Raw genomic sequence first — 138,285 nt, forward strand, 5'->3', positions numbered from 1 at the left:
TTAGAGATCAGGGTCTCATGGACTTTCCTGCCCAGGCTGGCTTTGAACCTTGATCCCCAGATCCACTGCCCAGCCAGCTGGCGGCTTTTTAAAAGTATCACTGTTCATCTCCCGGTTTGACCTGCAAAATTTAAGGACTCCATAAAGAACTGTCTTCTATGGAAACATGACAATGGTCACTCTACTCGTTTGTCAGAAAGCTGAAGTTCAAGGTTGGTATGAGACAGCCAGCAAGAGCCCAGGGTCTGCGGGGCCTGAAACACACCAGCCATGACTGGTGGTCAGCCCGCCCTTCGTCCTTCGTTGAACTGACCCAGGAGGACACGGTGTGACCGTGGGGGGAAGGGTAGAGCTGGATGGCCACTGCCCCTCCTGCATCCACATCTCCCATGCAGCTCCTGTCCCAACACCCCACTTCACAGAGGCCTGCTTTCCTCCCCAGGTGCTAAGTGCTCTCTTCCCCCCTCTTTGTTGTTGGAGTCAGGCTCTGCCTGGCAGAGGAGCTGGGGGGTGTTTATTAAAGAGGAGCCAGGAAAAGGCAACGGACATTCCCTTCTGCATCTCCGGGGCCCTTTGATCCTGGCTGGCTTTGATTTCATCTCTGCTACTTTTCTGAAGTTTCTTTCAGAGCTAGTGGTTGCAAGAGATTGAAAGTGAGCAACCTTCCAAAAATCATCAACAGCGGAAAGAGAACTTGAGAAGCCTTCTGTTTAGGCAGCCCAATACACTCAGGAAGCAGACATAGGACGGGCACTGGTGCTCATGCCTGTAATCCTAGCTACTCAGGAGCCTGAGATTTGAGGATTATGGCTTAAAGCCAGCCCGGGCAGGAACAGCTATGAGACTCTGATCTCCAATGATCCACTAAAAAGCTGGAAGTAGAGCTGTCGCTCAAGTGGTAGAGTGCTAGCCTTGAGCAAAAGAAGCTCAGGGACAACACCCCAGCTCTGAATTCAAGCCCTGGGACTGGCACACACACACACACACACACACACAAATATATACATACGTACGTACGTACACACACACATACATACATACATACATAAGCAGACAGATGTGAACCCAGCATGTTGAGTTTTTAATAGGCTCAGTGAATTCTTTCTACTTCCATTTATTTGGACCAAACAACTCTGGATAGGAAAAAAGATCTCTTTTTCTAAGTCTTTCAGGAATGACTCCAACCAGTAAGGTGGAGAAAACATTTCCTCCTCAGAGGAAGTTCTGCAAGCTGAAGTTTACACATTGAAGATGAGAAATCCAAAGTGCTCAGACTCAGCTGTGTCTGACATCTCTTTCAGAAACATGCCTTCTGAGCATTCCCAGTCTTACTGTTTAAACAAAAATTATTTCTTTGTCCTGGATTTGTCCCTTCATTCTATGCCAGGCTGTCTTGTGTAGATTTGCTAAACAGTTTATTAAATATTACCACCAGAGTGTTCAAGAGTGGCAATTTAGGGGCTGGTAAGGTGGCTTAGTGGTAGAGTGCTTGCCTAGCATTCATGAAGCCCTGGGTTCGATTCCTCAGTACCACATACACAGAAAAATCTTTGAGCAAAAGAAGCTCAGGGACAGTGTCCAGGCCCGAGTTCAAGCCCCAGAACTGGCAAAAAAAAAAAAAAAAAAAAAAAGTGGTGATTTGGTTGGGAGTACTACTCAATGTTAAGTTTCCTTAACATCATTTAACTTAAATCCCATTTTGTCTTTTTTCTTGTGCTACTGAGGATGGACCCAGGGCCTCAGCTTGCTGCCAGGTGGGAACTCTGCTCGGAAACCTGCTCAGCTCTCTCCTTTGCTTGTTTGCTTTCTTTTGTTTCTTCCTTCCTTTCTCTTTCCCTTTCTCTTCCCTTTCCTTTCCCTTCCTTCCCTTCCCTTCCCTTTCCTTCCCTTTCCTTTCCTTTCCTTTCCCTTCCTTTCCTTCCCTCCCCTTCCATTCCCTCCCATCCCCTTCTCTTTCCCTCCTCCCTTCTCCTTCTCTTCCTTGCATCCTTTTTTTTTTTTTTTTTTGTCGGTGTGGGTCTTGAACTCTAGGCTTGGGCGCTGTCCCTCAGCTCTTCAGCTCAAGGTGAGGGCTCTACCACTTGAGCCACAGTGCCACTTCCGACTTTCTTTCTTTTTTTTTTTTTAATCCAGTCGTGGGCCTGAACTCTGGGCCTGGGCACTGTCCTTCAGCTCTTCAGCTCAAGGCTAGCGCTCTACCATTTGAGCCACAGCACCACTTCCGGCTTTTTTTTTTTCTGCTTATGTGGTGCTGAGGAATCAAACCCAGGGCCTCATGCATGCAAGGCAAGCGCTCTACCACTGAGCCACCTTCCCAGCCCCACTTCCGGCTTTCTGAATGTTTATTGGAGATAAGAGTTTCACAGACTTTCCTGCCCTGGCTGGCTTTGAACCGCGATCCTCAGATCTCAGCCTCCTGAGTAGCTAGGATGACAAGTGTGAGCCACCGGCGCCCGGCATTTTTCTTTCCTTTTTTTTTTTTTTTTTTTTGGTATATGCTGATACTAGAGCTGGAACTCAGAGCCTCAAGTTTCCTTGTTTGTTTTTTCCCTTGAGACACAGCTCCACTTTAGGCTTCTTGCTGGTAATTGGAGATAAGAGCCTCACTGTTTTCTTTCTGGGCTGTCTGATCCTCGGATCTCAGCTCCTGGGATCTGAGCCTGGATTACAGGCATGAGCTCAACTTCATTTAGCTTTCTTTGATCCCTCGGGCTGTAACCACAGGTGAAGTTGCCGGAGCTCTCTAGCTGCCTAGATGCTGGATTAGAACCAGATGTCTCAAATTGTGGGAAGCCGTTCTGACAAGGACAGGCGGAAAGAGAGGCTCAGGAGAACACAGAACCACCACCAATACTTGTCCTGTTCTCAAATAATTTATGAATGTGTCAGATGACAACAGAGTAGCCGAAGATCAGCTCAGATTCCCTCTGCCCGTAGGTACGCAGAGCGTACTTCCCAACACTGTCTGTTTGTAGACTGTCTGTTCTTTTGTTTGTTTTTGTTTTTTGTTGGTTGTGGGGCTTGAACTCTGGGCCTGGGCGCTGTCCTTGTGCTCTTCAGCTCAAGGTGAGCACTCTACCGCTTGAGCCACAGCACCACTTCTGACTCGACTGCCTATTCTTATAACTGAAAAACAGCCGTGCAGACAAACTACTATTCTGAGAGTCATTTTATTATTTGTATTATTAGCATATGTTAAGTGTACACATGGGCTTCATTGTGATATCTCCATATAGTCCAAACACAGATGAGTGTGTGTGTATGTGTGTGTATGTGTGTGTATGTGTGTGTTTGGTGGTGCCAGTACTGAGGCTTTTTTTTTTTTTGTCGGTCGTGGGGCTCGAACTCTGGGCCTGGGCGCTGTCCCTCAGCTCTTCAGCTCAAGGCGAGCGCTCTACCACTTGAGCTACAGCGCCACTTATGGCTTTTTATTGACTAACTAGAGTCTCATGGATTTTCCTGTGGCTTTGAACCACCATCCTCAGATCTCAGCCTCCTGAGCAGCTAAGATGACGGTATGAGCCACTGGCGCCCGGCTCAGTCTTCACTCATAATACTGTTGTAGGTTTGAAAGGCCTTGGAAATGGCATTGGGACTGCTTGGACCTCAGTTCTGCACAGCCTTCCCTGCTCCGGGGCTAGCCCTGCTTGGACCTGTGAGGGAGCAGAACGCGGTGGGGGGTGCAAGAGAGACCTGGGAGTCTGTCTGGCGGGGCAGCTCTGTCTTGACTGCAGGTGTTTGGTGGGAGTTAGAGGCAGAGGCGGAAGCCACAGGTGCGCTGTGATCGCTGGAGAAGGGAGGCCAGAGCCGGGTCGGGTGTGAGCATGGCTTGCGGGCAGGCCAGCCTTACTCCAGGGCTTCCTGAGGCCTCTGCGGTCAATGTTGGATCCACCAGCTGGGCGGCCGGGCAGGGCTGGTGGACTCATCGCCAGACTTGCGGCCTTCCTGCTGCCGGTCCCAGCCTCCCCAGCAGCACCACGCCTGCTATCCCCCCCCCCAGCCTGCGCCCCGCCCTTCCCAGCCGGTCACCAGAGCACCTCCCCTGAGCTCCGTGGACGCCGCCACAAGGTTCTGTGTGGTGTGTGGCTGTGCGTGGTGTGTCACCCCTGGAATCCCAGCGGTCAGGACTGAGGTGGGAAAACCAAGAATCCTGTGCCATCCTGAGTTACACACGGAGTTCCTGTCTTTAAAGAAAATGCAGTTAGGGCTGGGAAGGTGGCTCAGTGGTAGAGTGCTCGCCTCGCATGCCTGAGGCCCTGGGTTCCATTCCTCAGCACCACATAAGCAGAAAATAAAAGCCGGAAGTGGCGCTGTGGCTCCAGTGGTAGAGTGCTCACCTTGAGCTGAGGAGCTGAGGGACAGCGCCCAGGCCCAGAGTTCAGGCCCCACAACTGACAAAAAACAAAAAACAAAACCACAGTTAAGGAGGGAAGCTAAGAAAGAAGGAGTGTGTGAGCCCTTGAGGGCAGGTTCCTGTCCTGAAGGCCAGGCCGCAGCTCTGTGTGGCTGCCAGCCGCTGGCGCTCGGCCTTGCTGGGCTGGAGTTGCGGGAGGATCAGAACCTTCACCAGAAGCTGAGAAAAAGCCGCCCCGACACCCGGCTCCAGTCCAGAGTGGAGGTCGGGAGGTTGGCCCTCCTGTCTCACCTGAGCAGGATCTCCCGAAGCGTCTGCTTCAGACTCCTGAGCCAGCGCTCGCTCTACTCTTGCATTGCTTGTCAGCCTCAGGAGAGCTCGGCTGGGGGCAGAGCTGATTGCCAGGGGCTTTGTCAGCGGTGGGGCTCTCCTCAAGCATAAGCAACTACTGATGCACAAGGGGCAGTCAGACATGCTGTAGAGAGCATAGCACGAGCCGGGGCGCTGGTGCTCACGCCTGTAATCCTAGCTACTCAGGAGGCTGAGATCTGAGGATCCTGATTTGAGGCCAGCCAGGGCAGGAAAGTCCATGAAATTCTGATCTCACTGCCTGCCCGCCCGCCCTCTTTTCCTCCCTCTCTCCTTCCTTCCTTCCTTCCTTCCTTCCTTCCTTCCTTCCTTCCTTCCTTCCTTCCTTCCTTCCTTCCCTTCCTCCCTCCCTCCCTCCCTCCCTTCTTCCTTCCTTCCTTCCTTCCAAAAAGCCAAAAGTGGAGCTGTGGTAGAGTACCAGCCTTCAGTAGAAAAAGCTAAACAAGGGCTGGGAAGGTGGCTCAGTGGTAGAGCGCTTGCCTTGCATGCATGAGGCCCTGGGTTCGATTCCTCAGCACCACATAAGCAAAAAGAAAAAGGCCGGAAGTGGCGCCGTGGCTCAAGTGGTAGAGTGCTATCCTTGAGCTGAAGAGCTGAGGGATAGTGCCCAGGCCCAGAGTTCAGGCCCCACAACTGGACCCCCCCCCCAAAAAAAAAAAAGAAAAAGAAAAAGCTAAACAATTGTACAAGGCCCTGAGTTCAAGCAGTACTAGTGCATCCGCACACACACAAAACCATGGTGGTCCTTCAGATCTTAGCTCTGGTGCTGATGGGAACTTCCCCCCACACACAGACACAGTGGCCCACCCACCGTCCCTCGGGCTGCCCCTGCCCTTCTCCTGGCTGGGCCTGGCCTGGCCACACCCGCACAGTCTGTCTTTCTGTCTGTCTGGCAGGCACACGTCATGTACGTACCTACGTTTGCGCGTGTGTTCTCGGGGGTGTGGCCTGGGCTGCCATCTGGTCTGTGTGCCCCGCAGGCGCAGAAGCTCCTGTCCTGAGGCTGCACTTGGGGCACCCCAGGCTGGGCTGTCTGAGAGCGGGCCTTGGCCTGTCAGGGTGCAGAGCAGGGGTCACAGCACCCACACAGGGTGCCAGGTCCTCTCTCAGGCCCTCCTCTTTCCAGAAGGCTCGGTGGGGTTCCCCTCAAGCCCTGCAGGTTTCTGTCAAGGGTTTATCTGAGCCACCAGCAGCCCCAGCTTTTCCCACCTGCCTTCTGTGGCTCTTTGGTGGTGGAAAGCCTGTGCACTTTAAAAGGCTCAGATGAAAGGCTGAGAGGCAGAGGGGATGAAAGGCTCTGGGCGTGATGGTGGTGGTGGAAGAGGGGGGTGGAGGGGGGGGCGGAGGAGGAGGGAGGAGGAGGAGAGGAGGAGGAGGAGCAGCAGCAGCCTCCCTGCGTTGTGAAGCTGTCTGGAGGGGGAGGAGTGAGTGCGGCGGGAGGGGCTGCTGCCAGAGTGAAATCCGTCACACGCACCGCAAGCCTTTGAGCATGGACTCTGCTACTGGACACTTAATACCCCTCCGACGGACATTAAGAAAGCCTGATGCACCCCCGGCCGCACCCCACGTGGGTAAGTCTGAGTCTGGGAAGTGGCCGCCCATCCAGGTTGAGTCCATGGTGCAGCCCTGGTAGAGGTCTGGAAGAGTGGCTTTCTAGAATTCTGCCATTCCATAACCACCCCCATTTCCCACAGTAGGGGTGCTCTGCCCTGGTCATTGGGGAAGGGGGCTCAAGGCCTCGGAGCCACCTAAACCCTCTCCCACAGAGCTCCAGCCTGGGCCCAATCGTCAGTTAATTCCCAACCCTTGCCCAGTTTTTCACTGAGGCAAAGTTTACTAGAACTTGAATCCACACAGATGATCTTTCCCCTACTTTTTTTTTTTTTTTTGGCACACAGGGGATTGAACTGAGGGCTTGCTAGGCTGGTGCTCCCCGCCAGGCCGCACCTCCAGCCCTTTCTACTTCTCTGTAGTCAGATCTCACTCGCCTCCTTGACTAGTTATTCTTTAAAAGTTAGGACTGCGGGTCAAGGTGCAGTGGCTGACATTTGTTCTCCACACTACTTAGGGGGACGACATCAAGAGAATCACATTTGAGACCAGCCCAGGCCAAGTTTGCAGGGCCCCACCTCAACTCAGAAGCCAGACATGATGACCCACGAGTGTAATCCCAGTTCCCATAGCTGGGAAGATTATGATCCCAAGCTGGCCCAGACAAAAAATGAGACCCTATCTTTATTTATTTATTTTTATTTTTTGTCAGTCATGGGGCTTGAACTCAGGGCCTGGGCGCCATCCCTGAGCTTTTTTGGTGTGTAAGGCTAGTTCTGTAACACTGAGTCACAGCGCCATGCCTAGTTTTTAGGTGGTTAATTGGAGCGGAGTCTCACAGTGGCACATGCCCGTGGTCCTAGCTACTTTGAGGTTGTGGCAGGAGGTTTGTTGAGCCCAGAAGTTTAAGGCCAGCCTTCACACCACAGTGAGACTTAGTCTTAAAAATAAAATTAGAGGCCAGGCCTTGGTGGCTCATACCTGTAATCCTAGCTACTCGGTAGGCTGAGAGCTGAGATCGTGGTTCAAAGCCAGCCGTGGGTAGAAACGTCCATGAGACTCTTTATTTAACCACCAGAAAACAGAAGTTTCACTGTGGCACAAATGGTAGAGCACTAGCCTTGAGCTGAAGAGCTGAGGCCCAGAGTTCAAGCCCCATGACCAACAACAAGAAAACAAATAAAAATATTTTAAGCTGGACTTGGCAGTGCATGCCTGTACTCTCAGAACTGCAGCTACTGCAGAGGAAGGACACCAGGCCAAGGTGGGCCTGGGCTACCTAGTAAGTCCCTGTTGACAGAACAAAATATAAGATAAAAAATAGGACTTATGGGCTGGGAAGGTGGCTCAGTGGTAGAGCGCTTGCCCTGTATGCATGAGACCCTGGGTTTGATTCCTCCGCACCACATAAGCAAAAAGAAAAAAGCCGGAAGTGGCGCTGTGGCTCAAGCAGTAGAGCGCCAGCCTTGAGCTGAAGAGCTGAGGGACCGCGCCCAGGCCCAGAGTTCAGGCCCCACTGCTGGACCCAAAAAAAAAAAAGGACTTATTTTGTCTATACATGTTTATATTTGCACACACATAGAAAAGTTTCAGAGAGGGGCTGGGAAGGTGGCTCAGTGGTAGAGCGCTTGCCTTGCATGCCTGAGGCCCTGGGTTCGATTCCTCAGCACCACATAAGCAAAAAAAAAAAAAAGTTTCAGAGAAGATACATAAAGACTCATCTCGGAAGCCAACATGAGTGGCTCACACCACTCATTTTAGAGGAGGCTGAGAACTGAGGCTTGTGGATCAAAAGTCAGCCTTGGCAGGAAAATCTATGAGACTTTTTTTGTTTGTTTGTTTTTTGTTTTTGTGGGTTGTGGGTCTTGAACTATGGGCTTGAGTGCTGTCCCTCAGCTCTTCAGCTCAAGGCAAGCACTCTACCACTTGAGCTACAGAGCCACTTCTGGTCTTGTAGTGGTTAATTGGAGATAAGAGTCTCACAGACTTTCCTGCCCCGGCTGGCTTTGAACCGTGATCCTCAGATCTCAGCTTCCTGAGTAGCTAGGATGACAAGGGTGAGCCATCGGGCCGGCATGGGTGAGACTCTTAATTCGCTGGCCTTGAGCCACAATGCTCAGGAACAGTGCAGGCCATAAATTCAAGTCCCAGGACTGGCACAAAAACAAAACAAAACAAAACAAAACAAAACTCACCTCGAGAGGACATGGAGAGCTGCTGTAGGCACTGATCCTCCTTAGACCTTTCCTTTGGTGCTATGTGAATGCTTTTTGCCACAGAGAGGAGTTATGTTTAGTTAAAAAATGAAAGTCACGCTTTTGCTCATGATTAACATTATTAGTTATCTGATCATATTAATTATGCTATTGTAGCTATTAAATGTATTTCTATTTCTTAAAGTACATCACATGTGGAAATGAACATAACATGTTCACTGCAGTTAACATAGGGACTGGCGGCTTAGACGAAATGAGAACAGTAACCAGCACTGAGCAGCGAGCCCGGGCTGTGCTGCGCCCTCTGTGCACTCCCAGACTCTGCCTCCTCAGCACCTACTATACAGAGTCGGTCTCAGCAGCCAAGTGTGTGCCACGGCCTGTGGACTCTTTGGAGGGCAAAGGAGGGAGGAGGCTGGAGGCCAGAGCTGCAGCCGGCCTGGCCGTGCAGGGAGGCCCAGTCTCATTAAGAAATGCAAAAATGAATAGGAGCAGCCTGGCCCCGGGTCTGCGCCCTGGAGATGGGCATGGTCTGCTCTCCTACCCCTCCCACCCTCGCATCCCCCTCCATCCCCTCGCTATCATATCGCTATCGCTATCCGGTCCTGTAGAATTGAGCCTTTGTTTGATTGGCGCCTTGGTATCAGCCTCAGCTGGAAGTCTGTTGTCTGACACCTAGGGAAGGCCATCCTTGGGCAACCCAGGGCCTCATTTCCCTGAGCGTGATTCCTGCTGGTTGAAGATACACAGTGCAGAGAGACTTCCACCCCAGCCTCCTCCGGGGAAGGGCAGGGCAGGGCAGGGAGAGGCTGGGCAGGGAGAGGCCAGGCAGGGAGAGGCCGGGCAGGGCAGGGCAGGGCAGGGCAGGGCAGGGCAGGGAGAGGCAGGGGAGGGCAGGGCAGGGCAGGGAGAGGCTGGGCAGGGCAGGGCAGGGGCAGGGGCAGGGCAGGGAGAGGCCGGGCCATGCTTTCTCAGGCCTGGCATCAATAAATGCCCAGTGCTGTGCAGGTTGATGGAGCTTCCCTAACCACTGAGTATCAGAGAGACAAAGGTAATGAACGGGTCTTGATCAGAGCCTAGGACTTGCACTTTACAAATATAGCAATCCGCATGTTTTTAATATGCATTAAAATTTCCAGGGAAGTGCCTATTACCTTTTTTTTTTTTTGGGTGGGGGGGGGGTCAGGTCGTGGGGCCTGAACTCTGGGCCTGGGCGCTGTCCCTCAGCTCTTCAGCTCAAGGCTAGCGCTCTACCACTTGAGCCACAGCGCCACTTCTGGTTTTTTTCTTTTTGCTTATGTGGTGCTGAGGAATCGAACCCAGGGCCTCAGGCATGCAAGGCAAGCACTCTACCACTGAGCCACCTTCCCAGCCCGGAAGTGCCTATTATCTAAACTCAATTATTTTCCCAAGGATTGTTCAAAACTTTAAAAATCACCTAGCCGATGGGGGGGAGGGGGGAGGCTGGGAAGGGAGGTGAAGGGTAAACAAAGGAGGAGGCTGCAATGCTTGGTAAGAAATGTATGCATTATCCTGCCAATGTAATTGTAACCCCTCTGTACAGTATGCTCTCAAATAAAATAAAATTAAAAAAAAAAATCACCTAGCCGGGCTCAAGTGATAGAGGGCTAGCCTTGAGCTGAAGAGCTAAGGGACAACACCCAGGCCCAGAGTTCAGGCCCCGTGACCAGACCCGCCCCCCTGCCCCCCAATAATCACCTAGCCAAGTGGGCACCAGTGGCTCACGCCTGTCATTTTAGCTACTCAGGGGGCTGAGATCTGAGGATCACCGTTCAAAGCCAGCCCAGGCAGGAAAGTCCATATTGACTTTTATTTCCAGTAAACCACTCAGAAAGCCAGAAGTGGGAAGAGTGCTAGCCTTGAGCTGAAGAGCTGAGGGACAGCACCAACACCCAGGCCCAGAGTTCAAGCAACAAACAACAACAACAAAAAACCACCTAGCTGGGCCAATCTCAGATACTCATACTCTTTGCTTTTCTCCTGTGTGTCTCCTTCATATTAGAACTAGGACATTTCCAAATTCACCATGTAGTTTTGTTGTTAGGTCTAGGATTTCCTTCAGATAGGAAGAAACAGGAGGCTTTAGGGGCTGAGGTCCCCAGCATGGCACCCGGGCTGGCCGGGGCACCTCCGTTTGCCCTACCGCGAGAGCATGTGAGTGTGCTCAGTCAGCAATGTGTAGAATGAGTGACTTCATGAAGAACAGCTTTTGGGGTGAAGTGAACACCAGTGCCCTGCTCGCTGCTGTGGATGTAGGAAGTGATCAAGAGTATTTCCTAAAGGTGTATGTGAACGTAGTTGGCTTGGGCTGTGATGGTTGGGATGACTCTGGCATTTGACCTGCATGCTTGGGAATGGAGGGGCCTGGGAAGGGCAGATGCAGGACACAGTCTTTGAGGGGAGATGAGGAAAGCCCTGCTCCTCCAAGCCGTGCTTGGAGGAGTAACTCCCAGACAGGAGTTACTCAGCGTTCAACACACACATACATGGTCAGAACTACAGGACCCCATGGAGACTTTGTCCTGTGCTGATGGTCACTTGACACTTGTCGGGTTTTGCTCCTCTGTCTGGGCACGCTTTGGGGAGTTGTTTGCACGACTTGCTAAGATCTGTTCCCTGGCCTCACAGACCTTCCTGCCCAGGCTGCCTTTGAACTGTGACCTTGGATCTCAGCCTCCTGAGTAGCTAGGATTTCGGGCGTGAGCCACCTATGCCCTGCTTTTTTTTTTTTTTTTTTTTTTATCCCATGTTGGAAAAAAATTCACAAGTGTGTTCTGCAGGGATTTCAAAGAAATCTGAAATCTGTGACACAGGCTGGAGGGAGCCTTTTCCTTCTGGCACTGGGTCATCCGTGGCCTGACCTACCACAGCACAGGTATGGGGCAGGAGCAAGGCTTTCTGGCTGTTTTGGTGATTGGCTCACGGGATCTGGCTACTTTGTTGACCCAGGACTCCACAAAAGCAGTAATAATCAAGTAGTGACATCTATGGAGTGTGCTCCATGTGCCGCCCAGCTAATCCCTGTCACAACACTCTGGTTAGGGCTGTTGCAGTTGCTGTGTCCTGAGATATAGAGACACAGGCCTGGAGGCTCTTGTGTCCTGTTCAAGATCTAGTGAGGACAGTGACAGGACAGTCTGTCTCCAAAGCTGTACAAATAGCTGTGCAAGGTGGCACGCTTCTATGAAGTACAGCTCAGTCATCAAAGGTCTCCCTGACCCCCGGGATCCTCCTCCAAAGAACGACCCGACACCTCCTCAGGAGATTTTTGAGAGGTGAGTGAGATCTCGTGTGTGTGAAGCACGTAAACCAGTGGACCGCTGCTGAGATGCTGTCCACATGTGTTACCTGGTCCTGCGAGGATGCACCTTCTTCAAAGCCCTTGCTCAGCCTACAGCAGAAGGGGAAAGGCGGACATGTGACTCACGATCTACAGAAGCCGTGCACAGAGCACAGAGATGCCACCCCATGCACCCGCTGCCTCCATCACTGGCCAGGTCCTGCTGGCCCCAGGGGAACCACTGCCCATCCTACCCAGAAACACTGGGCTGCCAACTGAGTCCTGCTCAGGATGTAAAGCACTTCCTTCTCTGGCCAGCAGATGGAGCTGAGTCACAAGAAAGTTTAATAACCAGCCTTGGAGAAACACATCCTGGAATGAATGAATCGCTTTCCCAAACATTCGAGCCTTTTTGGTGTTCTGTAATCAGAAAATACGATTTAATAGTGATACCCGCTATAAGAATGTATGAATATTTTAAGACAAATGGAAAAATGTTTCTGAGCTGTTAATATTAGACCTCAGGAAGGAGATTATAGGAAACTTTTAGGTGGTTTTTTATTAGTATACATTAGTTATACATTGTATCCTCTTGTGTATATAATTTATTGACTTGTGTTTCTTTCTTCTATGGCTTCCCATTTCCCCTGCTCCTTCCTAAGACAATGTCACTTGTTTTTTCTTTTGTCAGTCCTGGGGCTTGAATTCAGGGCCTGAGCTTTTTTGTTCAAGGCTAGCACTCTACCACTTTCAGCCACAGCTCCACTTCCAGTTTTCAGGTTATTAGTTGGATATGAGTCTCATGGACTTTCCTGCTTGAGCTGGTTTGAATCTTGATTCTCAGATCTCAGGAGTGGGCCATCAGTGCCCAAACAGTTTTATTTCTTACCATGAAAAATACATACAATTTCATAATGGACTGTGAGCCTTAAGAATGGTTTAAGGGCTGGGAAGGTGGCTCAGTGGTAGAGCACTTGCCTTGCATGCATGAAGCCCTTGGGTTTGATTCCTCTGCACCACATAAGCAGAAAAAGCTGGAAGTGGCGCTGTCCTTGAGCAAAAAGCAGCTCAGGGACAGTGCCCAGGTCCTACGTTCAAGTTTTGAGACAGGCATAGCCGTGGCCACTTGGGCTGAGATGGAAGGACACTTGAGGTTAGAGGTTCAAAGCCAGCCTGGGGACAGCGCGCCCTCTCACAGAGAAAAAGAGAATCCCATCTCATCTATGCAGCATGGAAGCCCTAAAGGTGTAGAGGGCCAAGAGGCCCCAGGAGCCGGGCGGCTTCCCTCCCTCCCTCCGTGTCTCTGCGGGCCTTGCGGTCTCAGTGACGCTTGGCCAACCACCTCTTCCTGTCGTCTCTCCTTCCTGCTTCTCCTGGTCAGTGACCGCAGCCTTCCTTCTGAGGTCACAACTGCCAGCCTGACCACAGCAGCACTTCCTGACACAGCCCTGGAAGGAGCCTCTGCCTCCCCTCCCCAGGCCTCTCTGGCCCTCGGGTCCTGCCCGCCTCCCCAGCTCCCCTGCCTGGCCAGCCTCACTGAGCTCCCAGGGCTCTGTCAGCCTGGGAGTGACTGCGGGTCCGCTTCTACAGACCCCTTCTGCCCAGGGCGTTGCTTCTTCATCCTTCCAATGCCCAAGTGCACAATGGTGATCAGAGACCCGTGTTCCCTCTGAAGCTCTCCCCAAACCTGCCTGAAGGTGAGGGGAGCTCTTTCTTCTAAGGTAAATGCCTCTAGTGCTATAGGATGAATGTTTAGGTACTCCTACGTTCATGTGCTGAACCCTGCCCGGCCAACGTGGGCTGAACCCACGAGTCATCTTTATAAAAGTACCACAGAGCAGACATGCGGCCGTGGCCCATGCCTGCAATCTTAGCGACTCAGGAGGCTGAGATCTGCCAGTTTTTGTTTGAAGTCAGCAAGAGCAAGAAAGTCTGTGAGATTCTTATCTCAAATTAACCAACAAAGCACCAGAAGCAGAGCTGTTGCTCAGAGTAGAGTGCCATCCTTGAGCAGACACATACAGGGAGAGTGCCCCGGCCCTGAGTTGAAGCCCCAGTATGTGCTGCTGCTGCTGCTGCTGCTGGTGTATACCTTTTCAGGGAGGGCAAAGGGGTCAAGTACAGAACGGGAGGGAGGAAGGGTAAACAAATGCAATCAAGGTACCCACAGTGTTCAGTATACACTGTGCAGAAAATGAACTGTGCATCTGTGGGCAGGGGCAGGGAGGGGAAACGGGAGGCCAACACAGGAAGGGCGACATTGTCCAAGAGAGAAATGTACACATGACCTGGATTGCGAAATGGTAATCCCCATATACAGCATCTTTGTTTTTATATATAATTTATTTTTATTTCTATTTAAAAGAAGGAAGAAAGGAAGGATAGAGGGAGGGAGGAAGGAAGGAAGGAAGAAAGGAAAGGAGAGAGGGAGGGAAAGTGCACAGAATTTCCTGAAGTCTTTGTGGATGCTCTAATGTTGGGTTAGGTATTCTTCTTGGATCCTCTGCAAACTCAGGGCAGTAGAACAACTGTGGGAATATCTTTTTGTTGTTGTTGGTCATGAGGCTTAAACTCTGGGCCTGGGCGCTGTCCCTCAGCTCTTCAGCTCAAGGCTGGTGCTCTATCACTTGAACCACAGCACCACTTCTGGCTTTTTCTCTGTTTATGTGGTGCTGAGGAATCGAACCCAGGGCCTCAGGCATGCAAGGCAAGCACTCTGCCACTGAGCCATCTTCCCAGCCCATATGGCTGGGAACATCTTTTTTTTTGGGTCTGGTTGTGGGGCCTGAACTCTGGGCCTGGGCGCTGTCCCTCAGTTTTCAACTCAAGGCTAGCGCTCTACCACTGAGCCACCTTCCCAGCCCCATATACAGCATCTTAATGATAATAAAAGTATATTAAAAATATAAAACCTAAACCTTCCAAGGCCTCCCTTTTCCTCCCTCCTGGTAGACTGCAGCAAGATGCCCAGCCTTCAGAACTGTGAGAAGTACATTGTGCTGCTACCCCTAAGCCACCCAGTCTAAGGTACCCCAGTGCAGCACAGAAACACAAGAAGAGGGCTGGGAAGGTGGCTCAGTGGTAGAGCGCTTGCCTTGCATGCATGAGGCCCTGGGTTCGATTCCTCAGCACCACATAAGCAAAAAGAAAAAAGCCGGAAGTGGCGCTGTGTCTCAAGTGGTAGAGCGCTAGCCTTGAGCTGAAGAGCTGAGGGACAGCGCCCAGGCCTAGAGTTCAGGCCCCACGACCGGACCCAAAAAAATAAAAAGAAACACAATAAGAGCAGCAGCCTGATGGATCTAACATAAATTGGCAGAGTGCAGATCTATCATCTGGTTACCATGCATGTTCGTGATCCAGGCCTCTCAACAGACTAAGATTCTGCTGTTATTCCACCCATCTTGTAGAGGTCACCTGCTCAAGGTCACTGAGTTGGCAATAGCTTCCAGCACTGGCAGCCTGGCCATCCTAGACATAATCTAAACTGTGCATGGTCTCACCTACTAGACCATGATGCCTTGGGGTTGGACAACACATACCGCTCACCTCCGCATTTCCTACCATCCCAGATATACAAGCCCCCTCACCCCCATACTATATGTTCATGCAAATGATGTAAGACTATCTTCATTCATTCATGGTAGCTCATGCCTGTAATCCTAGCTTCTCAGGAGGCTGATAGCACCCAAGCCTAAATTCAAGCCCCAGGATAGGTACACACACACACACAAACCCAAAGCAAAAACAAAAGTGAAGCCTTGATGCTGGGAGCTCTGGTTAACCTGCTCAGGAGCCTGGGATGTGAGAACCGCGCGTCAAAAAGCAGAACTGAAGCCGGGCGCTGGTGGCTCACGCCTGTAATCCTACTCAGGAGGCTGAGATCTGAGGATCGCGGTTCAAAGCCAGCCCGGGCAGGAAAGTCTGTGAGACTCCTATCTCCAACAAACCACTACAAAACCGGAAGTGGCGCTGTAGCTCAAGTGGTAGAGGGCTTGCTTTGAGCTGAAGAGCTGAGGGACAGTGCTCAGGCCCAGAGTTCAAGCCCCACGACCGACAAAAAAAAAAAAAAGCAGAACTGTGCGGCGCTCATCGATCCCTAGTTACAAAAATAGGCAGAAGTGGTGCCACGTGGCTCAAGTGGTAGGCTAGCCTGGAGCAGGCCCTGAGTTCAAGTCCTAGACCCCCCACTGTGTGTGTGTGTGTGGCAGGCCCTGAGTTCGAGTCCTAGACCCCCCACTGTGTGTGTGTGTGTGTGGCAGGCCCTGAGTTCGAGTCCTAGACCCCCCACTGTGTGTGTGTGTGTGTGGCAGGCCCTGAGTTCGAGTCCTAGACCCCCCACTGTGTGTGTGTGTGTGTGTGTGGCAGGCCCTGAGTTCGAGTCCTAGACCCCCCACTGTGTGTGTGTGTGTGGCAGGCCCTGAGTTCGAGTCCTAGACCCCCCACTGTGTGTGTGTGTGTGTGTGTGGCAGGCCCTGAGTTCGAGTCCTAGGCCCCCACCGTGCGTCCTTGCGAGATGTTCTCCAACCCTGCGGGGCAGGGGCTGGCGGCCGTGCCGACCATCCATCCCCGGGAGGCGCGGGACCCCGGCCAGCCTGGGCCTCTGCTCAGGATCAGGCCAGGGCGGGAGCCGGCTCCGGTGGGCGCCTGCCTGGCGGCGGGCGGCCGGAAGTGCGCGGTGGCTCACGGTAGAGCGCTGGCCGGAGCGGAGGGGCCGAGGGGCAGGCCGGGCGCGGGCAGCGGCGCCGACCACCGACGGGGACGCGGCAGCCCGGGAGCAGCGCCGCAGTCCCAGCAATAGACCCTTCTGGAAACCCGGCGCCCGGGCCGGGGAGGCGGAGCGCGGCGGCGCCCTCCCGCGGCGACCCCGCGGCGACCCCGCGGCGCGGACGCAGAGGACGCAGAGGGCGCCTCGGCCGCCGGAAGCTGGGGGCGGGGCGGAGCCGCGTGGGCGTGGCCTGGGGGATGGGCGTGGCTCGGGGGCGGAGCTCCAGGCTGGCGTCGCTCTCCGGCGGCGGAAGTTCCGGCGTTGGCAAGTGTAGGTCAGAGGTCAGCAGGAAGTCGATACGTGGCCGCCGCCTGTCCCCGCGAAGGAGGCGCAGCAGCCGGAGATGGCGGCGGTGCTGAGCGCGGAGCGGCTCGAGGTGTCGGTAGACGGCCTCACGCTGAGCCCCGACCCCGAGGAGCGGCCCGGCGCGGAGGGCGCCCCGCTGCTGCCGCCCCCGCTGCCGCCGCCCTCGCCGCCCGGAGCCGGCCGGGGCCCGGGCGCCGCGGGGCCGCAGCCCGAGCCGGGGGAGGCGGCGGCCGGGGGCGCGGCGGCCGAGGCGCGGCGGCTGGAGCAACGCTGGGGCTTCGGCCTGGAGGAGCTGTACGGCCTGGCGCTGCGCTTCTTCAAAGGTGAGCCGCCGCCCCGCCCGGCCCCGCTCCGCCCGGCCCCGGCCCCGCTCCGCCCGGCCCCGGCCCCGCTCCGCCCGGCCCCGGCCCCGCTCCGCTCCGCCCGGCCCCGCTCCGCCCGGCCCCGGCCCCGGCCCCGGCCCCGGCCCCGGCCCCGCTCCGCCCGGCCCCGCTCCGCCCGGCCCCGGCCCCGGCCCCGCTCCGCCCGGCCCCGGCCCCGGCCCCGGCCCCGCTCCGCCCGGCCCCGGCCCCGGCCCCGGCCCCGCTCCGCCCGGCCCCGGCCCCGCTCCGCCCGGCCCCGCTCCGCCCGGCCCCGGCCCCGCTCCGCCCGGCCCCGCTCCGCTCCGCCCGGCCCCGCTCCGCTCCGCCCGGCCCCGGCCCCGCTCCGCCCGGCCCCGCTCCGCTCCGCCCGGCCCCGCTCGGCCCCGCTCCGCCCGGCCCCGCTCCGCCCGGCCCCGGCCCCGGCCCCGCTCCGCCCAGCCCCGGCCCCGCTCCGCCCGGCCCCGCTCCGCTCCGCTCCGCCCGGCCCCGCTCCGCCCGGCCCCGCCCGGCCCCGCTCGGCCCCGCTCGGCCCCGCTCCGCCCGGCCCCGCTCCGCCCGGCCCCGCTCCGCCCGGCCCCGCTCCGCCCGGCCCCGCTCGGCCCCGCTCCGCCCGGCCCCGCTCCGGCCCCGGCCCCGGCCCCGGCCCCGGCCCCGCTCCGGCCCCGGCCCCGGCCCCGGCCCCGGCCCCGCTCCGGCCCCGGCCCCGGCCCCGGCCCCGGCCCCGCTCCCGCTCCGCCCGGCCCCGCTCGGCCCCGCTCCGCCCGGCCCCGCTCCGGCCCCGCTCCGGCCCCGCTCCGGCCCCGGCCCCGCTCCGGCCCCGGCCCCGCTCCGGCCCCGCTCCGGCCCCGGCCCCGCTCCGGCCCCGCTCCGGCCCCGGCCCCGGCCCCGCTCTGGCCCCGGTCCCGCTCCGGCCCCGGCCCCGCTCCGGCCCCGGCCCCGGCCCCGGCCCCGCTCCGCCCGGCCCCGCTCCGCCCGGCCCCGCTCCGGCTCCGGCCCCGGCCCCGGCCCCGCTCCGGCCCGCCCCGCCCCGCCCTCAGCCCGCGCTAGGCCGCGGCGGCTCGGCTGCCCGGGTCCCCGCGTCCGCCCGCGCCCGCCGGCCTCCGGGCCACACCCCCTCGGGCCGCCGCGGCGCCCGGTCGCCTCCCCCGCCCGGCTCCTCGGAGTCCTCGAGCGGCCCCGGGGCCGGGCCCTCCACCGCCCGCTCTCCTCTCCATCCCCTTCCGGTTTTCCCGGCTGGCGACCTCACACACCCCGCCGGGGTTTGCCCTTCTCTTTCCGTGGGTCCCACCCTTACAGGGGAGGGGAGCGTGATCACCTGGCTGTGCCGGAGCGATGGGGAGGAAGGAAAGGTTCCGGCCGTCCCCTCCCCCGTGTCAAACGGTTCTTGTAACTTCTAGATGGTTATAGAATTTTATCTTGCCAGCAAAGTGCAAGAACAGGCCTCAGAGTAAGGCCTTCCATGTACCCCACTGTCCTGCCCGCACAGTTAATTCTAAGATGTCTGAGAACAAGATTGTGGTGTAAGCAGGGCCCTGGTGGCTCACGCCTGTCATCCTAGCTACTCAGGAGGCTGAGATCTGAGGATCACGGTTCAAAGCCAGCCCGGGCAGGAGAGACCATGAGACTCCTATCTCCAATAAACCACCAGAAAACCGGAAGTGGTGCTGTGGCTCAAGTGGTAGAGCGCTGGCCTTGAGCTGAAGAGTGCAGGGACAGCGCCCAGGCCCAGAGTTCAAGCCCCACGACCGACAAAAAAAAAAAAAGATTGTGGTGTACTGTGCATCTAAAAAAACATTTCACTTGGACAAATGGAGGCAGTGCCAATCATGATTTTTTGTCAGTAGCAAAGATGGATGATTATTGCATTCTTAACTATGTTTAGGTCCTGAGCCGAAGAGCAAGGAGATTGGCAAATGAAACTTTGAAAGTGGTTGCTAGGTTTCCCATGCATTCCAGAACAACATTTTATGACAACTTTGCTGAGACAGTACCTGACTGTCAGTACCGCGGAAATTGAGTACCAAGGTGTTGTAATACATGTTAAAATAGTTCTCTGAAAATAGTTAATTGTGCAAACTAGTGAGAGGCTCTTCATGTTTCCTAAAACACTTGGTCATTTCACTTTAGTTGTACTTTGTTTCTATTTAAGAAGTTTATGCTTGAAACCAGGCCCCGATGGCTCACGGCTGTAATCCTAGCAGTTCAGGAGGCTGAGATCTTAGCATGAGGGTTCAGAGCCAGCCCAAGCAGAAAAGTACGTCAGACTCTCCCATAAACTCAGAAAAAAGCCGGAAGTGGTGCTGTGGCTCAAGTGGCAGAGTGCTAACCTTGAGCACAGAGGCTCAGACGGCGCCCAGTCCCTGAGTTCAAGTCCAGGACTGGAAAAAAAACAGTTTACTCTTGAAATACTCCTTGTCACTGCACAGTGACTTCAGCCTTGCTGTTTGCTGATACCTTTACTTGGGAAATTAATAATGGCTAATGGCTCGCTTAGCCTTTAGGTCACTAGCTTGAATTTAGAGTTTGCTATAGTGATACGTTACCATTTATACACAGGTTTGCTTGTGTCTGTACAGTTCATATAAAAATATTCTTTAAAAGTTTATTCTCAACTTTCCAATAATTAAACTGCACTAGAGATAGTAAAAAAATAGACCAACCTCGCCGGGCGCTGGTGGCTCATGCCTGTAATCCTAGCTACTCAGGAGGCTGAGATCTGAGGATCACGGTTCAAAGCCAGCCTGGGCAGAAAAGTCCGTGAGACTCTTATCTCCAGTAAACCACTAAAAAACCGGAAGTGGTGCTGTGGCTCAAGCAGTAGAGCTCTCGCCTTGAGCTGAAGAGCTGAGGGACAGCGCCCAAGCCCAGAGTTCAAGCCCCACGACCGACCACAAAAAAAAAAAATAGACCAACTTCTTTTGCCACAAACTAGCAAAGTAAATGAGCAAATGAGTAATTTTATCCACTGAAAAGATAAAAATATTGTATAATGTGCAGAAGGTTTAGCTTTGCTCTGCAAGTTGGGACCCTCTGGATTCTAGCTGCCATGTAAATTCCCAGACACCCTCTTGACTCAGTTTCTGTAGACAAAGGAAGCTATAAGGTATTTGTTGTCTTGGGTTTAAAATTAAGTGTTACAAATTTAACAGATACTTTTAAATAAGTTTTTGAACGCAAGAATCCCAAGGGAACCCCATCATTTGAGGGGGTGGGGGAGGGTGGTTAGTTACCAAAATTTTCCATTGGTAGTTAAGGTTCCTTCAGTTCCTAAATTAATCTCTGAAAACACCCAGCTACATAATAGAAGAAATAGTTGTTCAGCAACTGGAAGTTACCTTTCTGCACAGACCATTGCAGTGGTGAAGAGACTAGTAGTATGTGAGACACTGACTGGAAAGGAAGGGAGGTTGGAAGAATTACGGAAAGTGAGATGAGCCAAGTTGTTTGTTTTTAATGTACGAATTTTTCTAGTGGATCCTTAGATTGTTATCAGTATTACAAGGACTAACAGTAGTAGTAGATCACTGTTGTGGGGTTGTGCACTGGTGTGTCACAGGAATTAAAGATAGCTGGGCACCAGTGGCTCACACCTATAATCCTGGCTACTCAGGAGGTTGGGATCTAAGGATCGAAGTTCAAAGCCAGCCTAGGCATGAAAGGCCATGAGACTTATCCCCAGTTAGCCACCAGAAAACCGGAAATGGCACTGTGGCCCAAAGTGGTAGAGCATTAGCCTTAAGCAAAAGAGCTCAGGAATAGCACAAGTTCAAGCTCCATAACTGACAGGAAAAAAAAATTAAAAGAGTTAATAACACATTTTTATCTAAGTATGAATCTTGAAATGATTCATATCTAAATATGAATCTTGAAAACATGAATTTTTTCCATCGCAAATAGCCTGGACTGGGAAAATCTGTTTTTTGTTTGTTTTTGTTTGTTTGTTTTTTGTTTTTTGCCAGTTCTGGGGCTTGAACTCAGGGCCTGAGTGCTCTTCCTGAGCTCTTTTGCTAAAGGCTAGCACTCTGCCACTTTGAGCAATAGTACCACTTCTGGTTTTCTGGTGGTTAATTGGAGATAAGAGTCGCATGGACTTTTCTGGCAGGATTGACATTGAACCATGATCCTCAGGTCTCAGCCTCCTGAGTAGCTAGGATTGCAGGCGTGAGCCACTGGCTCCCGGCTTGATTTTATTATTTATTTATTTTTGCTGTGCTGTGGATTGAACCAAGGGCCTTGGCCACTGCTGTACCCACTAAGCCCCACTAAGTGGGGCTTGAACTCAGGGCTTGGGCTCTATCCCTCAGCTCTTCAGCTCAAGGCTAGTGTACTACCGCTTGAGCCATAGCGCTACTTCTGGTTTTCTAGTGCTTTTTTGGAGATAAAAGTCTCACAGAGTTTCCTGCCTGGGCTGGCTTTGCACCGTAATCCTCAGATCTCAGCCTCCTGAGTAGCTAGGATGACAGGGGTGAGCCGCCAGCGCGCCCTTGTTTTTTTGAGATAGTGTCTCACTATGAAGTTCAGGCTGGCCTTGAGTTCTGAGAGTCCTTTCTTAGTAAGTGGAGCATTGTGATTCCAAGTTGGCATCACCACCCTGGCTGTATTGTTTATGTTAATTATTTTAACAGCTTCCTGACACCTCCCTTTATCACTCAGACAGAAGAGTACCTAAATCCTTAGTGTACTGCTTGATGAGCCTTCACTGCTCATGTAGCCAACACCTAGGAGATGTTTACTAGCGGAAGAGCCCCAGTGACAGTATTTAGAAGGTGAGCTCTGGTGTCAATACTATATGGTGTTTTTCCTTCCTTTTAAACATTTAGACTCTATGCATTCCTTCTTCTTGTGAGAATTATATTGATTTAAACTCTTGGCAGAGTAGTACTTGATAGCTGTCTCTCTGTCTTTCTTTCCTTCTTTCTTTCTTTTTTTGTCAAGCAGTTTAAATTTTATTGGACCCCACTCCCCAGTGTTTTTAAAAAAAGTTAATTTAAGGCTACACCTCCAAGTTTGATGTACTATAGACAGACCATGCAGAGTATGAGTATGAAGAGATACAAATTATATAAGTATGTATATAAACTCTTATGAAGAATAGAGGGACTGTCCAAGTTTTCCAAGACACTTCCCAGAGTGATTCAAGGCACAAAATGTTTGTCATGGTGAATACACACATTCTAGACTTTGTGCCTCTGATACAGCCCATCAGAGATGTGACTTCTAAAACTAAATGTATTCAATGAGATTATGTTTGAAAAACCACAGACCTGTAAACATCATGGAGGGAACTGTTCCAAAATATGAAGTATACAATTGCAGCACTTTTAAAAAGCAAACACAAAAGAATAAATCCAGACGTGGTTAAATATTTCCATTTAGGGTAATTAAGAACCTATACAGCCAGGTGCTGGTGGCTAGCACCCGTAATACTAGTTACTGAGGAGGCTGAGATCTGAGGATCATGGTTTAAAGCCAGCTGCAGCAGGACCTGAGACTCTTATGTCTAATTAATCACTGGAAAATTGGAAGTGGTGCTGTGGCTCCAGCAGTGGAGCTGAAGAGTGCAGGGACAGTGGCCAAGCCCAGAGTTCAAGCCCCATGACTGACTTAAAAAAAAAAAAACCTATACGGGTCTGTTTCCTGAAGCTAATTGATAGCTGGTAAAGAATTGGTTATGAGCCGGGCGCTGGTGGCTCACGCCTGTAATCCTAGCTACTCAGGAGGCTGAGATCTGAGGATCGCGGTTCAAAGCCAGCCCGGGCAGGAGAGACCATGAGACTCCTATCTCCAATAAACCACCAGAAAACCGGAAGTGGCGCTGTAGCTCAAGTGGTAGAGCGCTCACCTTGAGCTGAAGAGCTGAGGGACAGCGCCCAGGCCTGGAGTTCAAGCCCCATGACCGACAAAAAAAAAAAAAAAAAAAGAATTGGTTATGGACATGTTGAATTCACGGGGAACCTCCTAAACTTTATTATGTACTTAGTACATGGCAGTGACTTCCAAAGTGTGTTGCATTCATTGACTTAGGGATTTTATTCCTTCTCATTAATAATAAAAGAATTTGTTTCTTTTTCTTTTGGCCGGTCATGGGGCCTGAACTCTGGGCCTGAGCGTGGCCCTGAGCTCTTCAGCTCCAGGCTAGTCAGCGCTCTACCCCCTTGAGCCACAGCGCCACTTCCGGTTTTTTTCTGTTTATGTGGTGCTGAGGAATCGAACCCAGGGCTTATTGCATGCAAGGCAAGCACTTTGCCACTGAGCCACTTTTGGTTATTTTTCAAAAGTAGGCCTTTCATTAGTGGCAGAGTTGGCTGGAACTTCCATTCTTCTATTTATATCTCTACTGTGTCTGAAATAACAGGACATGCCACCAAGTCTACAGGTTTGTTTGTTTGTTTGTTTGCTTGGTCGTGGGGCTTGAACTCTGGGCTTGAGCGCTGTGCACTCTTCAACTCAAGGGGAGAGCGCTACCGCTTGAGCCAAAGCGCCACTTCTGGTTTTCTAGTGGTTTATTGGGGGTAAGAGTCTCAAGGAGTTTCCTGCCCCAGCTGGCTTTGAACCTCAGATCTCAGCCTCCTGAGTAGCTAGGATGACAGGCGTGAGCCACCAGTGCCCAGCTTCAAGCCTACAGTTTTTAATTGACTGAGATTTTTTTTTTTTGGTAAAGGGGGGGGCGGTCATGGGGTTTGAACTCTGGGCCTGGGCGCTGTCCCTCAGCTCTTCAGCTCAAGGTGAGCGCTCTACCACTTGAGCCACAGCGCCACTTTCAGTTCTCTGGTGATTTATTGGAAAGAAGAGTCTTAATGGACTTTCCTGCCTAGGCTGGATTTGAATTGTGATCCTCAGATCTCGGCCTCCTTGGTAGCTAGGATGACAGATGTGGGCCACTGGTGCCTGGATAAATATATTTTATAAATGTCCTTTTTGTTCTTAGTTTTCTACTCTTTAACTCTGTTGCCCACCTGTCATCCTGAAAATTACCTTTATATGTTTCTGCCCTTGAATTATTAAATCGTCTTCCTTTGTTCCTTTATGTTAGAATGCTTGACCCAAAGGTTATCTCATTGAAGTTAGATCTAAAATATAAACATATCTGAAAACATACAGGAAGGGTCATATGCATGTAACTAATATATACCCATGTATACACAGGGGTCAGTTTCCATGGAATAATTTATTTTTTGGTTGTGCAGTTTGAACTCATGGCTTGGGTGCTATCTCTGGGCACTTTCACTCAAGGCTAGAACTTAACCACTTTGAGCCAAAGCACTACTTCCAGTTTTCTGGTGGTTAATTGTGGAGTCTCATGGAAAAGCAAAAAAAAAAAAAAAAAAAGTCTCATAGACTTTACTGCCCCCAGCTGGCTTCAAACTGCAATCCTCAGATCTCAGCCTCTTGAGTAGCTAGGATTACAGGTGTGAGCCACCAGCACCTGGCTATGAGTATATATATATATATATATATTTTTTTTTTTGGTCTGGTCGTGGGGCCTGAACTCTGGGCCTGGGCGCTGTCCCTCAGCTCTTCAGCTCAAGGCTAGTGCTCTACCACTTGAGCCACAGCGCCACTTCCGGCTTTTTTCTTTTTGCTTATGTGGTGCTGAGGAATCGAACCCAGGGCCTCAGGCATGCAAGGCAAGCGCTCTACCACTGGGCCACCTTCCCAGCCCTGTATGTTTAATTTTGAGGAACTTCCAGACTGCTGTCCAAGGTGGTTGTACTAGTTTACATTCCCGCCCGTAGCACAGTTGGGTTCCTTTTCCCCCATATCCCCCCACATGAATATGGGTGGATCTCAAGGGGAGTGGGGCAGACAGATGGAGAGAGGAATGGTAGGCAAATAGTCAAAATACTTGGTGTTTGTATGTGAAAATGGAACTAGATAAGTTGAGGTGGGTGGAGTTGGGAGAGGCGGAGGAGAGTGATGGGGGAGGGTGACACTGCTCAAGAGGCATCACACATATAAATTGGCATGGTGAGTGAAACACCTTCATGTAGCTATACAAGATAATAAAGCCGGGCACAGTGACTCACTTGTGCAATCGTAGCTACTCAGAAGGCCGAGAAGGCAGAGATTTGAGGATCATGGCTAAAACCAGCTAGGGAAGAAAATGTCTGTAAGGCTCTATCTCCAATTAACCACCAGAAAACTGGAAGTGGTGCTGTGGCTCAAAGTAGTAGAGTGCTGGTCTTGAGGGAAAGAGCTCAGGGACCATGACCAGGCCCTGAGTTCAAACCCCACTACCAAAAAAAAAGTCGGACTGGTAATGTGGCTTAGTGGTAGAGCGCTTGCCTAGCACGCACAAAGCCCTGGGTTTGACTCCTCAGTACCACATACACAGAAAAGGCCAGACGTGGTGCTGTGGCTCAAGCGGTAAGAGTGCTAGCCTTGAGCAGGCACAGTGTTCAAGCCCCAGGACTGGTCAAAAAAAAAGTCAGTAAATATGTTAAGCCTAAATAACCATATATGGTAGATGTTGTATGTGGATTTTCAGTTTTGCTTTTTGTTGTACAACTATTTTACAGAGATATAAATCATACTTAGCCCACAGCCCTATGAAAAACAGTGTGGGGACGGAGGCTGTAGTTCAGGGCAGAGTACTTGCCTAGCTGTGTGGTCTGCCGCGTTCCATCCTGGGATAGGAGGGGCAAGCCAGGGTGGGGCCCAGTGTGCTCACACCTGCTTCATCCATCCCCTCCGGTAAATAGGTGTTTAACCTGCCTCTAAGCGAACTTCTTTGCGGTCGCTGTTGGATACACGTCTGCTTGTGATCTCTTTCAGCTCAGTGCAGAAGGGTGGGCTTTATTGCTGTACACTGACAGGAATGAAGATGTGCTTTTATACTTGCATTTGAAGAACAGTGTGCAGCTTCTTTTTGCAAACATGGTTTGTGTTTGGTTTGGTTGCATTCCAAACTTGATGGAATTAGATAACTACAATAGTTAGCTCTTGTACAGAAGCCTTAGATGAAGTCCCGTGACCCTTGCTGCAGGACTGAAGTGGGACTTTCATCTGGGAGCATGGTCCTAGTAAAGTGCTTGAGTGCCAGCAGCTTTCTCTGCCCATTTAACAGTAGTTGCTATATCTTTACTGCTTTGCTTTTTTTTTTTTGTCGGTCATGGGGCTTGAACTCTGGGCCTGGGCGCTGTCCCTCAGCTCTTCAGCTCAAGGCGAGCGCTCTACCACTTGAGCTACAGCGCCACTTCCGGTTTTCTGGTGGTTTATTGGAGATAGGAGTCTCACAGTCTTTCCTGCCCGGGCTGGCTTTGAACCGCGATCCTCAGATCTCAGCCTCCTGAGTAGCTAGGATTACAGGCGTGAGCCACCAGCGCCCGGCTTTTTTTTTTTTTTTTTTTTTTAATGTCCATTGTGGAGCTTGAACTTACGGCCTGGGCACTGTGCCAGAGCTTTTTCCTCAAGGCTAGCACTGTACCACTGTACCACTTTGAGCCACAGTGTCACTTTCCATTTTCTGGTGGTTAATTGGAGGTAAGAGAGTTCATGGATTTTCCTGCTGGCTTTGAACTGCAATCCTCAGATTGTAGCCTCCTGAGTATCTAGGATTACAGGCGTGAGCCTCTGGTACCCAACTGTTTTTTATTTATTTTTGGTCAGTTGTGGGCCTGAACTCTGGGCCTGGGCACTGTCTCTCAGCTCTTCAGATCAAGGCTAGTGCCCTACCACTTGAGCCACAGTGCCACTTCCGGCTTTTTCTGCTTATGTGGTGCTAAGGAATCAAACCCAGGGCCTCATGCATGCAAGGCAAGCACTCTACCACTGAGCTATCTTCCCAGGCCCTGTATTTTTATTTTTGTACAAAGGATCAAATCTAGGATGTTTAGACTGTGAAAGGTTGTCTGAAGGAATGGACTATGCTAGCTAAAGGTGACTAGGGTTAGCACATTGTGTGCACATGTGTATATGCTCCTCAGGGGAATAATTGCTCTGTCAACTTTTCCCAGAGTCTGCACATAAGTTGCTTTGATGTTTAGGGTTTGTTTTTGTTACTGTTGTTTTTATTTTCTTTTTTGGTCCTGGGATGAGACTCAGGGTCTTGTATATACTAAGTAGATGTTCTACCACTGAAATATACCTAACCATGCTTTGAGCTTTTTTTTGGTGGTCCTGGGATTAGAAGTGTTGCTTTAAGAAAAGTATATACTTATTGAAGAAAATTTTGGAAAACGAAAAATAAGATTATTCTGATCCAGTCTTTCTAATACAATCAGTATTATAATCATTAATATTTAAGGTTATGTTTTATTGATAATTGTTTTTTGTATGATTTTTGTGCCAGTCCTGGGGCTTGAATTCAGGGCCTGGGCGCTGTCCCTGAGCTTCTTTCGCTCAAGGCCAGTACTCTACTACTTGAGCCACGCACCATTTCCAGCTTAATCATTTATTTATTTATTTGATGGTTAATTGGAGATGAGAGAGAGTCTTAAGGACTGTGGTGTCTGGGCTAACTTTGACCCTCAGATCTCACTAGGATTACAGCCTTCCACATGCTGTGATTATAGGGGTACATCACCGTGTCGTCCGGTTGCGCCCCCTCCCTTCCCTCCTTCCACACCTCTCTCCCCCACACTGAGGGTTGAATGCTCTGCCGTGAGCTCACTCACAGCTGCTAGTGCTCTGCCTCTTACTTCCATCTTTTTCCTGGTCTCGGGTCTTTCCGATGAGCTATCTTTATCCTTGTCCAGCTAGCCCCTGGCCTCCCACCGTGAGCCCAGAGCAGCCCCGTCTGTGCTGTGCTCCTAGGTTAGGGCCTCCTTCAGTGCCCTGGGTGCCACCATCAACACAGCAGTGCCCGATCATAAAGTCTGTCAGCCCGGGGGCATAGCTGTTACCACCAGCTCCTCTGTGAGTCTCCTCCCGCGGGGAACTGGCTGGAGCATGGTCTTAGCAGCCTGGCAGCGGGTTTGCCATCAGCTCTGGGCACTTCCCAGCAGTCCCAGCTGTTTGTGGACAGATGACCCTGGTCAGTACCTTTGTGGAGGTGCTCAGCTCTATGGTCTAACATGTCAGAGCAGCTGTTCCGAGCCTGTGGGCCCTCTTCATTTCAGAGTGAACAGGCAGCTGCTCCTCCACAGTCAGTCTTCTAAATGCTTGGTGGCCCGGCACCTCCAGCGGGTCCCTGAAATCCTGTGCAGTGGATAGCTAAGCCCTTTCGTTTCCTGTCCTGGTCTCTGGCCTCCCACCCATTACCGCAGCGTGTGGACACCTGCGTATAAAGATGAATTAGAGGGCTGGGAATAGGTTGCTCCATGGTAGGGTGCTGGCCTCGCATGCATGAAGCCCCAGGTTCAATTCCTCAATACCACATACGCAGAAAAGGCCGGAAGTGGTGTTAGGGCTCTCACGTGCCGGCCTTAAACAAAAGCAGCTCAGGGATAGCGCCCAAGCCCCAAGGACTGGCAAAAAAAGACTTAGAGTTGTCATTTTTCTTTTCACTGGATGTTTATAAAAGATTTGACCTGTTCACAAGTCTGTGGACCATCCCTATAGTAGCTTTGGTCAGCTATGTAGTAACTCAGTGGAGTGTTTCATTGTAAGTTCTCCTTCTTGAGGATGCTGGGGTGAAGCCCTTCTCCTTTTGGTTGGGCGCACAGTGCTAGGCACCTGGCATTGGTACCAAATTGTGTCTGATAAAATTCTTGGGTATTGGGGCTAGGAAGGTGGCTCAGTGGGAGAGTGCTTGCCTTGCATGCATGAGGCCCTGGGTTCGATTCCTCAGCACCACATAAACAGAAAAAGCCAGAAGTGGCACTGTGACTCAAGTGGTGGAGTGCTAGCCTTGATCTGAAGAGCTGAGAGACAGTGCCCAGGCCCAGAGTTCAAGCCCCACGACCCGCCAAAAAAAATAAAATTCTTGGTTATGAACAAAATGACTATTGTATGTTGCTTTTTGTGTGTCAAAAGTGTTAGTGTTTGTGCTTGACAGCAGCTTGACAGATGGGTTTTTCTCTTGTAGCTTCAACTTAAATAATGATAGTTTGTGTAATTAAAAAAAAATAAATAGGTCATGGTGGTGCAAGCCTAGACTTTTAGCATTCTGGAGACTGAAAGAGGAGGATAGTAAATTAGAGGCCAGCTTGAGTGACGTAGTGAGACCTCCTCACATGAACCCAAAAGGAAGCAGAATGGAATCCAGCACAATGGACGTCTGTTTCAGTCTCTTGACTATTAACATTCAACCTTGCTGTGATGACGTCTGCGGTTACTTCTGCAGGTTGTGGCACAGTGTGCCGCACACGGTGTTTTGCCAATACTGATTTTGTTATTTCTTTTCTTACAGAGAAAGATGGCAAAGCCTTTCATCCGACTTACGAAGAAAAGCTGAAGCTTGTGGCACTGCATAAGCAGGTTCTTTTGGGTCCATACAATCCAGACACTTGTCCCGAGGTTGGATTCTTTGATGTGTTGGGAAATGACAGGAGGTAACTGTTCTGTGGCTTACTGAATGTAATAAAATAATGTGGAGAAAGGGTGCAGTGTGGTTTTGTTGTGATATAAATGGCTTGCTCCTTGACTTAGGATAAGAACTGAAACAATTTTGCTTCCAGCTTCTGGAGTCTTCAGATGTTTGTTTTTGTCTTGGAGATGTTTATAGTTAAATATTGAAGGACTGTCTACTTAATTTGACTGAACACAGGACAATATATTTGTCTTATTCTATTTGACTCTTCCTAAGTGATGTTAAAAATGACTACTTAGACTATATGATATTTGATTCCTTTATTTAGACAGCTAGAGAATTGTACCAGAAAAGAATACATTGAATATGTTTTTCAGTTTAAGGCTAAAATACAGTGTAAGGAAATTAACATATAGTTATTTTTTGCCACACACACATTATCAATAATATACTTGAGATTTTGAATTGTGTATAGCATAACTCAATCTAGTAAGTCAATATATGCTTGTTGAAACTTGACTTTTGAGCTCTATCTTTCTGGTTTGTTTTAGTTATAATCAAGAGTTCTGTATGTAGATTTAAATAAAGTTACCGTTCTATAAAGAAGGGGAGGTCACTTTTCTTATTATTCTTTACAGGAGAGAATGGGCAGCTCTGGGAAGCTTGTCCAAAGAGGATGCCATGGTAGAGTTTGTCAAGCTCTTAAATATGTGTTGCCATCTGTTTTCAACATATGTTACATCCCACAAAATAGAGAAGGAAGAACAAGAAAAAAAAAGGTGACGTTTGAGGGTGTGGAGTGTTTTATGCCTGCACAACCAGCGTGCTGATGCTTTTGCTTTACTGTAGGTATTTTCTTTCCCCTCAGCTCCTCATTTCTTAGGGCAGTTTTCAAACTCCTGATTAGAACAGGTATTTATAGAACGAGTTTGGGGAGGGGGAGGGAGGAGACTACTTCCTTATGGCTTGTAAGGCACTTGTGGAAGGAACTACCTGTCCATCTCAGTAGCATGACTTTTAGTAAACTAAGTTTCTGAACACAGTCCACCATTAACGCAACCACTGCTCCTCCCTGTCTATGTTTTGACACTGCTGCTGTCTGCCTCGAGCTTCTGGTATAGTCATTCTCCATTTCATAGTTTTCATGTTCTGCATGGTAGGCACTGTATAGACAAACATTGGCTTTGGCTTCCAGGTGGCTTGTTACTTATTATCAGTGTTGGGGGAGGATCTGCTGAGTATGATGTTTATGTTAATGAGATTCCACTGTTGTTGTGAATAGGATTACCATGAACACATCTAGAAGTTACATTTGAAACAACTTTGGCCATCTAAATTTTCTAGATACACAATCAGGCCAGTTTTTACAAATTACATTATAGGCTTTAAAAGCAGTTAATTCTCTGTCTTTCTGCATTAAACTGGATGAAGAATGACAGAAGAGAAACTGGAGGGAGATTATTGGTTAGTGCCACAGAGGTGGGGTGGCTGGTCACCTTGGCATTCAAGGGCTCTTCCCGGCCGGCTCCTCCATGTTGAAGGTTTCTTTTGAGATCACACTGACGTTGGACCCTCGGTTGCTGTGGTCTGTTCCTACAAGTACACTGCTCACACCAATCTTGAAGTGTATGACAAGAAAGCCTGGCATTGGAGGCTCTCACTTGTAGTCCTAGCTACTCAGAAGGCTGAGATCTGAGGATTGTGGTTCAGAGTCTGGGAAGGAAGGTCCATGAATTTTTATTTTATTTTTTGTCAGTTGTGGGGCTTGAACTCTGGGCTTGGGTGCTGTCCCTGAGCTCTTCAGCTCAAGGCTAGCACTCTGCCACTTGAGTCATAGCGCCATTTGGTTTTCTGTTGTTTAATTGGAGATAAGAATCTCACTGACTTTCCTGACTGGACTGGCTTTGAACCGTCATCCTCAGATCTCAGCCTCCTGAGTAGCTAGAATTACAGGCGTGAGTCACCAGTACCCAGCTACTTTTTAATTTCTTAAAAAATTTCAATTTATTATAAAAGTGGTGAACATTCTTCTTTTTTCTTTCTTTCTTTTTTTGTTGGTCATGGGGCCTGAACTCTGGGCCTGAGTGAGCCCAAGGAGAATGTAGTGATGTGAGAACGGCAGACGTATGTCTTTACAGAGCACATACCATGAGTACTTTTTTGGAGGAAGGGGGATGTAGGGTGTGTGTGTGTGTGTGTTTACATGTGCTAGGGATGGAACCTGGGGCCTTGTGTGCTAGGCAAGTGCTCTACCACTCAGCTACATCCCAAGTGCTGTGGAGTTTTTTCTCTAATGGGTAAGGCAGTTGGATTGTTAAATTTGTCACATACTTCTAACCATAACTAGAACAGGTATTATGAAGGCGAAGCTTTTTTTTTGGCCTGTCCTGGGACTTGAACTCAGGGCCTGGGCACTGTCCCTGAGCTTCTTTTGCTCAAGGCTAGTACTCTACTACTTGAGCCACAGCGCCACTTCTGACTCTTTCTGTGTATGTGGTACTAAGGAATCAAACCCAGGGCTTCATGCATGCTAGGCCAGCACTGCCACTGAGCCACATTACAAGCTCAAGGCAAAGCTTCAATGCTGTCAATATTTATCTGTGAAGGTATAGGTATATCATAGTGATTTAAGGTAGTATCTTATTCATTGATACCTTTTTCTATTGCTGTATAACAATAACTATTCTTCCTCATATAATCTTACGAGATTGACTCTGGTAAGCTTGTACTAATGGAGAGTATGTCTTTTACATTTTGATGGAGATCACCACATTATTCTCTAGAGATTTTCACTAGGAAATGAAATTTAGGTTATTGAAAAAATAAGACTGACTGTGGAAGAGTCACTCGCTGTTCTTTCCCACATAGGAAGGAAGAGGAGGAGCGGAGGCGCCGCGAAGAGGAGGAAAAAGAGCGCCTTCAGAAGGAGGAAGAGCGACGGAGGCGGGACGAAGAGGAGAGGCTGAGGCGGGAGGAAGAGGAGAGGCGGCGAACAGAAGAGGAGCGGCTTCGGTTGGAACAGCAAAAGTAAGCTTGTGTGGCTGTAGAAGGAGAGGTAGGCCAGGCCCAGTAGCTTGTGCTGGCCGTTCTAGCTCAGGAGACGGAGAACTGGAGGGGTGAGGGTTACATTCAGCCCAGGAAAACTACATCTCCAAAATGACCAGCAAAACAAAAAGTCAGGCTCACCAGTAGAGTGCTGGCCTAGCATGAAGCCCTGGGTTCGATTCCTCAGTACCTCATACACAGAAAAAGCTGGATGTGGCACTGTGGCTCAAGTGGTAGAGCACAGAGAGGCTCAGGGACAGAGACCAGGCCCTGCGTTCTAGCCCCAGGACTGGTCCAAAAAAAAGGTGGGGTTTGTGATTCAAGTACTAAGTGCCAGGGAAGCAGGCATGAGGCCCTGAGCCTTTTCCTTGTGTGTCTTAGAATTACTCTGTGATCTCTGTGCCTGGCAGGTGGACTAGTGTTAACCACGTTTCATCTTTACCAGCGATTTGGTTGTCAAAGAGGAACACACTAGCAGGGTCTGCACTGGCTTGCAGAACCCAAGGCCTAGAAGCAGAAACCCATGTTGCTCAGTTGCTGTGTCTGTCTCTGAGTCCATATGTCTGTATCCGCTCCTCAGCCTGCTTCTCCCCTTTACTCTTCCTGATGTCTGCAGTGTCTCTGCTGTCACACACAGCATAGCCGGGAGTTTTATCATCTACTTTTCCACGTCTGACTGACAACACCTGTGGGCCCAGATCAAGGCAGAGAACCTTGATGACTCGGTGTACGTCAAGTGCTCACTCCTAGTCCCTGTGGAGGACCCCCAGGGGCTGGGGGGAGAGGGAACCAGCTGCCAGGATACGCTGGTTAGCACCGCTCAATACTTTGAGAAGGATCCAGAAACTTAGGATCCATTGATTTCCTCTCATTGTTTCTGGTTAGTTTCTCAGGAGATGCCTCATTGCTCACTGCCTGAACTAGATCCAGGGCCTCATTCTGCTTTGAAGAAAGACCATGAATGCCTCTCTTTAAGTATGGTAAAATGCCCTATGTAGGTCTACTCTCATGCTCTGAGGGGGGGCTGGTGAGATTTTATTCTCAATGTGCATGTTTATTTTTAGTGTGCGTGTGTGTATACGTGTATATACATGTATACCCCAGTCCTGGGGCTTGAACTTAAGCCCTGGGTCCTCTCCCTGAGCTTTTTTTGCTCAAGGTTAATGCTCTACCATTTGAGCCACAGCACCACTTCCAGCTTTGTCTGAGTAGTTTATTGGAGATAAAAAGTCGCACAGACTTTTCTGCCCGGCTTTGAGCCATGATTCTCAGATCTCAGCCTCCTGAGTTAAGATTTACAGTCATGAGCCACCAGCACCCAGCTCTCTCTCTCTCTCTCTCTCTCTCTCTCTCTCTCTCTCTCTCTCTCTCTCTCTCTCTCTCTCTCTCTCTCTCGTTGTTGTTGTTGTTGTCGGTCATGGGACCTGGACTCTGGGCCTGAGCGCTGTCCCTCAGCTCATAGCTCAAAGCTAGTGCTCTATCACTTGAACCACAGCGCCACTTCGGGCGTTTTCTGCTTATGTGGTGCTGAGGAATTGAACCCAGGGTCTCATGCATACAAGGCAAGCACTCTACCACTGAGCCACCTTCTAAGCCCCCCCCCCTTTTTTTTTTTTGGTCCCTTGTGGGGCTTGAACTCTGGGCCTGGGCGCTGTCCCTGAGCTCTTCAGCTCAAGGCGAGCACTCTACCAATTAAGCCACAGCGCCACTTCCGGTTTTCTAGTGGTTTATTTGAGATAAGAGTCTCATGGACTTTCCTGCCCAGGCTGGCTTTGAACTGTGATCCTCAGATCTCAGCCTCCTGAGTAGCTGGGATGACAGGCGTGAGCCTCTGGTGCCCAGCTTCTCAGCCCCTTTTTTCTTTCCTCTCCTCTCCCCTTCCCTCCCCTCCCCTTCTCTCCCCTCCCCTCCCCTCCTCTCCCCTCCCCTCCCCTCCCCTCCCCTCCCCTCCCCTCTCCTTTTTTTTGGGTCTGGTTGTGGAGCCTGAACTCTGGGCCTGGGTGCTGTCCCTCAGCTCTTCAGCTCAAGGCTAGCGCTCTACCACTTGAACCACAGCACCACTTCTGGCTTTTTTCTTTTTGCTTATGTGGTGCTGAGGAATTGAACCCAGGCCTCATGCATGCAAGGCAAGCACTCTACCACTGAGCCACCTTCCCAGCCCTTTTCTTTGTTTTTTGTTTTTTTGTTGGTCATGGGGCTTGAACTCTGGGCTTGGGCGCTGTCCCTGCACTCTTCAGCTCAAGGCTAGCGCTCTACTGCTTGAGCCACAGCGACACTTCCGGTTTTCTAGTGGTTTATTGGAGGTAAGAGTCTGGGTGGTGGGGGGGGAGAGTCTCTTGGACTTTCCTGCCCAGACTGGCTTTGAACCTCAATCCTCAGATCTCAGCCCCCTGAGTAGCTAGGATTACAGGCGTCAGCCACTGGCACCCGGCTTCTTCTTCTTTTTTTTTTTTTTTGGTGGATCATAGGGCTTGAACTTGGGGACTGGGTGCTGTCCCTTAACTCTTCAGCTCAAGGCTAGGGCTCTACCACTTGAGCCACATCACCACTTCTGGTTTTCTGTTGGTTTATTGGAGCTAAGAGTTTCACTGCCTTTCCTGCCTGGGCTGACTTTGAACTGTCATCCTCAGGTTTCAGCCTCCTGAGTAGCTAGGATTACAGGCATGAGCCACCAGCGCCTGGCTCAGCTATTTATTTCTTAATAGATGGATTTGAGGTCTTTGTTAAAGGTCTCATAAATAAACAATCAAATATTATTTCTCTGTGAAAGAACATAAAAGAATTGTAAGCAAAAAAAAAAAAAGAATTGTAAGCAGTAGTACTCACTAGACACTATGTTAAAAGTTAAACTACAACTTGTGGCTGGGGATGGGAAGGAAAAACTGGGAGAGAGCAAGGGAAGGGGTGACACTGTCAAAAAATAAATGTACTCATTATCTGAGACATGTAGCTGTAACCACTTTGTACATCACCTTTATAATAATAACAAAATATCACTTATGATAATAGAATTAATAGTTTTCCAGAAGTTGTTCTCTGTAAGCCAGATGTGGTAGCATATACTTATGCTTTCAGCCCTTGGGTGGCTAAGATATAGGATCACTAAAGTTCAAGAATTGAGACCAGACGGGCACCGGTGGCTCACGCCTGACTGTCTACTGTAGTAGGTGCTTGGTTGTTACTAAGCAGCCTTGTGACTGGTTCTGACAAGCTGTAGTGTGGCCTGTAGTGAAGCACAGTGAATATTAGTAATTATAGTGGTATACTTATTGTTTTCCATCCCAAATTCACGTTGAAAAACCTACATAAAAATAATCCACATTTTATTCTTTCAGGAACACATACTGATTGGTACAGAGTACTAGCTAAGTCATTTTTATGAGTTTTAAATTGTAGGAGCAAATAAGGGCATCTTGCTGTGTTGTAAGAAGGCTCTTGCACGCAAACACCCCTGGAGTATGCATTTGTTCCTGGTTTTAGGCAGCAGATAATGGCAGCCCTGAACTCGCAGACTGCCGTGCAGTTCCAGCAGTATGCAGCCCAGCAGTACCCAGGGAACTACGAACAGCAGCAAATTCTCATCCGCCAGCTTCAGGAGCAGCACTACCAGCAGTACATGCAGCAGCTGTACCAAGTCCAGCTTGCACAGCAGCAGGTACGACAGACAGCCCCGAAGTCCAGCCCCAGAGAAGGTGCTCAGTTCACTGGAACCCGAGTTCTTTTCTCACGGTTGCCAGTGAATTTTGCATTAGGGTGCCTCCACAGTGTAAACTTTTAGGTGAGGCACTAGGTAAATCTGTGCGTCTGGCAGTTGCAAGGAAAAACACTGTCAAAGCAACAGAAGATGTGTCTTAAAGGTGTGTGGGAGTTGTGTGGGCCAAATGTCATTACAGTGAGTCTGTTGTAGGCCCTTGGTAGTCATCTTGGAACCCTGAGGACCTTTAGTTCAGGGACAGCCCTCAGGCAGGGCTTTGTCAGGCCCCACCAACTTTCCAGGGAGGCCCTTTCCCTAGCACCATTACCTAGCAGTGACGTATTGCTGCATCATACCACACAGTGTTCCTGTTCTTCAGCTCCAGCGCATAAAATTTTGCTTCAACGTAGGAGAAACTGGTTAAGGTGGAAGAACACTGCAACTTTTAACTTAACTTTCCACTTACTGTTTGTCAAAACACCTGCATGGAGAAAAGTGTTACATTATCGTTACTCCACTAAGAGGACATGTTTTTGTCAAGCTCTTTGAATTCCTTGGAGATAAATACTTTTGTCTAAAAGACCTGTCCACTGGATGTGGTATGCTAGCCTGTAATACCTGCTACTTAGAAGCTAATGCAGGAGTATCAAGAATTCAAGCTCAAGCTGGATTCTGGCAACACCCTGTCTCTCAAGTCAGGTACTGGCAGACCACGCCTATGATCCTAGCTATTGAGAAGCGGGGTTCAGACTGAGGATCACTGTTGAAAACCATCCTGGACAAATAGCAAAAAAAGCTAGAAGTACAGCTTTAAAAAATAATTCTTTTCTCTCCAAATCTTTGGTGTCAATGAGAAGGGTTTTGTTTTTTTTTTAAACAAAAACAAAACCCTAGAGTTTACATAATCCACAAAAGGACCAAAAAAAGGGAAGCTAAACCATAGTTCATTCAAAAAGTAAGCAGAGGGCTGGGAAGATGGCTCAGTGGTAGAGCGCTTGCCTTGCATGCTTGAGGCCCTGGGTTCGATTCCTTAGCACCACATAAGCAAGAAGAAAAAAGCCAGAAGTGGCGCTGTGGCTCAAGTGGTAGAGTGCTAGCCTTGAGCTGAAGAGCTGAGGGACAGCACCCAGGCCCAGAGTTCAGGCCCCATGACCGGACCCAAAAAACAAAAACAAAAAAAAACAAAAAGTAAGCAGAAGCCAGGCGTCATTGGCACACGCTTGCATCCTGCCTCCTGAGGAGGCTGAGGTCTGAGGATCGTGGTTCAAAGCCACTAGCCTTGAGCTGAAGAGCTGAGGGACAGCACCCAGGCCCAGAGTTCAAGCCCCAGGACCTACAAAAAAAAGAGTAAGGAGTATTTTTGAGGGATTCTTCTGTCTTCTGTAACCTGTTTCTATTTTAGAATATTGCTTCTCTTTTTCTACTCTTTGATAGTCATTGAGATAACTTTTCATAGGACAGCTTATATACTTTATCTTGTTCTTGCATTGCTTTCACTTCATGAGGAGAAAACCAGTCTAGCACAACAAAGCCAGAATCTTTGAAATGAAGTTACTACGTCACAGTTGAGGTTAGAACGGCGCAACTCAGTCTATCAGATTATCTAGTTGCCTCTGGAAACAGGTAAAATAGACAACTGAGGATTCAGCTTTAGAGAAGTGTTCAGTTGTATTCCAACCAAAGTTCTTTTTTTGACAGTTGACAGTGAATTTTACATGAAGAGAAATAACAAAGGGAACCTGTTGAATGATACCCAGACATTAAAAAAAATACAATGAATTTACTTACACACACACACACCAAAAAACTGGAAGTGGAGCTGTGGCTCAAGGTAGAACACTAGCCTTGACCACAAAAGTTCAAGGATAGTGTCCAGGCCCTGACTTCAAGCCCCAGTACCAACACCCCCACACACACATGCACACGTGTACAAAAACAGCCAGGCATGGTGGTACCGATCTGTAAGCTCAGCATCTGGGAGGTCTTGAGTCCAAGGCCAGTTGAGCTGCCCAGTAAGACTCTGCCTTGAAAGGTACTAGAAACAAGTCAGAAAACTATTACCAGGAGTAGAGGTCCCAGGGCAATTACAGCATCTGCAAGGTAGTTACGGGCTTGTACTTGTAAAATTGATCAAGCTGTATAATTCACGTTTTGTATACTTTTTTTTTTTTTTTTTTTCTGCTGGTCATGGAGCTTGAACTCTGGGCCTGGGCACTGTTCTGAGCTCTTCAGCTCAAGGCTAGCACTTTACCACTTGAGCCATAGCACCCACTTCCAGCTTTTTCTGTGTATGTGGTACTGAGGAATCGAACCCAGGGCCTCATGCATGCAAGGCAAGCACTCTACCACTGAGCCACCTTCCCAGCCCACTTTTTTTTTTTTTTGTACTGGGGATTGAACCTAGGACACTGCACTTGCTAGGCAAGTGCTTTGCCACTGAGCTACATCCTAGCCTTATGTTCATCTTTACATTTATTTATTTATTTATTTATGTAGTCAGTCCTGGGGCTTGAACTCAGAGCCTGGACTCTGTCCTGAGCCTCTCTGTGCTCAAGGCTAGTGCTGTACCACTTGAGCCACAGTGCCACTTCCAGCCTTTTGTGTTTATATGGTACTGAGGAATTAAACCTAGGGCTTCATGCATGCTAGGCAAGCACTGTACCACTAAGCCACATTCCCAGCCCTGTTCATTATTTTTTTTGAAGTTCCCAGAAGTTATTTAAGTAGTAGGTATTTGAAGTAGCATTGATGCTGAGTGAAGGTGCATACGCCTGTAATCCTAACTACCGAGGAATTGAGTTCCAGAACAGCCTGAGCAGAAAAGTCAGTGAGACTCTTATCTCCAATTAACCAGCAAAATGATGGAAGTGGAGGTTTGGATCGAATGGTAGAGCACTAGCCTTGAGTAAAAAAGCCAAATGAGCGTGCACAAGCCCCAATATCAGCCTTCTCCCCCCACCCCCCCCCACCCCCCACAAAAATCCAAAGGACTGGGAAGGTGGCTCAGTGGTAGAGCGCTTGCCTAGCATGCATGAAGCCCCAGGTTCGATTCCTTAGTACCACGTACACAGAAAAAGCCAGAAGTGGTGCTGTGGTTCAAGTGGTAGAGTGCTCACCTTGAGCAAAAGCAGCTCAAGACAGGCCCCAGGTTTAAGCCCTAGGATTGGCAAAAAACAAAACACATGTTACTGTGCTCAATTTTTCCTTTAATAGTTTTAGTGGAGATTATTTCACTTTTAGCTGTCAGTTGAAATTTTACTATCAATATTCATTATGGATAGGATAAAAACATTAAATGCTTTGTTAGTAATTTATTAGAGCAGAATGCTTTGGTAGGGCAGAAACATAGAACTAATGTCCCAAATGCTAGCCCTCCAGGTCAGTGTATCTTCACTTTCTCTTGATTTGTAGGCAGCATTACAGAAACAACAGGAAGTAGTAGTGGCTGGGTCCTCTTTGCCTACATCACCAAAAGTGAATGCAGCTGTAGCAAGTGATATGCTGTCAGTTAATGGACAGGCCAAAACCCACACTGACAACTCTGAGAAAGAACTTGAGCCAGAAACTGCAGAAGAAGCCCTGGAGAATGGACCAAAAGGTATGGTTTGGCCTACATCTTCCTATCTAGATGCCAGAGTGCTGACTGCGTGAAAAGCCAGTCAGAAAAGGAGGAACTCACCATGAGAGCATGAGGTTCTATGACCCTTAGAATCCTGTGGAAGACCAAGTCAGAGGTCTCGGGGAAACTTTGAAGATGTAAGATAGCCTTCTGTCTTTGCATAAGTAAACTTTCTAAAGCTGTGTTACACATCATACTCAAATTTAGAATCTTAAAACCACAGCAAACATTTCAGATTGCATCGTTTCTTAGGTCAGGAATTCAGGAGCAGTTCAGCCCAGAGGTTCTGGCTGAAGGTTTGTCGATGAGTTTTCAGTCAAGGTGTCGGCCAAGACTGGGGTTGTGGACTGGAGGGCCTGCTTCCCATGGCAGCGTTACTGGCTGTGCCGCTCAGCAGGAGCCTCTCCTGGGGTGGCTGGAGCCCATGTGTTTGCCACGGGGCACTATTTCCGAAGGGGCTGAGGCAGAATGGCAGTGCCACGTCTTTTGTTTTTGTTAGTCATTACGTAGCCCAGGCTGGCCTGAGCATCTGTGTAGTCCAGGTTGATCTTGAACTCGGGATCTACCTACCTGAGCCTCCCAAGTGCTGGGATTACAGGTTTGTGCCTCCGTACCCAGCTTGGTAGTGTTTTGTTTTGTTTAGCTTTAATGCCCTGACTTTAGAAGTAGCACATCGGCATTTCCATCATACTCTACTGGTCATAAGCCACTGGAGGGAAGGCTCACTGACCATCTTAGAGGTGGGCTGGGATGTATTAGGATATGTTTCTGAGACTGAAGAACTCAACATTTTCCAAAGCTGCAGTGCTTTCTGTGGACAGCTTGTTCATCCATCAACCTCTTTGTCAGTTGACTAGACATTTTCTGGGTGTGTTTATACAGCGATGAATAACTCTTGTTAAGTGTACATTGTGGCTGTGGTGGGAAAGGGATGCATTCTGTATGGGAATATGCAGTGTGTGAGGGTGACCTCAGGGAGCGCAAAACTCCCTGACACGGGCCGAGAGGGCTGGACTAGAATAGGAGTTGGATAGAGAGGGTCGTGCTCAGTGGGGAGTGGGTCATGAGAAACTTAGTTTCACAAATCTTCCTGGCCAGAAAAGTCTATACTTCTCAAGAGTTTCTATAGCTCAGGGTTAAGACCAGGCTCAAGGGATGCAGTGCCTGCCTAGCAAGTGCAAGGCCCTCATCCAGACCCTGGCACAGCTCCACCCTCCACCCAAGATCCTCATCCAGACCCTGGCACAGCTCCACCCTCCACCCAAGATCCTCATCCAGACCCTGGCACAGCTCCACCCTCCACCCAAGATCCTCATCCAGACCCTGGCACAGCTCCACCCTCCACCCAAGATCCTCATCCAGACCCTGGCACAGCTCCACCCTCCACCCAAGATCCTCATCCAGACCCTGGCACAGCTCCACCCTCCACCCAAGATCCTCATCCAGACCCTGGCACAGCTCCACCCTCCACCCAAGATCCTCATCCAGACCCTGGCACAGCTCCACCCTCCACCCAAGATCCTCATCCAGACCCTGGCACAGCTCCACCCTCCACCCAAGATCCTCATCCAGACCCTGGCACAGCTCCACCCTCCACCCAAGATCCTCATCCAGACCCTGGCACAGCTCCACCCTCCACCCAAGATCCTCATCCAGACCCTGGCACAGCTCCACCCTCCACCCAAGATCCTCATCCAGACCCTGGCACAGCTCCACCCTCCACCCAAGATCCTCATCCAGACCCTGGCACAGCTCCACCCTCCACCCAAGATCCTCATCCAGACCCTGGCACAGCTCCACCCTCCACCCAAGATCCTCATCCAGACCCTGGCACAGCTCCACCCTCCACCCAAGATCCTCATCCAGACCCTGGCACAGCTCCACCCTCCACCCAAGATCCTCATCCAGACCCTGGCACAGCTCCACCCTCCACCCAAGATCCTCATCCAGACCCCCAGCACCACCCTCCACACAAGATCCTCATCCAGACCCTGGCACAGCTCCACCCTCCACCCAAGATCCTCATCCAGACCCTGGCACAGCTCCACCCTCCACCCAAGATCCTCATCCAGACCCTGGCACAGCTCCACCCTCCACCCAAGATCCTCATCCAGACCCTGGCACAGCTCCACCCTCCACCCAAGATCCTCATCCAGACCCTGGCACAGCTCCACCCTCCACCCAAGATCCTCATCCAGACCCTGGCACAGCTCCACCCTCCACCCAAGATCCTCATCCAGACCCTGGCACAGCTCCACCCTCCACCCAAGATCCTCATCCAGACCCTGGCACAGCTCCACCCTCCACCCAAGATCCTCATCCAGACCCCCAGCACCGCCCTCCGCCCTCCGCCCTCCACCCAAGATCCTCATCCAGACCCCCAGCACCACCCTCCGCCCTCCGCCCTCCACCCAAGATCCTCATCCTGACCCCCTAGCACCGCCCTCCGCCCTCCGCCCTCCACCCAAGATCCTCATCCAGACCCCCAGCACCACCCTCCGCCCTCCACCCAAGATCCTCATCCAGACCCCCTAGCACCGCCCTCCGCCCTCCACCCACGGAAGGGTTTGTAGCAGTGAGAGGAGCACTCTGGAGGCCTGCCGCATGCCTCATTGCACACAGATGCTCGTGTAGAGAGACTGTACCCCTTTTCTAGTGTGAGTGCTTCTCAGTTGTCTGGGTTTTTCTTTTTTAGCTCCTTCAGAAAAGCCCCTGAAACTTGGGGACCTTTGACCATGGTTCAACTCGTGGTCAAGGCTTTTTTGTTGGTTGTGGAGCTTGAATTCCGGGCCATGGCGCTGTCCCTCAGCTCTTCAGCTCAAAGCGAGTGCTCTACCACTGGAGCCACAGCACCACTTCCGGTTTTCTGGTGCTTTATTGGAGATAAGAGTCTCACGGATTTTCCTGCTGGGGCTGGCTTTGAACTGTGATTCTCAGATCTCAGCCTCCTGAATAGCTAGGATTATAGGTGTGAGCCGCCTGCCCAGCTGACTTTTTTTTTTTTTTTTTTGAAACAGTAATATATTCTCAGGTCAGGGCTGGGAAGGTGGCTCAGTGGTAGAGTGCTTGCCTTGCATGCCTGAGGCCCTGGGTTTGATTCCTCAGCACCACATAAGCAAAAAAGCAAAAAGCCGGAAGTGGCACTGTGGCTCAAGTGGTAGAGTGCTAGCCTTGAACTGAAGAGCTGAGGGACAGGGCCCAGGCCCAGAGTTCAGGCCCCACAACCGGACCAAGAAAAAAAAAAATATATATATATATAATATATATATATTAAAATATATATATATATATTTTTTTTCCCCCTCAGGTGCAGATCTCTTCCTTGCTAGAATGTTTTCCCTGCTTCCAGTTAGGAGTTTCTAAGGTCCTTCTTAAATTGCCATGTGAATTAGAGGGTTTAAAAAAAAAAAAAGGGCTGGGAATGTGGCTTAGCGGTAGAGTGCTTGCCTAGCCTGCACATAGCCCTGGGTTCAATTCCTCAGCACATAAACAGAAAAAGTCAGAAGTGGCGCTGTGGCTCAAATGGGAGAGTGCTAGCCTTGAGCAAAAAGAAGCATTATGGACAGTGCTCAGGCCCTGAGTTCAAGCCCCAGGACTGTCTCCCCCCAACCCCCACGCCGCACTGGAAAAAAAACCCAAACCACTTGTAAGGTTAGGGATTCCACCTGTAGCCTGCTCAGTGCAGGAAGCTGGGGGGATTTCGGGAAGCTTTCTGTTGCCTTGAGTGGAGTGCACGAGTTAGGGCCCCTGCGCCAGAGTGCTGCCTGCAGGACAAAGGATTTTCTTTTCAACTCTTAATTCTTGTTGTCTTTAGAATCTTTTCCAGTGATTGCAGCCCCATCCATGTGGACACGACCACAAATCAAAGACTTTAAAGAGAAGATTCGGCAGGATGCGGACTCTGTGATCACCGTGGGCCGAGGGGAAGTGGTCACTGTCCGGGTCCCCACCCATGAAGAAGGATCCTATCTCTTCTGGGAATTTGCTACAGACAGTTATGACATTGGGTTTGGGGTGTATTTTGAATGGACAGACTCTCCAAACACTGCGGTCAGCGTGCACGTCAGTGAGTCCAGTGATGATGAGGAAGAGGAGGAAGGTAGGGCATGGTGGGTGGGCGATGCCGGGCGGTGTGTTGGCAAGATGACACTCGGCTGTAAAGGCTGTGGAGAGGCTCAGGCCCGAGCACGATTGCTTCTGCGTGCAGGGAAGTACGTTTAGCAATTTGCTATGCTGCTTGCTGAATGCTTGCATATTCAAAAACCAAATGCAGGAGATCTCTTTGAAAAATGTTTTTATTTTTGTGTAGATTTTTTTTTTTTAATGTCTCAGTCCTGGAGCTTGAACTCAGGGCCCGGGCGCCGTCCGGAGCTTTTTTTTTTTTGTAGGTCGTGGGGCTTGAACTCTGGGCTTGGGTGCTGTACTTGGCTCTTCAGCTGAAGGCGAGTGCTCTACGGTTTGAGCCACAGCGCCACTTCCGGTTTTCTAGTGGCTTATTGGAGATAAGAGTCTCACTGACTTTCCTTGCCTGGGCTGGCTTTGAACCGAGATCCTCAGATCTCAGCCTCCTGAGTAGCTAGGATGACAGGCGTGAGCCACTGGTGCCCAGCTTCTCCCTGAGCTTGTTTGCCCAAGGCTAGCACTCTACCGCTTGAACCACGGCTTCACTTCCAGCTTTTTTGATGGTTAGTTGGAGATTAGAGTCTCCCGAGTAGCTGGGACAACACCGGAGCACCAGCGGCCCTTTCACTTTGAGAAGCTTTGCGGGTTTTTTGTTTGTGTTTTTGTTCTTGCTAATCCTGGGGATTGAACTCTGGGCCTGGGCTCTGTCCCTTTGCTCAAAACTAGCACTCTGACCACTTGAGTGTCTTACCACTTGAGCCACAGTTCCACTTCTGGCTTGTTTTTTTTTTTTTGTAGTTTAATGTAGATAAGAGTCTCAAGAACTTTCCTGCCCAGGCTGGTTTCGATCTGCAGTTCTCAGATCTTAGCCTCTTGAGTAGCTAGGATTCTAGGGGTGAACCACCAGCACCCAGCTTCACTTTGAAACTTTCAAAGGAGCAATAAGAACTTCTGTCAACCCTTAAATGTACTTAAATTATGTTATGATAATATCTTCATGGATTATTATTCTAAAATTTTTAATGTCAGGAAATTTACCAGGCCATCCCAGTGAAGCGAATTTCATTTGTTCTCACTTTGGAAACCACTGTCTTGCTGGAGGAGGTAGGAGCTGCTCATCCAGGAAGTGTGCTGTGAGACACACTGCTCCTCCACAGCGCTCGCTGCTGGCGGGCCGGGCTGACGGCGCTGTCGAAGCCCCTCCCATTGGCTCAGCTCCTTGGGGTGTACTTGTAGGCCAGGCGCCTCAGAAACAGTGCCCAGCTTCAGGCACGGAAGGGCGGCGTGTTGCCAACCATGGTGTCAGAGTAACGACTCACAGAGCTACTCTGGGAAGTCTCATCAGCTCTAGGGGTGGCAGATAGATGTTCCCTCCTATTGGACGCTCTCAGGCCCTCAGGTGTGGATGGGGACATACCCACAAGGTATGCCTTAAGCAGTTCTTGAAATTTAAGTCTTTTGTCCATCCTGGGTTTGAACTCCAGGCCTGGGTGCTGTCCCTCAGCTCTTCAGCTCAAGCCAAATGCTCTACCGCTTGAGCCACAGCGCCACTTTGGTTTTCTAGTGGTTTATTGGAGATGAGAGTCTCACGGACTCTCCGAGGTCCTCAGATCTCAGCCTCCTGAGTAGCTAGGATGATAGGCGTGAGGCACTGGTGCTTGGCTCATTAGTGTTTATATTTTATTGTTGTTAAGTAGTTATACAAAGAATTTACAATTCCGTAAGTCAGGTTGTAAGTACTATGCTTTCTGGTCATTGTCTCCCTTCCATCTTTTTCCCCTGTTTGCCCCCTCCCATCCCTGCCCTGAAGTTACATAGACAACGCTCATTGAGTATAATGACTGCATTTGCTCACCCTCCCTTCGTTCCTGCGCAGCCCCCTTCATCCCCAAAACACGTTTCTATTTTCTGGTATTCATTTTGTGAAACAGTTCGTCAGTTGTTCAGAGGAGTTACACTATTGGACTCTTCCCCTACATATACCATCCTACAGTCAGCTTGTGTGAATTAGATAAAGTTCCATGCATAAGAAAAAACACACACTGGGGCTGGGAAGGTGGCTCAGTGGTAGAGCGCTTGCCTTGCATGCATGAGGCCCTGGGTTCGATTCCTCAGTACCACATAAGCAAAAAGAAAAAAAGTCGGAAGTGGCGCTGTGGCTCAAGTGGTAGAGCGCTAGCCTTGAGCTGTAGAGCTGAGGGACAGCGCCTAGGCCCAGAGCTCAGGCCCCACAACCGGACCAAAAAGAAAAAAAAAAAAAACAAACACGCACTATATGTCTTTCTGAGCCTGGTCTGTCCATTTCCCTGCAAATGACATACAGATGAGTGAAGTTCCATTGTGTATATCTGCCACATTTTCTTGATCCGCTCCCTCCTCCATTGTAGGGTGCCTGGGCTGTTTCCATAACTAGGCTACTGTGGCTAACGCAGCAAGGCACATGGAGGTGCAGGTGTCACTGCTGTGTGCTGACTTGTGATGCCCTAGGTAGATCACGAGAGTAGTGGAGCTGGATCACAGGTTAGTCAGTGTGCCACCTGTCCTGCTTCCTTAAGAACTCCAAGACCAATCTTCCTGCTTCCTCTTCTGTGGGTCGTGGGGCCTAAACTCTGGGCCTGGGCGCTGTCCCTGAGCTCTTCAGCTCAAGGCGAGCGCTCTACCACTTGAGCCACATTACCACAGAGCCACTTCAGTTTTCTGATGGTTAACTGGATAAGAGTCTCACAGACTTTTCTGCCCAGGCTGGCTTTGAACTGTACCTCAGATCTCAGCCTCCTGAGTAGCGAGGATGATAGGAGTGAGCCACTGGCACCGAGCTCTCTTCTGAAATTTCTGCTGCTAACGATTTGGGGTTATTGATACTGGGAAGAATGCTGGTAAAAGTAGCAGGGACCATTTCTGTGTAGGTGAGTATCCTTGACCTTAGCTCTAGTATATCTTGCTCAAAGATGGCAGAGTCTACTCTGTACCTGTACCACTCCTAATTATAAAATGATCTCCACTTAAGCCAAGCCTTTTTAAAAACATTTGTTTCTTATTGGTCCGTCGTGGGGCTTGAACTCTGGGCCTGGGCGCTGTCCCTCAGCTCTTCAGCTCAAGGCGAGTGCTCTACCACTTGAGCTACAGTGCCACTTCCGGTTTTCTGGTGGTTTATTGGAGATCAGAGTCTCACGGTCTTTCCTGCCCGGGCTGGCTTTGAACCGTGATCCTCAGATCTCAGCCTCCTGAATAGCTAGGATTACAGGCGTGAGCCACCAGCGCCCAGCTTAAAACATTTGTTTCTGTCTTTAGCTTTTTATTTTAATGAGCTTTTAATTGTATAAACATTATGTAACCAAAGATAACAAAAACTTTTAGGATACTTTTTTCTTTCTTTTTTGTTTTTGTTGTTCATGGGGCTTGAACTCTGGGCCTGGGCACTGTTCCTGAGCTCTTCAGCTCAAGGCTGGCCCTCTACCACTTGAGCCACAGCGCCACTTCCACAAAAACTTTTAATATGTAGCATATGAGTAAGAACAAAAATATTTAGCTATGTTAAAAAACAACAGTGATGCTGGGAAGATGGCTCAGTGGTAGAGCACTTGCCTTGCATGCCTGAGGCCCTGGGTTCAATTCCTCAGCACCACATAAGCAAAAAGAAAAAAGCCGGAAGTGGTGCTGTGGCTCAAGTGGTAGAGCACTAGCCTTGAGCTGAAGAGCTGAGGGACAGCGCCCAGGCCCAGAGTTCAGGCCCCACGACCAGACCAAAAAAAACCCCAACAGTGTTTCAAATGCTTTCCATTTTCTATCAATATCACCATTATTTATGTCTAAGCAAAAATTGCTTATTACTAATGAAATTCAGTCCCAATAGTAGACAGAGTGGCAGAAAGAGCCCTTCCAAGACTCTAAACCTATTCTTGAATAGGGTATGGATTGCTCTGGACTGAGTGAGGGCTTCCTAGGAGGCCTTCCTTCTTCACCTTCCTCAGTGGCATTGACAGGACTCACCCGGAAGACATGTCACCAGAATTTACTCTGCCATGGTAGAGACCTGAAAACTTTTCATCTTCTCTGTTGAGATCCCTTTACCTGTTTTCCATGAGACTGCTGAGTTAATATCTTAAACTGGGATTTTTTCCCCTGGTAGTACAGGTTGAACTCAGGGCCTAGAGCTTGCTTGCATTACTTGCTCAGCTGGTGCTCTGCCAGTGGGGCTGTGCCTCCAGCTCAGTTTCTTGCTGTTGATGAAAGTGAGGGTCTTTCTGCCTGGTCCTCCAGATCTCAAGCTTCGGAATATTTAGTGTTCCAAGTGTGAGCCATTGGTGCCCAGTTACACGGACTTTGAAGCTATGTGGTTTTCTCATTCCTGCCGGCTTCTAGAGATGTTTCTTTTCTGACCTCCTGTCATCTGTGCCCAGTAATTACTCCCTGGGAGAGTCTGTGTTAAGCTTACTCACGATCTCCACTTAGGACACCGCTGGATTAAACAGGCATGATGGAGATCACTGTACTATAGTACCTCTGAAGGCCTACCTCTCTACAGCAGTTTCCATTTGTTTACTTTGTTTTTATTTATTTGTTTGTTTTTTCAGTGCTGAGGGCTGTCTTGTACTTGCTAGGCAAGCACTTTTCCACCCAACGAAGGCCCTAACCCTTTATATTTAAGACATTCAGAAAATGGTAGCCCTGGAGCTGGGAAGGTGGCTCAGTGGTAGAGCGCTTGCCTGGCATGCCTGAGGCCCTGGGTTCAATTCCTCAGCACCACATAAGCAAAAAGAAAAAAGCCAGAAGTGGCACTGTGGCTCAGGAGGTAGAGCGCTAGCCTTGAGCTGACGAGCTGAGGGACAGCGTCCAGGCCCAGAGTTCAGGCCCCACGACCGGACCCAAAAACAAAAACAGAAAATGGTAGTCTTTACAAGCTATGATCTGCTTCCTGAGACTGAGAGCCACTCTTCTTGTCCTTACTCTGAAGTAGCCAGGCACTGGTGGCTTGAGCCTTTAAAGCCTAGCTAAGCTACCCAGAAGGCTGAGTGAGATCTGAGAATCACAGTTTGAAGCCAGCAAGAGCAGGGAAGTCTGTGAGATTCTTATCTCCAATTAACTACCCCCCAAAATGTGTCAGAAGTGGAGCTGTGGCTCAAGTGTTAGATGAGTAAAAAAAAGCCAGGCGCTGGTGGCTCACGCCTGTCATTCTAGCTACTCAGGAGTCTGAGATCTGAGACCCACAGTTCAAAGCCAGCCCGGAAAGACCGTGAGACTCTTATCTCCAATAAACCACTCAGAAATCCAGAAGTGGTACTGTGACTCAAGTGGTAGAGTGCTAGCCTTGAGCTGAAGAGCTCAGGGACAGCACCCAAGCCCAGAAGCCCCATGACTGACCAAAAAAAAAAAAAAAAAAAAACAACTCAGGGACAGTGCCCAGACACTGAGTTCAAGCCCCAGGACTAGCTCAAAAAAGTTGGGCTCAGCCGGGCGCTGGTGGCTCACGCCTGTAATCCTAGCTACTCAGGAGACTGAGATCTGAGGAACGCGGTTCAAAGCCAGCCCGGGCAGGAGAGACCGTGAGACTCCTATCTCCAATAAACCACCAGAAAACCGGAAGTGGCACTGTGGCTCAAGTGGTAGAGCACTTGCCTTGAGCTGAAGAGCTGAGGGACAGCGCCCAGGCCCAGAGTTCAAGCCCCATGACCGACCAAAAAAAAAAAAAAAGTTGTGCTCAAAAATAGGACAAGAACAGGCGAGGTGCAGACCACCTTCACCGCCAACTGTCTGCCACTGGGCTCTCGGCCCGGCCAAGCACTGGCTCACAGCAGGTGCAGAGGCTCTGAGCCATACCTTGGAGGTGGTTTTTTTTTTTGGTCGGTCTTGGGGGCTTGAACTCTGGGCCTGGGCGCTGCCCCTCAGCTCTTCAGCTCAAGGCGAGTGCTCTACCATTTGAGCTACAGCGAGCGCCACTTCCGGTTTTCTGGTGGTTTATTGGAGATAGGAGTCTCACAGTCTTTCTTGCCCGGGCTGGCTTTGAACCGTGATCCTCAGATCTCAGCCTCCTGAGTAGCTAGGATTACAGGCGTGAGCCACCAGCGCCCAGCTCGAGGTGGTTATTTTTATTTTTTGCCAGTCCTGGGCCTTGAACTCAGGGCCTGTAGCTTCCTTTGGCTCAAGGCTAGCATTCTTAACACTTGAGCCAGAACACCACTTATGGCTTTTTCTGCTCATGTGGTACTGAGGAACCCATGGCCTCATCCATGCTAGGCAAGCACTTTACCACTGAGTTACCTTCCCAGCCTCCTGGGCGCGCACGCGTGCGTGCGTGCATGCGTGTGTGTGTGTGTGTGTGTCCGTGTCCGTCCACGTGTACATAAAATGGGGAATGGACTTAGAGAATTCGGAAAGAAAGGAGTTCAGTTGCTTGATGACAAAGGTGGTTTTCCTCTGTTGTTTGACTTGCATCTGCTTTTCCTCACAGAAAACATCACCTGTGAAGAGAAAGCCAAAAAGCATGGCAGCAAGCCCGTGTTGGACGAGATCGTGCCTGTGTACCGGCGGGACTGTCACGAGGAGGTCTACGCTGGCAGCCACCAGTACCCAGGGAGAGGCGTCTACCTCCTCAAGTTTGACAACTCCTACTCCTTGTGGAGGTCCAAATCCGTCTACTACAGAGTCTATTATACTAGATAAAGATGGTGTTACAGAGTGGAGTCTAGGCTTGGGCGAAGATGGCATTTACTTTCTTTTGGCTTTGGTGGAACACTGGAGTTGTGTTTCTCCTATTCTTTTTGGTCTGATGGTATGAACTCTTGTTGAGTCAGGATTTTCTTGAGACTCTTAAGCAGTAATGCTCAGGGGCTAGAGGGTCCCTCTGACTCATTAGTCCCTGGGTGCTGACCAGCATATGCACTAGTGGATGCTTAAGTTACAGGAGCCCCGTGTGAGATACTCAGTCACCAGAACACACTTGGCCAGCGCTGGCCTGACTGGCTGGCGGTTCTGCCGCTGCCTGCCCGTGTGTCCCCCAGGGCCCATAGCTGCAGTGCTGTCTGGGTGACATGCTTGCTGGTAGTCGACACCCTGTGCAGGGGCGGGGATCAAACTCAAGACCTCACACAGTGTACTGGAGAGACAGACAGCGCCTCAGTCTTGTTCTGAACCACCCAGGTTATTTTTGCTTTGAGGCAGCTGTTGAGTTACATACATTACAGAGAATTACTTTCAGAGATTGTCTTAAACTTAGAATACTAAAACCCAGTAGATAATGGGAGTTTGTGGACACATAGAACACCTCAGACCTCTTCCTTGCAATCTCCACCAGCTCAGGCCTTTCATTCGTATCACACTAGCAGTCAAAACAAAACACGACAACTCAGATGGAAAGTTTTCTGCACCAAGTGTACAGTTAGGGTTTTGTACACACAAAGTGGCACCTACTAAATTAAAAGCTGTAAATCATTTCCGTGTGATTTGTGTTTGGGGAGTGCCAGAGCGGCCGCAGCGACCGCGACCACATTGCCCTTGGTCCCGAGGTGGAGGTCCCCACTGGCCCAGTAGGGAACATTAGGAATGGAAAAGCATACGCCTGTGCTCAAATTGTATAGCTTTAATCTGTAGTATGTCTTCACTGATGGGAAGAGGTACATCTTTTGTGTTTATATTTTTACTGAAAACAAACGGATTAATTGGTTCAAATTTGTGTAAGTGGTAAGTTTAGAAAAGGAGGGTGATGTGGATAGAAAATGACAGATGGCTGTATGCACTTAGCATTGTTATTTTGTGTTACTGAAAGACTTAAGAGTTTTACATTTTCAAATTGGAAGTAATTTCTTTAGGAACAAGTTCATTGACCGGCTACTTGTACACAGCTCACACATACCGGCTGTTTGACTTTTGTGTGCTGCATTTATGTTTGTTTTTTTTTTTCTAATAACCTGGGTTTTTGTACGTATCTGTTTTCTTTGTTCAGAAACTGAATTATTTTCTCCCAAGTAGTGCTTAATTTGTGTTTTTGATTCTGATTTAGTCATGGTCCTGGTGTCCACCCTGTTACATCTAAAACCTTCGTGAGCCGCCCCACAGCTCTCTGCATACAGTGTAACAGAGTTAGGTACTTCCTGACTTCTCTTTTGAAAGAGAAAAACACTGTATTTAAAATGTAAAATAAACTTTTGAAAAGCAGGCACTAATCTATCCTTCTTGCAGCCTTTGATCATACTTTTCCTTGCGTGTGTGGGGAGCGTCGCCTGGCACATGTTCATGTCTAAACACGTTTGATTTTAAATTTCTCATTGCCTTTGGCTGTTGATTAGTACAGTACAAGTGCGATTTCGAAAAGATCTTGAAAGTAATATATTTAACCAATTAAAGTGTTCCTCTGTGACGTGTTGGTGTGTCATTGATGCCGACCCCTCCACGGGGGGAGGACGGCAGAGGTGGAAGGTGAGCTGCTGGTTCTCGGTGAACACAGGATGGCTTTTGTGGCTGGCAGAGCGCTGTTACTGATGGTCACGGTGCTGTTGATTTTGTGATGGAGCACATGGTACCCCAGTGCTGTGTGCCTGCCGACCGCATGTGTAAGTCAGCTGGTCAGTCAGGATAGATACTACTGTGTGCCCTCCACCATGGCCACACTCAGTCTCCATACCGCCAGTGGAGTCTGAGAGTGCTGCTTTTTCCTGTTAGTACTCAAATTACCAAGACTTCTCTTGGTCAGCCGGATAGCTGAAAAATGAAATTGTACTTTCATGTGGTGTGGTGTTTTTTGGTGTGTGTGTGCCAGTACTGGGCCTGGGCACTGTCCCTGGGCTGCTCTTGCCCAAGGCTAGTGCTCTACCACTTGAGCCACAGCACCACTTCGGGCTCTTTCTGTGTATGTACTACTGAGGAATCAAACCCAGGGCTTCATGCATGCTAGACCAGCACTCTACCACTGAGCCACCTTCCCAGCCCAGATTGGGTATATTTTTTGTGTGTGTGTGCCAGTCCTTGGGCTTGAACTTAGGACCTGGGCACTTTCCCTAAGCTTTTGTGCTCCAAGCTAGTGAGTACTCTACCACTTGAACCATGGCTCCACTTAGGACTTTTTTTTTTTTTTTTTTTTTGGGGTCCGGTCATGGGGCCTGAACTCTGGGCCTGGGCGCTGTCCCTCAGCTCTTCAGCTCAAGGCTAGCGCTCTACCACTTGAGCCACAGCGCCACCTCCGGCTTTTTTCTTTTCGCTTATGTGGTGCTGGGGAATCGAACCCAGGGCCTCAGGCATGCAAGGCAAGCGCTCTACCACTGAGCCACCTTCCCAGCCCCTACTTAGGACTTTTTTTAAGCCGCTAATTGGAGTTATGAGTCTGATAGACAGACATTCCTGCCCTGGCTGACTTTAATGCACACCTCAGACCTCAGCCTCCTAAGTAGCTAGGATTACAGCAGTGGCTGAGACACTGGTACCAGGCTTTTTGGGTTGATTTTTACTTCATATGCTTTGAAGTGAGTTACTAGGTGAATTCACACTCATGGTTGAAGAGTTACATGTTACCTATTCATCCCTAAGGTATACCCTACCTAGTTCTGATGTTCACGTCCTTTGGTATTAGTGTGGCCACCATCGCTCCTGGGTTTTCCTTGCTTTGAGTCAAGTTTTCCCTGTGCACCCCATATTCGTCTAAAACACAGTGCTGTGCCTCTGCCACCCAAGTCCTGGGGCTGCAGGGTTATGTCGCCAGCCCCACTGAAGTTTACATGAACATCTGTAGATGCTTTTTCTGTTAACCTATTGGTGCCTGTGTGTGCATGTGTGTGTGTGTGCACGCGCGCGTGTTCTAAGGATCAAATCAAAAGCTTTGCGCATCAGGCAAGCACTACTGATGAGCTACAGCTCCTACCTATTTAAATATTCACATGGATCTCATACTGGGTGTTTTCCTTTTATCTAGTCCTACCATTGCTTTCTCTTCATTACAATAACTGTAGTATCGGTTCCAGTGTGTGGCCAAGACTTGAGTTCTGTGGTTGCTCATTTTTCCTCGTTCCCTTGTTTTTTGGATTCCTGTCATCCTTTGCTGCCTTATTTGAGGTGAGTGTTCTGATTCCATTTACCTCTCCTGTTGACTTATTCTTTGGTTTTCAGGAGTTAGTACTTGTTTAGTGCTGCTGCTAGGATTCATGAACATAGCACAGAATTTTTTCAAATATTGATAATGCTGTATATACTGTTTAGAACATTACAAGAGTGTATTTTTGTCTCTCACTGGTTTATAGATTTTTCTGGTGTTTAGAGACAAGTTTATGTTCTCTCTCCACCCCCCCCCCCCAAAAAAAAAGTTTGAAGTTAAAATGCGTTGTGGGTGAGGGGTCTGCGCTGGCGCAAGGATTCCTGTCTGTGTTGGGGTGCAGGGCACTCCCCTAGCAAAGCAAATGGTCAAGTGGTGTCCAGATCCGAGCTGCTGGACCCCCGACCCCATGTGCAGCCCTGACCGCTGTCCCGGCACTGCTCTGCTCCTGTGCAGGGAGGCGGGGCGAGCCCGTGGGAACCGGCCTGGCTTTGTGAGACAGGGGGCTAGTAGGGACCCAAGCCAGCCGGCCCCAAAGAGGAGAAGGTGTGGCCTAATTCCTACTTCCTTGCTGCAGGCAAGTGCCTGACTAGCCTGGCCTCCGTGTGGTGCTGACCCAGAGCTAGGTCCTGAGAGGCCTGTGCCACACAGGCTGCCCTGTCCTCTCCTCTGTGAGGAGGACTCGGCCCTGAGAGGCTGGCTGGAAGCAGCTGCCACAGCCTGACAAGAGCCAGGGCTGGTAGGGCACCACGGAGACATGGGTCCTAGCTGCAGAACTTCCCGGATCACAATGGACGTGGAGGTGGGTACGTCAGAGCATGTGAGTGTGTACGTGTACAGTACTCAGAAGACAGAGTTGGGCGAGGTGTTCCCTGCTCGCCACCTGTGCCAGGGCTGCTGCACTGGCATGTGTGGAGCACAGGGGCAGGAAGGGGCTCGGCGGTAGAGCGCTCGCCTAGCACTCGTGAGGCCCTGGCTTGATTCCCCCGTACCACATACACAGAAAAGGCTGGGTGTGGCACTGTGGCTCAAGTGGTAGAGTACTTGCCTTGAGCCCTGAATTCAAGCCCCAGGACTGGCCAAAACCAACAAAAGCAACAGCCCAGACGTGGTGAGCTCCTGCCGGCGTGGGTGCTGCCTTGGCGGTGAGCCATGCCTGCTGTGGAAGAGCGGCGGTGGCCAGCAGCTCAGCCCCCTCTGTGCCCGGGGCAGGCCTGGCTGCTCTGCCATCCTCTCAGGTGACACACGGGTTCCCTGGGAGCCCGGCCCTCTGCATCTCCTCCCGGTGGCCTCTTGGGGTTGGTCAGCATGTGGCTGTGTGTACTTGGGTCTTGTTGGGAAGTAGCACCCCCTGTGGGGTAGTGACATGACAGTACTTTGCCAGGGACTGGGGTGGGGAAGGTCTCCACCTAGCCAGTGGCTCACATCTGTACTAGCTAGCTACTCAGGAGGCAGAGACCTGAGGACCGAAGCTCAAAACCAACCCCAAAACCAATCCCGGGCAGGAAGATCTGTTAGACTCTTATCTCGTTAACCAGAAATAGCACTATGGCTGAAGTGGTAGAGCACTCGCCTTGAGCTGAAGAGCTCAAAGACAGCACCCCAGCCCAAAGTTCAAGACCCAGGACTGGCAAAAAAGTTTTCGTGGAGGCAGATGGTGTACAGCTGGGTGTGGGCACTGTGCAGTCCCTGCCCACGCCACAGGTCAGTCAGCTTGCTCACCTTGGCTGGATACCTAGCACCCAGACAAGCCTGCCGTGCAGCCTTACGCCAAGACCTGGCATGGGGGCTGGGGAGGGGTGCTGCGGGCTCTCACCACCTGGCGTCCATCTTGTAAACACCTTCGTGCCCAGAGGAGTCCTTCTCTCCAGTGTTTTTCCCACAAGAGAAGCGTCTTCTTCAAGATACCCTTGTTCAGTTCCCACAGCACATTAGGTTGCAGGCAGGCCCACAGGATGAGCTATCAGGCCGCTCCCTTCCTCCCCCCCCCCCCCTTTTGCTAAAAGTCACTGTTGGGGTGGGAGTATGGGGCTGCGTGCTTCGGGTCATTGGGCTCTGGGATCCTGGCTGTGGGTTCCCTCATGGTCTGATCTCTCAGGTGGAGTTCAGTGCCAGGGAAGCCTGGAGCCCCACAGGCTGGGGTCCCGCCGGGGCCTGAAGCTGAGCTCAGGTCCTGCACATAACAGAGGTCAGGCCTGGGCCCAGCATAGCCCTCAGAGCTCCGGGCTGCTGTCTCCTGACCACCCGCAGAGGGAGGGTAGAGCTTTCAAGCTAGAGTGGCCTCAGTGAATGCCTCCCTCCCTGCCCTCCCCCATTCTCCCTTACAATCCTGAGGGCTGCCACCTTGCATGTGGTTCCTCTAAGCTAGAGCTGAGGCTCTAGGGGCTGGGACTGGTTAGCAGAGCCTGTGCCCGCAGCTGCTCCCTGGACTGCCAGCCCCAGCCCGGGGCTGCTAGACAGCCTCATGTCCCTCCTGGAGTGTATGTGTGTCACAATTGAAATTGCTGTAGCCCAAGTGGCCTGGACCTTAAGTTCCTCCCAACCCCAGCCCCCCAGCACTTGGATTATAGGTGAGCACCACTATGCCTGTGGTTGGAACCAAGGTCTCAACTGCCCTGACCTTGCTTGGCTTTCTCCACTGGGTCGTACTCTACCGCTTCAGCCTTGCCTCCAGCCTGGCTTTGTGCCAGCTATTTTGCACATGGAGTCTTACGGGTTTTTCTAGCTGGGCAGACTTCCCCCTCCATCCTGTCTCCTGAGTATGAGCAATGGGTGTCTTGCTGCCTTTAAGTTTTTGAGGCCCAGGTACTTCCACGGGGCTCACTCAGCAGGCACACCCACCTGCCCACGCCTGGTCAGCACCCATGGGCCCAGCCCTATACCCCATGTGTGAGGTGGCTTGGTGTGATGGAGGGCGCGCGTACCCGGGTGGCTGAGCACTCGTGGGGAGTTGTCTGATGGGAAGGAGGTTCTTAGGACTTGAACTCTGGGCCTGCGCGCTGTCGCTCAGCTCTTCAGCTCAAGGCAAGTGCTCTACCACTTGAGCCACAGCCCCACTTCCAGCTTTCTGGTGGTTTATTGGAGCTGAATCTCATGGACTCTCCTGTCCAGGCTGGCTTCGAACCGCGATCTTCAGATCTCAGCTTCCTGAGTAGTTCCAGGATTACAGGCATGAGCCACCAGTGCCCCGCTTCCTACATTTTTTGGTTTGGCCAGTCCTGGAGCTTGAACTCACATCTTGGGCACTGTCCCTGAGCTTCTTTTGCTCAAGGCTAGTACTCTGCTACTTGAGCCACAGCGCCACTTCGGGCTTTTTCTGTGTATATGATTTTGAGGAATCGAACCCAGGGCTTGCTTCAGGTCTGCCACTGAGCCAGCCCTTTCCTAGATCTTTTATGTCTCAGGTATAAGGTGACAATCTACTCAGGAGGCTGAGATCTGAGGATCAGGGTTCAAAGCCAGCCCAGGCTGGAAAGTCCACGAGACTCTTATCTCCAATAAAAACCACCAGAAAACTGGAAGTGGTGCTGTGGGCTCAAGTGACTGAACACCAGCCGTGAGCCAAAGGAGCGGAGTTCAGGCCTGGAGGCTGGCCAAAAAAGAAAAAAAATACCCCCACAGGGAAGCAGGCATGGTAAAGGTGATTATAATAAAGATCAAAGGCAGGTATAGTTTAATGTATTTTAATAGCAAACTTACAGGAACAGCACAGAAGACAGACAACATTAAAAACATGAACTTGCATGTAGGACAACTCAGTTAGAAAAGTGGAGTGAACGGATGGAATCTACCAGTATGATAAAAATGCTACAAACACCATTTAGTTGCCATCAATAAGAAATTTACTTATTTTTAAAAAAATCCAAATGCTGGCATTGTCCAGAAAAATTTAACAGATTTATAATTGTTATAAAGTTGAACTGCTGAAACATTTTGACTTGCATTAATGCTTTATATCCCCACAGTTATATTAAAAATTCACACACAAATGAAAATGGAAAAACTGCCAATACCTGATTTCTGTCCCCTATTTTTCCACTGGCAATCATATACTTAGGTACCTTTTGACCCCATGGGAAAAAAAATCTAACATTCAGAACTACTGATAACAAGAAAAGGGGGGGGGATTTTGAGAATGAAATGCCTCCCATTTTAGTGGATTCTTAAGCACGTTCTCCACGTATGCGGCGTGCTAGCTGGATATCTTTTGGCATAATTGTCACACGTTTGGCATGGATAGCACACAGATTGGTATCTTCAAAAAGGCCAACGAGATAGGCCTCACTCGCCTCCTGCAACAAGAATAAAATTATGAATGATATTATTTTCAACAGTTAAGACTTTCTAAGTATGAGTTAAAATGGGACTTTGAACTCTGAGTTCAGCTGAGTACCAACACACATGCGTTTAGACAAGTATGTGGGCACACAGCCTTGAGCCAAAGGAATTCATAAGACCTGTTTCAAACACCACCCCTCCCGCAAACAACCTGTCAAAACTTGTCTATAAATTTTAAGGCAAATTGCAAATTTTATTAACCAAGGCACTTCCATTTCCCTAGTATACATAATATACATAAATATAGATGTATATGTAAAATACACACATGTATGCACAATTATATGGAAACAAGCTAGGTGGTGGCGGCTCATGCCTATAATCCTAGCTACTTAGGAGACTGAGATCTGAGGATCGTGGTTCAAAGCCAGCCTGGACAGGAAACCCCATGAGACTTCTATCTCCAGTAAACTACTCAGAAAAAAGCAGGAAGTAGACCACCATGGTTCAAGGAGTAGAGTGCTAGCCTTGATTACAGAGGCTCAGGGACAGCACCTGGGCCCTGAGGTCAAGAAGCCCCAGGATTGGCAAAAAATAAAGACTAGAAATGTCTCAAAATTCAGTGAACAACAGTGTCATCCTGGGTTAAACCCCAGCCATATCCCATTCTCCATAATCTTGCAGAATTATATCTAATCCCCTATTTTACCCAGCCCAGCTTTATTCTTATTCAATCTACGTATTTACCACAGCAGCGCTGGGGATTGAACCTATGACTTGAGCACATACGTACATACTAAGAGCTCTAAATCACTGAGCTACACCCGCAGCCCTAGCTTTTTTTGTTTTTGGTCCTGGGCGCTGTCCCTCAGCTCTTCAGCTCAAGGCTAGCAGCGCCCTGCCACTTGAGCCACAGCGCCACTTTCAGCTTTTTCTGCTTATGTGGTGCTGAGGAATCAAAATCAGGGCCTCAGATACGCACTCTACCACTGAGCCAACTTTCACAGCCCTATCATCTTTTACACCAATTTTATCACAAACATGCTTGTAAATCCTAGAATACATCACAGGTTGGTCTCACATTTACAAACTGTGACACACGGCTAAGAGATGTGCCCCTGCTACCTTCTAACAGAGAGGTGGGCTTCCGGTCCTTCTGTAGACATCTACCCACACCCACTCCTGGCTGAACTACTGAACCACCAGCACTTGACACTTGACAAATAATGCAGAACTCAAACCTATGTTAAAACACCTGCTTGCTCATGTTGAAGCCATTTTCTGTAAGTCTAACCTGACCTGGAACAGTTAAGTGGGAAATCAGACCTTCCTAAGTTCTGTTTAAAGCCTCTTTAGAGTAAGAGCTAGGATATGGCTGAGTGGTGGTATGCTTAGGAGTGCCTGAGGCTGTAGGGCTGAATCATCCCACCTTCATGATTCTGCAGTAAAACTATTCCAATTCTTGGAAATATCAACGGGAACACAAAGGCGCAATGCTTGTGTGCTCAACAAAGTGAACTCCAGAAAATGTAAAAAGGTGGCTTTGTCTTCGGGAGGGCAGGGCCAAGGGCACAGCAATGGAGGGACAAAGTGTGAGCGAATGCAGCAATGGTGCTCACTGCACACTGAAACCGTGAGTCAATGCACCTTGGGGGTGGGGAACAGAGGGAAAAACCGCGAGAGCCAAGCAATGGAAGGTCTGGGCACCCATAAAGGAATGTACTCACTACCTGATTTATGTAACTGTAAGCCCTCTGTCCATCGCCCTTATAATAATAAAAATAAACCTGGGTGCTGGTGGCCCATATGCCTGTAATCCTATCTTCTCAGAAGGCTAAGTTCTGAAGACAGAGGTTCACAGCCTACCCAGGCAGAAAAATCAGTGAGACGCTTATCTCCACCAGAAAAAAAATGAAGTGAAGCTGTGGCTCAAATGGGTAGAGCCCTAGCCTTGAGTGAAAAACTCAGGGACAGAGCCCAGGCCACAGTTCAAGCCCCAGAACCAGGAGGAAAACAACAAACACAAAAACAAAAAAAGAAAAACGCACTCACACAAAAAAAGGCTTACAGTGTTTGATGGGGAAGGGGTTTCGGGGCTGGGAACTGAACCCGAAGCCAGGCCTGGGGCCTGAGAGGCCCAGCACTCTGCCACCGAGCAGGATCTGCACCCCAGCACTCAGCATTGCTCTCAGGTTAACTATTGGTCAAAAGGAAATTAATCTCTTCTCTACCATCCACTCCAGTAAGCTACATTTACATTCATCCCTCTCCATCCCACAGTCCTTTGTCAGTCATCATTCCACTTCCGTTCACCTATGGTCTGAAAATATTAAATGGCAAGTTCCAGAAATAAAAACTTTTTAATCCTAGCTGTTCAGAAGGCTGAGTTCTAGGATCACGGTTCAAAGCTAGCCAAGGTAGTAAAGGCCATGTAGTAAAGGCCATGAGACTCTTATCTCCAAAAACCCACAGGAAATCGGAAGTGGTACTGTGGCTCAAGCGGTAGAGCGCTTGCCTTGCATGCATGAGGCCCTGGGTTTGATTCCTCAGCACCACATAAGCAAAAAGAAAAAAGCTGGAAGTGGTGCTGTGGCTCAAGTCGTAGAGAAACCTTGAGCTGAAGAGCTCAGAGACAGTGCCCAGGCCCCAAGTTCAAGTCCCCATGACCAACTAAAAAACAACAAAAAACACATACAGAAAAACTTGTAAGTAGGGCTGGGAAGATGGCTCAGTGGTAGAGTGCTTGCCTCGCATGCATGAAGCCCTGGGTTCGATTCCTCAGCACCACATACACAGAAAAAGCTGGAAGTGACGCTATAGCTCAAGTGGTAGAGCGCTAGTCTTGAGCTGAAGAGCTGAGGGACAGCGCCCAGGCCCAGAGTTCAAGCCCCACAACCCAAAAAACACACACAAAAACAACAACAACAACAAAAAACTTCTAAGTTTAGTGCTGTTTTAAGCATATTCCTGCTAACATAGTAATCCAAGAAAAAAAAATTAGCAACTTTTTACCAATCCTGGAAATCTTGGTAATACTTGATTAAGTAATAAATGATTAAGGAACTGAAGACAATGAGTTATTAAAAGAAAAGCTTTAAGTAACAGCAAAGGAAGATTTTTGGTTGTTGAATTTTCAGTAATTTCAACCCACTGAAAATTTAATGGATGCCTGTTTTTGGAATTCACCAATCAAAAGAGTTTAGACTAGCCATAGAAACAGCTCGGCCAATTATACTCCATGGTAGAATCCACCTATCAGCTCTTTCTCACATATGAAGCCAACGCCCAGCACAGCAACAGCAGCCCTGAAAACCCTCCAATGGAGTCTATGTGGATTCTGATGTACGTCTGCACTGGCGCCAGCAATCTGCACTTTTATCACTGCTTCTGGTGGAAGTGGTGGCTTTACCTTAGTTTGAGATACAGAGGGTCTGAAGAATGCCAACCACAACTTAAAATAGGTTAGGACATTGGCATTAATCACCTTCTATGCCCTGCGGAATATTTTTTAATTTTTATTTTTTTATTGTGAAACCTGCCAAATACCTTGTATTAGTTTCAAGTCTTTTCTTTCTTTTTGGTCGGTTGTGGGGCTTGAACTCTGGGCCTGGGCACTGTCCCCTCAGCTCTTCAGCTCAAGGCGAGTGCTCTACCACTTGAACCACAGCGCCACTTCCAGTTTTCTGGTGGTTTATTGGAGATAAGAGTCTCACAGATTTTCCTGCCCAGGCTGGCTTTGAACTGCGATCCTCAGTTCTCAGCCTCCTGAGTAGCTAGGATTACAGGCGTGAGCTACCAGCACCGGCTTTCATTTCACATTTTAATCTTGTGACCCTGGAGCTAAGAGTCTCTGAAATCTGTTATCAAACTCCCTTCAGACACCTTTTCTCCATACGTTAGAGACCCCATCACTTGTACCAGACTTCATATACACATATTTTGGCCAGTCCTGGGGCTTGAACTCAGGCCTGGACTCTGTTGTCCCTGAAGCTTCTTTTGCTCAAGGTGAGTACTCTACCATTTGAGCCACAGCACCACTTCCTGCTTTTTCTATGTGGTACTGAGGAATTGAACCCAGGGCTTCATGCATGATAGGCAAGCACTCTACCACTAAGCTACATTCCCAGCCCAAGAATTCATGACGTTTTAATACTGCTTGTTCTGCATCTATGTCTTTCGGTCTTGCACTCTCCAACACTGCTCTTAGTCTCACAACTGTTTCAAGTGTGACTCAAATACCCATCTTAATGTCCACAAAGCATGGTTTTTAATGCAGTGTTAAAAGAAACTTTTAAAGGTGCAGTGGGCATCGTTTTGGAATCAAATTATGATTTTGCCATATAACTGCAATGCTGGGAGTAACCTAATCTTTCCCACATCTCAACAGGAAGGTCAACTACCATCCCAGGCTTATGACTGCATCAAAACAGGCAAAAGTTTACAAGTGAACAGAAACCAGGCTTGTTTGCTGATATGGGGTCCTTCTGACCTCTTGGGAGAAGCAGTGAAGGAGACACGCAGACCATGGTCCTGATCACACAGGCAGCCACCACCAGGGCCTGCCCTGGAAACTCTTAAGGGGCTGCTTCCCTACATGCCCACCACTGTACCTGCAAAGCACCAATAGCTGCGCTCTGGAAGCGCAGATCTGTTTTGAAGTCCTGAGCAATTTCTCGCACCAGACGCTGGAAAGGGAGCTTGCGAATCAGAAGTTCTGTGGACTTCTGGTAGCGTCTAATTTCACGGAGCGCCACAGTACCAGGCCTTAAAACATTAACATTAAAAGGAATGGTTACCACACGTAAGAAAAAGTGGGCAGTTTAAAAAGAGAAATACATCAATTCTCCAAAAAGTCAAACCACGCACTACTCTTCAACCTCAATTGTCACCCGTTTATGACCTGAATACTCTAGACAAACGCCACCGCTGAGTTCCAGCACATCGCTACTTTCCCCTTTGAGCATGTCTGCGCACGGGACGGCCCACCCGTGCGGACCGTCACCGCCTGCGGTCGTTGAAACTCGGACTCTGGCAACAAAACACACCAACAGCGTAGACTCGTCTCAGGTGTGGCTTTGCCCGCGTCTGTCGGTGGGGCCCGCGCTCGGGGCCTGGCGCCGCGTGTGGGTGCTGGGGGTGGAGCCCAGGGCCCGCGCGTGCGGGCAGGCGCTGCCGAGGCCGCCGCCTCCGGGGGGGCCGCGTCCCCTCAACCCCACTTCCGCCCTCCAGGGCCGGCGTCCCGACCAGGCCTGAAGCCGGGAGGGGCCGGCGCTCTCCAGGAAGGGCCCCACGACCCTCCCCGCCGGCCGGCCGGGCTCCGCTCGCGCGTGTGGCGGCGCGTGCGCGCGCGTGCGTGCGTGCGTGCGCGTGCGCGGGGCGGCGGGCGGCCGCGTACCTGTAGCGGTGCGGCTTCTTCACCCCTCCGGTGGAGGGCGCGCTCTTGCGCGCGGCCTTGGTCGCCAGCTGCTTCCTGGGCGCCTTGCCCCCGGTGGACTTGCGGGCGGTCTGCTTGGTGCGAGCCATGGCGGAGCGGCCTCAACCCTGCGGCGTCGACCAGAGTCACCACGTGCGCCCGCGCGGCCTCCCCGCCACCTCGGGGCCGCCGGGGTTCCGGAGCCGTCCGCGCCCCGCCCTCGGGCCGAACGCCGGCCCGGGACCCCGGCGGCGGCGGCCTTCCCCCGGCTCCCGTCAGGCCGAGCCGGGGCGCCCGGCCCGCACGCAGGCCGCAGAAACCCCGGGCCGCCCGCGGGCCGGAACGCATCCCCGGCCCGTGCCCTCGCCGCACCCGGGCCGGAGGCGCCGGGAAACGAGCCGCGAGCGCCCACAAAGCCGCCCTCGCGGGCCCGCGCCCGCCCCGGTGGGCGCCCGGCCCAACCGCACCGCCCAAACTTTCGGTTCGGCCTCGGGACCGCCCGCCACCGCCGGCCCCGATCCCCGGCCCGGCCCGGCCCGGCGGCGCGCGGATCCAGAACCACCAAAATGCAAACCATCGCCGGCGCAGCCGCCCCGGCCCCCGAATCCCCGGGCCCGGCCCCGATCCCCCATCCCCGGCCCGGCCCGCGATCCCCTCCCCGGCCCTATCCCGATCCCCGGCCCGGCCCCATCCCGATCCCCGGCCCGGCCCCATCCCGATCCCCGGCCCGGCCCCATCCCGATCCCCGGCCCGGCCCCCGATCCCCGGCCCGGCCCCCGATCCCCTCCCCGGCCCGATCCCAATCCCCGGCCCGATCCTTATCCCCGGCCCGGCCCCCGATCCCCTCCCCGTTCCCGGCCCGATCCCAATCCCCGGCCCGGCCCTCGATCCCTTCCCCGACCGGATCCCGATCCCCTTCCCGGCCCGATTCCCGGCCCGGCCCCGGCCCGATCTCGATCCCCGGCCCGGCCCCCGCCGCGCCGCTCCCGTCGCAGAAGTTTCTGCATTTCCAGCGCGTCAAGTTTCCGTCCCTCGGAAGGGAGCGCGGCCCCCAGAGGACGGCCCCCCCGGCGGCGAGGCGACGCGGGCAAACATGGTCGGTCCCGGCGCGCAGACAAGATGGTGAAGCTCGCAGCCGCGGCGGGCGGCGGGCGGCGGCGGGCGCCTCTCCCGGGCGAGCGGCGGCCGTTCCGCCGCGTTCCCGCCCGAAAGCCGGGGCCCGGGGCGGGGCGGCGGCCGAGGCCCGCGCGGGCGGCGGCGGGAGCCGGGGCCGCTCAACCGAAGAAAGGGCGAGGGAGCGGGCGGGAGCGGGCGGGAGCGCGGCGCGGGGCGCGGGGGGCGCGGGGGGCGCGGGCCGCCGCCGCCGCCGCCGGGGAGGCGGCCAACTCACTCCCGCCCCCATCTCCGGGCCAGAAAGTTTTCGGGGCCGCCCCGGAGTGTCGCCCCCGGCCCGACGCAGGGCCCGGGGCGAGCGGGCCCGGCCCGGGGAGGCCGGGAGCCGGCCGACGCGGAAACTCACCCCCCTTCTCCTTCGGCTGGAGCTCGGCGAACGAGAGGCGGCGCTGGCGTCGGAGAGCGGCGCTGGCGCGGCGGCGGCTGCGAACACAATTGAAAGATGGCTGACACCGAGGCTGTCCCCCTCTGGCGGCGCCCCGCCCCCCTCGCGCGCCAGCCAATCACACACAATGGAGGGAAGGCTCGGCCCCGCCCCCGGCCCGCGCGCCCCGCCCCGGCCCGCCCCCCGCGCGCCCGTTCGCCGGCGCGCGCTCGCCCCTCCCCCGCGCGCCGCCCTGCGCAGTGTGTGTACAAACACAAAGACACGCTGAGGGCCGGGGGCGGCCGCCGCCGCGCGCCCGCCGCGCGCCCGCCCCGCCCCCGCCGCCCGCCCCCGCCGCCGCCGCGGGGCGGTGTGTGTACAAACACAAAGACACGCTGAGGGCCGGGCCGCCCCCGCCGCCCCCGCCGCCGAGTTCGGGCCGCTAGGCAGGGGCGGGGAGGGGAGGGCGCAGCGGGCGTGGGGGGGGGGCGCGCCCCCGCGGGGCCCCGGAGCGCGGCGGGGCGTGGGGGGGCGCCGGCGGGGCGCGCGGGCGCGGGGCTGGGGCCTCCCGCGCCCTCCCGGCGGAGCGGGGCCCGCGGGGCCGCCCGGCCGCAAAATGGCTGCGCGTGAGCCTCGCAGGCCGGGCGCCGGCTCACGGCGGGCCGGGCGGACGCGGGGCCCGGGGCGGCCTCGCGGGAGCGCCCGCGTCCGGCCCGCCCGGAGGCCGGCTCGGGGCGTCCGCGGGCGGAGGAGCGGGGGCCGGGCCGGGCGGGAGGGGCGGGCGAGGCCCGCGGAGCGCCCGCGCCTCACCGGCACGGCCCGGCCCCCCGCGCCGCGTCCCCGCCCCCCCCCCCGCGCGCGCTCCGCTCCGGTCCAGGACGCACGCGCGGCGGGCCCGGGCCCCGGGGTCGAGCGCGCAGCGCGGGCTCTGGGTTCCAGGCCGGCCTGAGCCCGAGCCTCGCTCCGGCCGCCGAGCCGAGCCCTCCGCAGCCAACGACTGTGTGACGGAAAGAGCGCAGAGTTCCCATCCCGGACGGCCTCGGTCGGACCCCATCTCTGCCGTGGAAACAACGCTGACCGAGGCTAAGAGACGGTTCTAGAAGGACGGCCTGAGCGCCCGAGGAGGTAACGCTGATCGCTCCCCTTTCTCATTGATAAAATGTGCAGCGCCGGTGGCTCACGCCTGTCATCGCGGCTCCTCCGGAGGCTGAGATCTGAGGATCACGGTTCGAAGCCAGCCCGGGCAGGAAAGTCCGTGAGACTCTTATCGCCAATAAACCACCAGAAAACCAGAAGTGGGGCTGATGCTCAAACGGTAGAACTGAAGAGCCCAGGGACAGCTCCCAGGCCCAGAGTTCAAGCCCCAGGACCGACGAAACAACAACAAATAAAAAGGGTAAGGGAGGCCTTCCAGCCAGACACTGTGGCTCACACCTATAATCTTAGCTCCTCAGGAGGCTGCTGTCTGTGGATCAAAGATTGAAGACTGCCAGGGCAGAAAAGTCCGTGAGACTCCTATCTCCAATAAACTACTCAGAAAAAGCCGGAAGTGGCACTGTGGCTCAAGTGGTAGAGTGCTAGCCTTAAGCACAAAGAGACTCAGGGACAGTGCCCAGGTCCTGAGTTCAAGCCCTACCACCACCAACAGCAACAACAGAAAGCTCAGAGATAGTGCCCAGGCCTTGAGTTCAAGCCTCAGACTGGAACAAAAACAAAAATTTAGAGACTCTCATTGTCTTTTTTTTTTTTTCATGGGGTTTGACCTCTGGGCCTGGGTGCTGTCCCTCAGCTCTTCAGCTCAAGGCTAGTGTACTACAACTTGAGCCACAGTGCCATTTCCAGATTTCTGGTGGTTAATTGGATATAAGAGTCTCACAGACGCTCTAGTTCAGGCTGGCTTTGAATCTCCATCCTAAGATATCAGCCTCCTAAGTAGCTAGCATTACAGGTGTGAGCTACTGACACCCACTAAGGTGCTGCTTTTTAAATTTTTTATTGTTTTTATTTTGTCAATCATAGGGTTTGAACTCAGGGCCTGGACACGTTCCTGAGCTCTTCTGCTCAAGCCTAGTGCTCTACCACTAGGACCCACAGCTCCACTTCCAGTTTTTGAGTGGTTAATTGGAGATAAGAGTATCCCAAGGACACTTCTGCCCTGCTGACTTTGATCTCAGATTATCCTCAGATCTCAGTCTCCTGAGTAGTTAGGTTTTGTTGTTGTTGTTGTTATAAAGGTGGTGTACCGAGGGGTTATAGTTATGTCAGATAATGAGTATGTTTCTTTTTGGACGGTGTCACCCCTTCCATCTCTCCCAGTTTTTCCCTCCCAGCCCCACCCACAAGTTGTTTTTTTTTTTGTTTTTTTCAGCGTAGTGTCTAGTGAATACTGCTGCTGCATTTGTTCCTGGATGCTGCTTTTTCTCAAGGCTAGTGATCGCCCACTTAAGCACACCTCCTCTTCCAGCTTTTTTTTTTTGTAATTTTTACTTTTTCCTTTATTAGCAACTTTTGATACTTTTTTAGAGTTTGGTTCCCAGAGGGCATTTTTTAAAAATAAATCTTGAAGCTGCATGTCTGTCAAGTGTGGCAGACTCTTTCTTGACTGCTACGCCTTGACGGTTCATGTATACCCAGATTCTTTCATCTCACTGATTCTTGCTTTACTAGCTATTCTTTAGGATAACTCCTAGGATTGCCAGATAAGCCCAAAAAATTGAATTTAATGTGTATGCAGGAACTAAATCCACTTCTGCTTATTGTAATGGGTCCAACTTCTGAAAGAATTCATTTCTAGATACAGACATCATGGTCTTCAGCATCTCATCCACAGCACCAGTGGAGTTTTCAAACGTTGATAAATCCTTGTGAATTTCTACTGGTTACTTCATTAATTTTTTCACCTGCCATTATGTTCATCTCAGTGCCTTGGACCCCTGTCTCCTAGAAAGCGGGCAAAGCTCTTCCAGCTTTTTGCTGGTTCATTGGAGATAATAAATTGGCTTTGAACCACAATCCTTAAATCTCAGTCTCCTGAGTAACTAGGATTATAGGCATGAGCTACCAGTGCCAGGCCCCTTGGTTGGTTTGTGGTTTAGACTGTGAACTTGGTGCTAGTAGGGCTGTGTGTGATGTTTCATACATCAGTTTACATCATACCCACCAGACAATAAATACCTGATGGATGAGTAAGCAAAAAGTGGCAATACTTTATCAAGTCATCACTCAAGGATGCACTTTGCAGGGTATCCAGATCTGGAAAAAATGTACCTCCTGGAGTGGATGAGCTTACTGGGTGTCTCTTATCACCAAGTGGGAAAAAGGCATGGGTTCATTTGACTAGAACTATCTTACCATTAGTGTTTATTAATTTGGAGTAGCTATTAGTGATGGACGATTCTGATCTTGTCTTTCTTCCTTTTTCAAGCAACTTTGGCATTGCACCTGGGCTGTTTCTGTAAGTCAGAGATGCTCCTGGGAGATGCAGGAGTCCTCCAGCCCAGTGCACTGGGGAGGTGTGGCTCTATCCTGAGGAGAGAGTACAGAAAGCCTAAGTGCTCTTCCAACTGTGAGAGGCAGAGCAACACAAGGAGCCAGTGAGCCGTGCGCGCCAAAGGGACCGGTGCAACTTCTTGGTGTGGGTTTCAGACAGAATCCCAGACACTCCCCAGCCCCTCTGCAAACTCTTAGCATAATCATACTGACGCTTCTCTCTTCTTTTTTTCTTTTCTTTTTTTGACACAGTGTCTGTCAGCCTGGAACTAGCTAAATTGTTCAGACTGGCCTCAAATTCATGATCCTTCTGTTTTAGTCTCTGGATTGCTAGGATTACTTGTTTGGGTCATTGCCAGTTATTTCTGGAGATAAAACTCAGGATCTCAGAGGCTCGGAAGGTGGCTCAGTGGTAGAGTGCTTGCCTTGCATGCCTGAGGCCCTGGGTTCAATTCTTCAGCACCACATAAGCAAAAAGAAAAAAGTCGGAAGTGGCGCTGTGGCCCAAGTGGTAGAGCGCTAGCCTTGAGCTGAAGAGCTGAGGGACAGCGCCCAGGCCCAGAGTTTAGGCCCCATGACCAGACCAAAAAAAAAAAAAAAACAAAAAAAACAAGAACCTCAGGATCTCAACACATGCCAGGCAAAAATCTCTACTACTAGCTGAATGCTGGTGACTGTAATCCAGCTACTTAGGAGGTGGGGATCGGAGGATTGAGGTTCAAAGCCAGCCCACGCAGAAAAGTCTGTCAGACTCTTATCTACACTTATCTACCCAAAAAGCTGGAAGCCAAGCTGTGTGACTCAAATGGTAGATGGATAACCTTGAGCACAAAAGATCAGAGACAGGGCTGGGAAGGTGGCTCAGTGGTGGAGCGCTTCCCTTGCATGCATGAAGCCTTGGGTTCGATTCCTCAGCACCACATAAACAGAAAAGGCCAGAAGTGGCGCTGTGGCTCAAGTGGTAGAGCGCTAGCCTTAAGCTGAAGAGCTGAGGGACAGCGCCCAGGCCCAGAGTTCAAGCCCCAGGACTGACCAAAAAAAAAAAAAAAATCAGAAAGCACCCAGGTCCTGATTTAACCCCAGGCACCACAGAGCAAATCTCTACTACTGAAATTGATGCTTTTTAAAGGATATGGGACAAAACTGGAGTTTGCACTCAGGGTCTCATGCTTGCTGGGCTGGTGTTCTACCATACCTGTAGACCTGTTTTTGGTTTTGTTTTTTGCTTTGTTTATTTTGATACAGAATCTGAATTTTCTGTCAGGGCTGACCTAGACTGTGATCTTTCCACTCTCAGCCTCCTGAGCAGTTAGGATTGTGGATGTGAACCATTGGCACTGGGCAGTGCTTCTTAAGTATGAAGAGATGGGTAAAATTCAGAAAAAAAGGCCAGACACCACTGGCTCATTCATGTAATCCTAGATACTGAGAGGCTGAGAACTGGAAGATTGTAGTTCAGTACCAACTCAGGCAGAAAAAATGTGCAAGATTCCCTTCTCTAGCAAATAGCTGAGCTCGAAGCGTATAACTCAGGTGGTAGAGCACAAGACATAAGCAGAACAAAAACAAAACCCACAAGTGAGAGCGCAAGGCCCTGAGTTCAGGCCTTGGGATGGAAGGAGACAAAAAAATTTTTTAAGGTTATCTCTATTTGTTTTATTTTTGTAGGTCCTGGGGCTTGAACTCACTGCCTGGGTGCTGTCCCTGAACTTCTTTTGCTCAAGCAAATGCTCTTGGACTTGAGCTACAGTGCCACTTCCAGCTTTTTCTGAGTCATTTTTGGAGATAAGAATCTCATGGACTTTTCTCCCAGAGCTGGCTTCAAACCATAATCCTCAGTTCTCAGCCTCCTGAGTAGCTAGGATTACAGGTGTGAGCCATTGGTGCCTGGCAGGTCCTCTCTTTTTAAAAATGTGCATGCTCTTACCCAAGAGCCAAATTAACTGCCCAAGTTCAAGGAAAACAGAGTTCTGCTAGTATTATGGTTCAGAGGTATAGAGAGCCCTTGTCTAGCATGTGCCAGACCCTGCGTTTTATCCCTGACAATACACAAAGCAAGGTTCAATAAGTATTAACTCAAAATGCCAGAAATCTGAAACATGGAGTGGGGGGGGGCAACAAGGAGGATACAAATGGAGGGAGGAGGGTGAGTAAATACAGCTATTGTGTGCAGTGCATATTATGTAAGAACTAAACTAACAGGATGGGGAAATGGGGGAAGAATGATGGACTGGATCACAACCTGACTTCTGGAATTGAAACTCCTTGGTAGGGATACTAATTTAAAAAAAAAAAAAAAAAAAGCCTTGGGGCTGGGAAGGTGGCTCAGTGGTTGAGCGCTTGCCTTGCATGCCTGAGGCCCTGGGTTCGATTCCTCAGCACCATATAAGCAAAAAGAAAAAAGCCGGAAGTGGCGCTGTGGCTCAAGTGGTAGAGCGCTAGCCTTGATCTGAAGAGCTGAGGGACAGCGCCCAGGCCCAGAGTTCAGGCCCCATGACCGGACCCAAAAAAAAAAGAGCCTTAAGTTTTCTCCTAGGAAAAGGAGGAATTCTGTTTACGTGCTTGGTGGAGTTTAGAACGATGCTACGCCACAGAGGTCATCTGTCTAAGGGAGAATTTGAGTTACCTGGGCCCAAACCACCCAGGAAGACTTTGGAGGTCCTCCTGCTGCGGGCTCTTAAGTAATGGGATGTGCTGTGGGAGTTTTACAGTTTTAAATGATGTGAACGCAGTTTCTACCAAGATGAACAAAACTCTGTAGCCAGGGGTACTGGTGCACACCTACAATCCCTAGCTATACACATGGAGGACCAAGTCACAAATAACAACAACAGTAATAATAATAATGGTACTATTGGCTCATGCCTGCAATCCTAGCAACTCAGGAGGCTGAGAACTGAGGATCATGGCTCAAAGCCAGCCCAGGCAGAAAATCCATGAGACTCATCTCCAATTAACCACCAGAAAACCAGAAGTGGAGCTGTATCTCAAAGTGGTAGAATGTTAGCCTTAAGCAAAAAGAGCCCAGAGACTGTACCCAGGCCCTGAATGCAGGTCCCATGACTGACAAAAACATAGTAATACTGAAAAAAGGGCTGGGAATGTTGCTTCGTGCTGAGTCAGCGGGGAGAGGGTGAGGATGGCAGAGTCGCACTTTTCACAGGAATAAGCTACAGCAAATGAGGGACATGGTCCACATGGGCTTGCGCATCAGAGAGGAGGCCTGGACGTGGGCGAGGGGAAGGCACTGTGGGCGGGCGGAAGTGTAATTGGGTTTTCGCCTGTGAACATGGTATCAGAGCAGGGTGAATATTGCATATAAGAAGAGGTACAACAGAAGGCAAAAATAACCTCACAGGAAGATCATAGGAACACACAGTCTTTACACATAAATACTCCTTGTCCAGGGCTGGGGTGTAGCTTACTTGCTAGCACGCTTGAGACCCTGGGCCCCACCTTCCCTCCCCACCATAGCACCAAGTACCAAACAGAATTGTTGTCATTTTGCCTCCCTAATTAATCCAGTTACTTGAGCTGATTATTTGGCAAAGAGGGTCTAATGAATCTTTTGTCAAATTCCAGACCCTCAGCTTTTGGTACTTAGCAATAATAAACATTGGTAATGTTTACTAAACGTATGTGGACTGCCAGGCACTATGCAGAATGTATCAGAAATATTTCCTATTTCCTTTTTTTTTTTGGTCGGTCATGGGGCTTGAACTCTGGGCCTAGGCGCTGTCCCTGGGCTCTTCAGCCCAGCACTCTACCACTTGAGCTCCAGTGTCACTTCGGTTTTCTAGTGGTTTATTTTAGTGGTTTATTGGAGATAAGAGTCTCACGGACTTTCTTGCCTGGGCTGGCTTTGAACCTTGATGCTCAGATCTCAGCCTCCTGAGTAGCTAGGATTACAAGTGTGAACCACCAGCACCCGGCAGAAATATTTCCTAAGTGCTAACAGTGTCTATTTTATTCCTTTGACAGATGAGGAAACAGACTTAAGACAGGCCAGGAGCTGAGCCAGGCCTGCAGCAGCCTGCTCACTAGCCCCCACATGCTGCCCAGTGGACCCAGCCCAGGCTGGACAAAGATTTGCCCTGGATTGTTAGTAGAAATTTATTTATAAGTCAGGCACTGGTGGCTCACCCCTGTACTCCTAACCACTCTGGAGGCTGAGATCTGAGAATTGCAATTAGAAATCAGCCTGGTCAGGAAAGTCTTTGAGACTTATCTCCAATTAATCTCAGAAAAAGTGAAAGTGGTTCTGTGGCTCAAGAGGCAGAGTGCTAACCTTGGCAAAAGGAGCTCAGGGACAGTGCCCAGGGCCAGAGTTCAAGCCCTAGGACTGAAAAAAAAAAATCTTTAAAATGACCACATATAATAACATATTTACCTGTTGAGAACTTGTAGAGCTGGATGCTGGTGTCTCACACCTATAATCCACTCACTCAGGAGACCCAGATGTGAGGACCAAGGTTCAGTGGGAAGCCAAATCTTTGGGACTGGTCTCTAATTAAAAAGCAAAAAGGGGACTGGGAAGGTGGCTCAGTGGTAGAGTGCTTGCCTTGCATGCATGAGACCTTGGATTTGATTCCTCAGCACCACATAAGCAGAAAAAGCCAGAAGTGGTGCTGTGGCTCAGGTTGGTAGAGCGCTAGCCTTGAGCTGAAGAGCTGAGGGACAGCGCCCACGTCCAAAGTTCAAGCCCCACAACTGACAAAAAAAATTTTTTTTAAAGATTAAAAAAAAAAAGCTGAAACTAGAGACTTGGCTCAAGTGGTTAAGAACTGACCTTGAGTACAAAAAAAGCTAAGTGTGGGCTAGGAAGGTGGCTCAGTGGTAGAGCGCTTGCCTTGCATGCCTGAGGCCCTGGGTTCCATTCCTCAGCACCACATAAGCAAAAAGAAAAAAGCTGGAAGTAGTGCTGTGGCTCAAGTGGTAGAGTGCTAGCCTTGAGCTGAAGAACTGAGGGACAGCGCCCAAGCCCAGAATAAAGACCCCACGACCGGACCAAAAAAAAAAAAAAAAAAAAACGTGAGTCAGGGCCCTGAGTTCAAGCCTCCGCCAGCATGCCAGTGCCCACACACCTGCCTCAGGTTTAACAGAAATGTGTTAATGTGTTAGAGATTAGACAGACACATCCCCTGCACATACATTTTGTTTGACTGATACTAGTTTTCATTTTATTTGTGGTCAGCATTTTATGGTTTTTGTTTTGTGGGTTTTTTTTGCCTGGTCTGGGGCTTGACCTCAGGGCCTAGGCACTGACCCTGAGCTGATTTTGCTCAAGACTAGCACTCTACCACTTGAGCCACAGCTCTTCTTCTGCCTTTTTCTGCTTATGCAGTGCTGAGGAATTGAACCGAGGGCTTCAGGCATGCTAGGCCAGCACTCTACCACTGAGCCACGTTCCCAGCCCCTGTTGCCAGCATTTTACAGTATTTCACTGGTCCTGGGGCTTGAGTTCTAGGATAGCACTCTACCACTAGAAACACAGCTCCACTTTGGCTTTTTGGTGGGTAACTGGAGATAAAAGTCTCAAGGACTTTCTTGCCTGGCTGGTGACGAAACATAATACATAGATCTCAGCCTCCTGAGTAGGTCAGATTCCAGGTGTGAGCCACCAGTGCCCGGCTCCATATTTTCACATATTAGAAGAAAAAAATATATATATATGTATATGTTGCAGAAAGGGTATTAAATTGTGTGTTTATTTTTGGAATCTGCTAGGGAGTTCACACATCTGTGTGCTTACACACCTGTGTACACCCATGCACCATGTTAGTGGTAACTTTTATTTTCCAAAAAAGTTTACAGTTACATTTTTATAATAGAAATTTTTTTTTTTGGTCAGTTGTGGGGCTTGAACTCTGGGCTTGGGTGCTGTCCTTGTGCTCTTCAGCTCAAGGCAAGCGCTCTACCGCTTGAGCCACAGCACCACTTCTGGTTTTCTAATGGTTTATTGGAGATAAGAATCTCATGAACTTTCCTGCCCGGGCTGGCTTTGATCCACAATCCTCAGATCTCAGCCCCCGGAGTAGCTAGAGCCCCCGGTGCCCAGCTTAGAAATATTTTAAACTAACCAAACAATAACAAGCTCTCGTTGTAGTAATAATCATAGGTTATTATAAGAGCCCTCAAAGCCAAAGAAAGCCAGGGAGAAAGGGAAAAAAGGAAGAAACAAAACCCCAAATGAAACAAAAAGACTTGAGAGACTGACAGCATGGACAGATGAAAGGTTTGAAATAGGCAGTGATTCCTAAGTGCAAAACACACATGCACACGCACGCACATACACACGCACGCGCGCACACAGTGGTACCAAAAGACAGTTGTAGCCAAAGTGACCAAAATAACCCAGGTGACTGGCTTTATTGAAGGAAGTTCCCAGCACACCAGAACCACCCCCTACAGAGCAAGTCATGCCTGAGGTACTAAGTGCTGCTGGCACAGAAGCCTCACAGGTCTCGTCCTGGAATCAGAAATGCTCCTCAGAGGGTGGGTGGCCACATCTTCCCCCTTTCCTCCCCTCTCCAGGATCTCCTGGAGCATTTTCTTTACCGCTTCCTCCCCCTTAACCCCCCTCCCGCCCTGGGCCTGGTCCTGCATGCAGCCCTGCACCCAGGATCACACTCAGCATAAACGGGACACTTGCTTGTTGGCTGGCTTCCCTCCCTCTCCCTGAATCTTTCTGTCTTCTGTTGCATAACTCTAGATGAAGTCTTAATTAAAAAGTATTCTGGGTGCCAGTGGCTCATGTCTCTAATACTGACTCTCAGGAGGCTGAGATCTGAGGATTAAGCTCAACAAAAAGCCGGAAGTGGATCAGTGGCCTACCTGGTAGAATGCTAGCCTAGAGCCAAGAAGTTCAGGGATAGGCGCTGAGTTGAAGCCCCAGGACTGGCACATGTGCACGCACACACATGCACAGCCACATGCACGTGTGTGTGTGTGTGTGCGCGCAGTGTGTACTGCTCACCAGAATAGGAGGGGGGCACCTGTTCCTCAGGGGGCGTTCCCCGTGCATAGCACTTGCCTGCAGTGTCAAAGGAGTTGTGGAAAACACTGGAGACCAGTCCACACACCAGATGGCTTTGCCGGAGTCTGCGTCGTGAGCACAGGACCAGTGGGACTGGCGCTCTTCCTGAGTCTGCTTGCAGAGCTCCCTGTCCCCTGGGCAGTGCTGCTGTTACCACAGCCACCTGCCAACGAGGCTTCCCAGAAATGCAGGAGCCAGTGTGTTTGATGCCTGGGGTTTCCCGTCTGCCACAAATCAGTCTGAGCAGATTCCTAAATGTTGAATTTGAAAACAAAATGCTCAGGATTGGCAAAGCACTTCTAATTGCCTCTTTAGCAGGCTGGTGGGGAACAGGTGGGTCTTCACCCGTGGAGCACGGGCCAGCTGGCCCGTGGGCCCTGCCTGCCTGCTCTTGTTGGAGTTCCCGGGATGCCCTCGGGCCGGAGCTGGGAGGCAGAGATCAGCTCTGTGGCTTCTGCGTCAGTGTGAATTCAATTCACCCCTCACCTTCTGGGCTCTCCTTTCTCTCATTTCCCTGCACTTCTTTCCTCCTCCCCCTTGTTCTGGGCAAGTGGTTTATGGAGGATAGGGATGGTCAGGGTATGGAGATCTATTCTGATTTCTTTTTCCTTTTTCTAGTGCACCCCTGGCATCTCTGCACCAGTGCGTGGAAATGACACCCACGGTCACTCACTTTCAAAAGCCAGCCCAGTTTGAGGTATTAAGCCAACTAAAATGTTCACTCCTGGGGTTTGGTCTCCAGACACCTGCTGTGTCACTGGGTGGGGCAGAGGCTCCGGCTCCTCTGTCTCTGCCTTGCACACAACAGACAATGGAAAAGGTCCCCGGGACCCAGCAACGAGGGGAGAGAACTGTGAGGGGACTTTCTTACTCTGCAAGGAGGAGGAGGAGGACAGAGTAGAACCGTGGCTGCACTGAACGCTGACTCTAGGTATAAGAAACAACTGTCAATTTCCTAGTCTTAGAACTTTTCTGTACATCAAAAGATTTGGGGTTTTTTTTGTTTTTTTTTTTGGGTCCGGTCTTGGGGTCTGAACTCTGGGCCTGGGCGCTGTCTGTCCCTCAGCTCTTCAGCTCAAGGCTAGCGCTCTACCACTTGAGCCACAGCGCCACTTCCGGCTTTTTTCTTTTTGCTTATGTGGTGCTGAGGAATCGAACCCAGAGCCTAAGGCATGCAAGGCAAGCACTCTACCTCTGAGCCACCTTCCCAGCCCCAAAAGTTTTGTTAAAGTATTGGGAATGGGGAAAAAAGGCAAACCAAACCCAGGGCAGAAACACAGATTGAAGAAGGGACTCAAAAGGATGAAATAATTTTAAGGAGCGTTGAGACAAGGCTCTGAAAAGGGGGAAGTGAAGATGTTGGATTTGATGCTGAGAGAGAGAGAGAGAGGAGAAAGAAAAGAGTGAAGTTTTGGGGTTCAGGCCTGGGTCCCCTCTTCAGTTCCTCTCTGGCCAAAGGCAGTTCTGAAGCAGCAAAACCCCAAACAAACAACAAACCACCTCAGTGAAGCCACTGGGTTTCTGGTGTTGCTTTCCCTGGGACATGGAAGGGGAAATGCTTTATTTTATGGGAAGTTGAACTCTGGAGTTTGCCAGCGCCAGACCTGCCCACTGCGACGCAAGGCCAGGGCGGGGCCGCCCCACGAGGCCCGGCCCTCGGGCATTCTGACTTGCCACTGTCCCTTGAACACGCCCAACTCCTGCTGTAGACAGACAGCTGGCACTGAAGAGAAAATTCCGCAGAGCTAGGCGGTAGTCTGGTGGCACGGCATGTGCTAGGCACTGAGTTCTACCCCAGCAACCCAAAAATAATGAAAGAAAATGGAGCAGAAGAGCCTGGTCAGGAGAGAGCGGAGCAGAGAGAAGCTGAAGGTGGCCAGCAGCAGAAGGCAGGGGCCCCTCCCTTCCGGTCCCACCCAGTCCCCTGAGGCCCGTCTGACCTTCCTTTCTGCCCAGTTTCCCATTCTTGGCATCTAATAACCCGACGTGGCCAGCTGTGTCTGTGAGGCCCGGGCCTGCTCGTCCTCTGGGACCAGAGCTGCCGCCGCTGGCACCTGTTCTGTGGTGGGTGTGTCTTGCACCCAGGGGACACGGCGGGGACACCCTCCCTCACCCTCCTCTGTGCGGATGAAACAGCTGGCGTCTCAGAAAGCTCAGAGACAGCCTTGGAAGCCTGAGCAGTGTGCGGCTGCCCTCGTCTCCTTTCCCCCGGCTCTCGTCACCTGCCCTCTGCCCCCCTCTCCTAGTAGGAAGTCGGATGCCCCTGTAGGCTGGGCCCTGTTCCCTACCTGGGAGGCAGACCCTGTTATCACCCCACTGTGCGGACAGGAAAGCTGAGGCCTGGCACTGAGTTACTTGTCCAAAGTCAGCAAGAAGAGATGATGAGGAGCCGAGCAGGCAGGCTGGCTCCAGAGCTGCCATCCTGATCCTCTTTTTATTATTACTATTATTATTGTTGTTGTTATTATTTTGCCAGCCCTGAGGTTTGAACTCAGAGCCTGAGTTTCTGTGTCCCTGAACTGCTTTTGCTCAAGGCTAGCGCCACTTTTGGCTTTTTCTGTGTATGTGGTACTGAAGAGTCGAACCCAGGGTTTCATGAGTGCTAGGCAAGTACTCTACCACTGAGCCACCTTCCCAGCTCCCTTTATTATTTTATGATAATAAAACCCATCAGTGCTCAGTGCAGAGAAAAGTCTACGCCTCAGGAAGCAACTAGACTGTTTCTGGATGCAGTGCGTAGATGGGTGTCAGTCCCCAGCTATGCCTCACGCAGATCAAATCACTACCACCCGCCCCACCAAGGGCACAGAAGAAGTCAGGCAATCAGGCGTGGGCTGTGCCAGCCCTTCCCCACCCCAGCACATCTGCAAGGAGCCAGCCCCGTGTCCCCGTCTCAGGGAGCTGGTGTCCCTTGTATTGAGAAAGGAAAGAACCAGTCAGCTGGTGGGTGTGAGGCCCAGGGCTTCTGCTGGGCTCTGGGCTGACTCTGTCTGCCACCGAAGCCCCTGGAGAGCAGGAAGGACCGCGCGGGGCGAGGCGGCAGCGGCAGGTTCCAGGACGAGGCTTACTCCTGTTTAAAGTTAATTTTATTTACTTACTCGTTTTATGGGGCTGGGTCAAGCCCAGGGCCTTGTGCATGCTAGGCAGCCCTCTACCTCTGCTCTGAGCTGTGCCTTCAGCCTCCAAGTTTCTGAATTCTTTTCTTTTCTTTTTTCTGCTTTTCTTGAGACAAGCTCTCACCTCCTTCTGCCTCCTCCTGGAAAGTGCTGGGATTCCAGCTGCACCACACACTCACCTAGTCCTCCTCCTCACTACTTGTGAGGCCCTGAAGGATTAACACTCTCTTTTATTTTATTTTTTTTTTGGGGGGGGGTCCTGTCTCGGGGCCTGAACTCTGGCCTGGGCTGCACCACACACTCACCTAGTTCTCCTTCTTACTACTTGTGAGGTCCTGAAGGATTAACTCTTTTTTTTTTTTTCTGGGGGGGGGGTCCTGTCGCGGGGCCTGAACTCTGGCCTGGGCGCTGTCCCTCAGCTCTTCAGCTCAAGGCTAGCGCTCTACCACTTGAGCCACAGCGCCACTTCCGGCTTTTTTCTTTTTATTTATGTGGTGCTGAGGAATCGAACCCAGGGCTTCAGGCATGCAAGGCAAGCTCTCTACCACTGAGCTACCTTCCCAGCCCCTGAAGGATTAATTAACTCTTTGTTTTGCTTTGTTTTGTTTTTTGGTCGGTCGTGGGGCTTGAACTCTGGGCCTGGGCGCTGTCCCTCAGCTCTTCAGCTCAAGGCGAGCGCTCTACCACTTGAGCTACAGCGCCACTTCCGGTTTTCTGGTGGTTTACTGGAGATAGGAGTCTCACGGTCTCTCTGCCCGGGCTGGCTTTGAACCGCGATCCTCAGATCTCAGCCTCCTGAGTAGCTAGGATTACAGGTGTGAGCCACCAGCACCCGGCTTGAAGGATTAACTCTTACACAGACCAGGAATCCTTAGGTAGGTGCTGAGAGTGTGGCCCAGTGGTAGGTCCCTCTGAGCATGTGTGAGGCCTTTGGACCCATTGTCAGTACACACACACATACACACACACACACACACACACACACACCGTGTTTGTTTAACTTTTCCAAAATATATCAGACTACATTAAAAGCTTTGGAGCTGGACACTAGCTCACACCTGTAATCCTAGCTACTCAGGAGGCTGAATATCAGTTCAAAGCCAGCTTTAAGCTCCAGTGTTGGCACAAAACAAGAACGGGAGGAAGGAAAGAAGAAAGGGAGGAAAGGAGGTAAAGACAGAAATCATACATGAAGGCAGGGAGGGTGAGGCCAGACTGCACACCCGAGGTTGCCTGCCTGCTAAGCCCCGCCTCCCCCACCTGACCCCCTCCCCAGCTCCCCCAGCTCCCAGAGTCTCTTCAGATTTTGAGTCTGTCAGTGGGTTAGTCCATTTCCAAAGGCAGGACTTTTATGATCCATCATTTCCAAAGAGAACAAACCATTTTTATGAGGGACCAAGCTTTTGGGGGAATACTTCATATCTAAACCATAATAACTCTCCATTTTCTCTGTCTCCAAACCCTGCCTCCATTGATCTACTTGGTTTACGCATTTAACTATTCTAGATACTTTATAAGTGAAATCACAGTGTATGGCTTTTTGTGTCTGAATTCAAAACCTTAGCATCGGGCTTTCAAGGGTGTAGTTTTCTACATGGGAGCACGGGTCAGGACTGGGATTTTGGTTGTCCGTATACACTTGCACATTTAGTTCATCTGCTGATATTGTTTAGGTTGTTTCTAATTTATTATGAATGATGCTGCTCTGAGCCTTGGTGGCCATGTGTCTGTGTGAGCGTGTTGGTCCTCCGGGCATGCTCTCGGCCGGGATGCCTCATGAGCCGGCCGCCGTGCCACGGCTGGCACACTCACATTAACCAAGCTCTCCATCACGAGTCTGCGCCACCAGCTTGTATAAAGGTCCTCAACAATGTGGGCATTCTTTTTCATGGCAGTGATTCTGGTGGGTATGAAATGCTATTTCATTAGGATTCTGTAATTTATCTCTCACAACTGCATGTAAATCTATAATTCTGTAAAACTGAAAAATTAAGACAGGGTTGGGAAGGTGGCTCAGTGGTAGAGCACTTGCCTCACATGCATGAGGCCCTAGGTTCGATTCCTCAGTAACACGTAAACAGAAAAAAGCCAGAAGTGGTGCTATGGCTCAAGCAGTAGAGCGCTAGCCTTGAGCTGAAGAGCTGAGGGACAGTGCCCAGGCCCAAAGTTCAGCCCCCACAAACAACCAAAAAATAAATAAGACATACACTATTAAAGACCATGTGCAAATTACTATAACTTTTTTTTTTCATGGACTTTCCTGCCTGGCCTGGCTTTGAACCTCAATCCTCAGATCTCAGCCTCCTGAATAGCTAGGATTACAGGTGTGAGCCACTGGGCGCCCAGATGACCAGTGTTTAATTCGAGATAAGATTCTCAGAGACTTTACTGTCCAGACTGGCTTCCAACCCCAGTCCTCAGATCTCAGCCTTCTAAGTAGCTAGGATTACAGGCCTGAGCCACAGGGTGCCGAGCTGAAGAGTGTTATTTCAAGATAGAATCTCAGAGACTTTCCTGTCCAGACTGGCTTCAAACCCCAGTCTTCAGATCTCAGCCTCCAGAGTAGCTAGGAATTTAGAGGCATGAGCCCATAATGCAGTAATACCCCACCACATAGATTTAGTAATATAGTAGTGCAGTTGAACATTTTCCTACAGCTAGGTATTTGGATTTCTCCTTCTGTAGAATGATCTTAACTTTCTGCCCTCTTCACTTTGGATTTCTCCTTCTGTAGATCTTAACTTCCTGCCCTCTTCATTGTGTATTTACCCCATGTGTATCCTTCTCTGAGAGATGTTTCTGCCCTTCCACCTTCATTGCTGCCCGAGTCCTGGTCTTGAACCGTCCTCCTCTCTTTTGGCCCCAGGGTCCCCTGGGGAGGCGGGCATGCATTAGCATTTGGCCTGGGCTACCACCAGGCTCTCTGGGTAGATGCAAGACCTTTGACCAGCATGATGGAGCCACACCACACAGCGGGAGCTTGGAGGAGTTAAATGAGGCGTTAGCACCTGGAGGACACCCAGGGCCTCCCACCAGGGCACAGGTGCAGCGGGAAGATGAGGCAGGCGGGCTGAAGATGAGCAGGAGGGAAAGAGGGAAGACATCCCTGGAGGATCTGGAGCCAGGGAGAATCCTGGCTGGTGCCCTGGGGTGAAGAGAGGGAGTGAAAAGGTGCAGAGGATCCAGAGCCCTCAGTCTGTCTCTGCCGGCCTCCTGAAAGCTAACTATGCAAGTCTTATTTACTCAAAAGACGTTCGAGACCAGGCTCCTGGAGTGCCGGGCACCATTGCCTCGGGAGGTAGGAAGAGAATTGCTCTGAGCAGAGGTTAGCTAATGGTGTCCCTGTGTCCACAGGTTCTATGTGCAATTTCAGTGCACCTCCTTGGAGAAGTTCCAGTACATTCCACAGAAGTACAGGCCTTCTAATTACGCCTTGTGTTTTCAGTAGAAGTTGTTTGTTGGTCATGGAGCTTGAACTCTGGGCCTGGGCACTGTCCCTGCGCTCTTCAGTCAAGGCCAGTGCTCTACTGCTTGAGCCACAGTGCCACTTCCGGTGTTCTGGCGGTTTATTGGAGATGAGGCTCACGGACTTTCCTGCCCAGGCTGACTTTGAACCATGAACTTCAGATCTCAGCCTTCTGAGTAGTTAGGATTACAGGCGTGAGCCACGGGTGCCTGGCCTACACTCTGTCTTTAAGCTCTGCAATTTGTTCTTTTTCACCTCCTCTGTCAAAGAACTTCTACCCAGCCGGGCGCCGGTGGCTCACACTTGTAATCCTAGCTACTCAGGAGGCTGAGATCTGAGGATTGTGGTTCAAAGCCAGCCCAGGGGGGCTGGGAAGGTGGCTCAGTGGTAGAGCGTTTGCCTTGCATGCATGAGGCCCTGGGTTTGATTCCTCAGCACCATATAAACAACAAAAAAAAGCCAGAAGTGGTGCTGTGGCTCCAGTAGTAGAGTGCTAGCCTTGAGCTGAAGAGCTGAAGGACAGCGCCCAGGCCTAGAGTTCAGGCCCCATGACCGGACCCAAAAAACAACAACAAAGCCAGCCTGGGCAGGGGCAGGAAAGTGTGAGACTCTTATCTCCAATAAAACACTAGAAAACCGGAAGTGGTGCTGTGGCTCAAGCAGTAGAGTGCTTACCTTGAGCTGAAGAGCTGAGGGACAGTACCCAAGCCCAGAGTTCAAGCCCCACGATCGATTTAAAAAAAAAAAAAAAAAAAGACAGAGTTTAGGCCAGGCACCGGTGACTCAGGTCTGTAATCCTAGCTACTCAGGAGGCTGAGAGCTGAGAATTGTGGTTCAAAGCCAGGCCAGGCAGGAAAGTCCTTGAGACTCTTATCTCCAATAAACCATCAGAAAACCAGAAGTGGCACTGTGGCTCAAGTGATGGAGCACGGGCTGGGAAGGTGGCTCAGTGGTAGAGCACTTGCCTTGCAATGCCTGAGGCCCTGGGTTCGATTCCCCAGCACCATATAAGCAAAAAGAAAAAAGCTGGAAGTGGCACTGTGGCTCAAGTGATAGAGTGCTAGCCTTGAGCTGAAGAGCTGAGGGACAGCACCCAGGCCCAGAGTTCAGGCCCCACAACCGGACCCCAAAAAAAAAAAAAAAGTGATGGAGCACTAGCTTTTTGCTGAAGAGCTGAGGGACAGCACCCAGGCCCAGAGTTCAAGTCCCACGACGAAAAAAAAAAATTGAATTTACTTAAGAAAAATTGCAGCTGGGCGCCAGTGGCTCACACCTATAATCCTAGCTACTCAGGAGACTAATATCTGAGGATTACGGTTCAAAGCCAGCTCAGGCAGGAAAAGTCTGTGAGACTCTAATCTCCATAAACCACTCAGAAAACTGGCAGTGGCAGAGAGCAAGCCTTGAGCTGAAGAGCTGAGGGACATTGCCCAGGCCCAGAGTTCAGGCCCCACAACTGACAAAAAAGAAAAAAGGAAAAGAAATGAGAAAAATTGCACGAGGATCATTAGTTCCTTTTGCTCATATGTCATATAGATTTTATAATGACTGTCTCACTTATCTAAGAAGAAAGAGCAGCACATCTGTTTCAACTGTACGCATTTCATAAGCATAAGGCAGATGAGGAGGGTCGGTGTTGCTCGGAATGGAGCTCTGTGGGAGAAGAGAGGAAGTGTATTTGTTTAGTATGCTGCCTAACAAATCTCCACAAACAACACCCACTTAGTGCCAGGGACCCGTGGGTGGACACACGAGGCTGTCACGGCTTGTGTAGGGCTTGGTGCCATTGCAGCCCTGACTAGGGAGAGATCCGCTTCCACACTCACTCAGGTTAGTGGCAGCAGCTAGTTCCTTGCTGCTGTTGGACCTAAGTCAGCTTTTCGCTGACTGTTGTCTGGTACTGCTTTCGGCTCTAAAAGGCTGTTCACAGATCCTTTGTGTGTGATTTCTCTGTAAGCCCTCTTAGGAATGGTATTCTTCAAAGCTGGTAAGGGAGGAAGAGCCAGCAAGATAAAATCTTACACAACAGAACCTAATTACAGGTTGCAGTCCATCACAATTCTCATGCTCTCTGGGCTCAAGGAATCACAGGGCCCACCCACTGCAAGGAGGAGGGGTTGTACAGGCAAGTGGGAATTGGAGGCTGGAGACCACATCACAGGATACTTCAGAATATATAAAGAGCTCAGATTCTTTTTTTCTTGTGTCAATCCTGAGGCTTGTCCTGGGTACTGTCCCTTAGCTTTTTTGCTCAAGACTAGCATTCTATCACTTGAGCTATAGCTCTACTCAGCCTTTTGGTGGTTAATTGGAGATGAGAGTCTCCTGGTAGAGCTGGGCGCTAGTGACTCACCTGTAATCCTAGCTACTCAGGAGGCTGAGGATCACGGTTCAAAGCCAGCCTGAGCACAAAAATCCGTGAGACACTTATCTCGAGTAGACCACTCAGAAAACCAGAAGTGGCCAGAGTTCAAGCCCTGTGACCACCACCAACAAAAAAGAGTCTCCTGGACTTTGCTGCTGGGGCTGGCTTTAAACTGAGATCCTTAGATTTCAGCTCCCTGAGTAGTTAGGATTACAGGCATGAGCCACCGGTGCTCAGCTTAGGTTTTCATTTTGAGTTACCTAATTCAACCTGTTTCTCAATTATACCTTGATTTTCTTTGAGTATCTCAAAGATAACAAAATCTGTAAGTCTAAAATTCATGATCCTGCTTGCCAATTTGGAAGGTCATTCAATATTCATTATTTCATAGCTTGATTTGACACCATTATTCCCCCCCTTTTTTTTTTTTTTCCAGTCCTGGGGCTTGAACTCAGGGCATAGGTACTGTTCCTGAGCTTCTTTTGCTGAGGCTAGCACTCTACCACTTGAGCCATAGCACCACTTCTGGCTTTTTCTGTGTATGTGGTGCTGAGGAATGGAACTCAGGGCTTCATACATGCTAGGCCAGCGCTCTGCCATTAAGCCACATTCCCAGCCCTCCCCCCCCCCCATTTCTACATGCTGAATAGGAGGCCTAAGCCCCATTTCCTTCTCTTCCCTCATCCTGTATACCACCACTGACCCTGAGATGTCTTCTCCTTCCTTTTGAGTCCATCCATTTCAACACTACAATAATCCTAGTCCAACGCTCTGCCATCCCTGGACTTCCAAACTCATCTGCTAACCATGTGCCTGCTAATGGTTAGTCTCTCTATTGATTTAAGGAAGTGGCGCTGTAGCTCAAGTGATTCAAGTGTCCAACTTGACTAGATTAAGGGAGACCCAGATCGGTATTCAGCCATTATTCCTGGGTGTGCCTGTGGAGGTGTTTGTGGGAGAGATCATTATTTGAATCAGTGGAATAAAGAAACCCCACCCTTAACGTGGGTGAGTGTCATCCAGTTCTTGAGGGCCTAGACAGGAGAGAAAAGCAGAGAAAAAGGTGAAATTACTCTCCCTTTGGGAGTTAGGACAGCCATCTTTTCCTGCTCTTAGACACAACAACATTAGGTTCGCTGGTCTTTGTACTCCAAGCCTTGGAGCCACAAGCATTCAGTGTGTCTGCCTTTGCACTCAGCGGCATTAGAACACTGACTTTCTGTTCTCAGGCCTCAGACTTGGGAGAGCCACACAACCAGATTCTCCACTTCAGCTAGCCGGCAGCTTGCCATAAGACAGCTCAGCCTCCCACGTCACAGGACCAGTTCCCCAATATAGCCCCTCTCTCCATGGGTTCTGATGCAGGAGAACCCTGACTAATACACCTGGGTGTGGAGCACACTCCCTGATGCTCTGCAGCCCCAGTTCCATCCTTCAGAAGTATCCCTGTTCAAATCCCACCCTCCCACTTCTACATAGGCCCACAGGACCCCCACCCTCCGATTCCTACACAGGCCCACAACCTTTAAAAAAATTATATACAGCCGGGTGCTGGTGGCTCACACCTGTAATCCTAGCTACTCAGGAGGCTGAGATCTGAGGATCTCGGTTCAAAGCCAGCCCGGGCAGGAGAGACCATGAGACTCTTATCTCCAATAAACCACCAGAAAATCGGAAGTGGCGCTGTAGCTCAAGTGGTAGAGCGTTCGCCTTGAGCTGAAGAGCTGAGGGACAGTGCCCAGGCCCAGAGTTCAAGCCCCACGACCGACAAAAAAAAAAAAGTATATACATATAGGGGCTGGGAAGGTGGCTCAGTGGTAGAGCGCTTGCCTTGCATGCCTGAGGCCCTGGGTTTGATTCCTCAGCACCACATAAGAAAAAAAGCCGGAAGTGGCGCTGTGGCTCAAGTGGTAGAGCGCTAGCCTTGAGCTGAAGAGCTGAGGGACAGTGCCCAGACCCAGAGTTCAGGCCCTGGGTTCCATTCCTCAGCACCACATAAGCAAAAAGAAAAAAACTGGAAGTGGTGCTGTGGCTCAAGTGGTAGAGCGCTAGCCTTGAGCTGAAGAGCTGAGGGACAGCGCCCAGGCCCAGAGTTCAGGCCCCACGACCGGACCAAAAAAAAAAAAATTATATACATATACATATATATATATATATATATATATATATATATACACACACACACACACACAGAGAATCACAGTTGTAATATAAAATAAGAATATTTTATTATGATAAAGTTAAAGAGATATAGAGCCAGGCGCTGGTGGCTCACACCTGTAATCCTACTACTCAGGAGGCTGAGATCTGAGGATCAAGGTTCAAAGCCAGCCCTATCAGGAAAGTCCATGAGACTCTAAATTGCCAATAAACCACCAGAAAACGAAGTGGTGCTGTGGCTCAGGCGGTAGAGTGCTCACCTTGAGCTGAACAGCTGCGGGACAGCGCCCAGGCCCAGAGTTCAAGACCCACGACTGACCAAAAAAAAAAGGATATAGAGAACAAATATGCACCTATGTAGTCATATCCTAGAGTGAATGACATTAAAAATGGTAACTTATTTATTGCAAATATTTCCCCTCTTCTCGGTGGTAGTGAGGGTGATTTGAATCCAGGATGCTGGCCACTGGTAGCTTTACTGAGCTACTCCCCCGTCCTGCCTTTTGTTTTTTTTGAAGAGAAGTCAACCATACATCACATGCGATTAAATCCATTTGAATGCTGCTTCCTGCCCCAATTCAGAAGATCTAGTATCAAGAATTTAATTCTTTCCCACTCATACTTTTAGGCTAAATTGTTGTGCTTTTTTTTTTTGAAGTTCTTACTCTGTAGCTGGGGGACCTTAAATTGGTGGACTTCCCACTTCAACCCTTCAACTCTAGGGTTACAGGTGTACACCACTACAGCCAGTGATTATGGTCTTCATTATTCTTTTTCTGTTGTTTTTGTTGGTTGTGAGGCTTGAACTTGGGGCCCTGAGCGCTGTCTTTGGGCTCTTTTGCTCAAGGCTAATGCTCTATGTTTTTTTTTTTTTTTTTTTTTTTTTTGTCGGTTGTGGGGCTTGAACTCTGGGCTTGGGCGCTGTCCCTGCACTCTTCAGCTCAAGGCAAGCACTCTACCACTTGAGCCACTGCACCACTTCTGTTTTTTTTCTAGTGTTTTATTGGAGATAAGAGTCTCACAGACTTTCCTGCCTGGGCTGGCTTTGAACCTTGATCCTCAGATCTCAACCTCCTAAGTAGTTAGGATGACAGGCGTGAGCCACCAGTGCCTGGCGCTTTTTTCTTTTTGTCAGTCATGAGGCTTGAACTCAGGGCCTGAGCACTGTCCTTGAACTCAGAGCCTGAACACTGTCCTTGAACTCAGGGCCTGAACACTGTCCTTGAACTCAGGGCCTGAACACTGTCCTTGAACTCAGGGCCTGAACACTGTCCTTGAACTCAGGGCCTGAGCACTGTCCTTGAACTCTTTTGCTCAAGCCTTCTGTTGTATCACTTTGAGCCACAGCTCCACTTCCTTATATTTTTAAAAAGAAATATTTGTACTAGGAGCCTGTGGCTCACATCCGTAATCCTAGCTACTCAGGAGGATGAGATCTGAGGATCACAGCTCAAAGCCAGCCTGGGCAGGAAAGCCTATGAGACTCTTACTTCCAATGAACCACCAAAAAAGTCAGAATTGGAACTGTGCCTCACAGGGTGGAGTGCCAGCCTTGAGTGAAAAAGCTCAAGGACAGTGTCCAGGCCCCGAGTTCAAGCCCAGTATCAACACACACACCAGCATTTGTGCTCTTGCTGATTTTTCCAAGGAGACCCTGTGTGCTCTTGTCTTTAACTGCACACTCACTTGTGTGTGATGATCTGCACAGTGTTTCTCCTTCCTGATTACGATCACAGCAGTCACTCGCGCCTGTCCGGATGCCCACGGGTGAGGTGGTGGGCAGGACTCACTCCTGGGTACAATGAGTAAGAGCTACCTTGCTACTCATCTTGTGATGTCTGCCCAGGAGAACAGGCCCCTCCTACTTCCTCTTTGTGAAAGAGCACACAGCCTTACCAGAAATCACGTGCCTGAAACCAGTGGTCACCTGACTTTGAGTCAGCCAAGGACCCCAGGCTCTGAGGTCACTTCCTCATCCACTGAGGTCACTTCCTGACCAGGGCCTCCCTCAGACAGTGGGAGGTTCCCCAGGCTCTGAGATCACTTCCGCATCTGCTCTGGTCCCGCCTCCTGCCTTCCCCTATATAATCCCACGGGACCACCCTGTTCTTCTCTCCTCCCTCTGCACACCTCCATCTTTTCTGGGTCTGCAGTTTACGCTCCCCCGGTCAACTCCTTTTCTGCATGAACCACGAGGTGGTCTCCTTTTGGTGACTCAAGTATCACTAGTTTGTATTTAAACTCCTCGGATATCTTTCCTTAGACATTGGGTTCCCGGGGGAGCTGAAGGGAGTTTCACTCTGTTTCGTTGAGGAGAAAACAGCAGCAAGAATAGTCAGCGAGTAACTTCTCCCACCCTCCTTTCAAGCATCAGAAAGCCGGGGACCGCCAGAGGCACCAGGGAATAGCAATGCAGAAGCACAGAATGCACCAGAAACATCTTCTCCAACACTTAGAAAGAAGGCAGAAACAAAAAGTTGGTGAACAGGTGGTCTCAAGTTCCAGGCTCCCTTAGTCCCGGAGAAGCAGGGCTACTCCCGGGTCTGAAGGCCCAGTCTTGGTGCGCTCCTCCGCCTGCCCGGGGCCTGAGGGGACTTTTGTCAGGAGATGGCTCTGAGCTGTGGCAGGAGCTAGTCACCTGTGCCGATGGCCAGGGCTGCTCTGGGCATCTTCCCCTCACTAGAGAAACCTCAGATCAGTAGCTCCAGAGGCACAAGTGGGCGTAGCTGGTGCGCAGTCTCCTTTCCAGTGGTCATGGCCCCCAGCGGACCTTGTCAGCGCTGCATCTTGGCCAGGAGTTCCCGTTAGCTCTGCAGAGGTGTGGGGTAGTGACTTCAGGCGGCCCAGCAAGCTCCTTGCAGTGACACTCCGCACCTGCTGATCCTGAGGTGAGGATGGACAGACAGCAGGATCGTGATTTGGACACGGCAGCGGGCACAGAGCTGGCGTCCTCTCCTGCGTCCGGCCTGCTGGGGTTACCGAAGCTTTCTGAGTTGTGGTTTCCTCTGTAGGTGACCTGATCAGAAAGCACTTTGGAGTAGAATTCAGAGAAAGCATGGTGTGCTTCTTCCTCTGGATTTAGAAGCCATGAAAGGTGCCTGAGAGAGGGACTGTGCCATGAAGAACAGTTCTGCACAGCCGTAGGGACAGCAGAGCACCCAGCAGGGAGAGAGTACCCAGCAGGGAGCCAGTACCCAGCATAGTACCCAGCAGGGAGAGAGTACCCAGCAGAGTACCCCAGCAGGGAGCCAGTACCCCAGCAGGGAGAGAATACCCAGCAGGGAGCGAGTACCCCAGCAGGGAGAGAGTACCCAGCAGGGAGCGAGTACCCAGCAGAGTACCCAGCAGGGAGAGAGTACCCAGCAGAGTACCCCAGCAGGGAGCCAGTACCCCAGCAGGGAGAGAGTACCCAGCAGAGTACCCAGCAGGGAGAGAGTACCCAGCAGAGTACCCAGCAGGGAGAGAGTACCCAGCAGAGTACCCAGCAGGGAGAGAGTACCCAGCAGAGTACCCAGCAGGGAGAGAGTACCCAGCAGGGAGCGAGTATCCAGCAGGGAGAGAGTACCCAGCAGGGAGCGAGTACCCAGCAGGGAGCGAGTACCCAGCAGGGAGCAAGTACCCAGCAGAGTACCCAGCAGAGTACCCAGCAGGGAGCGAGTACCCAGCAGAGTACCCAGCAGGGAGAGAGTACCCAGCAGGGAGCGAGTACCCAGCAGAGTACCCAGCAGGGAGCGAGTACCCAGCAGAGTACCCAGCAGGGAGCGAGTACCCAGCAGAGTACCCAGCAGGGAGCGAGTACCCAGCAGGGAGAGAGTACCCAGCAGGGAGCGAGTACCCAGCAGGGAGCGAGTACCCAGCAGGGAGCGAGTACCCAGCAGGGAGCGAGTACCCAGCAGGGAGCGAGTACCCAGCAGAGTACCCAGCAGGGAGCGAGTACCCAGCAGAGTACCCAGCAGAGTACCCAGCAGGGAGCGAGTACCCAGCAGAGTACCCAGCAGGGAGCGAGTACCCAGCAGGGAGCAAGTACCCAGCAGAGTACCCAGCAGGGAGCGAGTACCCAGCAGAGTACCCAGCAGAGTACCCAGCAGAGTACCCAGCAGAGTACCCAGCAGAGTACCCAGCAGGGAGCGAGTACCCAGCAGAGTACCCAGCAGGGAGCGAGAACCTCAGTGGCCGCTGCAGGACAGCCACTTGTCACTCACTGCACCCCACCCCCACCCCCCACGGCTCAGACGGTTCTCAGCTTACAGTTCTACAGTGTTACTTATTTCTGAAGGAGAGCAGTTCTCACTTAAGAAGGCTGGAAGCCATGGAAGCAGCAGCTGCTGCTCCTCTGCTGGCACTGGGCTTCACTTAGCACCTCTGACTCCCGCTGGGCTTTTGTTGCCCACCCATGACTATTAGTCCTCGCGCGCCATACGCTCTTTTTGTCAGTTTTTTTTGTCAGTTAATAGGAGATGGGGACGTTTCTCCTGGAGAAACTTTGCTTTGAACTTCAGTCCTCACATCTCAGCCTCCTGAGCAGCTAGGATGACAGGCCTGAGGCACAGTGCCACCATTATCTGGCTCCAGAGCGCCTAACTGATTCTGTGCCATCCCGAGTTCCTGCTGTCAAGTGTGTGTGTGTGTGTGTGTGTGTCCATATTAGCTAGACTTGAAAAGCATAATCCCCTCTTCTCTGGAAGGAGCCATTCTGTCCAGCCACTTCCTGAGCTTGTAAGTGGTCTACCACTTCCCTTTGTCTTGGGAGACTGAGCACAACAGCGACCTCCAATGTCACTTCTCGCTTCTCTGAGCTGGGTGAGCACCACCAAAGGACACGTGCGTGATTCATGACCGTGGGTGCCCAGCCTCCCAGCCACGGCATGTTCCAGGGCGGCCCTGAGGAGCAGGGCCAAAGCAGGGTTGGCATCTTGCTTCATACAATAGGAAGCTAATGCAATGATGCCCAGATGCCACTTCTCTAGGCTTCCACCCAAGGAAACAAGTCACTGTGGTTGTCGGGGTTCGAGCTGGGATCTGCCCTCTAACCTATCCCCCTTGCAGTCTGCTCTCCCCAGGTTTCAGATGAGGCCCAGCACGGGCGGCACGCTGTCTCCGGCCCTCTTCCGGTGCCTGGATGCCACGGAGACGGGCAAGATGGAGACCCAGGGCTTCTTGGAGATTCAGTGGCACCTCATGTGTGCTGGCTTTGCAGCTCACGTCCTCACAGGTGGTTGGGAATCGTATTGTGTGTCATTTGCCCCCTTGTGGGTGTGGCGCATTGGCTACACAGAGTCTTAACACAGAGAGTCTTACACAGAGTCCTCATCCTGTACCCTGGGCCCATTCGCAGATTTGAGCTTAAGATGCTAAACACACAGGTGCCAATTAGGAAACTGAAATCCAATCATTACTCAGAGATTAAATATTTCAACACACTGTCTCTCAAGCTATAATTAAAGGCGGCAGCTTCGTTACTGCGAGAACAAAAACAGAGGCAGACAACTATTTTTGGAATTGTTCTATGTAGTCTGCTCTCTACATTTTGTCAACTTGTTCCCAGTGTTTTCAACCTTCCACATCAATCTAAATAGATGTTAGAAATGGGGTGCTGGGATGGGGTCTCGGGAAAGCAGGGAGGAAGCCGGCCGAGAGCTGATGAGAGGAGACAGGAGACTGGTCCTTCCCGCAAAAAAGGTTTTTAAAAAGAAGTGATGGAAACCATGATGTCTGCATTGTGAATGGCGGGTGGGGCTCACCAGTTACTCTCAGAGCCCTCCTGGGGCTCAGGCTCACAGCCCTCCTGGGGCTCAGACTCAGGTCTCACTGAGCCCTGGGCTCTTGCTTAGTTTCTCTTTCTTGCTCACAAAGTCCTTGACTCTTTTTTCCTTTTGTGTCTGTCCTGGGGTTTGAACTCAAAGCCCTGGCATTGTCCCTGAGCATTTCTGCCCAAAGCTGGTGGCTCTACAATTTGAGCCACACCTCCACTTCCAGCTTTTTGGTGTTAATTGGAGATGAGTCTCACGGACGTTCCTGCCCGGGCTGGCTTTGAACCGTGATCCTCAGATCTCAGTCTCCTGAGTAGCTGGGATGACAGGCGTGAGCCACCAGCGCCCAGCTTCCTTGCATCCATTTTAAATAGGTAGTACAGCCAGGCTTTGTGTCATGCATATACCAACCTCATACCTTCGCCCTTACTATCCTTTCTTCCTCGGATGCATTTGCATATGCGTGTACACTTGCACAAAATGAATAACCAACGTCCATTCCAACCATCACCCCTCCATAAAGTTCCTCTTCTTGGATACCAGCACCATGCTGAGTTTACATTCATCACGCCTGGTCACACGCAATGTTCACATCACTGTTTATTCATGCTTATCTCTGTAATAGATTGAAAACTCCTGAAGGGTTGGGACTATGCCGTACACATAACTTTTTCATAGAACTAGATTTTAACCCAGAATTGAACACTCGGAATTTCATTTTCTACAGATTGGGGAGATACCAGTCCTGGGGCTTGAACTCAGCTTGGGTGCAGTCTCTGAGCTCCTTCTTGCTCAAAGCTAGCATTCTACCACTTGAGCCACAGCGGCCACTTCTGGCTTCTTCTGTGATTAATTGGAGATTAAGAGTCTCTTGGACTTTCCTGCCTGGGCTGGCTTCAGACCAAAATCCTTAGATCTCAGCCTCCTAAGTAGCTAGGACTACAGGTGTGAGCCTGTAGTCTTCTTATGTATCTAGACCACTGTGAGGTGTGTGTGACACCTTCCCTAGCTTTTTATTGTTTGGGAGTAATTTTGTAAACTTTTATTTGGCTCAGGCTGGCCTGGAACAGATTCCCACCACTGATTCCTACCGCTATTGAAAATCTGTTGTGATTCAAGCTAGAGAAAATACATTTTTGTTGTTGTTGTTTTGGGTCCGGTCATGGGGCCTGAACTCTGGACTTGGGTGTTGTCCCTCAGCTCTTCAGCTCAAGGCAGCGCTCTACCACTTGAGCCATAGTGCCACTTCTGGCTTTTTTTCTGCTTATGTGGTGCTGAGGAATCGAACCCAGGGCCTCAAGCATGCGAGGCAAGTGCTCTACCACTGAACCATCTTCCCAGCCCAACATTTTTGTTTTGCTTTTCCAGGCTTGGGCTTGAACTCTGGGCCTGGGTGCTGATCCTGGACTCATTTTGCTTAAGGCTAGCACTTTACCACTGGAGCCACATCACTTTTTCTGTGATTAATTGAAGAGTCTCATGGATTTCTTACCTTGGCTGGCTTCAAGCCATGGTCCACAGATCTCAGCCTCCTGAATAGCTGAGCTTACTAAAGGTGTAAGCCACTGGCACCCAGCTTACTTCAACATTCAATCTTAGGTTTTCTCCAACATTCTTTTTCTCTGTGCTTTTTTTCCCCTACATTCCTGTTTTGGCTGTTTCAGATTGGTACAATGTTAGAAATAACTCACCCACAATAAATAATGTCTTCTCTGTATCTGAAGCTGAGTCTAGGTTGCACGGAAGCAAAGAATCCCACTGTCTTCGCAGGCCCAGGCAGTGTGGATATAGTTATAATTAAGCAGTAAATCAGAAGACGCTGTCAGAGCAAGCCTCTGAAGGCTTGGCACATGTCAACATCCTCACCTGCAGACGGAAAGAGAGGCAAGCCAAACCTGAAGGGTGGGAAGGCCGCTCCTGGCGTGCATGTCCGGGAGCGAAGGCCCATGGACCAGGAGGGGGACGCACTACTGTTTCGGGGCTCCTCAGCAGCTGCGACCATGCCAGACCATTGCCTGGGTGGTTGAGGGTCCTGACCCCCGTCACCAGGGAGGGGCACGCCGGGGCTTGTCCCCTGGGAGCAGATTCCTCAGCAGCCACTGCCCTGCGCCCTGCACAGGTTCTGCTATAGGTCACGCAGTCTGACCCTGTTTTCCAACGCCTTCAGAATGCTGCAGTGAAGGGACTGGGGGGGGGGGGGTGTCCTCAGGGCTCTGTTTCTCATCAACTGCATTCTCAAAGCCCCGGAAAATCCAGTAGCAACAGCGTCCCCTGGGAACTTGCTGGGAATGCAGATTCTCAGGCCTGGCCTCAGATCCACAGACTCTGACAGGGCTCCTGCTGGGGCCCATCAATCCATTTTAACAACTTCTGCAGGTCACACAAGTTTGGAACCCTTGGTCCATCAAAAAACTAGATGGATAGAGTTGGCAGGGGTCATTTTGCAACCCAGTTTGTGCATATGAAAAGCAGAAATGGTGCGTCGCTCTGCCTTCTTCCTGGCACGCCACAGGCCGCACAGAGAGCAACAGCTGTCCTGGGATGATGCTCCTCCTGGGAGGGGCCAGCCGGCGCCTGCCCGCCTGCCCCGGCCTCCCCTCCACCAGCACCGGCCTCCGCAGGGGTCGCCCACAGGCAGGAGCTTCCTGCACAGAAAGAGGCAGCCTGGGCAGGACAACCTCCAACGGGTGACCGGTGCCAGCTGGCTCCGGGGCTGAGGGAGCCTGGCCACTCGGGAAACACCTGGCAGGCCACTCGCAGTCACAAGAGTTGAGCTGCAGGCCTTGCAGGGCAAAGACAAACATCCTCAATGGGTTGTTTCCAGAACAATTGGTGAAGCTGGGTGTGGCAAGAGCTCTGAGCCTTCCCGGGAAAGGTGGGCTGGCTGCTGCTGGAGCTGGCCAGTGACCCTGCCTGGAGTTCAGTGGTGGGAGCTTTCAGAGGGGAGAGGGCTCCATCCTCAGGAGCAGATTAACCCTTTCAAGCTATCAGAGGTTAATGGATGATTCTGGAAGTGGGTCTCTAAAACAGCCATGTCTCTAGTGCCCGAGGCCAGGCCTCAGGATGCTGCGCCTCGGTCCCCTTGGACCAGGTACGTCTCTTTTCTTCATATAAAGCCAGTGTCAGGAGCCCGGCACTGGTGGCTCACGCCTATCATCCCAGCTATTGAGGAGGCTGAGATTTGAGGATCGTGGTTCAAAGCCAGCCTGGGCAGGAAAGTCCGTGAGGCTCCTATCTCTTAACCACCAGAAAACCAGAAGTGGCGCTGTGGTTCAAAGTGGAACACTAGCCTTGAGTGAAAAAGCTCAGGGACAGCACCCAGGCCCTGAGTTCAAGCCCCTCAACTGACAGAAGAGACCGAAAGTGTAAACAATTGGACTCGGTGTATCTTGGTGGTAGAATACATGTTTAGCACCAAAAAAATATTTTTAAAAAGCCAAAGGCACTGGGCACCTATAACCCTAGCTATTCAGGAGGCTGAGGACCTGTTTTACCCTACCTGCCTGTTTCTTCCTCTGTGCCTTTGCTGCCAAAGCTGAGCTAGGGAACACAAAGGGTCTGGGTGCTGTCCCTCAGCTCTTCAGCTCAAAGCGAGCGAGCGCTCTACCACTTGAGCCACAGCGCCTTCCCAAGCTGGCTTTGAACCATGATCCTCCGATCTCAGCCACCTGAGTAGGATTACAGATGTGAGCCACCTGTGTCCGCCTTTGGGTTTGCTTTTAAACATGTATCTGACCGAGTCTCTTAATTGTTGAGAATGTTTCCTGATCTCTCTCATGTCTCAGTGTGGCACTGGAAGTCCCACTGAACTCAGCAGGTCGTAGTATCTTCTGTGGTGGCCACCCATGCCCTGCTGCACATGCCCCATGGAGACACTAAGATTCCTGTGTTCTCCTCTAGCGAGCGTGAGCCATGTGCTGCTCTCCCTCCTCAGCCTGTGCAGTCATAAGCACTTGCAGCCAGCTCTGCGGGGCTCCTGCCCCGCGCCGGGCCTGCATCTGTTACAGTTAGTGTGTGAGGCTCCAAAATGCTCCAGGAAGGGTTGTGTATTATGCGTTCCAACTACCAGTGAGTAGATCCTTACCTGTTTTACCTTGGTGTCTTCTTTTGCAGCCCCCTCCCTCTTACCCATTTTCCTGCGCTTAGGAGGAAAGAGGTGAACGAACATCTGTTAAACTGAATCAGATAACTCACTGGTCCTGCAGCTCACTAAAGCTTCAGACTGAGACCGATGATGCAGACTTTCATCTTTCACAGGAAACTCCTTTGCGGGTTACTGACCCTGCACATGAACACCCAGACGACAAAGATGTAGTTGTGTTCCATTATTACCTTCTTTTCCCAGTGACAGGAAGAAGCAACACTGGCTCCCCAGCACCGTCCTAACGGGTACACACCAGTGTGCGGTGACGTGGGAGCGTGGGGGGTGGGGAGCAGGGTGGTGTGTGTGTGTCTGCCCCACACTCTGTTACTATTTTAAAGCACTGGAGATAATCAGCTCACAAGAGACAAGGCTTATGTTGGCTGATGTTTTAGAGGCCCAGTCCGGGATGGGGTGGGCCCCTATGTTTCAGTCTCCAGACAACACAAGTTGAGGAATTAGAGCAAAAAGAAGAGGCAAAGGAAGCCACTGGGGGCCCCCAAAGACCTAACTTCTTTCCACAGACTCCACCCTTTAAAGATTCCTCTACTTCCTAATAGTGCTTCTCTGGGGAGCAGAACTCCAGAGACATTCTTGATCCAAATTATGACAGTGATTTTATGGATTGGAGGAACTGTATACACGACTGTGATCACTGTCCATATATATAAATGTATACATATTAGAAACTCTCTAGTTAACCTATAGTTCAATACTTTAGCCTTAAACTTTTTTTTTTTTTTCCAAGTGGTGGGGCTTGAACTCTGGGCCTGGGCGCTGTCCCTCAGCTCTTCAGCTCAAGGCTAGCGCTCTATCACTTGAGCCACTGCACCACTTCTGGTTTTCTGGTGGTTTATTGGAGATCAGAGTCTCATGGACTTTACTGCCCAGGCTGGCTTCCCAGCCTCCTGGGCTGGGAAGGTGGTTCAGTGGTAGAGTGCTTGCCTTACATGCATGAGGCCCTGGGTTCCATTTCTCAGTACCACATAAGCAGAAAAAGCTGGAAGTGGCGCTGTGGCTCAAGTGGTAGAGTGCTAGCCTAGAGCTGAAGAGCTGAGGGACAGCGTCCAGGCCCAGAGTTCAGGCCCTAGGACTGACAGGAAAAAAAAAAAAGATCTCAGCCTCCTGAGTAGCTAGGATTACAGGAGTGAGCCACTGGCGCCGGCAGCCTTAACCGACTCCACAGTCAAATAAGTTTGTGAGGAATCTCAGTGCACTTTGTCTGACACTTGTGAGGAAACAGATTTAATCCAATGATTAAACACTGACAGCCTCTATCATGTTCATAAAATTTGTGGCTCCCTAAAAAGAGGCCTGTGTCATTGTGGAGTTGGCACAGAGATTCACCCGAGGAACAGACCCTGCCCGTGGGATGGCCTCAGGAGGTGGGAAGAGGAGAGACTGGAGACTGGCCTATCCAAGTCTCTGACTCCTCCCGCCCCCCCTTATAAACATGCCATGCCCCCCCCCAAAAAAAAAAGTATTGTCAAGCCAGGAACAAGGCCCCTACCAAGAACAGAATCTTTTTTTTTTTTTTTTGGAGGGGGGTCCGGTCATGGGGCCTAAACTCTGGGCCTGGGCGCTGTCCCTCAGCTCTTCAGCTCAAGGCGAGTGCTCTACCACTTGAGTCACAGCGCCACTTCCAAAAGTGCAATTCTACCCATCCATCCATCCACCCACCCACCTACCCACCCACCCACCCACCCACTCACCCATCCATCCACCCACCCACCCATCCATCCATCCATCCACCCATCCATCCACTCACCCATCCATCCATCCATTCATCCACTCACCCATCCATCCACCCACCCACCCATCCATCCATCCATCCATCCACCCATCCATCCACCCATCCATCCACTCACCCATCCATCCATCCATCCATCCATCCACCCATCCATCCATCCATCCATCCATCCACCCATCCATCCACTCACCCACCCATCCATCCATCCATCCATCCACCCATCCATGCTCTTTGTTCTGATATACTAACATGAATAATTTAAGAGGGAGGGAAGGGATAGTGGGAGAATAACAAAGGAGGGGCTAAAAATGCTCAACAAGAAATGTACTCACTGCCTTACTCAGGTAACCGTAACTCTTTACAATAAAATAAAATTAAAAAAAAACTTCCCTACAGATCTACAATTTCTCCACCAAGAAATTTCTTCTTCCCATGTTTGTTTGTTTGTTGTCAGTCCTGGGGCTTGAACTCTGAGCCTGGGTGCTGTCCTTCAGCTCAAGGCCTATCACTCTACCATTTGAGCCACTGCACCACTTCTAGTTTCCTGAGTGGTTTACTGGAGATAGGAGTCTCAGGAACTGTTGTGCCCAGGCTGGCTTTGAACTGTGATCCTCAGATCTCAGCCTCCTGAGTAGCTAGGATGACAGGCCTGAGCCATCAGCACCAGGCTGTTTTTTTTTTTTTTTGAGGCAGGGTCTCACTGCATAATCCAGACTGGCCTTGAACTCTCCATTCTCCTATTTCTATCTCTATGGTGATGGGATTACAAGTATGAGGATCGTGGATTTTTACTGACTAGTGGAAAATCAAACTCAATACTTTCAAAAATCCATCCTGAGGCTGGGAAGGTGGCTCAGTGGTAGAGCACTTGCCTTGCATGCCTGAGGCCCTGGGTTCAATTCCTCAGCACCACATAAGAAAAAAGCCGGGGGGCTGGGAAGGTGGCTCAGTGTTAGAGCACATGCCTTGCATGCCAGAGGCCCTGGGTTTGATTCCTCAGCACCACATAAGCAAAAAGAAAAAAGCCAGAAGTGGCGCTGTGGCTCAAGTGGTAGAGCACTAGCCTTGAGCTGAAGAGCTGAGGGACAGCGCCCAGGCCCAGAGTTCAGGCCCCATGACCGGACCCAAAAAAAACAAACAAACAAGAAAAAAGCCGGAAGTGGCGCTGTGGCTCAAGTAGTAGAGCGTTAGCCTTGAGCTGAAGAGCTGAGGGACAGTGCCCAAGCCCAGAGTTCAGGCCCCACGACTGGACCCCCTCCCCCCCCCAAAAAAAATCCATCTTGAGATACTAAAACTTTCCATAAAAGAGGAAGGACATTAATTTGGTTTTATAGTGTGAGTACAGTAAATATTGAGAAAAATATTTTTTTCAGTGTTTCAGACCAGACTAGACCCACACTCTCAGCTTTAAAAAATATTTTTGTGGGGCTGGGAAGGTGGCTCAGTGGTAGAGTGCTTGCCTTGCATGCATGAGGCCCTGGGTTCAATTCCTCAGCACCACATATGCAGGAAAAAAAAAAAGCCGGAAGTGGCGCTGTGGCTCAAGTGGTAGGGTGCTAGCCTTGAGGTGAAGAGCTAAGGGGAAAGTGCCCAGGACCAGAGTTCAGGCCCATGACTGGACCCCCCCAAAAAATATATATATTTTTGTAAGCCGGGCACTGGTGGCTCACGCCTGTAATCCTAGCTACTCAGGAGGCTGAGATCTGAGGATCGCGGTTCAAAAGCCAGCCCGGGCAGGAGAGACCGTGAGACTCCTATCTCCAATAAACCACCAGAAAACCGGAAGTGGTGCTGTAGCTCAAGTGGTAGAGCGCTCGCCTTGAGCTGAAGAGCTGAGGGACAGCGCCCAGGCCCAGAGTTCAAGCCCCACGACCGACAAAAAAAAAAAAAAAAAAAAAAAATTTGTGCTAGTCCTGAGCTTCAACTCAGGGCCTGGACACTGTCCCTGAGCTTTTTTGTTCAAAGATGGGGCTCTACCACTTGAGCCACAGCACCACTTCCAGGTTTTTCTGCTGGAATCGAACCCAGGGCCTCGTGAATGAAGGCAAGGGCTCTACCATGGAGCCATCTCACAGCCCACGTATTGGAATTATTTGATGGAATAGGTCATTTGATGGTGATGAGCCTTGTGAATGAAGGCTGTAATGATAATGCAAGCCAGCTGACATCTCGCGCATAGGAGCCATAGATTTACACGTGAAGCACCCTCCCAGAAGCTGCTCTTGTCTTGGTGGAAGTTCAGAGAGGTGGACTGGCTGTGGTCCGATTTCTCATCTTAGTTCTGTTCTAAAGCTCCGGTGCTTAGACACAGCCTTTTCTTCCTCTCCTTCCACCTCCCCTTGATGAGCCTGTTTTCTTCCATCCAATAAAGGATTGGTGGTGGATCTCTGCCCCACCCTGGTAGCCAATTATTCCTGAGCTTGCTCTATGCCCTACCTCTGATATGCCCACCTTCCAGCCTGGACTGTACGCTCTTGGCAGAAGCTGTTTCTTGTCCCAGGAGATGACCATCTTGTTGCTGGGGCTAGAGTTATCCGTAAGGCACCTCTTGTGAATTTGGGAGTTGTTGGTGGCACTGAAGGAGTCTTCTGTCCTGGGACGGTATTAATGACCACAACAGGGCTAGACCCACAGGCATGGGACTGGCCGGTGGTGCCTGGACGTGGCCTGTTGTTTGTGGGAAGCCAGCCCACGGCTCCGCTTCCTGCTGAAGACCAGTGTGACACCTGCTCACCAGGCCCACCCTGTGTCCACACGCACTTGCCATTTCCTGGCAGAGAACAATTCTTCCGCGAGCCTTGGGTGCTCCGCAGTCCCTCTTGTGTTCTGGAAGAGCACGTACACAGCTGGGCCGCGCTTCTGGGGAGCGCAGCAGGACGGCCGGGGCTTCCTAGAAACACCGCCCGACGCGGGCCGGCTGGCCGGGCGGTCCCAAGGAACGGGTCCCCCTGCCCACGGCGCCTGCCTTCCAGCACCTTCCGGGGCCAGGGGCTGGGGAGGCGGCAGCAGCCTCTTCTCTGGAATCCTTGACCAGCTGCCAACTGAAAGAGCCGTCTTCGGAGGACGATGATGGCGGCGGCGGCGGGAGGCCAGCCCGCGGGAAAGTCCAGACTCTCCACTCCCGAGAGCCACCCGAGGGCTGGAGCAAGAAGCTCAGGGACAGCGCCCAGGCCCTGAGTTCAAGCCCCAGGACCGGCCCCCCCCACACACACGGACACACGGACACAGATGGACACACACGGAAATACACACGGACACACACACGGACACAGATGAACACACACGGAAATACACACGGAAATACACACGGACACACACACGGACACAGATGAACACACCGGAAATACACACGGAAATACACACGGACACAGATGGACACACACGGAAATACACACGGAAATACACACGGACACAGATGGACACACACGGAAATACACACGGAAATACACACGGACACACACACGGACACAGATGGAAACACACGGACACAGATGGAAACATGGACACAGATGGACACACACATGGACACATGGAAACATGGACATACACGGACACCACTCGGACACACATATGGAAACACACGGACACCGTCGGATACACACGGACTCGCACGCACACACTAGGACGCACGCACGCACACGCACGTGAATTGCGCGCGCCGCCGGCGTGGGAGGCCCGGCTGTGGCCCGCGCGAGTTCCCTGCGCGCGTGGACCGAGCCGGTTCCCGCCCCCCCCGCCCTCCCCCCCGCCCTCCCCGCCCCCCCGCCCCCCCGCCCCCCGCCCCCCCGCCCCCCCGGCCCCCCGCCCCCCCCGCCCCCCCGCCCCGCCCGCCCCCCCGCCCCCCCCGCCCTCCCGCCCCGCCCGCCCGCCCTCCCGCCCCCCCCGCCCTCCCGCCCCCCCCGCCCTCCCGCCCCCCCCCCCACGCCCCGCCGGGTCGGCCGCCCCAGTCAGCATTTCCGAGTTCCGGGTCGCTTTCCTCCGCCCCAGAACAGAGAGCGGGGACGGCGCCTCCCTCCCCTCCCCCGGGGCCCGGCGCCTCCCTCCCCTCCCCCGGGGCCCGGCGCCTCCCTCCCCTCCCCCGGGGCCCGGTGCCTCCCTCCCCCGGGGCCCGGCGCCTCCCTCCCCTCCCCCGGGGCCCGGCGCCTCCCTCCCCTCCCCCGGGGCCCGGCGCCTCGACCCCCCCCTCCGACCCCGCCAGGCTCGACGCCCTTAACAGTGAAATGAAAGTTTCGAAAGCGGCCACCGCGGGGCCGCCGAGCGGAAACCCGGGCGGGGGAGGGCGCGGGGGAGGGCGGGGGAGGGGGCGGGGGAGGGCGGCGGGGGAGCGGGCGGGCGGGAGGGGGGGGGCGGGGAGGGCGGCGGGGGAGGGGGCGGGGAGGGCGGCGGGGGAGGGGGCGGGGGCGGGCGTCGGGGGAGCGGGCGGGCGGGAGGGGGAGGGGGCGGGGAGGGCGGCGGGGGGCGGGGAGCGGGCGGGGGGGGGGGCGGGCGGGGGGGCGGGGAGCGGGCGGGGGGGCGGGCGGGGGGGCGGGGAGCGGGCGGGGAGGGGGGCGGGGGGCGGGCGGGGAGGGGGCGGGCGGGGGGGGGAGCGGGCGGGGGGGGGGCGGGCGGGGGGGCGGGGAGCGGGCGGGGGGGGGGGCGGGCGGGGGGGCGGGGAGCGGGCGGGGGGGGCGGGGAGCGGGCGGGGGGGGGGCGGGGAGGGCGGCGGGGGAGGGGGCGGGGAGGGCGTCGGGGGAGCGGGCGGGCGGGAGGGGGAGGGGGCGGGGAGGGCGGCGGGGGGGGGGGCGGGGGGGCGGGGAGCGGGCGGGGGGGGGGGCGGCGGGGAGGGCGGCGGGGGGGGCGGCGGGGGGCGGGGAGAGGGCGGGGGGGTGGGCGGGGGGGCGGGTAGCGGGCGGGGGGGTCGGCGGGGGTCGGCGGGCGGGGAGCGGCGGGCGTCCCCGGCGCGGCGGGAGGGAGGGGCAGGGCCCGCCGGGGCCGCGGGACGCGGACTATCTCGCCCGGCCAGACCCGCGGCCCGCGCCGCGCCCGCCGTTGGTCTCCAGTCGCGGCCGCCCTGGCAACGGCCCTGGCAACGCCTCGGCCCGCCCCCTCCCTTCCGCCCCTCGGGTCCAGAGGCCCCGGGGGTCATCCTGCCCCGCCCCGCCGTGGCCCCGCCCCCGCCGTGGCCCCGCCCCCGCCGTGGCCCCGCCCCCGCCGTGGCCCCGCCCCCGCGGGCTCTGGACAGGAGACTTCCGGGGCGGGGCGGAAGGCACGGCTGCGTCACCAAGACGCGCGGCGGTTCGCGTCGGGCGCCATGGCGGAGGCTCCGGTTCAGGCCTGGATTCACGGCCCCGGCTTCGGGCGCAGGGCGTCGCGGTGGGCCTCGGCTCGCTGCTGCGTGCTCGACCTCATCCACAGGCACTGCCGGGAGCAGGTGAGGCCGGGCGGCGGCGGGGGGCGGCGGGGAGCGGGCGGGGGGAGCGGGCGGGGGGCGGGGAGCGGGCGGGGGGCGGGGAGCGGGCGGGGGGCGGGGAGCGGGCGGGGGGCGGGGAGCGGGCGGGGGGCGGGGGGAGCGGGCCGGGGCGGGGGGAGCGGGCGGGGGGCGGGGAGCGGGCAGCGGGCGGGGGGCGGGGGAGCGGGCGGGGGGCGGGGGGAGCGGGCGGGGGGGCGGGGAGCGGGCGGGGGGCGGGGAGCAGGCCGGGGCAGGGGGAGCGGGCGGGGGGAGCGGGCGGGGGGCGGGGAGCAGGCCGGGGCAGGGGGAGCGGGCGGGGGGAGCGGGCGGGGGGCGGGGGGAGCGGGCGGGGGGCGGGGGGAGCGGGCCGGGGGCGGGGAGCGGGCGGGGGGCGGGGAGCGGGCCGGGGCGGGGGGAGCGGGCGGGGGGCGGGGAGCGGGCAGCGGGCGGGGGGCGGGGGAGCGGGCGGGGGGCGGGGGGAGCGGGCGGGGGGGCGGGGAGCGGGCGGGGGGCGGGGAGCAGGCCGGGGCAGGGGGAGCGGGCGGGGGGAGCGGGCGGGGGGCGGGGAGCGGGCCGGGGGCGGGGAGCGGGCGGGGGGAGCGGGCGGGGGGCGGGGGGAGCGGGCGGGGGGCGGGGGGAGCGGGCCGGGGGCGGGGAGCGGGCGGGGGGCGGGGAGCGGGCCGGGGCGGGGGGAGCGGGCGGGGGGGCGGGGGGCGGGGAGCGGGCCGGGGCGGGGGGAGCGGGCCGGGGCGGGGGGAGCGGGCGGGGGGAGCGGGCGGGGGGCGGGGGGAGCGGGCGGGGGGGCGGGGAGCGGGCGGGGGGGGCGGGGGGCGGGGAGCGGGCGGGGGGAGCGGGCGGGGGGGCGGGGAGCGGGCGGGGGGAGCGGGCGGGGGGGCGGGGAGCGGGCGGGGGGAGCGGGCGGGGGGGCGGGGAGCGGGCGGGGGGCGGGGAGCGGGCGGGGGGCGGGGAGCGGGCGGGGGGCGGGGAGCGGGCGGGGGGAGCGGGCGGGGGGCGGGGAGCGGGCCGGGGCGGGGGGAGCGGGCGGGGGGCGGGGAGCGGGCGGGGGGAGCGGGCGGGGGCGGGGGGCGGGGAGCGGGCGGGGGGCGGGGAGCGGGCGGGGGGGGGGCGGGGGGAGCGGGCGGGGGCGGCGGGCCTCACGCAGACGCCCTGCCGTGGACGCCCCGCCGTCGCGCCGCCCCTGCTCGGGAGACAGGCTCGCGTCCGGCCGCTCGCGCTCCCTCCGCGCCCGCGGACGCGCGGCCCCCCGCTGCGGACCCCGCGGGCGGCCCCGGCACCCGCGTCGCTGGCGGCCGAGGCCTGGGCTCCGCTGTGCGGCGCTGCCCCCGCCTTTCCTGCTTGGAGATGACGCTCAGGGAACCGCACTGCGGCTGCTCCGCCCGCGCCCCCTCCGCGCGGCCCTGGGCGGGACCTAAGCACTCATGCCAGACTCTGGTTTTGACGCGGGCACCTGGTCCACCACGGCTTCTCCCCCCGCCCCCCGCGCTCCCTGCTTGTTATTTGTGAGCCTAACACATTTAAATCTGAAACTTTTTTTTTGTTGTTGTCTGTCGTGGGGCCTAATCTCTGGGCCTGGGCGCTGTCCCTCAGCTCTTCAGTTCAAAGCCAGCGCTCTACCACTTGAGCCACAGCGCCACTTCCGGTTTTCTGGTGGTTTATTGGAGATGAGAGTCTCACAGATGTTCCTGCCCCGGCTGGCTTTGAACCACGATTCTCAGATCTCAGTCTCCTGAGTAGCTAGGATGACAGTTGTGAGCCACCGGCGCCCGGCTCTAAAATATCTTTAAAAAGGAAATAGTAAAACCAGAAATCAGAGGAAATGAGACCTTCAGAATTAGTGGATTTGAGCACTGTATAGTCGGTCTCATAGCATGGCCCAGATGATATAGTAGAGACAAGGAAAAGAACCATTTTTATTTTCACTAAAAAGGGCAAAAAGTTACACAGTATCATTACTAGGTGAGATTAGGATGAACTGTATCTAGTGTATCATATGATATAACTTCCTAGTTTCCATTTTCAGCTCAACATGTGTTGAATGGAACATAAGTCTGTTTAGAACTGGCATAATAATGGAGCTGGGAATGTGGTAGAGTGCTTGCCTCGCATGCATGAGGCCCTGGGTTTGATTCCTCACCACCACATAAGTAGAAAAAGCCGGAAGTAGCTCTGTGGCTCAAGTGGTAGAGCACTAGCCTTGAGCTGAAGAGCTGAGGGACAGCACTCAGGCCCAGAGTTCAGGCCCCAAAACCGACCAAAAAAAAAAAAAGCTGGCATAATGATTTAGATAAAAGCCAGATCTCTTCCTGTGGGAAACTTGTATTATGTGGCAAACATACACTTTTGTCCCCAGGGTGTTCCTGTGGACTGCTTCTTTGTGAGATGCAATGGAGCCCTCATTGGGACTGGAGACACAGTGCAGCATGGAGCTGTGTACACGCTGGAGCCCAGACTTTGTGGGGGAAAAGGAGGTAAGCAAAGGATGACGGCTTCCTCAACACATCTCTAGTCTTTAGCAGGATGTGTCAGCCTTTCTTTTGGATGTGTTGTGTGGAACTAGAGTTTGAACTTGAGGCTTTCCATTTGCTAGGCATGTGCTCTACCCTCTGAATCACACTTCCAGTCTATCACACTGATTATTTTGCTTTCTGGACTGTGATCCTTCTGCTTATGCTTCCCACCATAACTGGGATTACACATCTACCGCCTTGCTCAGTGATTTTTGTTGTTGTTGTTGTTTTTTATTTTTTTGTTTTTTGGTCATGGGGCCTGAACTCTGGGCCTGGGCACTGTGCCTCAGCTCTTCAGCTCACAGCAAGCGCTCTACCACTTGAGCCACAGCACCACTTCCAGCTTTTTCTGCTTACGTGGTGCTGAGGAATTGAACCCTGGGCCTTATGCATGCAAGGCAAGCACTCTACCACTGAGCCACCTTCCTAGCCCTGCTCAGTGTTCTTTTCTTTTCTTTTTTCTTTTTGCCACTCCTGGGCCTTGAACTCAGGGCCTGGGCATTGTCCTTGAGATTCTTTTGCTCAAGGCTAGCTCTCTACCACTTGAGCCACAGCAACACTTCTGGCTTTTTCTGTTTATGTGGTACTGAGGAATGGAACTCATGAGTTTATGCATGCTAGGCAAGCATTCTTTTTTTTTTTTCTTTTTTTTGGGTTGGTCGTGGGGCTTGAACTCTGGGCTTGGGCACTGTCCCTCAGCTCTTCAGCTTAAGGCAAGTGCTCTACCGCTTGAGCCACAGCGCCACTTTCAATTTTCTAGTGGTTTATTGGAAATAAGAGTCTCACAGACTTTGCTGCCCAGGCTGGCTTTGAACCACAATCCACAGATCTCAGCTTCCTGAGTAGCTAGGATGACAGGCGTGAGCCACCGGCGCTCGGCCCTCACCCTGATTCTTCTTGTGTGTGTGTCCGGTTGTGACGCCTGAACTCTGGGCCTGAGCGCTGTCCCTCAGCTCTTCAGCTTAAGGCTAGCGCTCTACCACTTGAGCCACAGTGCCACTTGTGGCTTTTTCTGCTTATGTGATGCTGAGGAATCGAACCCAGGGCCTCATGCATACAAGGCAAGCACTCTACCACTGAGCCACCTTCCCAGCCTTCACCCTGATTCTTGAAGAGTCTTAGGCTCTTTGGCACTGGCCACGTTCTTCAGTGCCCCAGTTGTACTGAACAGCATTTCAGAACTAGGAAGTGAAGGATAGAGAAGTGAAGTTCAGTTAGGTTAACAATTTCTTGCCTGCTGCCTAGGTTAGCACCTTGATGTCCATCTGTATGAAAACTATGTAGGGACACTGTCAGTCTTAGCTTTACAGATTTGGCTGATGTGCAACTCGAACACATTTTAACCTGTTTTTCCTACTTGCTTTGCCTTAGGTTTTGGGTCTATGCTACGTGCTCTTGGTGCTCAGATCGAGAAGACAACCAATCGAGAAGCTTGCCGGGATCTCAGTGGGAGGAGACTACGAGATGTCAATCATGAGAAAGCGTAAGACCACGTTAAGTAATCATACAAAGAGGATACAGTTCCACCAGTCAGGTTATGAGTACAATACTCAGTGTCACTCCTTCCATTGTTTTCCCCATTTCCTCTTCCAATCCCTACCTTCAGGTTTAGTAGTTCATTTTTACGTACTGCATGTTGAATATAATGACTGCATTTGCTGGCCCTCCATTCCTGGCCCTTCCTTACCGGATATGTTTCCCCAGACATGTTTCTGCTTCCTGGTATTCATTTTGTTAAACACTTCATTAGTTGTTCAGAGGAGTTACACTTTAGAACTGCTCTCCTTAGAACACCATCCTTCATAGCCAGTTGGTGTTTATATATGTAAAACTTTGTTTTTATTGGGGGGGCGGTCGGTCATGGGGCTTGAACTCTGGGCTTGGGCGCTGTCCCTCAGCTCTTCAGCTGAAGGCGAGCGTTCTGCTGCTTGAGCCACAGCACCACTTCTGGTTTTCGAGTGGTTTATTGGAGATAAGAGTCTCACGGGGGGCTGGGAAGGTGGCTCAGTGGTAGAGCGCTTGCCTTGCATGCCTGAGGCCCTGGGTTCCATTCCTCAGCACCACATAAGCAAAAAGAAAAAAGCCGGAAGTGGCGCTGTGGTCAAGTGGCAGCACTAGCCTTGAGCTGAAGAGCTGAGGGACAGCACCCAGGCCCAGAGTTCAGGCCCCATGACCAGCCAAAAAAAAAAAAGTTTCACAGACTTTCCTGCCTGGGCTGGCTTTGAACCGTGATCCTCAGATCTCAGCCTCCTAGTAGCTAGGGTTACAGGCGTGAGCTACCAGTGTCTGGCTTTCACTTGGATTTTTGTTCAAGGCTAGCATTCCACCAGTTGAACCACTCCTCCACTTCTGGCTTTTTTGCTGGTTAGTAGGAGATAAGTGTCTTTGTTTGCCTGGGCTGGTTTCAGATCGTAGCCTCCTTGAATTTCCAGGATTACAGGAGTGAGCCACAGCTCCAGACTCCAAGAGTACAGTCCAAAATAACAATCGAGTAACTGATGGTGTGGTTCAGTAGTAGAACTCTTCCTAGCATGCTCAAGGCTCTTGATGTGCTCTCCATCTCTGCAGAAATTACAGCAAATACATGAACGAGTCATAGTCATTTATGATCAGGTGCTGTGTAGAGGATGTAATTGTGTGGCCCGCAGCCAGCCCGAGAGGTTTGTTGCACTGTCAGCCAGCAGGCAAACATGCTTTGTGCTTCGATGTCGGGAGTTTTCAGCGCCACTGCCAGGGCTCCTGTTGTACGTGAAGTTCGTTGATTGGGAGGCTGTGTGTTCCATAACTGAGTGTGCAACTTACACACGCACCCCGGGTTATGTCTCCTTCCCAGCATGGCTGAGTGGGTGAAACAGCAGGCCGAGCGGGAGGCTGAGAAGGAGCAGCGGCGCCTGGAGCGGCTGCAGCGGCGGCTGGCGGAGCCCATGCCCTGCCGCGCCAGCCCGGACTACCAGCGGCAGTGCCACGAGATGGCCGAGCGTCTGGAGGACTCGGTCCTCAAGGGTGAGGGTGACCCCCCCCCCCCAGCCGTTCCCTGGATAACCTGGGGCAAGCCTCAGAAGTTCCCTAGGAGCGCCGGTGCCGGTGGCTCACGCCTGTGTCCTGGCTACCCAGGAGGCTGGGACCTGAGACCAGCCCCGTCGGGGAAGTCTAGGAGACTCGTATCTCCAATTAAGTCACAAAGTTGGAAGTGGTGCTACGGCTCACATGGTAGAGTGCTAGCAGTGGGCGCACACAAAAGCTCAGGGTCAGTGCCCAGGCCCTGAGTTCAAGCCCCAGGACCAGCACAGAAAAAAGTTTGAAGGGCTGGGAAGGTGGCTCAGTGGTAGAGTGCTTGCCAAGCATGCACAAAGCCTTGGGTTTGATTCCTCAGCACCACATAAGCAGAAAAAGCCGGAAGTGGAGCCACAGCTCAAGTGGTAGAGCGCTAGCCTTGAGCAAAAGAAGCTCAGGGACAGCGCCCAGGCCCTGAGTTCAAGTCCAAAGAGTGGCAGAAAAGAAAAAGTTTGAAGACAGACTTCTGATTGCAGCACTTTTTACTGCCTGGATATTTAATTTCTGTAAACTCAGCCCTAACAGGAGAAACCCTGGTTGAATTTCTGACTAGGTATGCAGGCCGCCTCCAGCAAATTGGTATCTGCTGAGATGGGTGAGCCCAGGATACGGCCCCGGAGATCAGACACAGACCCTGGACCCCATGCAAGGAAAAGGAAGTGCCTGTGGTAGGTGCCTTCCGTTCTTACCCCGGCCACCTTCGACGCCTGCACGGAGCAGCTCCCGCCACGCTGTCCGCACAGGCGCTTTTGGGGATGGAGTGATCGTCACATGGGAAAACTCTATTATGGTTTCTACTCTGGCGTCATTAGCAGTTGAAGGGCACTTTTTCTTGTAGTGGAACATCACAAAAATGGCATCACATTTCATTACATGTGGTGTTGACTCTTCAGGAAGTCCTGGAGAAAGTCTAGCTGCGTGTCCCAGGCGCTTGTGTTCTCTCTGGCTTGGCACCCTCAGCCCTGAAGTTTTTGGTCGCTTGGTCAGACTTCGCCACGGCTTCTGCCCTGTGGATGAGAAGAACAGGGCCAGCCTCTCTCACGCTCGCGCTCTCTCTCTCTCTCTCTCTCTCTCTCTCTCTCTCTCTCTCTTTTATTTTTTTGTCATGAGGCTGAACTCTGGGCCTGGACGCTGTCCCTGTGCTCTACCACTTGAGCCACAGCACCACTTCCGGCTTTTTTCTGCTTATGTGGTGCTGAGGAATTGAACCTAGGGCCTCAGGCATGGGAAGTAAGCACTTCACCACTGAGCCGCCTTCCCAGCCCTGACACAGGGCCTTTTTCTTACCATAACTCCCTGCTGGTAGCTCTGGGCCCTCTCTAGGCCATCTCCCCTCCCTTGGGCTACCTTTTAGGAAAGGTGCAAGCTGCTGCATCTTTTTTTCCTTGTTGGCCTCCCCTCTGGGGATGCCAGGTAATAGCCGTAGGTCCTGTAACTTCAGTCCTTAAGTCCAGTGGAGACCTATGTACTTTCTAAAGGCAAATTAAATTTTCCTGAGAAAGGTGCTGGCATTGCCTTACTTAACGCGGTGTCATTTGTATACAGTAACGTGTGGTGCTTTTGATTGCTTACCCCCAGTGAAGATTCACAGCATCTTCATGGGGCAGTAGTTCCTGGTGTTGGCTGGGAACTTTCCTTCCCCCACTCCAGACTGGCAGCTGCTGGCCACCAGTGAGAGACTCACTCCTGTGGCTTAGTCTTTCCCTCTCTAATTTCGCTCAGCATATGTTACCATATGAGATCCATCATGATTACATGGGATCACCCAGCGTGGAACAGTGGGTGGAGGAAGGTGGGTGGGTGGGAAGTTAGAGAGCGGTAGGTGGATGGATCCTGTGGGATCTTGGGAAGGCACGGCCCCGCCCGTTACGGCTGTGGCTCTCGGTGTCTCTGCAGTTCACCTGCTCTCTGTGTCATAGCCTGAGCCAGTGAGTCCATTTCCTGGACAAGCAGCCGCCCTGTTGTGAGTCGAGGTAAACAATCCGTGTGGTGCTTTTCTGTTGCTTCTGGCAGGTTGGGCATGGAGAACCTGGAGACTGAGGAAGTGTCCTCAGATGAGGACAGTGAGACAGTGCCAGCTGCTACAGGACTGAGCTGCTCTGCTCCAGAAAGCGGTCGTGGCAGTGCTGTGATGACAGCCGAGGCCCCCTGCTGCTCTCCGAGTGTGGGGGCACCCAGTGCAGGCGCTGCGGCCCTGGCAAAACCCAAAGGCCAGCTGACTGACCCCGGGGCGGGCATTGCCGAAGCCGGAGAGGCTGAAGAGTGCCGGCGGGAGGAGGCGGGAGGAGAAGCAGAGGAGATCCAGGGGAGAAAGGAGACCGAGAGTCACGAGCCTGCTGAAGACAGAGCCGCCGCCAGGCTGACGGAGGGCCAGGAGGCAGCGGGAGTCACGGATGGAGGCAGGGCTGCCCTGGTTGAGCCTCGAGAAGACACCCCCAGCGCCAGACTGGAGCGGGGCCCGGCAGGTCACGCAGTGAGTACTTCTACATTTGGGGCCAGTACCTGGAACCAAATCTGTGTCAGCTCCACAATAAGTCGCTAAATTGCAAATGTGCTGGTAGTCACTGGTGGCTTATTTGAAGCCAGCCTGGGCTGAAAAACCTTTTGAGACTCCATCTCCAAAATAATCAGTAAAAAGCTGGGCAAGAGGCATGGCTCAGATGGTAGAGCACCAGCTAACAGAACAGGTCAAGCAAGTGTGAAGCCCTGAGTTCAAATCTGCTGTCACCAAAACTTGAGAGGGAAAATGTGTTTTTCCCCATCAGTTGCTTAGTGGACGGCTTCTTTCCCACCTGAGTTTATAGTGTTCTGCCACTAGGGGGTGTCCTTGTTGCCACATTGCATGGATTTTGAGCTTGTATCTTTGCAGGGGGCTGGGGTGAGGATTAAGACAGGCTTACTACATAACCTGGAATTCAGGAGTTTCCAGTCTCAGCCTCCTGAGAGCTGGAATTACAAGCGTATGCCAACAGACCCTGCCCGTTTTTTCACATTTTTTGCATCTAAAATCAAGTATATATTGCAATGCTTTATTTTTTTTTTTTTTATTTTTTGGTCGCTCATGGGGCTTGAACTCTGGGCCTGGGCGCTGTCCCTCAGCTCTTCAGCTCAAGACAAGCGCTCTACCACTTGAGCCACAGCTCCACTTCCGGTATTCTAGTGGTTTATTGGAGATAAGAGTCTCACGGACTTTCCTTGCCCAGCTGGCTTTGAACTTCAATCCTCAGATCTCAGCCTCCTGAGTAGCTAGGATTACAGGCGTGAGCCACCTGTGCCCGGCTGCAATGCTTTTATTTAGTACATACAGTAGTAGCAAGGCTATATTATTGTATGGCAGGTGACACTAAAACGAATGAGATGTGCTCACATTCCTTGTCACATTGATAATCACATTTTCCTAATGTAATTCAGTTTTGAAGGCTGTGAGCTGGGCGCTGGTGGCTCTCGCCTGTCATCCTAGCTACGCAGGAGGCTGAGATCTGAGGACCACCGTTCAACGTGAGCAGGAAACTCCAATTAAGGTTGAAGGTGGGAGAGCTAAGCTTGAATGAAAAGCCCAGGGACAGTTCCCAGGCTCTGACTTCAAACCCCAGGACTGGCGCGCGCGCACGCACGCACGCACGCACGCACACACACACACACGTAATTATCAGTTGGATTTGAAGATCTTTCCTGTAGGAAAGAAAGACCCATTTCTTTTTCATTTTAAGTCTTACATTCTCTCTTTAAAAATAATTATTCTTGCTGGGTGCTAGCGGCTCACACCTGTCATCCTTGCTACTCAGGAGGCTGAGATCTAAAGATCCTGGCTCAAAACCAGCTGGGGCAAGAAAGTCTGTGAGACACTTTTTTTTTTTGCTGGTCATGGGGCCTGAATTCTGGGCCTAGGCACTGTCCCTCAGCTCTTCAACTCAAGGATAGCACTCTACCACTTGAGCCACAGCACCACTTCCAGCTTTTTCTGCTTATGTGGTGCTGAGGAATTGAACCCAGGGCCTCATGCATGCAAGACAAGCACTCTACCACTGAGCCACCTTCCCAGCCTCAGTTGTAAGACTCTTAGCTACAACTACCAGCCAGAAAACGAAGTGACGCTGAGGCTCGAAGTTGAAGAGTGCTAGCTTTGAGCAAAACAGCTCAGGGACAGCGCCCAGGCCCGGAGTTTAAGCCTTACAACCAACAGGAAAAAATAGTTTAGATTTTTATCTAAATGTGAGTGAGTGTGTGGACAGTTTCGGAGGTGTGGCCGATTCCATGGCTGCTCCTTGAAAGGACAGCGCCCATGCTGACTTGTTTTCCTCTTGCCCCTAGGTTCCTGGGCAAGGAGCGCTGGACTTGTTGGCTTTTGGCAGTGCGTCGGAGCTGGAGCAGCTGGGGTTGGAAAGGCTCAAGTGGGAGCTGACCTTGCGGGGGCTGAAGTGTGGGGGTGCCCTGCAGGAGCGGGCGGCCAGGCTCTTCTCCGTCAGGGGGCTGGCTCCGGAGCAGATTGACCCTGCCTTATTTGCCAAGCCTGGCAGGGGAAAGAGGAAATGAGAAGGGGGGTGGGGGGCAGCCATATGCAGTCGGCCTCAGGGTTGGGCTTCTTGTGGCCAAAGGTCCCCATGATACTGAAAGCAGCTTCTCCCCTTTTGTTACTGCATACGTGGAATCAATGTGTGAAACCCTCTTGGGGCCTGGTGTTTTCTTTATAGGAGGTTTTGTATATACATTTTAGAGTCTTAAGTGTTGCACTGTTGTGATTTTGTCTGTGGTTATCACGTTTAGGAACTTATCCTGTGCCCAAACTATCAGGTTTGTGCACATAAAGTTACTCATAATCCCTTTTGCCTTTCTTTCTTTTTTCCCTTTTTCTGTTTCTAGGGCTTTAGGCTTTAACTCAGGGCCTGGGTGCTGTCCTGAGCCTTTTTTACTCAAGACTCTTGCTCTACCACTTGAACCATAGCTACACTTTGGATTTTTTCACTTCTGATTTTTTTTTTTTTTTTTTTGGTCGGTCGTGGGGCTTGAACTCTGGGCCTGGGCGCTGTCCCTCAGCTCTTCAGCTCAAGGCGAGCGCTCTACCACTTGAGCTACAGCGCCACTTCCGGTTTTCTGGTGGTTTATTGGAGATAGGAGTCTCATGGTCTCTCCTGCCCGGGCTGGCTTTGAACCGCGATCCTCAGATCTCAGCCTCCTGAGTAGCTAGGATTACAGGCGTGAGCCACCAGCGCCCGGCTGACTTCTGAATTTTTTTTGTTGGTTCTGGGGCTTTAACTCTGGGCCTGGACGCTGTCCCTGAGCTCTTCAGCTCAATGCGAGTGGTCATTGGAGAAGAGTCTCGCAGAGTTTCCTGCCCGGGCTGTCTTTGAACCCCAATCCTCAGATCTCAGCCTCCTTGAGTTGGATTCCGTGCTTGAGCCTTGGGCGGACACCTGGCTCTGAGACCTTTCTCTTCCATTTAACTGCCAAGTCAACAAAACAATCGAGTGGAGCTATGGCTCAAGTGATGGATCAGCCTTGAGCAAAAAAGCTCCCAGACAGCCTCCAGGCCCTGAGTTCAAGCCCCAGGACCAGCACAAACAGAACAAAACAAACTCATTAGTTCTTCAGTGCCAAATTGTGTCTGTTTGGACATTTCCAGTGCTCTTTGGTCCCTGGGACTGGTGTGAGGTTCATCCCAGCCCTTGAGAGAGCCGCAGCTGGGGTGTCCTGCCGGCCTGGGAGCCGCATCTCCCAGTGCTGAGGCCTGAGCTGCTGGCAGTGCTCACCGGGCACTGATTGGCTCGCTCCTCGCATGCACGAGCTCACCCGGGCCCTGATTGGCTCGCTCCTCGCATGCACGAGTTCACCCGGGCACTGATTGGCTCCCGAGCCTCCGCCGCGGCGCGCTCCCGGTGCCGGGGTGCATGGTCAGCCTTGGCTCAGGCGCAAGGTGGCCCCCGTTCGGTTGGTTTCATCCACTCTGCCCGGTCCTGGAAGCTCACAGGGTCCTGATCGGCTGCGGGTCTCCCGCAGCCCCCCGGGAGGGATCCGGGCCCACCTTCAGGTCCCCCGGACTCCCGCAGGACGCCCGCCGACCCTGCCCTGGTCACCTTGATCCCCGGTTCAGGCGCAGCTGCTGCAGGGGCCCTCAGCAATCCCAGCTCCGCTCCCTGACAGACTCGGGCCGCCTTTCCTAACCCGCTCCCTTCCAGAGTGCCCCGCGCCGTTCCTGCCTGATGCGTAGATGACGGCCTCTTCTAGGCTCCTCTGCTTAGTTGTAGAGCACTTGCCTGGCAGGTACCCGGCCTCGGTTTCTTCCCCAGCACCACAAACAATTAGACTGACTTAACTGATCTGGTGGGAGGATTGCAGGTCAGGGCCTGCCCTGGGCAAGGGTGCGATCTCCTATCTGAAAAATAACAGCAACAACCGGGTAATAGGAGCCTGACACCAGATGCTCACCCCTGTCGTAGCTGCTCAGGAGGTGGAGATCTGAGGACTGAGGTTTGAAGCCAGCCTGGCTAGGAAAGTCTGAAATTTCAGCTCTTGTTCACCAGCAAAAAGCTAGAAGTGGATCTATGGCATAGGTGATAGAGTGCTAGCTTTCCATGGGAAAAAGCTAAAGGGAGTGTGTTCAGGCCCTGAATTCAAGCCCTAGTACTGGCTCAAAATACAATTTAAAAATGGTTAGGGGTGGGGCTTAAGTGGTAGAGCATCTGCCCAGCATCAAGGCTGAATTCAGCAGTATCAGCAAAAAAAAAGTACGCCATATAAAGAAGACAGTGATCCTCTCCAAGGCAGTGAGCTTGGACCCCAGCCCGCTGGCCTTAGCAGCTCACTCTGGCACAGCCGGCCTGCAGCCAAGGGGTGGGAAGACACCAAGTCTGGAGGAGTTACACCAGTAAGCCCCTGTGTGAGGCCTTCTTTAGTCCTGGCCTGTCCAGCCAGCATTGAAAAGCTCTGGGCTGGAATTGGCTCCCCGGGGAGCTAATGGAGATCCACACATTATCTCAGCCACACTTATCACCCACATTCTGTTTATTGGCACTGTTTGCTAAAAGCTAAACCCCTGATGGGTGGGGCCTGGCTTCTCTTCCCCAGCTCCCAGGTGGCGGGTGACGGATGGGAGCTGGGGAAATGTTGATTGAACTGTGGGTAGGATTAGCTTGTCTAGAAGCAGTCTGTCCGCTGGACTGGGAGATTGCTGACCAGTGGGTGGATGCTCGGGGCACCACCGCAGGCCATGTGACCTTTCATGGAATGAGTGTGTGTGAGGGCCTCAGTTGCCCGTCTGGGGACAGGAACGGAGCTGCGGTGGCATAGGCTGAGTTGGGCTGGGACTGGGTGGCATTTTAGAGCCTTTGCCTACTCTCAGCTTTGATCCTTTTTAGGAGGGTGCAGATGGTGCCATTTGGAGCCCCAGGATTAACTGTAGCTCTATCCCTCCTAGAGGGGCACTGTGTTTTTGATAGGGCTGTAGCCTCCAGGAGACAGGAAGCAGAGGCTCAGGGCCACTGGTGTGTGCCTGGGGTCCCCTGCAGGCTGGGGCCTGGCTCCAGGAAGCTCCCCTGCCCCCACTTTGGCAAGTGAAGGAGAATAGCAGATTTGATGCAGTAAGTTCTGCAGGCTGTCCCCACCCTTTTCCGCGCTGGCCCTGGCCCCAGCCTGCAGTCCGGAGCCCTCCTCCCGGTTCCTGTCTCCAAGGAGCCTGGAGGGCCCGCCACTCCCAGGGCTGGACCAGGGAATCCAGCATCCTCTTGGATGCACTTTCTTGACTTTGAGTCCAGGGCTCTGTGTAGCAGGCTGGAAGGAAGAGCAGGTCCTGTCACCGAGGCTGCTGTGTGCCGGGTACAGGCCGTCAGCCCTGCGCGTGCTCGGGTACACTAGAAACGTGTAGTCAAGATCATTCTTTAACATTTTTTTGTGTTAAGAAAGTTTGTGAAAGCTGGGCACTGGTGGCTCACGCCTGTAATCCTAGCTACTCAGAGGCTGAGATCTGAGGATCATGGTTCAAAGCCAGACCAGGCAGGAAAGACCGTGAGACTCTTATCTCCAATAAACCACCAGAAACCAGAAGTGGCGCTGTGACTCAAGCAGTAGAGCGCTCGCCTTGAGCTGAAGAGCTGAGGGACAGCGCCCAGGCCCAGAATTCAAGCCCTATGACCAACAACACAAAAAAAAAAAGTTTGTGAGACTCTTAGTCTCCAGTAAACTACCCTCCACAAGCCAGAATTAGCACTGTCTCAAGGGGTAGGTAGCATTAGTCTTGAGCCAAAGAAGCTCAGGGACAATGCCCAGGCCCTGAGTTCAAGCCCCAGGACCGGCAAACAAAAACAAAAAACAAAACAAATTAGAAAAAGACAGAGCACGATAGAAAAAGGCAGAAGAAATCTAAAGGGCCGTAGACATTGCGATTGTGAGTCTAGCTGGTGGCCTGTGGTCCTTGTTGCATTGGCAGTATGTCAGCCTCTCGTACGTAGTGGGCTAGCAACAACCCCAGAAGCACAGCAAATACTGTTCTGAGCCAGTTCATCCACTGTCTGATGACACGCTTGCTCGAAATTGCAATGCATCTGCAAATGTGTATATCTATTGTATGCACATTTTTTTAAAACTTTAAGTATTTTCTCTGGACCAAACCACTTCGATCGTGTGTGTGTGTGTGTGTGTGTGTGTGTGTGTGTGTGTGTGTGTGTGTGTGTGTGTGTGTGTGTGTGTGTGTGTGTGTGTTTTCTGACAGTATTTCCTCAAGCGAAGCTTCACCTGACACAGACTGACCATTTAGCAAGTTAGGAGTGAAAATGGTAAGAAATAATACAAACTGGTGAAGGACAGTGGAACTGTAGGAGTCCCAATTTCACAAACCCAGTCAAGGTCTAAAACTTAATATGTTTTATTTGAAGTCATTGTCTTAAGTTTTTTGTTCCAAACAACTAGAAGACATTGAATACAATAAAAACAACCCAGTCTGAGAGCCATGCCATGCCCTTGGGTTTGGGGGGCACCGGAGCCGTTGGTCACCCCCCACCCCAGGCTCCCAACAGAGCTTCCCAGAACTCCTAGAGGTGGCCAGAGCCGCGGTGTGGGCCGCACCTTCCCTGGAAGCCCGCAGGAGAGGAGCTGCGGCGGCTTCTCCCCAGCATGCAGGGCTGGCTCCTTTCCGGACAGCTGCTGTCGCTGTGGGATGAATGTGGATAAAGAGCCGGGTCTCTGGCAGGAACGTCTTTCCCAGCAGGACGGGGTGTTCCTCCTGGGACCCACACCCAGCCACATTCATGGTGACAGTTGGCTCACCTTCCAGGGCCTGCCGGAGGTGGACACCCTGCCTGCCTGTCGTCCTCACCCTCTGTAGATTAGGGAACAGCAGGCTGGCCCCCAGCCTCCACCCCTCCTCCCCTCCACCCCAGCCAGGCTAAGAATTTTCCCTTTCCAGAGCTCACGCCTGTAATCCTAGCTCCTCAGGAGGCTGAGATCTGAGGGTCACAGTTCCAAAGCCACCCCAGACAGGAAAGCCTGGGAGACTCTCGCCAATTACCAGCAAAAACCTGGATCTGGATCTGTGGCTTAAGTGCTAGCCTTGAGCAAAAAAGCTCAGGGACAAAGCCCAGGCTTTGAGTTCAAGCCCCAATAGCAGCATCCATGAGTATGCACGCGCGTGTGCGTGCACACACATTTCCATCTGTAGACAGGACAAGGTGGTAAACCCAAGTTCCAGACCCAATGACCCGCCTCCCTCCCCCCACTCCCCCTGTGTGCATCCATGTTTCACAGGACTGTGGATGCCCTTTTTTTCTTTTTCTTTTGGCCAGTCCTGGGGCTTCAACTCAGGGCCTGAGCATTGTCCCTGAGCTGCTTTTGCTCAAGGCTAGCTCCACTTCAAGCTTTTTCTGTTTATGTGGTACTGAGGAATCGAACCCAGGGCTTCATGCATGCCAGGCCAGCACTCTACCACTGAGCCACCTTCCCAGCCCACCCCTGGCTTTCAACTTTGAAGTCACCGGTGGGAAGCTGCTGTACAGCGTGGTGGTAGAGAGCCTGCCTCTGCGTCTACGTGACCTGGGCTCCAAGCACTCTGCAAGGTGAAAACGTGCGACTGCTGACCTGAACCTCGGCCAGGACCTCATGCCTCTGCAGGGGTGCTTGCCTGCCATGCCTAAGGCCCTGGCTCACCAAAAAGGCTCTGTCTCCAATTTCTTATTATTTGGCATGTCCATTTCTTTTTTTTTTTTTGGTTGGTCGTGGGTCTTGAACTCTGGGCTTGGGCTCTGTCCCTCAGCTCTTCAGCTCAAGACAAGCGCTCTACCTCTTGAGCCACAGCTCCACTTCCGGTTTTCTAGTGGTTTATTGGAGATAAGAGTCTCACAGACTTTTCTGTCCGGGCTGGCTTTGAACCAAGATCCTCAGATCTCAGCCTCCTGAGTAGTTAGGATTATAGGCATGAGCCATCGATGGTTGGCTCCAAGAAGTTTTTTTGTTTTTGTTTTTTTCCTTCGGTTGGTCATGGGGCCTGAACTCTGGGCCTGGGCGCTGTCCCTCAGTTCTTCAGCTCAAGGCTAGCACTCTACCACTTGAGCCATAGCACCACTTCCAGCTTTTTCTGTTTATGTGGTGCTGAGGAACTGAACCCAGGGCCTCATGCATGTGAGGCAAGCACTCTACCACTGAACCACCTTCCCAGCCCGACTCCAAGAGATTTTTTTTTTGGGGGGGGTCCAGTTGTGGGGCCTGAACTCGGCCTGGGCACTGTCCTTCAGCTCTTCAGCTCAAGGCTAGCGCTCTACCACTTGAGCCCAAGTGCCACTTCTGAATTTTTTCTTTTTGCTTATGTGGTGCTGAGGAATGGGACCCAGGGCTTCAGGCATGCAAGGCAAGCGCTCTACCACTGAGCCAACTTCCCAGCCTCCAAGATATTCTTTTTTTTTTTTTTTTGTCGGTCGTGGGGCTTGAACTCTGGGCCTGGGCGCTGTCCTTCAGCTCTTCAGCTCAAGGCAAGCGCTCTACCACTTGAGCTACAGCGCCACTTCTGGTTTTCTGGTGGTTTATTGGAGATAGGAGTCTCACGGTCTCTCCTGCCCCGGCTGGCTTTGAACCGCGATCCTCAGATCTCAGCCTCCTGAGTAGCTAGGATTACAGGCGTGAGCCACCAGCGCCCGGCTTCCAAGAGATTCTTATCTCCAATTAGCCACCAAAAAAAAAAAGCTGGAAGTGGAGCTGTGGCTCAAGTGGAAGAGCACCAGCCTTGAGCAAAATGCTCAGGAAGAGCTCCCAGGCCCTGAGTTCAAGCCCCAGGACCAGAGCAAACTATCAAAAAGGCTCAAGCTGGGTGCCAGTGGCTTATGCCTGTAATCCCAGCTACTCAGGAGGCTGAGATCTGAGGATTGAGGTTCAAAGCCAGCCCGGGCAGGAACGTCCGTAAGACTCTCTTCTCCAATAAACTGAAAAGTGGCTCAAGTGGCAGAGCGCTCGCCTTGAGCTGAAGAGAGCAGGGACAGCACCCAGGCCCAGAGTTGAAGACCCATGACTGACCAGAAAAAAAAAAAAAAAGCTCAAATATCTCCCTGTCCATCTCTTCTTCTTCTCTCCCTCCCTCTCTCCCCCTCCCCCCCCCCCCAGGTGATTTGCCAGGCACTGGGCTCACCACAATCGCAGGCTGGCACCAGAGCAGGAGGCTTCTATTCACAGCCTGGCATATCTCTTTGTGATGTCAGGAGAGCAATAGGTGGTCAGACCATGCGCAAAAGGAAGATTCAGGTATGGGCTTGGGGGTAGTCCTAGCAGACTCAAAGCTCTGGGCCCATCCCCACGGGAAAAGAACAAACCAGAAAATCCCATCACAGAGTCAACATTCTTACCCCAGAAAGTCAGGAAGCTGAAAAATCATGGGGAAGGCTTTGTGGGTAGTGTGTGTGTGTGTGTGTGTGTGTGTGTGTGTGTGTGTGTGTGTGTGTGTGTGTGTGTGTGTGTGTGTGTGTGTGTGTGTGTGTGTGTTGTGGGTAGTGTGTGTGTGTGTGTGTGTGTTGTGGGTAGTGTGTGTGTGTGTGTGTGTGTTGTGGGTAGTGTGTGTGTGTGTGTGTGTGTGTGTGTGTGTGTGTGTGTGTGTGTACGGGGGCCTCCATACTTTTTTTTTTTTTCCTTTTTTTGGTAGTATGGGTCTTGAACTCAGGGCCTGGGCGCTGTCCCTGACCTTCTTTCACTCAAGACTAGCATTCCACCACTTTGAGCCACAGCACCACTTCTGGCTTTTCCTGTTTATGTGGTACTGAGGAATCCAATCCAGGTCTTCATGCATGTTAGATGAGCACTCGACCACTGAGCCACCTTCCCAGCCCCAAGGGCCTTATACTCTTTCTTGGCTTTTATTTTTATTTATTTTGCTCAGATCTAGTACTCTACCACTAGCCACATCTCACTTGCGGTATCTTGGTGGTTAAGCCTCACTGGCTTTCCTGCCCAGGCTGTCTCTGAAGCTCACTTCTCAGATCTCAGCCTTTGGAGTATCGGGGATAGTCTGGTAGGCTTTGCTCTGTAGGCACGACTTGAGCAGTCGGGTGACCCTTCGCCTCCGGGCCTGACTGGCAGTCATTTCCTGTGGCAGGAGTCTGCCCTGGGGTCTGGGAACCTGTAGGTCCCGTGTCCCCAGCTGACTCCTGGCTGCGGCGGCCCCACAGAACACAGCTTGCCTGAGAACCGTGGGCAGGAACAGTTGTGGGGCTGAAGGGAGGGAGGGTGGGCCGGCCCCCAGCCCAGGGCAGCCTGTGGCTGTGCAGACCAGGCTCCCGGGCTTGGATGGAGCAGGCTGAGAAGTGGCCACCGCAGGATGGAGGGGACTTGGGGAGGAGACTCTGTCCCATGGGTAACGAGTTAGACCGGAGAAGCACTGGCCACCTTACAGATGCAGCTGTAACACTTCTGTATATTAACCTTAATGGTGATGAAATTAAAAAGAAAAGAGACTCAGTCCTAGTGAAGTACAGACAACAGGCAGAGCAGGTGCATGTATGTAAAACACCTCAAGAGTTCCTCTTAGGACACCCACAATATAAAGGAAAAGTTTTCATAGCCCTGGGGCACCCCCAACCCAACAGCTCCGATTCATAACATCTGTTATTAGTGACCTTGGAGAAAGAGGCCTGGCTTAGCTCTCCAAGAAGCACTTTCTGTCTCCAAACATCATCTTTCCTCCACCAGGACCAGGAGCCGCTCCTCAAGCCTGCCCTGACCCTGGTCCCAGCCCGGACCCAGGGCCGGCCAAGCCTGGCCCTCCGTCTGCATGACAAAGGTGCGCGGCTCTCTCTGTCTGCTGCAAAAGTCACCCAATCCACATCATGCCTCTGGTGGCTGGTGGCTAATTGCCCAATTACTTTATTTTCCAGCAGAGCACTTGGCTGCTGGAATCCACATTCGGGAACGGGATGGGAGGCAGGGGTCTGAGATCTGTCCACTGTCTGGTCTCCTGCCTCCTTGCCCCTGCGTGACCTGACCCTGGCCTAGCATGCCCGGGTGATGGATAAGCCAGCTGGCTTCAGGGAGCCAGACAAGACGGTGACGATAAGTAGTCTGACGTTGAGGAAGCCACCGTGAAAACCTGGGGGCAGGGGAATGGCCTGGGTGGGTGACCTGCAGAGGGAGCAAGGGGAAGAGGCCATCTCCAGCAGCAAGCCCTGTGAGTACCGTTCCCAGGCCCCTCTCTTAGGAGGATAGGGTCTCCCTGTTTCCCACTGTGGATTACCTGCAGGGCTCCCAGTGATGCCCCCCATCAAGACCCCTGTACAGCACCAGGCCCCACAGGGTCCTATGCCAGGACCTTGGAGAGGCTGGATGCTGACTGGTGTTCTGGTTGGTTCTGGACAGGGCTGGTCCTGACCCAGAAGCACAGCAGGCTATCTAGGAGAGCTGGACATCTGCAAGCCAGGAGGCAGCAGCCCTGGACAGCGGGTAACAGTGCCTGGGTGTCAGTTCCACCCAGGCCGGGATGCCACAGGGGTCAAGGGTGCGGGAAAATGACGTGTTTATGGAACACGACCAGGCCAGAGAGCTTCCCAGCCCCAGGGTCCCAGGTCCTGGGTTGCCTGTGAATTGAGGCCTCTGCACCTTTTGGCCTGATTGAAGGCCCAAATGTTTGCATCAAGTAAATCCTTTCCTGCTAATCACTTGCAAAGAAAGCTGCACTTCCTTTGAATAAGGCCATATTTTTCACCAAGAGGACAGTGTGGGCAGGATGCAGGGTGGGGGTTACATCTCCCGGGTCTTCAAGCTACGATGTGAGCTTCAGGATGGGATCTGTTTCTCTTGTCTGCGTGGCAGTGTTGGAGATGAACCAGGGCCCTCACACATGCCAGGCAGTACTGAGCTAAGCTCAGGCCCCCAGGAAGAGATGGAACTGTTCCCTGTAGATTGCAGCTTCCTTGGAAACAGGTGGGAAGGAAAGGAGGGCAGAGAAGCAGCTGGCTCAGGTCTGATCCCTGATTCCCCATCCTGGGCCAGCCGCATCCCCGTCTCTGCCTATGAACGCACATAGCCCAGTCCCGTGTCCTTTCAACAACCCAAACTCTGGCACCAGCCAGCTGTTGGAGCTCGGGCAAGTCGCGTAACAGTTTTATGTCTGGGTTTGTTTATAAAATGGACACAGGGACACCCTTCTCTCCAGGCTACTGTGAGAAAGTGAACAATGCCAAGGGAGTGTGGTCCCAGCACAGAAGGATAGCCCAGCACTCAGAAGGCTGACGCAGGGGCGAGGAGAGTCAAGGCCCCCAGGGCTCGCGAGACAGGAGACGCAGGTCCCTGACTCAACAAGCAACCCGCAACGTAAACGACTTTAATGCGCAGGAGAGTCTGTTTGTGTGTATCAATATGCATACATATGTGCACACAGGTGCATATACCGCTGTGCCTGCCGGGCTTGAACTCTAGGACTGGGCGTTGTCCCCGAGCTCTACCACTTTGTGCCACAGCCCCACTTCATTTTCTGGTGGTTAATTGGCAATAAAACTCTCGCAGAGCCGTGTGCAAGTGCTCATGCCTGTCATCCCAGCTACTCAGGAGGCTATCTGAGGATCACGGTTCAACACCGGCCCAGGCAAAAAAGTCTGTGAGACTCTTATCTCCAGATAACCACTAGAAAACTGGAAGTGGGGCTGTGGCTCGAGCGGTAGAGCACTCACCTTGAGCTGAAGAGGGCAGGGATAGCGCCCAGGCCCAGGGTTCAAGCCCCATGACCAACCAAAACAAAACAAAAAAGGACTCTGGAAAACTTGCCTGCCCAGCCTCCTGAGTACTAGGATTGTAGGTGTGAGCCACCAGTACCTGGCTCAAGATTATTTTCCCTCCTCTTCTATTTTTTTTTTTTTTTCCATCGTGAGGCCTGAACTCTGGGCCTGGGCGCTGTCCCTCAGCTCTTCAGCTCAAGGCTAGTGCTCTACCACTTGAGCCGCAGTGCCACTTCCGGCTTTTTTTTTCTTTTTGCTTATGTGGTGCTGAGGAATCGAACCCAGGGCCTCAGGCATGCAAGGCAAGTGCTCTACCACTGAGCCACCTTCCCGGCCCACACTTCCAGCTTTTTCTGCTTATGTGTTGCCTAGTAATGGAACCCAGGGCCTCATGCATGCAAGGCAAGCGCTCTATCACTGAGCCACCTTCCCAACCCCTCCTCCTCTAATTTTAAATCTACCCCCACTTACTATGAAACCCTTCTGTAAACGTGCATATCCAATTTCCATGTGCAAATGGCTGTACATAAATGAGCATATATGAATATGTATGTGGTGGAAATTTAACTCTCATCCAGGGGGAATTCTGCCCTTGAGCACCAGAAGGTTCTCTTCTGTATGGGACCATTAGGAAGACAGCAAAGATGATGGGAGAGGCTACTGCCCTGAGGCCGGAGTGCGCCCTGGGGCAGGGGGGCCGGGGCGCGCCCTGGGGCAGGGGGGCCGGAGCCCCTGACTTCCCTCACCCTGCTGGCCTCCCTCACCCTGCTGGCCTCCACCATCATTGTGGGAACACAGAACCGAGCTTGCCGTCGGGCCGGGCCTCCTCCCGCACAGGGCAGATCCCTGGGCCTGGGCCTGGGACGGACGGCTCCACTCCCCTCACGTGGAAGCTGCTGAAGGGCTGTGGGGTCCCTGTTCCCAGCTTGGGACGCGTGGCAGGGAGACTTGGTTGCTGTTCTTGTTCATGTCAGTTTTAGAAAAGCCCCAGCCCTGAGAATGCAGAGTGAAGCCGGATGACAATGCTGGCAAGTCCTAGAGCTTACTGAGCTCAGGGCTGGGCTGAACGCCTGGGTCATGCGCATTCAGTCTTCGCACCAATACCTTCAACTAGACCCCGCCCTTGCCGCCAAAGGAGGCCGCGGGGCTGGGGAGTGGTCAGCAGGTCCAGCAGGACCGTGGTCGGTTTGGACTGGGATGCTCTGGGGTCCCCCTTGACTGCATGCGCCTCTGGGCCGCACTAGCCTCGGCTCTCCACATCCTGCCCCTTGTTCTGTGTCTGAGCGGGAGCAGTCCCGGCCAGCTCCAAGGTCACCCCTCAGGAAGAACGGCTGCCCGGAGTCGGCCCTGCCTGGCCGTGTGGTCTCCTGGGACCGGGCTGCCAGATTTCTCTCCTCACCTGTCTGGCTTCCTCTGCAGGGGCAGCCTGAGGGGGAGCAGGGGACCGGCCAGCGTGGGGGCGGACAGAGGCCCCCGGCCACTAAGGAGACAGACGCCGGTGAAGTGGTCCGGCCGCAGAAGGAGGAGGAGTCCCCGGGAGATGGAGAAGGGGGAGAGGGAGACAGACACGGGGAAGTGTAAGAGTCTGCTGGGCCAACGGACAGCCCTTTGTGTCCTTCTAGACACCCCCCCCCCAACACACACAGGCCCGTCTGGTCCCAGAGCTCCCAGGGTGCGGTCTCCCCTCCCCCACCCCAGGCCTGCTATAAAGCTGGCCAGCCCCGGCCGGTGGCACACCTGGCCAGGCCCAGACCCTTCCCGCGGCCCCCTTCCTCCTGGGTGGTGCCATGCAGCTCCTCTGGGCGCTCTGGGCGCTGTCCCTGGCCGGCCCCAGCACGGGCCTGACCGGGGAGCAGGTCCTGCACAGCCTGCTGGAGCAGCTGCAGCTGAGCCAGGCCCCGGTCCTGCCCGGGGCGGGCGCCCAGGGCGCGGCCATCCCCGCCCCCATGAGGGCCCAGTACGTGGCTTTGCTCCACCGCAGCCACGGGGGGCGCTCCCGGGAGAAGAGATTCAGCCAGAGTTTCCAAGGTGAGTCCCCCCAGGGGCCCGGGGCCCTGCCCGCCTGGGGGGCCACCAGGCTGGACGGGGTGTGTGCCTGCTGGACGGGGTGTGTGTGTGCCTGCTGGACGGGGTGTGTGTGTGCCTGCTGGACGGGGTGTGTGCCTGCTGGACGGGGTGTGTGTGTGCCTGCTGGACGGGGTGTGTGTGTGCCTGCTGGACGGGGTGTGTGCCTGCTGGACGGGGTGTGTGCCTGCTGGACGGGGTGTGTGTGTGCCTGCTGGACGGGGTGTGTGCCTGCTGGACGGGGTGTGTGCCTGCTGGACGGGGTGTGTGTGTGCCTGCTGGACGGGGTGTGTGTGTGCCTGCTGGACGGGGTGTGTGCCTGCTGGACGGGGTGTGTGTGTGCCTGCTGGACGGGGTGTGTGCCTGCTGGACGGGGTGTGTGCCTGCTGGACGGGGTGTGTGCCTGCTGGACGGGGTGCCGGGGGTGCGGGGCTGGACGGGGTGTGTGCCTGCTGGACGGGGTGTGTGCCAGGCTGGACGGGGTGTGTGCCTGCTGGACGGGGTGCCGGGGGTGAGGGGCTGGACGGGGTGTGTGCCTGCTGGACGGGGTGCCGGGGGTGCGGGGCTGGACGGGGTGCCGGGGGTGCGGGGCTGGACGAGTAGGGGTGCGGGCTGTAAAGGATGTAGCGCAATCCCAGAAAGGGGGAGGGAGCGGGGCGGGCGGAGCCGGGGCTGGGCAGCCCGGCCAGGACCAGCTGGGGAAGGGTGGAGGCCGGCCCGCGACTCGGCCGGGGTCCTGGGCCCTTCCTTTTGCGCGGGTAGATCGGTTCCTCCGGGTCGGGTCCGGTCGGGTCGGGTCGGCCCGGGCCCGGCTGAGCGCGCTGTGTCCGCAGAGGTGGCCGGCCGGCTGCTGGCGTCCGAGGCGTCCGAGGCGTCCGCGCTGGTGCTGGCCTTCGGCCTGGAGCGGCGGCTGCCGGCCGGCCGCGAGCTGGTGCGGGCGGCGCTGCGGCTCTTCCAGCGGCCGCCGCCCCCCGCGGCTCCGCGCCGGCCCGAGCGCAGCGCCCGCGCGCAGGTCACCGTGGAGTGGCTGCGCGTCCTGCCCGACGGCTCCCGCCGCGCCTGGCTGGTGGACTCCAGGTGGGGCCCGGGGGGGGGGGGGGAGCGGGGTGCGGGGCCGGAGGGAAGGGGAGGGGCCGGAGGGAAGGGGGCGGGACCGGAGGGAAGGGGGCGGGGCGGAGGGAAGGGGGCGGGGACGGGGCGGAGGGAAGGGGCGGGGCGGAGGGAAGGGGCGGGGCGGGGACGGGGCGGAGGGAAGGGGCGGGGCGGGGACGGGGCGGAGCTGAAGGACGGGGCGGGGGCGGGGCGGAGGGAAGGGGGCGGGGCGGGGACGGGGCGGAGCTGAAGGACGGGGCGGGGGCGGGGCGGAGGGAAGGGGGCGGGGCGGGGCCGGAGGGAAGGGGGCGGAGGGAAGGGGCGGGGCGGAGGGAAGGGGGCGGGGACGCGGCGGAGCTGAAGGACGGGGCGGGGGCGGGGCGGAGGGAAGGGGGCGGGGCGGGGCCGGAGGGAAGGGGCGGAGGGAAGGGGCGGGGCGGAGGGAAGGGGGCGGGGACGGGGCGGAGGGGCGGAGCTGAAGGACGGGGCGGGGGCGGGGCGGAGGGAAGGGGGCGGGGACGGGGCGGAGGGAAGGGGTCGGGGCGGAGGGAAGGGGGCGGGGACGGGGCGGAGGGAAGGGAGCGGAGGGAAGGGGACGGGGCTGAAGGACGGGGCGGGGGCGGGGCGGAGGGAAGGGGGCGGGGACGGGGCGGAGGGAAGGGGGCGGGGACGGGGCGGAGGGGGCGGGGCGGGGCTGAAGGGGGCGGGGCTGAAGGACGGGGCGGGGGCGGATGGAAGGGGGCGGGGCGGAGGGAAAGGGCGGGGCCGGAGGGAAGGGGGCGGGGCGGAGGGAAAGGGCGGGGCCGGAGGGAAGGGGGCGGGGCCGGAGGGAAGGGGGCGGGGACGGGGCGGAGGGAAGGGGGCGGGGACGGGGCGGGGCGGGGCTGAAGGGGGCGGGGCTGAAGGACGGGGCGGGGGCGGATGGAAGGGGGCGGGGCGGAGGGAAAGGGCGGGGCCGGAGGGAAGGGGGCGGGGCGGAGGGAAAGGGGCGGGGCCGGAGGGAAGGGGGCGGGGCCGGAGGGAAGGGGGCGGGGCCGGAGGGAAGGGGGCGGGGCGGAGGGGGCGGGGCGGAGGGGCGGGGAGCCCGCCCCTCAACACCCCCTCCCCCTGCCCCCCCCCCCCCCCCCCGCAGGCTGGTGAACGTCCACGACAGCGGCTGGAAGGCCTTCGACGTGACCGACGCCGTGACCTTCTGGCGCCAGCTGAGCCCGCCGCGGCCGCCGCTGCTGCTGCGGGTGTCGGTGCGCCGGGAGCCGCTGGGCCCCGGGGCCGCGGGCGCGCACCGGCTGGTCCGCTTCGGGGCGCAGGGCCCGGCGGGCGCGGAGGCCGCCCCGCGGCTGGAGCTGCACACGCTGGACCTGGAGGCCTACGGGTAGGGGGGGGGCGGGGGGCGGGGGGGGCGGGGGGCAGAGGGCGGGGGGCAGAGGGCGGGGGACGGGGGGCGGGGGGCGGGGCTCCCAAGGCGGCACCTGACCCAAGACCCCGCCCCCTCCATCCGCCCCCGCCCGCCCCGTCCCCTCGCCCCTTCCCCGCCGCCCGCCATGTCCTCGCCCCTGTCCTCGCCCGCCCCGTCCCCTCGCCCGCCCCTGTCCTCGCCCGCCCCGTCCCCTCGCCCCGTCCCCTCGCCCCGTCCCCGCCCGCCCCGTCCCTGCCCGCCCCGTCCCCTCGCCCCGTCCCCGCCCGCCCCGTCCCCTCGCCCCGTCCCCTCGCCCCGTCCCCGCCCGCCCCGTCCCCTCGCCCCGTCCCCGCCCGCCCCGTCCCCTCGCCCCGTCCCCTCGCCCGCCCCGTCCCCTCGCCCCGTCCTCGCCCCGTCCCCGCCCGCCCCGTCCCCTCGCCCCGTCCCCTCTCCCCGTCCCCGCCCGCCCCGTCCCCTCGCCCCGTCCCCTCGCCCCGTCCCCTCGCCCCTGTCCTCGCCCGCCCCGTCCCCTCGCCCCGTCCCCTCGCCCCGTCCCCTCGCCCCTGTCCTCGCCCGCCCCGTCCCCTCGCCCCGTCCCCTCGCCCCGTCCCCTCGCCCCGTCCCCTCGCCCGTCCCCTCGCCCCGTCCCCTCGCCCCGTCCCCTCGCCCCGTCCCCTCGCCCCGTCCCCTCGCCCCGTCCCCGCCCGCCCCGTCCCCTCGCCCCGTCCCCTCGCCCCGTCCCCTCGCCCCGTCCCCTCGCCCCGTCCCCTCGCCCCGTCCTCGCCCGCCCCGTCCCCTCGCCCCGTCCCCTCGCCCCGTCCCCTCGCCCGCCCCGTCCCCTCGCCCCGTCCCCTCGCCCCGTCCCCTCGCCCCGTCCTCGCCCGCCCGTCCCCTCGCCCCGTCCTCGCCCCGTCCCCGCCCGCCCCGTCCCCTCGCCCCGTCCCCTCGCCCCGTCCCCTCGCCCCGTCCCCTCGCCCCGTCCCCGCCCGCCCCGACCCCTCGCCCCGTCCCCTCGCCCCGTCCCCTCGCCCCGTCCCCTCGCCCCGTCCCCTCGCCCCGTCCCCGCCCGCCCCGTCCCCTCGCCCCGTCCCCGCCCGCCCCGTCCCCTCGCCCCGTCCCCGCCCGCCCCGACCCCTCGCCCCGTCCCCTCGCCCCGTCCCCTCGCCCCGTCCCCGCCCGCCCCGACCCCTCGCCCCGTCCCCTCGCCCCGTCCCCTCGCCCCGTCCCCGCCCGCCCCGACCCCTCGCCCCGTCCCCTCGCCCCGTCCCCTCGCCCCGTCCCCTCGCCCCGTCCCCTCGCCCCGTCCTCGCCCGCCCCGTCCCCTCGCCCCGTCCCCTCGCCCCGTCCCCTCGCCCGCCCCGTCCCCTCGCCCCGTCCCCTCGCCCCGTCCCCTCGCCCCGTCCTCGCCCGCCCGTCCCCTCGCCCCGTCCTCGCCCCGTCCCCTCGCCCCGTCCCCTCGCCCCGTCCCCTCGCCCCGTCCCCTCGCCCCGTCCCCTCGCCCCGTCCCCGCCCGCCCCGACCCCTCGCCCCGTCCCCTCGCCCCGTCCCCTCGCCCCGTCCCCGCCCGCCCCGACCCCGCCGTCCGGTCTCCGCAGGGCTCAAGGCGACTGCCGCCCCGGGGCCCCGGCCGAGGGCGCCCGCTGCTGCCGCCGCGAGAGCTTCCTGGACCTGCAGGGGCTGCGCTGGGCCGCGCACTGGGTGCTGGAGCCGCCCGGCCTCCTGCTGCACGAGTGCGCCGGCGCCTGCCGCCAGCCCCCCGCGCCGCCAGCCCCGCCCGCGCCCTTCCTGGGCCCGCGGCGCTGCGTGGCCGCCGAGACCGGCCCGGTGCCCGTGATCGTGCGCGCCGCCGAGGGCGGCGGGGCCCGGCCGCGCCTGCTGAGCCTGCCCGACCTGCGCGTGCGCCGCTGCGGGTGCGCCGCCGACGGGGCGCCGCTGCCGCGCCCGCTGCGCCCCTAGCGCGGAGGCCGCCCGCCCCTCCCCCGCCCGCCCGCCCGCTGCGCCCCTAGCGCGGAGGCCGCCCGCCCCTCCCCCGCCCGCCCCTCCCCCGACCCCTCCCCCGCCCTCCCCCTCCCCCTCCCTCCCCCTCCCCCGCCCGCCCGCCCGCCCGCTGCGCCCCTAGCGCGGAGGCCGCCCGCCCCTCCCCCGCCCGCCCCTCCCCCGCCCGCCCCTCCCCCGACCCCTCCCCCGCCCTCCCCCTCCCCCTCCCTCTCCCTCCCCCGCCCGCCCCTCCCCCGACCCCTCCCCCGTTCCCTCCCCCGCCCTCCCCCTCCCCCGCCCGCCCCTCCCCATCCCCCTCCCCCGCCCTCCCCCGCCCTCTCCCCCGCCCTCCCCCTCCCCTGCCCGCCCCTCCCCCGCCCGCCCCTCCCCCGACCCCTCCCCCGCCCTCCCCCTCCCCCGCCCGCCCCTCCCCCGACCCCTCCCCCGTTCCCTCCCCCGCCCTCCCCCTCCCCCGCCCGCCCCTCCCCATCCCCCTCCCCCGCCCTCCCCCGCCCTCTCCCCCGCCCTCCCCCTCCCCTGCCCGCCCCTCCCCCTCCCCCGCCCGCCCCTCCCCCTCCCCTCCCCCGCCCTCCCCCTCCCCCACCCGCCCCGACCCCGACCCCTCCCCCGTCCCCTCCCCCGCCCTCCCCCTCCCCCGCCCGACCCTCCCCCTCCCCCGCCTGACCCTCCCCCGCCCGCCCCTCCCCCGACCCCTCCCCCGTCCCCTCCCCCGCCCTCCCCCTCCCCCGCCCGACCCTCCCCCTCCCCCGCCTGACCCTCCCCCGCCCGCCCCTCCCCCGACCCCTCCCCCGCCCTCCCCCTCCCCCTCCCTCTCCCTCCCCCGCCCGCCCCTCCCCCGACCCCTCCCCCGTTCCCTCCCCCGCCCTCCCCCTCCCCCGACCCCTCCCCCGCCCGCCCCTCCCCCTGACCCCCGACCCCCTCCCTCGACCCCCTCCCCCCGGCCCCCTCCCCCTGCCCGCCCCCTCCCCCCAGCCCCCTTCCCCCGCCCGCCCCCTCCCCCCGCCCCCCCGCCCGCCCCCTCCTCCGCAGCCCGCCCCCCGCCTGCCCCCTCCTCCCCCCCAGCCCGCCTCTCCCCCCGCCCGCCCCCTCCCCCTCAGCTCTCCCCCTCCTCCCCCTCCTCCCCCCCAGCCCGCCTCTCCCCCCGCCTGCCCCCTCCTCCCCCCCAGCCCGCCTCTCCCCCCGCCCGCCCCCTCCCCCTCAGCTCTCCCCCTCCTCCCCCCAGCCCGCCCCTCCCCCTCCCCCGCCTGACCCTCCCCCGCCCGCCCCTCCCCCGACCCCTCCCCCGCCCGCCCCTCCCCCTGACCCCCGACCCCCTCCCTCGACCCCCTCCCCCCGACCCCCTCCCCCGCCCGCCCCGGCCCCCCTCCCCCTGCCCGCCCCCTCCCCCCAGCCCCCTTCCCCCGCCCGCCCCCTCCCCCCGCCCCCCCCGCCCCCCGCCCCCCCCGCCCGCCCCCTCCTCCGCAGCCCGCCCCCCTCCTCCCCCTCCTCCCCCCCAGCCCGCCTCTCCCCCCTCCTCCCCCTCCTCCCCCCCAGCCCGCCTCTCCCCCCGCCCGCCCCCTCCCCCTCAGCTCTCCCCCTCCTCCCCCCAGCCCGCCCCTCCCCCTCCTCCCCCCAGGCCCCCCTCTTCCCCAGCCCTCACCCTCGTTCTATCCCGTCCCCCTCCTCCCCCCTCACCCCCTCCTCTCCCGCACTCCTCGTGCTCCTCCTCCTAAGCACTTACATGGCAGTTGGAAGTCCGGCTGGGAGCGCACTGCGGGCGGCAGCGGCCGGAGCCTCTGCCTTCAGCTCTGAGAAGAGAAGCGGGGAGAGCCGATGACCCCAGGACACCGCCAGTGGCCACGAAGCCGGCACCCCGATTTCCATGGCCGCGGAGGACATCTGCAGAGGGACCACCTCCGACCAGAACCTTCCAGCACCCCGTCCCTGCTCTCCAGGGAGGAGGGGCCTGTCCTCCAAGGGGGTGGCCAGCCGAGGCCTGTGCAGCCCAGGCCGTGCAGAGCCCAGAACGCCGGTGTGAACCCCCAGAACACAAGGAGCCCCAGCACGCAGGTGTGAACCCCCAGAACACAAGGAGCCCCAGCACGCAGGTGTGAGCACAGCACGCGGAGCCCCAGCACGCAGGTGTGAACACAGAGCACGCGGAGCCCCAGCACGCAGGTGTGAGCACAGCACGCGGAGCCCCAGCACGCAGGTGTGAGCACAGCACGCGGAGCCCCAGCACGCAGGTGTGAGCACAGAGCACGCGGAGCCCCAGCACGCAGGTGTGAACACAGAGCACGCGGAGTCCCAGCACGCAGGTGTGAGCACAGCACGCGGAGCCCCAGCACGCAGGTGTGAGCACAGCACGCGGAGCCCCAGCACGCAGGTGTGAGCACAGAGCACGTGGAGCCCCAGCACGCAGGTGTGAGCACAGAGCACGTGGAGCCCCAGCACGCAGGTGTGAACACAGAGCACGTGGAGCCCCGGCACGCAGGTGTGAGCACAGCACGCGGAGTCCCAGCACGCAGGTGTGAGCACAGCACGCGGAGCCCCAGCACGCAGGTGTGAACACAGCACGCGGAGCCCCAGCACGCAGGTGTGAGCACAGAGCACGTGGAGCCCCAGCACGCAGGTGTGAGCACAGAGCACGCGGAGCCCCAGCACGCAGGTGTGAACACAGAGCACGTGGAGCCCCAGCACGCAGGTGTGAGCACAGCACGCGGAGCCCCAGCACGCAGGTGTGAGCACAGAGCACGTGGAGCCCCAGCACGCAGGTGTGAGCACAGCACGCGGAGCCCCAGCACGCAGGTGTGAGCACGCGGAGCCCCAGCACGCAGGTGTGAGCACAGCACGCGGAGCCCCAGCACGCAGGTGTGAGCACAGCACGCGGAGCCCCAGCACACAGGTGTGAGCACGCGGAGCCCCAGCACGCAGGTGTGAACACAGAGCACGTGGAGCCCCAGCACGCAGGTGTGAGCACAGAGCACGCGGAGCCCCGGCACGCAGGTGTGAGCACAGCACGCGGAGCCCCAGCACACAGGTGTGAGTACGCGGAGCCCCAGCACGCAGGTGTGAACACAGAGCACGTGGAGCCCCAGCACGCAGGTGTGAACACACAGCACGCGGAGCCCCAGCACGCAGGTGTGAACACAGCACGCGGAGCCCCAGCACGCAGGTGTGAGCACAGCACGCGGAGCCCCAGCACGCAGGTGTGAGCACAGCACGCGGAGCCCCAGCACGCAGGTGTGAACACACAGCACGCGGAGCCCCAGCACGCAGGTGTGAACACAGCACGCGGAGCCCCGGCACGCAGGTGTGAGCACAGCACGCGGAGTCCCAGCACGCAGGTGTGAACACAGAGCACGCGGAGCCCCAGCACGCAGGTGTGAACACAGCACGCGGAGCCCCAGCACGCAGGTGTGAGCACAGCACACGGAGCCCCAGCACGCAGGTGTGAACACAGCACGCGGAGCCCCAGCACGCAGGTGTGAGCACAGCACGTGGAGCCCCGGCACGCAGGTGTGAGCACAGCACGCGGAGCCCCAGCACGCAGGTGTGAGCACAGCACGCGGAGCCCCAGCACGCAGGTGTGAGCACAGCACGCGGAGCCCCAGCACACAGGTGTGAGCACGCGGAGCCCCAGCACGCAGGTGTGAACACAGAGCACGTGGAGCCCCAGCACGCAGGTGTGAACACACAGCACGTGGAGCCCCAGCACGCAGGTGTGAGCACAGCACGCGGAGCCCCAGCACGCAGATGTGAGCACAGCACGCGGAGCCCCAGCACGCAGGTGTGAACACAGCACGCGGAGCCCCAGCACGCAGGTGTGAACACAGCACGCGGAGCCCCAGCACGCAGGTGTGAACACAGCACGTGGAGCCCCAGCACGCAGGTGTGAACACAGCACGCAGAGCCCCGGCATGCAGGTGTGAGCACAGAGCACGCGGAGCCCCAGCACGCAGGTGTGAACACAGCACGCGGAGCCCCGGCACGCAGGTGTGAGCACAGCACGCGGAGCCCCAGCACGCAGGTGTGAACACAGAGCACGCGGAGTCCCAGAACGCAGGTGTGAGCCCCCAGAGCACTCCTCACCCCCAATCATGTGCACATATTGGTCACAGTTTTGTGTATTTAGCAAAAGTAATTGCGTGCCAATAATCTGAAGAAATAAAAGTGATATTTCATTGTGTCTTTGCATTTAATTTACAGTATTTCACATAGAGGAGAAGGAAGGGAGCAAAGGTGAGGATTGAGAACCTCCCATTCAGAAAGCAAAAGTGGAAAGTACATAGGAAAGAAGGGGTGCCCCAGAGGGAGACATTTTCACTTATACCAGTACTGAACTAAGCTCTTGGCTTTTTTACATAAGACTGGCACTCTACCAATAGAACTACAGCTCCACTTCTAGCTTTTTGGTGGTTAATTAAAAATAAATGTCACACACTTGGGCTGGGAAGGTGGCTCAGTGGTAGAGCACTTGCCTTGCATGCCTGAGGCCCTGGGTTCGATTCCTCAGCACCACATAAGCAAAAAGAAAAAAAAAGCCAGAAGTGGCACTGTGGCTCAAGTGGTAGAGCACTAGCCTTAAGCTGAAGAGCTGAGGGACAGCGCCCAGGCCCAGAGTTCAGGCCCCACGACCGTACCCCCCCCCAAAAAAAAAACAACAAAAAGTCACACACTTTCCTGCTTGGGCTGGCTTCCAACTAAAATCCTCAAATCTCAGCCTTCTCAGTAACTAGAATGACAAGAATGAGCCATAAGTGCTGGGCTATAGGTAGACATTTTCAATAGTCTCAGATGACCTAATAAGCCTTCTGGGTATTCTATGTAAAAACTCAAATGCATAAATACCTCAAATGCATTAAAAAAAAAAACTCAAATGCATAAAGATTCTAGTAACTTTTTTTTTTCTTTTTGCCAATCCTGGGGCTTGAGCTCAGGGTCTGGGTGCTGTTCCTGAGCTTCTTTTGCCCAAGGCTAGCACTCTACCACTTGAGCCACAGCTCCACTTCCTGCTTTATGTGATACCGAGGAACAGAACCCAGGGATTCATGCATGCCAGGCAAACACTCTACCACTAAGCCACATTCCCAACCCACCCAGTAACTTTTTGTTTTTTGGTCGGTCGTGGGGCTTGAACTCTGGGCCTGAGTGCTGTCTCTCAGCTCCCAGTAACTTTTTAAATGTATGTAGCAATAGCAGGAATAGAAAATTTATAGCTGAATGCTGGTATCTCACAACCATACTCTTAGCTACTCAGGAGACTAAAATCTGAGGATCACGGGTAGAATCCAGCCCAGGCAGAAAAGTCTGTGAGACTCTTATCTCCAATGAACTACTCAGAAATAGCTGGAAGTAGCACTGTGGCTAGCCTTGAGCAAAAGAAGGTCAGGAACTGCACCTGAGCCCTGAGTTCAAGCCCCGGGACCAGAAAAGAAAAACATGTAAAATGGCTAAAAAGTCCAACAGTGAGGGTGTTTTGATTTTGCCTAGAAAATTGCTTTGTTTTTATTTGTACCAGTTTGATCTATGTGGGAAATGTTCTCCAACAATTAAACTGGATTTTTTTTTTTTTTTTTTTTTTTTTTTTTTGCCGGTCGTGGGGCCTGAACTCTGGGCCTGGGCGCTGTCCCTCAGCTCTTCAGCTCTAGGCTAGTGCTCTACCACTTGAGCCGCAGCACCACTTCCAGCTTTTTCTGCTTATGTGGTGCTGAGGAATCAAACCCAGGGCCTCATGCATGCAAGGCAAACACTCTACCACTAAGCCACCTTCCCAGCCCCTGGAATTTTCTTTTAAACTTGGAATTTTATTTTGTTGAGTTTTTTTTTTTTTTTTTTTTTTTTTTTTTTTGTCGGTCATGGGGCTTGAACTCTGGGCCTGGGCGCTGTCCCTCAGCTCTTCAGCTCAAGGTGAGCGCTCTACCACTTGAGCTACAGCGCCACTTCCGGTTTTCTGGTGATTTATTGGAGATAGGAGTCTCACGGTCTCTCCTGCCCAGGCTGGCTTTGAACCGTGATCCTCAGATCTCAGCCTCCTGAGTAGCTAGGATTACAGGCGTGAGCCACCAGCGCCCAGCTTTTGCTGAGTTGTTTTTTTTTTTTTTTTTTTTTTTAAACTAGGGCTGAGAACCGAACCCAGGGCCTTGGGCACGCCAGGTGGGCGCCCTTCTGCTGGGCTAAACCCCCAGCCCCTGCTGAGTTTTTTTTAATCAAAAAGATTAAAAAAAAAAAAAGCTGGTGGCTCAGGTCTGTAATCTTTGCCACTCAGGAGTCGGAGATCTGAGGACTGAAGTTTGAAACCAGCAGGGCAGGAAAGTCTATGACATCCTTATCTCCAATTAACCACAGAAAAAGCAGGAACTGGCACTGTGGCTAGAGTGTGGTAGAGTGCTAACCTTGAGCAAAAGAGCTCAGAAACAGCACCTAGGCCAGAGTTCAGGCCCCAAGATGGTAAAAAAAAAAAAAAAAAAAGTGGGGGTTAGAAGGGGGAACAAGTGTAAGATATAAGAGGAGCCTTAGGAAAAGCCTGGCTTTTTACATGGGGTCACACTGGATCCGTCAAATGCTGGGATTAAAGACTGGCCGTGTGCCTCCTGCCTAACCATGAGGCCCTGGCTTCACTCCAACGCTGGGGGTGGGGACCAGAGAGTGAGTTCCTGTTTGACCTAATTTTTGTTTTTTAAAAGTAATATGGGTTATCTGTGTATTAATAAGATAAAAAAATAAGGCAAACTATGCCTCCCTGATAAGTCCCTAGGTCAGGGAGAAGTGTGGTGCAGGGGCTTGGCCTCTGCTAGCACGGGGCAGCTCAGTACTCTACCCACAGCTGGATTATTTTAGTTCTGAAAACAGATGTCTGCCATTTAGAGATAAGCCAGTGGGAAGGCCTTAAGAGCAGTGGCCGGGCTAGTGAAGACAGAAGGCTAGAGGCTGAGAGCCCAGGACTG

The 138,285-nt window shown here is 53.8% G+C and overlaps 4 protein-coding genes and 1 pseudogene across 4 annotated transcripts; 3 read left to right on the plus strand and 2 right to left on the minus strand.

The window, feature by feature from the left end:
* The first annotated feature begins 16,845 nt into the window (after positions 1-16,845).
* Acbd3 (acyl-CoA binding domain containing 3) lies at positions 16,846-52,267 on the plus strand. Its single transcript, XM_070023224.1, has 8 exons — positions 16,846-17,185; positions 29,517-29,658; positions 30,275-30,415; positions 32,505-32,663; positions 36,162-36,336; positions 39,787-39,973; positions 43,809-44,093; positions 50,565-52,267. Exons 1-8 carry the CDS (start codon positions 16,900-16,902, stop codon positions 50,774-50,776), a joined length of 1,587 nt encoding a protein of 528 aa, XP_069879325.1. The 5' UTR covers positions 16,846-16,899; the 3' UTR covers positions 50,777-52,267.
* A 5,531-nt stretch (positions 52,268-57,798) lies between these two features.
* Positions 57,799-65,446, minus strand: H3-3a (H3.3 histone A). Its single transcript, XM_070023225.1, has 4 exons — positions 65,342-65,446; positions 63,805-63,950; positions 63,020-63,173; positions 57,799-58,423 (listed from the first exon to the last, which is right to left on the minus strand). Exons 2-4 carry the CDS (start codon positions 63,930-63,932, stop codon positions 58,295-58,297), a joined length of 411 nt encoding a protein of 136 aa, XP_069879326.1. The 5' UTR covers positions 63,933-63,950; positions 65,342-65,446; the 3' UTR covers positions 57,799-58,294.
* Positions 65,447-102,841: 37,395 nt separating this feature from the next.
* Positions 102,842-103,757, minus strand: LOC138827570 (uncharacterized; annotated as a pseudogene).
* Positions 103,758-103,868: 111 nt separating this feature from the next.
* Positions 103,869-114,364, plus strand: Sde2 (SDE2 telomere maintenance homolog). Its single transcript, XM_070023234.1, has 7 exons — positions 103,869-104,042; positions 106,432-106,549; positions 107,960-108,071; positions 109,422-109,591; positions 110,196-110,310; positions 111,656-112,115; positions 113,954-114,364. The coding sequence occupies exons 1-7, from the start codon at positions 103,923-103,925 to the stop codon at positions 114,173-114,175; spliced, it is 1,317 nt and encodes a 438-aa protein (XP_069879335.1). The 5' UTR covers positions 103,869-103,922; the 3' UTR covers positions 114,176-114,364.
* Positions 114,365-126,596: 12,232 nt separating this feature from the next.
* On the plus strand, positions 126,597-131,317 carry LOC138827571 (left-right determination factor 2-like). The gene is made up of 4 exons (XM_070023145.1): positions 126,597-126,837; positions 127,707-127,950; positions 129,098-129,337; positions 130,957-131,317. Exons 1-4 carry the CDS (start codon positions 126,597-126,599, stop codon positions 131,315-131,317), a joined length of 1,086 nt encoding a protein of 361 aa, XP_069879246.1.
* The last annotated feature ends 6,968 nt before the right edge of the window (positions 131,318-138,285 follow it).

Source organism: Dipodomys merriami, unplaced genomic scaffold (assembly GCF_024711535.1).
Source record: "Dipodomys merriami isolate MVZ:Mamm:240054 unplaced genomic scaffold, mDipMer1.0.p SCAF_158, whole genome shotgun sequence".
Lineage (NCBI taxonomy): Eukaryota > Metazoa > Chordata > Mammalia > Rodentia > Heteromyidae > Dipodomys > Dipodomys merriami.

Coding starts and splice junctions, on each gene's coding strand:
- LOC138827571 (XM_070023145.1), top strand. CDS start 126,597: ATGCAGCTCCTCTGGGCGCTCTGGGCGCTGTCCCTGGCCGGCCCCAGC. Junction 126,838..127,706: donor ATTCAGCCAGAGTTTCCAAG/GTGAGTCCCCCC, acceptor CTGTGTCCGCAG/AGGTGGCCGGCCGGCTGCTG. Junction 129,338..130,956: donor CTGGACCTGGAGGCCTACGG/GTAGGGGGGGGG, acceptor CGGTCTCCGCAG/GGCTCAAGGCGACTGCCGCC.
- Acbd3 (XM_070023224.1), top strand. CDS start 16,900: ATGGCGGCGGTGCTGAGCGCGGAGCGGCTCGAGGTGTCGGTAGACGGC. Junction 30,416..32,504: donor GAAGAACAAGAAAAAAAAAG/GTGACGTTTGAG, acceptor TTTCCCACATAG/GAAGGAAGAGGAGGAGCGGA. Junction 36,337..39,786: donor TCCAGCTTGCACAGCAGCAG/GTACGACAGACA, acceptor CTTGATTTGTAG/GCAGCATTACAGAAACAACA.
- H3-3a (XM_070023225.1), bottom strand. CDS start 63,932: ATGGCTCGCACCAAGCAGACCGCCCGCAAGTCCACCGGGGGCAAGGCG. Junction 63,174..63,804: donor AAGAAGCCGCACCGCTACAG/GTACGCGGCCGC, acceptor TAATGTTTTAAG/GCCTGGTACTGTGGCGCTCC. Junction 58,424..63,019: donor CAGCTATTGGTGCTTTGCAG/GTACAGTGGTGG, acceptor TTCTTGTTGCAG/GAGGCGAGTGAGGCCTATCT.
- Sde2 (XM_070023234.1), top strand. CDS start 103,923: ATGGCGGAGGCTCCGGTTCAGGCCTGGATTCACGGCCCCGGCTTCGGG. Junction 109,592..110,195: donor GGAGGACTCGGTCCTCAAGG/GTGAGGGTGACC, acceptor ATTTCTGACTAG/GTATGCAGGCCGCCTCCAGC. Junction 112,116..113,953: donor GGGGCCCGGCAGGTCACGCA/GTGAGTACTTCT, acceptor TCTTGCCCCTAG/GTTCCTGGGCAAGGAGCGCT.